The sequence below is a fragment of the Phalacrocorax aristotelis genome, chromosome 5 (genome assembly GCF_949628215.1).
Source record: "Phalacrocorax aristotelis chromosome 5, bGulAri2.1, whole genome shotgun sequence".
NCBI classification, from domain to species: domain Eukaryota; kingdom Metazoa; phylum Chordata; class Aves; order Suliformes; family Phalacrocoracidae; genus Phalacrocorax; species Phalacrocorax aristotelis.
This window is the reverse complement of record NC_134280.1, coordinates 49,373,738-49,495,633: the sequence shown is the minus strand read 5'-3', so window position 1 is coordinate 49,495,633 and position 121,896 is coordinate 49,373,738. Positions and strand designations below refer to the sequence as shown.

The window sequence follows — 121,896 nt, the reverse complement described above, 5'->3', positions numbered from 1 at the left end:
AGTCTCTCCCCTGGACAATGTGCCCAATGGGAGAATTTTACACTTGGATGTCAAAGGGTCCAGTCAAGAAAAGCCTCTGCTAAGTGAGAGGCCTGGACATTATTCTTCACCCTGAAGAGTTATGGAGGAGTTGTTTTGCCACAAAACTATTTGAACTGATGGAAACCAGAAGTTTTTCTGAGGTTTTCATAGGTCTTTGAAATAATCCACATGGAAAAAAATGTTTCAAAATGTATGTTTCAGGCTTTCATCTGTTCAGAATACAAGGTGGGAGAGAACTCCCCTGCACATTTCATTGCAATGATTCATGTACAACAATAGCAGCACTGGATGTATTAGGAAAAAAAAAATCTTGTTATTTATGTAGTAATTGAAATTTGTGCTAATTCTGCCTTTCAGCGAGCCTGAAGAGTCCCAAGTGAGTCACATGCAAACAGACAAGGGCAGTAGAGAGTCCCTAGAGCATGACACAGAGAAAGCAACACAGAATCTAAATAATGTCAGACATGGGTATGTAGGTTAAAAAAACAAACCGCGGTTTATTTAAATGTGTAAAGTACTTGGGAGGGAAAAAGATTACATTGTACTACGGCAATAGAGACAGCACATACTGTAACAAGCTCATCCATTGTAATGAATTCAGGCTACTCTTTCCAGTCTCCTAATCCGCTCAGTCACACAGATCTTTGGGAGACGCTCGCCGTCGATTTCTCTAGGGGACTCCACACTACAGATTTATTTCAGTGAGAATTTGCTGTCCTGTTTCTCTATGTCAGACTGAGGAGCAGAGCATCATCCTCCCACCAGGGGAGACAGGCGAAATATGGCAAAACTTCTCATGCACTAAGACCCTCTGTCATGCGTTATGTAAATCTAGCCTGATGGAACATCTGACCCTAGGACAAATCACCAGGCTGTCTGCCTTAACCTTATCCCAGATGTGGCTCATCACTGGGATGAGAAGCCTAAAGCAGCAGAGACTGAGAGAGTTATTATGATAGTTATAAAATCCCATTTCCAGGCACAGTTTTTTATTTCAGGTTCTTCTCAATCCAGTCTTTGAAGGGAAGAGCTTTGGTGTAGCCACTGTAGAGTTCTAGGCTGCAAGTCTTATCATAACCCCAGCTCACTAATCCCATCAGGTGCCACCTGAGCTCAGGAGATGCTTTTCCTGGCAGAGTTATGGCTGCAATCCCACCAGTCTCAGCAGGGCAGATGTTAGAAAAGGCTGTGTGGTCTTGTTTGGCACAGAACATGCTGTCAGTGATGCTGACTTGTATCCCATTATCCTCATACTGTTGCTCACACAACAGTGAATCCACCATCCGAACAGCTCCCATGCGGATTGTGTCATTCTTGTATCCCGGATCTTTAATGTCAGCCAATACCTTCCAGCCAGTAACCATTATTTTTAAATCCTCTGTGGATGAAGTCAAGTCATGAGAAGATGACAAGCAAATGGGTTGAACACGACTGCTGATTCTGGCTTTGTCCAACAGTTTTATGATAGCTATATCAGAGTCAAGTAATATAGGGTCATAATTGGGATGCACTATGATGGCAGAAATCTGGGGAGGAAAGAGATTAGGAAGAATTGTAGAGTTAACAGCGATGGCAAGTCAGCAGCACTCTTTCCATACCACTATAATATGTGTTCAGTTTGCGTACTTCTCCTCTACCCTCCACTCCCAAACTATTTTTTCACCATAGTGGTCACTCAAATGAGAAACACGCAAAGAGATCAAGCATCTTCTGACTTTTTTTTTTTTGCCTTGGGTTTCAGGACAGTTTTTATTGCATGAAACTCTTTCTAATGAAAAGCAGTCAGGACATTTTCAGCAAAATGAGGAGTTAATGTGCAGTTCAAGTTTTTTCCACTGTTTACTGAAAAAAATTTTACCTGACATGCCTATAGAATTTGAAGGGGACAGGGGGTGTGGGGGTGTGCTTTGAATTAGAACGTTATCTTCGTATTGAAATTCAACCATCTTCCCACCCAAAAAGAATACTAGAAATACATTACATAATGTTGGGGCTAAACCTTTACTGCTAGTGATGAAACACTACAAGAACAGATAGGATTTATATAAGGAAATACTGTAAAAAATATATTTCCTTACAGAAAAAGTCTGAAAAAGCTGGGATTAAAGAAAGAAACTCAAAAGGGGGGGGCAGGGGGGGAAGGTTAAATTAACTATGATTTCTTGGATAAAATCCATTAATTAACTCACATACCTCCCCACTCCAAAAAAGAGACACACACAGCCAAAACTGCTGTATTTCTCCCCATTTTTATTGCAGTCTTTCTAGTTTTACTTCAAAAAACCAAACCACTCTGGTGAGCCTGAGGTGCTATTTTTGGAGTTGGAGTCAGACATGAACTTCTTTTGAGTTTAGAGCTGTACAGCCTTGGGGCTGAGATGTGAAATGCACTCATGGCATCAAACCAGGATCCAGAGCACAAGTGTTTCATAAATTATGCTAATCACTTTCGACAGTAGCTGGCATCTCTTCTACTTTCTTTCTGGCAATATCACTCAAGACATTATGGCCCATGGAACCTGAGCTGTTTTCTTAGTAGTCTGTGTTAGGGGGTGAACATACAAGTTGGACAGTGTCAGGGGAATTTAATGAACTACAGCATGTGCCCTCCTTGTGCCATGACAGCTCTGTCAGTTGAGTCTCTATATATGCATTTCAGAGAACAGTGTGTAAACCAATATACTGCTCAAAGGATAACCTTTTTCTCTGCATACAAGAAGGAGTGATCAGCATCTGTCTGTGCTCATCTTTTTCCGCTCCCAGCAGACTTACCCGCAGGTTCTGGATGGCCTTTTCATCCCTGTCATCGTCTCTGTAGAATTTCCCCAGAACCACCTTGAGCTCTGCTGTCTTGAGTACGATGGTCTTGCCCAGGTCAGTGACGCAGTGAGCTGCCACCACCACAGTGCGCTCATTCACCAGGGCCCCGCTGCAGATAAGGATCCAGGCCCCTTTACGGAGGCTGTTCTCCTTCACCCCGTTGGCTATCCGATAGATTGCCGCTTGCCAGGGCCACCTGGTAGAGGTCACTGTCTTCTGAAGGGTGATGTTTTCTGCTTTTCCACAGACTGAGGAAACATGAGCCAAGAACGAGGTAACGCCTTTTCCCCACCAAAGAATCTGAATATCACTCTCGCTTCCCGCTTAGGATGTGCCAAAAGAAACCAAACTGCAATGGTTAGCATGAGGGACAGCTTTCTAACTAACTTCTGTCTCCAACTTGCAAAATTATAAGAGTATTTTATATAGCTTTTTAAAAAAATCTTTCAATTTTTCCATTATTATCTGAATTCCTGGCTGAAGCAGGAATATGGTTTTAGCACTTCAGCACGTGAATTTTCATGACACCCTTATCAAGCTGCACTATAATGAGATGGCTGCATAAAGAAATGGAAAGAACACCTCTAATTCTTGCTTATAATAAAACACCATAAAGCCAGCAATGCACTAAAACTAACCCTAGGCAGTCACAGTGTGGTTGTGAGGTCCTCTCCTAGAACAGACCTTGGCACAGATGAGTTCATGCCTATGAGAACAGACTTGTCTTGCAACAAGAACCTTGAAGCAAATGCATCTAAATCAACAGCCATCCTGGGGAAAAGAAAAAGTTCTGCCCTGTTCTAGGAATATATTACCCAGGCTCGGACCTGGGGTAAAATCTCCTGTATTAGGAAAGGTTTACTTCAGTTGAAAGAGTTACGTCACATGGTCACATTTTTTAGTCTCCCGTAGGACATTTTTTTCCCCTGGGATGTAGTGTGTGTATGCCCATAGTGAAAAAGTTTGAATGAAGTACTTTTCAATACAAGAGATTATCTCAAAGCAAAACCACAAACAAGAACTTTAAAACTTTGCTTGATGTTAGGATCTACAGTTTGTCTGATGTCAGTAGAGGGTTATAGCAAATCTTGTGATGTTCCTACCCAGACTTACTCTGTACACAAGCTCCAGATAAGATTTTATCTGGACTTATAGTTTGCAATATGAACCCTTCCTTAGCAGGGTATATTAAAGAAAGAGCCTCTTTAAAATGCAGGCTCTCCATTTTATTGCTTATACTTTGCTGGCTTCGTCTGCTGTGTGCCAAAGTTTAGAGATGAAAGAAAAATCACGTTTGCAGAAAATAATACAGGAAAACCTGAAGTGTAAGTAGGAAAACACTTTCAAATCAGGAGAGAAGTTCACTACACCTTTTGCTCAATCAAAGAGTAGAAAAATTGATGGCAAATTACAGTGCTGAAAGCTGATCCCTTTACCATCAACGGCACAAGTTCTACTGGTGGATAAGAAGAGCCATGTATCCTCCAAGCTTTATTGCTCCTGACTCCCAGCTGGAAGCATAGGCAGCCTACACCACTGGGACTCCCTAATTATCTAAGATGAATACAGATCCTGTTCCCCCATCCACCCAGAGATGTGTGCATTTTTTTCCCTTGGAGACTCACTTGGAATACACACAGGGGCTCTCCCACTCCATTTTCCTGTCTTCAGACAAGTCCTCCTGCTGCTACCCAGGCGGCGATAGAAAGGAGAAATGCACTCGTACTGCAGCTGCGTGTGCAGATGCTGGTACCCTGGGGGCAGTTCTCCAAATGGCAGTGCTGGCTTCTTAGTTGGATATATTTCAAGCTTTTGCTTGCTGAATGCAGATGAGTAAAGTTGATGCAAAGGTGTTTCCCTATTTCAAGGCACAAAGAAGACAAGGTAATAATAATAATATTATAAAAGTGATCATTAACATAGCTATATCACCAGCTGTGTTAAGTATCATTTCAAGGCATGAAGTTTGCTTGTGAAATAAGGCAAAAATATAATTCTAACGTAGTTTAGCAAAACTCCCATTTGCATCCCAGCTATTTTTTTTACATATATGTAGAATCATAGAATCATAGAATGGCTTGGGTTGGAAGGGACCTTTAGAGGTCATATAGTCCAGCCCCCCTGCACTGAGCAGGGACATCTTCAACTAGACCACGTTGGTCAGAGCCCATCCAACCTGACCTGGAATGTCTCTAGAGATGGGGCATCAACCACCTCTCTGGGCAACCTGTTCCAGGTCTTCACCACCCTCATTGTAAAAAATTTCTTCCATATATCCAGTCTAAATCTACCCTCTTTTAGTTTAAAACCATTGCCCCTTGCCCTGTTACAACAGGCCTTGCTAAAGAGATTGACCCCATCTTTCCTTATAAGCCCCCTTTAAGCATTGAAAGGCTGCAATAAGGGTCTCCCTGGAGCCCTCTCTTCTCCAGGCTGAACAACCCCAACTCTCTCAGCCTGTCCTCGTAGGAGAGGTGCTCCAGCCCTCAGGATCATCTTCATGGCACACATATATAAATACACATAAGTTTATAAATTTTCTATTTGTGTCTTTTTCTTTTTTTTTTTTTTCATTTTATGGTTTCTGGATTGCAACCAGTTGTCTCTGAATGTGGAAGTTTTTCCCATTCATAAAAGGACTGAGATACCATGTTTTTAAATAAAGAAATTACACTGGAAGTTGGCATTGCCATAATTAATTCTCACTAGAGAAGAGTTAGGCACATCTTTTCTCTAGTGAACATTTTAATAGGCAGTATTAGGAATCGATTCAGATTAAATCATGTTGATAAAGTTGCTTGATTTAGCAATTAACAGAGATAATTGCCTCACCACAGAGATTTCATAATTGCAATAACCACCAAGCTTCCATTTAGAAATTGTACTGATTAGCTGAAACATGGCACATAATTAAAAAAAAATATATGCACCAGCCTAGATACAGACCATAAGGTTGACTACAGTCATACTTAAATTTTCATCACTTAGAATGTGTCCCTTGCTTTAATGCTTAAATGCACACATCTACAGAAAAAACTATTTACATCTGAAGAATTCAGAAGGAAATTAATTTCCCTTGAGATTTCTGGTACTGCCTGCATCCAGAAAAGCTGTAAGAATGGTTTTTCACATGGTAATTCCATTTTTGATCACAGAGAGACACAGACTGCCTCCATCATGTAGGATCTGTCAGGCAATGCATAGCAGCACTGAAGGAAAGTAATCTCATTAAGAACAAAACCAATGGCAAGTTTCTTGTATTTTGGAAGAAGGATGAAAGCTGATGTGGTCATGCTTAGACTGCCAGGGTCCCATTCCCTACTCACATCTGACCTTGCAATATTGCATAATCCACACTTCGCCTCACTATTAATCTTTGAAATGGAGATCCTACTTCAAGGGATAAAAACAGTCCACAAACATGAGCTGCCATCATGATGCTATGGAGGTGGGGGCATGTATGCGCTCTCATATAGCTGGAGTTAATATCTGAAACATTTAGCATAAAAAGACCTGTGTTCAAAAGTGATCTGAGAAATTTAAGCAAGAAAAATCCCCTGATGGCTAGTAAAGCCTCTTGGTGGCTTCTCAGGGGCATCTCTACTACAATCATACATTGCAGAGCTGGAGAGCGGGAGAGTATTTGGGATGTACATGCTGGCCTTGTCCCTAAAGTCTTCTCTAGGCATCTGCTACTGCCCATTGCCAAAGACAGGATATGGCTTGAGCTGCACTTTTATTCTGACCTGGAATGGCTGTTCTTAAGACCAAAGATGAGAACAGTCCTTGCACTGCATCTGAAAATAAATGAATTATTTACTGCAAAAAAAAAAAAGAAAAACCTGAAATGAGAAAGTACTACTTGGACAAAAATGAACCCGAACATTGCAGCATAACTAATTCAGATTGGGCTTATTTTAAGAAATCAGCAGAAGGGTAAGCCCAGACAGGGTCCAGTCTTTTATTCCTTCCCCGCTTCCTACTCTACTTCCCCCTCTCCCCCATGCCTACCCCAAACTCAACTTTATATCAGTTGTGCTATATCGCTTTGGGTGGTGAAACTTAATGGAAGCAGGTTACCTTGCTACACCCCCTTCTCTCCTTGTGCTCTCCCCACTCATTTCTTCACTAAGACAGCACATATTCATATTTTAAGACACATCATTAGACCCAAGGAACTGTTCTCAGACTGTTGTCATAGCCTGTCATAAGCTTGCAAGTCTAATTCTGGCATCATCCAGTAGTTTGCACATCTCTATCTGCGCATTTCTTCCTGGCTGCCTCCAGCAGCTTGCAAACCTGTGCTTAATCAGACCTCCCCTCCCAGCAGCTCTCATTGCTTGCTTATCAGTGGAGTTGTAGGAATGGCTGCTCAGGCAGGCTAAACACACAGAGTGGAAAAGAAATCACATTTTTTTCTTTAAACTGTAGTTGAGATATTGCATTCTCACCTTGACTGAACCTGCATTGGAAGCACTTTCTGTCTCACCAGGTCAGAGATCTTTGGCTCTCTGCAGGCTAGAAAAAATATAATGTTGCATAGTACTTTTCCACATTCACAGCTCAAGTGTTATGGTTCATACACATTTCTACTCTTTCCTCTCGCTAGCTATAGTGGACTGGATTAAGAAAAGAGGCAGTAAGTTACATGCATTAAAATAAAGATAGGCCCTAAAACCTAAAGCCTTGGAAAAATACTTCCCCACACATCACCAGATCTAACCCATTTACTGGGGTGGAAGCAACTGAGCGTCTTCTGCACTGGCACTTTCAGCCATGGAGGAAGATTTGTCTGTCAGTGTGTCTGAATGCTAGCCTTAAGCCACGACAGCTGATGGTCTGGAATTTGAGTAAACTTTTGCAAAAATGGAATTTTATAAAAAAATACTTAAATTCCATCTGTGCAGCCACACACAGCTAATCCCAGTGACTTGGCATACGGAGAAAGGCCGCACGATGTTACTGACTTCTAAGAGTCTTTTTGCTTGTGCACCCTTTGGAAGGAGCTGGAGACTGATTAAAAGGAATACCTCAGAGCTACTTGAATATACACAAAATAACAGAAGGGAGACCCAGGATTTCTAATTTTGCATATTCGGTTTATTTACTTTAAGAGCAGGATAAAATATTCAGGTTTATCCATTCAAATAAGTCTGCTAGGATCTCCTTCCTTCTGCGCACAGTGGAAGAAAAGGAATTTTGCAGGATGGATTTTATCTGTATGCCTGAGCACTTGTGTTCTGTGGGATTTAACAATATCCAGCTCTTTGCAATTACTGTATGTATTAACCTTTATGTCGCTATCAAAGTTAACATCAATAAAGATGCTTTCCACAAATTATTATAATCAATAAAGATGCTTTCCACAGATGATTATATGCTTCAGGGAGAGAGTATTTCCATCTAGAATAGCAGAATAAAGCAAATTCCCTGGGGGACAGACATATTTCCTTATATTATCATTACTTCAGTTAAAAAAAAACCCATTACAATATGTGTCAAACAATTGCTTTGGGAAAATTAATTTGGCAGGTCCCCAGCCCAAATTCATTCATCTATTCAGGGTTTCAGACATGCTTAAAGTAGCTGCAGGTCAACAGCATAATTCCCTTTCTGGCAAAGTATTTAAAGATGTGTTTCAGTGTTTTGATGAATACAGATAGTTTAAGCATGTCCTCTAGTGGTTTTCTGAACCAAACCTTCAAGGCTCCAACCTCCAGGCTTGGCCTTTTACACTCATGACTGGTCCAATTGATTTAAAAGGGTTGTGAGAGGAAAGCTCGGCCCTATGACAGAAACTCTGACTAGACAATTATTTCCTCCTATTTCAGTTCCCTCCTGTTCTTCTTTGATTTTGCTCTTACGCAGGTTTGATCCTAGAATGAATGTAACAAGGGTCTTTGGGAACATTCCTTTCCATGTTTAAAGATGGAAACATCTTCTGGAATCGCTGGCATCTTCTCTGGCTGAGTTTAGCGGCTAGTAGTGCTGGCAAACTACCAATCTCAGTATCAGGTGTCAGCGAGGCGGTTTGTTCTTAGCAAAAACGATTGTTTGACCAGTGTAAATTATATAAAACAAAGTCCAGTAAAGCCATAGCAGCTTTTGTGAGTTGTGGTAAAAAAGATTGTAAACTACCTTTTATGCAGATTGGCTGCTTCCCTGACCATTGTCCATCATCTTGGCAGGTCCTCTGTTCATTCCCACTAAGAACATACGAGTTGTTACAAAAGAAAGCAATGACTGTGCCAATTTTTGCATAGCGTCCATTCAGGAGCCCAGTGTCTTCTACTACTCTTCTGTAGCCATTGAGAGGGCCACCAGGATCTGAGCAGTTTTTTTCATCTAGAACTAATGATAGGGGAAAAAAATAGTAACTATTTTATCAAGTTTACAGCGTCATTTTCACCCATTAGATTGCTTGGTATTTCATTCAGATGTTACTACACAATCTATACTTTATTAAAGATGCCTTTTCGAGACCCATCTGGGATCTCTGTCTTCAAAAAGGTCAAATATTAAAGAAGAAATGATAATATACAGATGTCTGTTTTTAATACACACTTTAGTCTTCACTGAAAGCGTAAGATTCCTAAATTGTTAGAGAGACCTTAAAATGTAGCTGACAATCCTGAAAAAGAACCTTGACTTTACATGATGTCAATGTCCCATTAACATTAACAGGGCTACTTCAAGAGCATAAAAGGATGCACTTAAACTATATGCAGGAAACAGGCCCTTGGCATTCTTCTCCCTTTTCTGTACTTTCAGTACTTCGCTAGACTTGGATAATAAAACTAGACTACTTAATTTTACTTTTCTGTTTGGCTCCTTTTTCGTTTCTTAGCACTGAGAAAGAGATTTCAATAACCCAGGGAAATACAGGAATTGAAAGAGAACCCATGGAAGTGGTTGACTCGGCCACGTTGGACACTTTTAAAAGTCATCTGGACAGGGTGCTGGGCCATCTTGTTTAGACTGTGCTCTTCCTAGAAAGGTTGGACTAGATGATCCCTGAGATCCCTTCCAACCTGAGATTCTGTGATTCTGTGTGATATATATATATATTTACTGATACTAAAAATTTAATATGGAAAGCGTACTTATGCTAGATTCTGCCTATAAAACCTCTTTTACTTCCTCCTTCCCAATATTTTCCCCTTCTTTTTATTTGTTGTTGTGGTTTTTTCTCTCAATAAAATTAAATTTTTGGCCTAAATCTGGATGACAGTATTCCCTGATGTGATGCTAATAAATGTTTTTCCCTATATTTTGCACTCCTCTGCTCTTTCTATTTAGCAGCCAAAAAAGTACTTTTTTTTTTTTCCTTTGGATTTCATCTCAGTTTCCTTGTCAGGCTGATAGTAACATGCAATTCTGTTTAATTCCTCTGTCTGATATCCCATTGGATGATAACCAGTGAACATCTAGTTTAGACAGCTAGTGTTGGTGCTGCTCTGCTTATGGAGGGCTGAGAAGACGGAGACATATCAATTGACCAGAAATCACCTTTTCACGTCATTGCTTCAGACATGGCTGCCTGCTGAGCCTCACTTCACAAAAGCACCAACGTATAACAAAGCAATTAAATATTTCTTTAAATCCCTGTGAAGTCAGCACAGTAACAGTGCATAGGTATGGCCCTGTCCTGTTCTTGTATCCTCATGTCACCAGACAGAGCACAGCTCAGCAAAGCACGTAAGCACATAGCTGAACGTAACACGTTCAATGAAGGGCATATGCTCTTAACATTGCGTATATAATTCAAGATAAGCATATATTTCAGTGCTTGCTTTAACAACATTGGATTTTAGCATATGCTGAAGTTTGTATATGTACTTAAATACTTTTCCACATGAGTCATATTCAGTAAACAAAGAGGATGTCTGAACTTCCTCTCACCCAGAAGGGAGAAGGAGAGCCTTGTCTCCTTTTAATTTGGCTCCATTTTTCTTCTCTGTACCTCACAGGCTCTCCTACTTGTGAACCACAAGTGACTGAGAACTTGATAACAGCTAAAGGCGACAGGGAATCACCCACAGTGTAATGCTTTATTTGCAAGTTGCTTTCTGCACTGATATCTAGCCTAGAGGCATCACCTGATGAGTGGAGTGCATGTTTCTAAATATACCTAAGCTCAACCAAATAAGTCAATGAAGGCCTTCTCTTATTTCATCCTATGCCTATCAGTAACTTGGACAGTAATTCTGTTCTTCCCTAAGCTCAGGGTTATGACTTTTTTTATGGATTAAAAACAAAGATAAAACATCTGGGAAGGAGAGACCTAAATTACACCACCTAGCACTTCAGTAACAGCCAAGTCTAGAGACGGATCTTTCAATAGATCTTTAGCCAAGGACATCATGCAGCAGGGACTTTAGCACAATCCTGATATTACATTTACTGCAACTGGAGACATTCTCTTCAGATAGAAGAATGCCTATTGTTTGCTCTTTCAGATGAACTTCTATACAGCCCTATCACAACACTCCTCCCGAAATTTATGTTGTTTGCCATGACACACTTGTAAAAGGACTTTTCTAATTGATACAGATTATTCTGGAATATGGAAACAGTATTGTGCAATACAAAGCAACTAAAGGAAAATTAAAAGTCTCTTTGGGTGAGAAGAGGGGCTTGGAATTTCTCAGCTGAATCAATGTGAATGGTAGGCATGCCAACTTGCATAGCCAAAATGAACAGAAGTTTCTCTTTTATCAGTTTTTCTCTAGGATGGGAATTCTGTTGAAATAAGAGTCTAGTCTTCATGCAGTAAGCCCCAGTCACCTCCACAGAGTGCACCAGACTTCTGCAGAGAAGGTATCAGAGGTACACAGTAATGGAAGTAGCTATTCATTGTTGCACAATGTCTGTCACTTGATTTTGGTCCTAGACGCTTTCAGTCTGTGTATAAGAAGGATGTATGCCTAAGTCTTTGAAAAAAATTATTTTTCCGTCATTTGATGTTTCAGTCAGACCATTATATAAGCAAGTCTTGCAGGCTTGAGCTCCAGCAGAGTAAAATAAGAATCTCTACTGCTTTTTAAAGACAGGAAGACAAAAGAACATCATGTTAAGCCATGGATCTTCCAAATGTCAAGTGAGATTTGGATATTCTAGTTTCATGTGAATACATTGGCCGAAACATTTGATAAGAATCAAAACTTAAAGTGACCTTACCACATTCAGGATGATGTGTTGACCAAATCCCATCAAGCTGACAGTAGGCAACACGACTGCCTTTTAAGCTGTAACCTGCGTTGCACTTGAAGTAAACCTGGGCCCCGTATTTAAAGTCATCTCCTTCCACAATACCATGAGCGGGAGCACCTGGAGTCCTACACATCACCACTGACAGTTCAGATATTTCAAAAAAATCCACTTTATTACAAAAACAGGACTGTGTTAGGATGATTTTTTATTTAGAACATTGAAAAACCAATTCAAATGGCCACAGGAGTCAAAATTACAAGACAGGTATATGCCAATCTTTAGAAAGTTGTTTAGACATCAGTTCTACACACACTTACATATATGCCACTTTTCAAAACATATTTAGATCCACTCAGTTCCATGGGATTACTCAGAAGTGTGAAGTGATCATGTGTCTGAGCGTTTGTATCATTAGGGTTAATTTGCTCAAAATATTAGTACTTGAAGCACTTCCTATCTTAACAGGGGTTTTCAACGGACTACCATGCTTGGTAAAGAAAAAGTTTAGATCCTTAAAAGCCTTATATTGAAATTCTTTCAAATTCTTCTTTCCATTTTTATATAGTGTTTCAGATAACCTCACTGAAATATTAAAGCACCACTATTTGTGTAGGTCAAACATTATCACAATGACATTAAAAAGGAACTTTGATATTTACTGAACTGTGATATTTACCCTTTCCACAGGGTTTGCTCTATTGGGACAATACTTACAGATAATAGTCTATGTAGCTACTGCAAGTAGTAAATATTAAATACTGTAAGCAAGATTTCTCTGAGAGCATCAAACCAGCCTCACTGAAAAAGAACAAAGGTCCATCCAGCACAGAAACCTGTCTTCAATGGTGGTAAACAGTAGATTTGATGGAGGGAATATAAAAACAGAGCAAACGTATAGAATACTTTCCTGGCATATTCTGGCAGCATTCAGCAATCTGGGGCTCAAGGACTACCTGAACTACAATGGTATTTTTGGTATAACATACCCTGGTGATTTTTTAACAATTTGTCCAAGTATTTTCTAAACTGAACGATATACTTGGTGTCCACGAGTTCTACAGACTAAGTGTCGTGTGAAAAATACACTGCTTGCTTTGGTTTTGTTTTTCCCCTGCCACCTGATAATTTCATTGGATGCTCTACTTTCTCCATAATGAGACACAGAGAACATCCATGCCCTATTCACCTTCTCCAAATCACTTTTTAAAAACAATTTTCTGTATGTAGAAACTATATGTAAGTAAGTATTTCTGTATGTAGAAATTACAACAATGTAGGAAACAGGTTTTTTTACTATCTACACAGTTATCCATCTCTCTGTGTGTCTCTGGCTTTGCCTGGCCACTCATTGTGGAAAACTGCATAGGAAAGGATTCAGTGCAAGATTTAGATATGCATATGGATTTTTTACCTGGGAGCTGTGGTACTCCGCTGAAGATAGATAGATGAATGTTAAAGAGCTCATCCTTACTTTATGCTTTTAGAATATGACTTTCTCTGTTTTGCCTCATAACAAGTTGCTTCCTAACCTACAGCCAAATTTTGATCCTTACACTTCCAGAGGAAGAACTTTTCTAAGGCCTCAGCCCTGTAGTCCTTACAGAGTACACATGAATGCATCTATTTATATGGATTGTAGACCATCCAATTATTCACGTAAGGCAGAGATTCTTGAGTAACAGTCCTAAAGCAGCAGCATTCACAGGAAAAAGGGTCCACAGAAATTCCCCTCATTTTATAGATTACTACAAACATCAAACAATGAGTTGGCAGAATCATTTGTGCACTAGTAAGCACAAGCCTTGGAAAGAACAACTGTCTAATATTTAAGCCTTAGAGATGGGCCCAGACTGACTGTTCCAAACCAAAACACAACCAGTTAGGAGAGCTCAACATTTTCTCTTGGCTGCAAGTGTTCTGAATCAGTGTCATCCTTAGAGAAAGAGTAATGATAAATACTCAACAAAATTCACTCCTAGCCCTTGATGTTTCTCATGTGAAATATAGTCACAGATACATATACATGCATATATAGGTGCATATGTGTACACACAAGCACATGCATAAATGAAAGGGAAATAATGGGAGCAGAGATTTTCTACTATTTTAAATTCTCAGAACACTTGTCTTCCTCGTCATGACCTTTGCTCTCCCAGTCACTCCCTCCATATCTTTCTCTGAACAGGAATTTATTTCACTGCATTTATATTTCTCTCTTTCAATGTAAAGTCACACTCAGCTTGTCAAATGAGAAAAGAAGATCACTGGAAACATCTATGCACCACTCAGAGTTCTTCTTTTTATCATAAATACAGGTTTTCTGTTTTGCTTGTGGTCCAGGTCAGCTCTGCAGAACAAATGTTTTGGTGCTTTTGTGTTCTAGGTCCATCCTGGAAAAAATGTCACCAAGCTACACTTACTTTTTTTTCCACAAACTGTAAGTATTTGTTCTTGTTCGGTGTCTTAAGTGATTAAGATAGTTTATAGTCCTTTTGATTTACTTTGTTTGCCAGACTTTCTTTAGATTCTCTGTGATGGTATGACCCAGCTGGAAAAACTCTGGTTTTATTTATGATGTAAATTCAGTGTTGCGTGTACAGATTCATTTAGTACTAGAACTATGGCCTAGAGTAGAGGATATGGAGGCAGAAGGTCATGAGATCTAATCATAGCTATAAAACTGTGGCCATGGGTAAGTTGCTTCATCTGCTGTATGTAACAAATGAGAGCACCCCTTTCCTCACAGGGATGTTAAAATCATTAGCTCATACCCACTTGTGTCACAGAGTCACCGTGGGGTTTCTCTGATGGCAAAACAGGGAAGTATTATTAATAGACATGTCCCTTTTGTTTCCCATGCCTTTACCTACTGGTTGTCTGTTCTATTGTAACCTTATGGCCTGTCCTGTTCTCTAAACTTTGCCACTGGAAGCACAGCCACTCATTTTATTTTTTCTTTGGCTCATTTTGTAAGTGCATTCTTTCTTTCTACAAATCAAATGTATTGTTTTGAATCTTGAGATCTTCCCTGCATCTCAGTACCACAGCTGAGCTCTCTGTTTTCAGCTATATTATCTAGCCTGAAAGACACATACAGTTACTCTAGTACCTGCCTCCACTGCTCTGGTTTAAGCTCTATAGCTTTTTTCCCTCTTCAGTTTGACTTCTTTTTATCCCTTTCACCTAATATGTTTCAGGCAGCTCTTCTGCACCTTTTCCCTTCAGGCAATGGAGCTTTGAACAGTCATTGTGAAGGGAATCCTAGCCCCGGTGTGCCTCCTCCAATTCTCTCTTATCTTTTTGTGGATACCTTCCCATCAAGAATGCAAATCTGATGGGTTCTCACATATTTCAGAATGTGCAGTATATTCCATTGAATTTTAGGACATCCTCCTTTGAGATATTTTATTGAAGTCTTTCAACGTATCTCCTGGTGTAAGACTAATCCAACTCTCCAACAGATGTTTCTCAGAAGTAAAAAGAAAGGAAAAGAACATTTTGTAAATGTCATTCATACCTAGCTCTGCCCTTACCCTCTGGATACACACTAGCCGTAAAATCCAACCACCTGAGCTGACCCAATTGTCTTCAGTTTCTAAGCTCTCTAAGATATTTGATATGATTTCAGATTCCCTTGCCTAGGCAGGATGGGCCTGATTCTGCCATCTACTGAGTATTTCTGAATATCAGTCCTCCTTCTCTGCGTGGTCCAGCTTTCACAGTCATGCAGGCTGGATCCCGCTCCACAACCCTCACCCACCCACAGCTATCCCCCTCCCACCTTGTATCCATCCCCAGCTACATCTGTGCTTGGCCTAGCCTGACTGCTACAGTGCTACAGCTGTGAGCCATTTGGATGGCACTTCCTTGGGAAGCAGGTGGTGGGCTGGCCTGGAACACTCCATGGTCTTAAACTGTCCCTAGGCCGCTAGTTAGACTGCTCTGCTCCACATGAAATAAATGAGTCCTACTACCCTGTGACTCTGGCTACTTAACTTCAAGGTGTCTTAGGCGTGCTATGGTGTCATCACACCTATAGAGATTCTGGTGAAATTCTATCTAGAAAACAATAGGAAAACTGGAGACATTTCAGGAAAAGGTGAAACTAATGTTAGGGAAATACAATCTTGAGAATGACTAAGAGCTAAGAATGACCACCCCGGTCATGCAAAAGCTAAAAACTACAATAATCTAAAATCTAAAACCAGAAAGGATACAGTAAAATGTTTAAAGGAAGACAAAGAGGTATATTCAGGCAGGATGAAGTTAAGAACAGGAGAATTCTTACTCAAGAAAAACTCTATGAAAGTCTCGTTGACAAACGTTTGAAAGGCATACTAGGATGTAAGTGGAAATTATGAGTTTCATCATTTGAAAATTGAAACTTCAGCTAAATAAAACTGGAACAACTTTGGAGAGAACAGGGCAGCACTAGCAAGCCCATTATGAGCTGAGAGATTTTTTTTATTTTAATTTTTCCATATTTTGCTACACAGTGTTCTTCCTGGGAAGCTCCACAATTAGTCTATACCAGCATATAGGTAATCCTTGTCACTTTAGGGTCTGAGGCGAGTTTTGGCCTGATACAGCTCTGTACAGTTCATAAGAGAGCAAAGTAGGAAGGTATAAGACAAGGTGGCTACAGGCACCTCTGGCAGAAATGCTCAGCTGTGACAGTCCAGTTGTTAAGAGAATAAAAACCAGTGCTGCCTCAACTGTCTCACAGGTGCCTAAAAAACTCACAGGTTCCCAGTAAAACTTATTACCCTTCTTTCCTCTTAATTTGGTGTCTTGGAAAAAAAAGAACAGTATTTCTGTCCCATATAAAACATTAAAATGGCTCCACATTTCACAGACAACTTCCCTCAATCTGAGAAAAACTAGGCTTAGAGGAACAGTAAGTCCCTGAATTTTTAAGTAAAATGTTCCATTATTAATAATACCAGTACAAATTACTCTCCTTTTTAAATTATATGTAAGAGCTATTCCTCAGATCTGAATTATCTGCCATTTAGAAATAGTTTTCATGCTCATTTTATCAGCAGTGAGATAAATTAGATGATCTCTGAGCTACACTTTTCTCTCTTCAATATCCTTCAAATCCTGCCTGATGGAATTATCATTTGCTTTTATCCCAGGGTCCCTTCATTAAATGAACACCATTTTTGTCTGTTGCATTCCTCTCACCCATTTCCTCATTAAATAATATATACCCCCTCACACATATCATACATTATCTCTAAATTCTGCACAACCTTTCAATAATATATTGCATGCCTGAAATAAATTTCATTTCTCATTGCTGACACTAAAAAGGTGCAAGAGCTTGTAATTGTATGGAGCTTTGTTCTTAATTTGCTTACAGGATTTTTAATACTGCTAAAGAAATTTATCTTGTTGTATATTCTCAAGTCAGAGTTTGGCTTTCAGGCTGACCCGTGCTAATGTATATAGCACATTTTGACTATCTAGTAGTGGCTCTGGGGATCATTTTTCTATGCACTTGTAATATGGCTTTCACATAAGGTGTGCTGGCATGCTCAGTGGAGGCCAAACACTGAAAATGGCCACAGAAACTGCACTTGGTAACAAGTAGGGGAGTAGAGCAACTTCTGCTGTTATGAATCCTAGGATACCTCTTCTGCAGTGAGAGAGCGAGCTGTGGACTTGCTTTGGCAGCCCAGGTGCCACCATCTGAGGCAAACCAGTCTAATGACTGTCAGAGAAAGCCTGACAGAGACTGAAACTGAAGAAATTTAAATATCTATCCTCAGAAAGAGGACATTTTTTCAGGACAAAGCCTAAATGACATTCCTTTCTTCAGTCAACACTATCATGACCCAGGATGCTGCTAAAAGCCACAGCAGCCCCTGAGCCAGAGAAACTCTGTGCAGGGAACCTCAGCACCAGGAGTTTGGATCCTGAGCTTTGGGGTTTCCTGGCTCCACGGCAGTGGCTGGCAAGTGCTCTGGAGGCAGAGAACCTGGAAGTCCCAGAAATCACAGCTCTAAGAGCTGTTGCTGGAGGAAGCATAACATGCAGAGTACGTGGAAGTGATTCTTTTTTTTTCTCTGATTAAGAAAATTATAATTTTAAAAAATCCAGCAGAAAATATAAATTCCTTTGAAAAGTTACTGCTGTGAATCCATTCTAACAGAAAACTCCCAACCAGCTCTACCTACATGCACTCCATGCAGCTCACTGATATTCACAGTCCCTGCCTATAGCCAAGCCTCCTAAAGTCAATAGTGGCAAATCCCATCAGGTTTGACTTTTGGCCTGCAAGTCTCTGATTTGATCAAATTCTTCTTTTTGGTTTAACTTTTGTTTTGAGGGCAAGTCTGATTAAATGACTACCTGAGTATCATTATATAACATTCCTTAAAGCTTATAATCTCTGTATTTCCAAAGTTGTTTATAAAATTAGTGTCAGTCTACATTTTGCTGCTGGGGAAGCTGTAGCATGGAGATATCAAGTGATTTACCTGAAGGCAAGCAGTGAGTGAGTGGCAGAGTTTGGAACAGCCCTGTCATCTTTCTTACTATGTTTACAGTTAAACTGACCCAGCTTTGTGCAGAAATCAGCATTAAATAATCATACCATTACATAATCCACACATTATTGTCAGCAGCGGTGTTTTGTACAGAGGTGATGGAACCGTATGGGAGCAGGCAGTTCAGTGTGCCTGAATGCAAAGCATGGGAGCTAGGGTGGGAACCAGCTGTGAACAGCTTAGCAGTTACTGCTGGGTATTGATGCCCTTTGCAAAGCCCCATGAGTAAAGAGCAATTCTGAATACAGACTTCCAGAATTTGTTGTCTTCACTCACGACAGAGCTCATTTCCTAATCTTGGCTCATGAGCTCTGTCTGTCCATGTAAATCTCTGATACCATTTATTCCTACACATCCCTTTTCTTGCCAATGTGCATCCACGAGGTGAAGACAGCCCAGGTTCTCATAGGTTTTGCTGGCAGAAAAGAACTGACGTGGGGGAGGACTCAGATGGCTCTCCTGAGACACCATCCCTCTGCAGCTTGGCATAGCAGCCCAGAGACAGTTGATGCCTAACACAGAAGCCCACAGAGTCTAACTTTAGCAAAAAACATAAGGATATTGGTTGTCAAATTGTTTTTGGAATCGCTGTGTCCTCAAGAAGGGAATGAGGTGAGGGATTTCTGGAGGCTGTGGCTCAGAGTGCTCAGGAGAACTGCATTTTTATTCCTTCTCATAAGCAGTGAGCAGGGCTTTCAAGCAAGGGCTTTCAAGCATATGAGTTTGGCAATGGGTTTCATGAAACAGCCCACCAGCATCAGGAGGCATCAGGCCATCCTGCCATCCTGAGGCAGTGTGGCTCTGCACTCTCCTCTGCCCAGGGCTTCCAGACTTTGATGTATCAGGTCACACACACTATGAGGCAGGAGCCCTGACTCCAGGCTTATGATTTAGGAGTCCCAGTGTTCTTGTCTGGCACCTTTCCACCTTCAAGGTTCTCTGCATGTTGGGATCATGGGCACATCATAAGTCTACTGATAGCACCATAGGATTCATGAGGTCCTGCAACACCTCATAAAGCAAGCTGTGTAAGTTGTGGAGGGAATGTCCTTCTCTCTGTGACACAGCTGACAGTCTCCTTGAGCCTGCAATCATTTCAGCGGTACTTATACTTAGAAAAGAGCCTGGCATCTTCTGAATCTGCTCTCAATATCAACTCTCAGCCCAAGCTCTCCTGAGTAAATGGTAGCAAACACTGCAGGCTCCACCATAAGGGTATTAACCTTCTTGCCACCACCTCCCTGAACCTCCCACCACTCCTGCACTGGAGAGCACTGCTGACTAGGAAGCCACACATGGACAAGCAGCCCAGCTTTTCTGCTCCAGACCCTGGCAAGAGCTGGATGTGAACGAGAGCAGGAGATGCTTGATGGCATTAGCTTTGCTATGTGATCATCATTCTTCCCCACAGCAGGAACAGACTGCTGGGAGCTGAGCCACTTTGGAGAACAGGTGGTCTTGGTCAGGACTGTCTGAAGGAAATGCGTCCTGGGGGTGGTGTGTGTTTACATGGGCCATGTCTGAGGGGGCTGGTGATGTCTAGCACACTTGCTGGTCATCTTTGTTGCCCCTCAGAATTTTTGCTTTTTGGAGCTGGCAGGCTCTGTATTTTAGGTGAAAGAAGAGCGTGGTTGCAACTTTTACAACCAGAAATTAGAAGAGGGTGAACAAGGAAAGCCAAGAGTGCTAAGGTTTGGATTGAAAATTATTTTTTTTAAAGCAAAACTCTCAAAGCAGAGAACATATGTACATGCAAACTCTGCAGCAGATCCTGTACAGGAAAGGGCAAGGAAACCACTGTGATAAAAAGGTGTTCAAAGTGATGGCAGTATTATCTGGGATAAGAAGACTCTTGGACCTTGACCAAGATGAACAAGGATGCCCTGAACAGCTGCAGCCACACACCCAAGCATGCCTGTCACCACAGAGTCAGCAATGAGTGGGTGAGGCTTTAGGCAGAGGTCTCAGAGGTACCTCCAACCTCTGTGTTATCACAGGCACTTTAGCTGGCAAGGCTAAGATACTAACAGCCAGCTCCACAAAGGTGCCTACATTTCACTTAGGAACTGCCTTCACTGTCAAATACAAGTCGTGGAGGGGTAACAAGGATTATTCCCCAAAAGTGTCCCCCTGCACTGCAGTAGCTTCCATTCGGGTTGCTAGCAAGGGTGGATTTTGGATAAACTATCTCTGCCCACACTCACTGGCGTTTCAAAAGACAGGAAACCCTCCACCCTCCTTCATGCCTCTTGTGATGCCCCAGGACACTTTCTCCCAGCTCCATGCCCAGCTCCAGCCACAGCTCATGCAGAAATGCTGGGACAGACAATTCACCACAAAGATTTTTGGCCTTAATTTATCCCACATGAAAGAGCCCTGGAAGTTCAAATCTCCTTTCATTGTTGCATTTTTCCAGTCCTCACATTAATCCTGGAGATGTCAAAGGAAATCATAACAAGAGCAGCTGATCAGCCAGCCCCAAGTACCAGAGATAGCAGATTTCCAGTCCTGCTCTCTGGGCCTCTTCACTTTTGCGGCAGTTCCACCAGCTAGGAATAATTACACAAAACTATGACATAATCCCTACTGAAATCCAAATCTTTTCATTCCCTTCCAGCCAATTGGAACTCACCCCTGATGTTTTCCAGCTCCCTGCTTCTGTGAATGAGACCGTATCCATGTGAAAATATGCTTGGATCACCCACTGTGATTTATTCATCCGGAGGCAATTTGGAGTTGTTGCTTACAATTAGCCACTTGATCTTTATCAGCATTGTTCTTAGCCCTTAGAAAGCTGTGTCTCTGGATACAACCTTTCCGGTACTTGGATGGCCTATTTAATTATACAACTGGACCTGTTTGTGCATGGGATACTGGAGTGAGTGAAATCCTAATGATCCTCAACATTTACTTTCACTATCACTGGCAAGAACTAATATTTAGAATAAGTTCCCCAGTGTGTCCCTTGGAAAGTATCACAATATCACACTGCAGAGGACAGCACTATCTGCTCAGGGGGAAGATTGTAGGGCAACAGGGAAGCTGATATGCTCATTATTATATCAAATTACAAAGGAGAGTAAATAATCTTGAGGTGTTTCATTTTGGAGATGTCAGCTTTCCAGCTAAACAGGGACAAGCCCAGGCAATGCTGAATGAGAAAGGCACTCTAAAGAAATGCTTTGAAACAATTTTTCAATTGTGTTTAAATTATACTTCAAATTGTATTTCAAAGTATTGCTTTGAAACAATGCTTATGAATATGCATTAACTGTAACAGGAAAACACCATTTAATGATATAGATTCACCCTAGCATAACTGACAGAATAGTTTATTCAGGCTTTTGCAGGGATCTGAGCTGGATTTCAGACAGAAAGGAAGATCTGGCATTACCTGTTTAAGAAAAAGAGATGGAAATTATGAAGTGTTGAGATGAGAGTGTAGAGAAAAAGAAAATGAAAGGAACTAAAAAGCAGCAGATTACTAAGGAAGTAGCAGGACAATTCGGTTGGCTGTGAAATGCAGTTCCTGAGCTCTTGAAGAAAACAAATAAGAGTATGGGAGCCATAAGAAAGAGCAAGTGGGATACTGCCTGGTTGTTTGTGGCATCATTCCTATCACCTGGGACCATTCTGCCTTGGCAATGTTTTGTGTCAGCTGCAAAGAGTGTGCAAGACAGTGAAATCATGCCCATGAGCGCAACAAAGGGAAGTGTGTAAGGTAGCTTGCGTCAGAGATGTTTGAGTATAAAATCCTCAGGGAGGAACAAAGCCTTCGAAAGAACTTTGCGGGGAAAAGAATGAAACTGTCAGCATCTAAGCACGCTGGTTATTCCAGCAAACTTTCAAAGTAGTCTTAAGGTTACCTCAAAGCACTTCAAGAATGTGCAGTCCGTATGTTTGCACCCCAGAGGCTACAGTGTATCAGCAGTCTTCAGAGAGGACATGGAGTTGTTAGAGGAAGACTCCAAATCTATCATCTACTCTGGGCCCTTCTGTCATTTCTTCTAGCTCAAAGAAACCCAAAAGAGATATTTTTTTCCCCTCTCAGCTAGGAGGCAGAAAACATCTCCATCAACAACTTAAAACTGTATACCAGCCCCCTGTTGTCTGTGACCTTTGCAAGAGGTGGGAGTGAAACTACAGTGTGCCAGTGATGCAGGCTGGTTTTTTAGCCTGCATGCAGTTATTCTGTGCTGAAGAGCTGATTTATGCTGTACATTAGAGCAGACCTGTCAGGAAAACTTATTCTTCTAAGTGATTCAGTGATGAAACAACAGAGAAAAGTATCCTTGTCCCATCCAGCTTGGCAAGAGTACCTGGAATGTAGCTTGGTCCAACCTGTGGTTCCCTAGGAATCCATTTAATGTGGTTTAGAAATACACCTCTTTTCATATGGCAGGCCTATCCTTGGATGGATTACATTAATAAAGAGACAATTTCTGATAGCAATGCCTGGGGCTGTGCTCTGGGCAGAATACCATGGGTTTTAACCAGACATGTTTCACTTTCTTAAGAACTAAAAAAACTGGCTAGTTAATAGACACTGAGAAAATAACAAAGGGACAAGAGGAGTTGTCAGTAAAGCAGATGTCCTGTCTCTTTCAGCCTTGCTGTCACCTGTGCTTACTGGAGTTTCAGAATAGTATAAAAATATTATGAGATCAAACACTGCTAAATGGTATGAGCAACTTCCTCCCAGAGACTGCATGACTTGCCCAATCCAATAGTTGTATTGACAGAGCTGAAGGAAAGAGCAGTCCTAGGGGGTAATTTTCTGCAGGCTGATTCACAAGCAGCAGTTGTTTAGTGATTGCTTCAGGTGTTTGTAGTAATTTCCATCCTCAGCCATCAACCTGATTTTTCTCTTAGGTGTTTTTGTCCTCCTATGGGGCATCTTGGATGTTTGTGTAACAGGAGCCAAACAGGTTTAGTTTATCGCTCGGTGAATTAAGACAATCCAAAACTGATGTTAGGTTACCTTATAGCACCGGACATAATGTTTGGTGGTTTGGCAGTTGCTGTGTAAACAGTTCCAGCATCCTTCTAACCAAGGGAGAAACCTCCAGGAAATACACTGAAGTGAAAACTGGGAGCAGAAATCTCTACCTCCATCTCAAGCCAAGCCCTTCAAATTGCCACACTAGGCACTAAACAATACAGATCTTGCCTCCTAAACACATGATTCTCCTGGAAAGGAGTATACTGTGGGCCAGTATGGGGCAGCAAGGATAACATCCCAGAAAACATCTAGCCAGCATAACAATGTTGTTCTGATCAGCTCAGGAAAACAAAAGAGGGCATTATCCCACCACAGCTGAACTCTGAAGGTGACTTAAAAACCTCTCTGAGGACTGCAGTACTATTATCTTACCTGGCTTTATGGAGATACATGGGTCAATGAAGCCTCCTGTATGACTGCACTGGCCATGGCTTCACGGCAGGATTATCTCACCCTGTCTGAACTGGACTGAACAGTCTTGCCCATAAAGAGCAGTTTAACCAAGTAATAGTGCTCAAGGCACAAGTAGCCATACTATGTTGCCTCTGGGAGGGAACCCCAGGAAGGTCCTGGAGAAGGAGCCACCTCTGAGAGCATCCTGCCTGTGTTCACATGACAGGGTTGCTGTATGACAGGCTAAAGGGTGATGCTGCTTTAAAGTTCCAGCCTGTAAACCCTGATGGGTCTGCAAGACCTGAGAACTGCCACATTCCAGTTACAGGTTTTTGCTAGTGTGTGGGTCTCAAGGCAGGTGAACCCTTGGATTGTGATAGTGAAAAAAAGGCCACTAGCCTTTACTCCTAGCAGCTCCAGGCACTTACGTGCTTTGGCAGCAGCAGGACTTGTATTCATATTTCCAACCCTATACATGCAAGCCTATAGGGAGGACAGTAGAAATGTAATGGAGAAAGAGTACTATTAATTTCATCTCTTTGACATAGCCATCAAAAATCCACCTTGACACAAGCGGGGAAGAATTCTGTCCCTTTAAAAAAGCTGTAATAAGCTATTTTCCACTGGAAAAAAATAAGCAAAGCCAACAACCAACCAAAAAACCCTATGGCAGGGCTAGGACTAGGGAAAGTAAGAGTCATAGTTCTTTTCGGAACATTTTCCCTAACTGAAATAGGACTGATTTCCAGGCCAGAGTGGCAAGAAAGGGCAATTTGGATATACCCAAAGTTCTCCACTGTAATCATGCAATGTAGGTATGGTCTAACACATGTGACCATTGGCCATTACATTGGCCATGGAAATGGCAGTGATTATAGACAGTCATTATGGCACTCCTTGAAACCTGTTACTGAGAATCTTTCTGACAAAATTTAAAAAAACTCCAAGCATTCACTTAGAAGACTCTACATTACATGTCCATGGTTAGGTAAGAAAACTAGGGTTAATGTCCAGAACCTTCTCCCAGTGCCTCATCCTAAACTGTCCTGGGATTAAAATTCTGTATAGCCTAAGCCAAGCACTGACAGCTGGGCCCCTGTAGCAGAACACGGCGGGGGGTGGGGGAGTGTTAATGCTTTCTTCCTATCTTAAATATCAGTCAGCCAGTCCACTAAGGGTGAGGGCATCCATAAGAACCAGCCCAAGTCACAGTTGTATGGAGTCAAGAAGGATGGAAGAGGATTATACCAGTAGTGAGAAAGGGCCTGAAAGCTATATTCAGAGGCTGGTTGGAACATAGTAAGGCCAACCCTAGGAACATCAAAGGCTACAGCAAGGAGATAGTTTATATAATTTAGTCAATTGGATTAGATCCTTCATTAGGATGCAGAACAAACCTCTTCTTGGCAGACAGGAGCGAGAAACAGAATAAAAATGGAAATCGGATCTGAGCCCTGAATTCCCCATTCAGCACGAGTTCCTCTTATTTGCATAGGAACTCTAGTTTGCCTGGCTTTGTTTGAAATAAAGGTAACAGGAAATTTCAGGGCAGGATGAGGTCAAGGTCTCTTGCTTTGGGGCCAGCAAGCCCTAGGAGGACTCTTGAGTCAGAACACCCTGTTCTCCTGGGAGGAGGACAAGAAGAGGGGGAGAGTGTTTGCCATGGGGTACCAGCAGTACCATCCCTCTACAGCTGCATCTTCAGCAGGCAAACTCAACACTGAGATGTTGGAAAAGACCTTTCTTAGTCTGAATTGAACAAGTAGTTGTCACGCTGTCCAGTCACTGACAGTTTAATACTTGAGTGGATGTTTTGTAGCATGCAGAGCACCAGGATGAGGCCACTAGTCAGCTTGTTACGTTTTCCCTAACATGCATCTTTTGCTGCTTTGTTTCAGGGTATTGCAGGCTAAGAGAACAAGATGATCTTGTTTGGAATTTTTTATAATGCCTCTGATTGCAGGATTATTTGCATTAAAATCAACAGAGGTCAGACAGAAAAGCCTGAGTTTGACCTCAATCATGTCAGCATGGCTAAGGGGTCACTGGGAGGGGTATGCAGGTATACTGCAAATTTAGTTTAAGATCAGAAAGAAGCCAAAGTATTTTAAACGGGAATTATTTTTCTCTACTTACTGTATCATCATAAAAAAGCATACTTATATGTAAGAAGGTATTTGCTGCTGGTCTCTAGGACTTGTCTTTATTGTGTTTTAGGGCAGAAGAAAGAAGGGAAGATCTCACTCTATTGGTTAGCATGTTTTTTTACAATTTCATATAGATTTTTTTAAAACAGTCTCTGTTGTGAAACCAGATATATTTAGACAAAATATTTCTCGCCCTGAAACAGGACTGATTGAAATATTAACAGCTGTTAGAGGGACAAATGCCTGCATTTCACTTCATGCTGTTGAAGCCTCTAAATCACTATATTAGCCCTTCAAACTGTAAACAAAAAAAAAAAACACAATTTCCTGGCTGCCGTAGTAAAAGGAAAAATAGAAGAGAAAAGAGACTGCTAGTTATAAGCAACATGTGCCTTTAATTATTTTATTAATATTGCAAATTGTAATTGATAGAACAATTAGGGTTGAATATTACCCCAGGAAAGCAGCTTAACCAATGTTGATCATCCTGTTAAATAGATGGAATTTAATTTAGCAGAGGAAAAAATCGGTTCCTTGTGGTTTATCTCATTAAGGTGATTTCTGTAATTCCAATAGTGATTCCCACATCTTTAAAACTAAACTTGGTAACAGACAAAAAGATACAGCTGCATTGGGATGGTGAGGGACTTGGAAGATTTCTGATTCTGTCATGAAATATCCATTGATGAATTTGTTTAATTTGGCCATAACTTATTCCTCAATGAGATAATCCCACAGTCTCCCTTCCTCTGAAGTACGTCCCTTGGATTTCTTTAAAACCCTCATATCTCTCTGGGTACCTTCTGTTGAACCACCTCAGATCTTCTACATACATGTAACACTAAGGGGCTCTATTTTTCTTCTCTTTTGTACTTATTTTTCGTCAATGTAAATCCACTGAATTTAATGAGATTGCACCTGACTTGCTCCAAGAAAACCAGACTGAAAGAATCAGCCTCATAGTGTCCAAAGTCATATTCAATATTCCAAAAGTGACCCTTTTGTGATGGTTTTCTGCAGAAATAAATTTATTTCCTTTGGCTCCACCTCACAAGTCAGCACTGTTGTTGCTGCTGTCTAACAAACAGAAAGATTCTGAGCATGACAAGATCTCCTTTTAACATTTAAACTGCAATGCTGTTCAAGAAACTACATGACTAATTTTTAAAGAATTACAGCCACAGATATTTTTTCCACTTCTTCCCTTTGCTCTTAAAAAACAAATCAAACTCTAATTTTCTGCCTTTCCCCCCCTCCCCCCATACACTGGAAAATACTTAGGATACATTTTGGCAAAACTGAAGGAAATATCTTAAGAAAAAACTTATTTGAAGCCACAGAGAACAGAGATTTGCCATGACGTTTTCCCACTGGGAGGTTTTCTATTCACATATAAGAAAAAAATGTCAACCTTTGCCTATGTAATAGAAGGCAGCAGTATAGGTGTTGGAAAAAATACTTCCTAGCATAAGCAAAAGGCAAGCATACAGCCACAAACATCATAAAGTAACAGTATTTTATCCACCTAAACTGTTCTTTCACAAACCAAACTACAGGGTTCCTGTCAAGTTAAAAATCTTACTGAATATATTTTTAAGTGTCTCCTCCCTTTTATTCAGTTACTAACTATACCATTCATTGTTTACAATAAGACAGAAGTCTCATCCTATTGCTTTTCAACTACCTCTATTGCTTGATCTGTGTGTTGCATGGGTGAAGTTTTTATGCTGGAAATACAAAAGAAAACTAATAAAAGTATGTGAGCTTCATTTCTTGCCTTGACTGTAGTGTAGAGCCTGCCAAAACTAGGGTTGAGGTTTGCTGGAAATTTAATTAATTTGAAATTTAGGTTGTTTCTGAACCAGACAGGAATCTTTTCGGTTTTTTAACTCTCTCCTAAAGACAGTAACAGAATTAATATCACTGAGCAGTTGCAAAGAGCTCGGGAGTTTCCAGTCCCTAAATGACCTGTTAAACAACTGCTCACAGGAAAGAGGTAGCAGAAGAGACAGCCACATTAGCCCTGAGGTCAGCAACCCTCAATTTTCAGCAACCCCTTCCCTACAGAAAGCATACAAGAATCTGTGCAATCTGGCAGAATGTGGCATGCTGTTCAGGAGCAAAACATTTTCAGGCTTACAGAAAATGTAAAATTGCCTCTCCACTGGTCTGCTGGGAGAAAAGTCAAGTCTTATGAGCCACTTCCGGATATGTAGAAATCAAAAGGTCTTTTATCTCAAAATGATCCATGCAAGTTGCTACCACATCACTATGATTTAACTCCCCTGATGAAGTAAAAGCAATTCCAGGAGAGAAATCCACTCCTGACAATGGCACGGGTGGGGAAAAGATTTAGAAGTAGTGAGGACTAGTGTATATTGGCTGCTCTGACATACGATTGAAAACTGTGGAAGCAGGCAAGGCACTCTCTGCTTTACAGCCAGATTAATGCCACAACAGGGCGCAGTAAGCCATGCTTTCTGTCTTGGGCCAAATATGATGCCAAGTGGATTTCACTAGTATCACTGAAATCCTCCAGGGTCAGCTGGAGCTCTAGCTCAGTGACTTTAAATATTGCATAATGCACCTTTCAGCTAGTAGAGATGATATTGCCTTTATCATAGCATATATTGCACAATTCTTACTCCTTCTTGCTCTTTCAAGCCCTGTTAGATGAAGACATTTGCTCAAGCATAAAGAATTAAATTACTAGAACAGACAATTGATTTGAACTCATTTGAACTCAGTTATTTTACAATTTGCTTGGCAGGACAAAAACAGGTGTATGACTATACGTACAGCGAGGGCCACTAACACAATATGGACAGAATCTACCCTTTTTCATTTGTCTTGATCCCAAGTCTCTATTATTCATGGTGCCAGAACTCTACCTTTCCAGTGACTGTGAGGAAAGACAAACTTCCTAAGACTGACTCTGGCTAGAGCATCAAGCACAGTGCTCAGCTGGGGTTTGTGCTTTTAGAAGAGAACAGCTGATCCACACAGTGGAAACCAGCAGGCAGCTATATCTCTGTCTGATGAGGCTAGTCCATTACAAGATTTCCTGTGTGCTGTTTCCCAGCTCCAATTCTGTTTTACCTTTTTACACATAGATATAAAGGTCCAGAACTATTCAGTGGAAGCCTTCATAAACTGCAAGCAATGTGTCTTTAAAAATGCCACAAGGTCAGTGCATTCTCTGGCACTATGACTGACCTAACCTACATATCAATGCCACTCCTAACAATTAATGGCCTGCATCAGTGACAACCCTGGGGGCTGGTGATACACACAGTGCCTGTACTCACAGTTTTCACAGCGATTCCCTGTATAGCCAGCCAGGCAGGCACATTTGTAGGTCCCACTTTTGTCTAGAATGCACGTTCCATCATGAAGACATGGAGATGAAGAACAAGCTATAAAAGAAAAGCAAGAACATTCAATGTCTCTCACAGGATGCGGGTCTTATCTACTCTTCCTCATGATAATTGTGTCTTGGGGTAAATTACATATTCTGGCTGAAAGTTAGGAAGACACAGTAAAGGGCTTCATGCATGTCAAAAAGCCTTCTGCTCTTCTTCCTTACTGGAAAGGGGATCTTATAGGGGTGGGCGTTTCTTTTCCCAGCACTCATCACTTACTCTTACCATCGTCCCTTATCTGTAGACAAGTGGTGAGAAAGTTAAATAATTTACAGCAAGCTCGAACAGTGTTTAGAGCGTAGCCTAAATTAAAGAAGCTTAATATCAACCTCTATTTCTCCTGCCGTTCATCCTACAGTTTAAGGATAAGTTCTGGGATCCATGGTTCTGGTGGGTTTTTTGGGTCTCAAATCTTGTCGTCCCAGACTTTGGGAGTTGCTTTGCCCCTGAGCAGCACTTCTTTGGTGTTGGGTTCAGGAATCTCTGAATGGTCTTGACGACCCTAAGTCTGCTGGGGAAGCTCTTGAACACCACAAATCCAGCAGTGATACACATCAAACTGTACATATTAGCATAAATTAATATTAGAATGTGTAACCCAAAATTTCATATCAGCAAATTCCACTGTGCAATAACGCACACGCTTTGTTTTGTGCCTGCTCTAAGGGCAGATGAGTGAGCAGAACATAATTTACTCTCAAAATACAAATAAATCATTTCCACTTAGGTTATTTTCCAGACTGAGTGTGGGTTTTAGCATACAGAAAGTAGAGCCAAAATCTCAAGATTTAGATCCAGTTTAAGATTCAAATAACTCCAGCACCCGAGGACTTCAGGATCTGATGCCCCACTTCAAGTCCATCTTAACAAAATAAGACTTTGCAGTGAAGTTCACATCTGGATCCATACCAGAAGTTGAGTTCAGTTGCAGCCCACATTGACTACAAAACATACTCCTTGCCATCTTAAAGAATTATCCAAGTATGCTTGATAACTTGGAGATTAAACATGGAAATCACAATTGCTAGAAAGGTCTGCATTCTAACTCATTTGCAGATCATCTTTGTCCTTCTGTGCTAAAGACATTGATTACTTTGGTTATAACAGAAATATGAATCTTTGTACCAGCCGTTGAGTGTTGCAACCGCGAGAAACCAGCCCTGGGGGACCTATGGTGAGTTTGTGTATTATTACATTTAAAGCATTCTCTCTGCTGCAGTCCAGAATGACAGATACCAGAATCACCAGTTTTCCTTGCAAAGACTTCACTTGAAGCATAATCCTTGAGTCTGTTATACCCATATGGCAAGAGACAAGAAATATATAGATGCCACATATGGATTTCTCTGGAGATTTCATGTGGTGATGTAACAGCAATTCATACATGGCTGGGCAATTAATACCTTCCAGGTCTCACTGGAGAGGCTGACTAACACAGTAATTAATTCATTAAAAGGAATATATATGTGGCAATTGTACTGTATCCAACTAATGCAAAATATCACTGAGAAAGAGAAGGAGAAGCAGAAGAGCTGGTACAGACTGATATTTTGTAGTCACTGGTTTGAAGCCAGTGAAGTTTCAGCTTTATCCTTGCCCCAGCTTTGTCTCATGAATCTGTAAAAGTAAGCATGTCAAGGGAACAAGGATAAGTGCCAGATATTGTCCTTGAAAATGCCTGATACTCGAAAGCGCTAAACATTTTTCTTTTTAAAGGAGTCTTGATTTCCTGGCTTCAGTCAAACAACATGGGACAGTACTACAAAAGATTAAAGCCCCTATGCTGTGTCAAAGATCACTAGCTTGGGGATACAGAAAGTAAAATGTTATTGAAATTCAATAACAGGCTTTCATCTAACTAGATCCAGCATATGTCTAATACCTAAGAGACCCTGATGCCCACCCATCTGGCCTCCCATCCTTCTCATCTGAAGTCTGTTGAGTGACTCCTAGTCACTCATGCCAATTAGTCGTTCCCATTTGACACTTGGCATGGGACGGGACCTGCTTCCAGTCCAGGCAGCACAGCAAGTTGTGTGGTTTTGTTGTTTAATAACCACCCATGCAGTGACCTTTCCTAAAGGGGATACAGGCTTTGCAGCTTATTTTGTATCAATCAAAACCCTTCTGGCAGTTGAACCAGTGACCTCTGTGCAGTTGGTGCCACTGTGTCAACAAGCTATTACTTATAAGCCAACACAGAGCTCATAGGAAGGGAAGACAGAAAGGGAAAGAATTCAGTTCTGACAGCTCAAGATGCTTCTTCAGTCCTCTCCATTACACCACTAAGGTGCTGGGGATATCAGATCACCTCCATGGCCTGGTCCTGTAAGCAGAAGTGCTGCTGCTGCTCTCACCTGCAGCACAGGCAATTGCTCTAGCAAGTTCTGTGCAATCTGTTCTGGGGACCTCAGCTTTTCCACAGTGCTGTGCACAGAAGGAAATTTTAGGGGAAATGCTTCTTTTTGCAATGTGCTGCCACCAGAGCTTTCAATCCTGTGCTGCCCCCACTTTCAATTCTATGCTGCCCCATGCATGCTGTATTCTTCCCCTACACTGTCCTGCTGGCCAGGTAATGCTTCACATAAAAAGACACTGGGAGTGTTTTAAAAGCCTTTCACTTCAGCTACACATTAGGCCAGAACAGCCTCATAATAAAGTGCACAATAAGACCTCCTCACAAACTCTAAGAAGCCCTTTGCAACGTGCCCTGTATGGATTACCACACTTGCAGCCACCCAGCCTCAGAATGATTGCCACTAAAAATGGGGCAGAAATAAAGTGCTCAACAGTACTCAAATAGCATGTGTTCCCTGCTGGGCAGCAAAACCAGAATCAATTCAGCTTGTACCATATGGAAAATGTTACTTCCCTGAGTGTAGGCAGCCCTTATGCAACACAGCCTACATCACATTCATTTGTTCTATATCACCTCTCCTGCTGTAAGCCCAGGCAAACTACCAATAGCTAACTGCTCCTGCTATGTCACTAACAGGTCCTAAAGGTAACATTTGAAGAACAGGGCAGGCTAAGAAATGGCATAGGCACTGCATCCAGTGGTATGCGCATTTCAGATTGCTGGTTACACCCCTGATCATTGCTAACAGCTGATCCACTGGAGGTTTGTGTATTTATATAAGGATTATAGAAACTAACTAAACTTCCTGAGCCAGATATACCCTGGATGACCTCATGAAATGTGGGTCACCAGGGTGTGCAGAAGGCAAGTTATGGTGAGTCATATATCCTGCAGGGTTCATCTATGGCAAAGCAGCACACTCTGATTAGCCTTCTGTGCCAGGAGTACTGTGCATAAATTTGACCAAAATTCTCCATGTAGCTAAACAAGGAAGATCCAAGAAGAGTGTAGAGGCTGCTTCAAATGCAATGGCAAAATGAAGACCCACCTACACTTTCAATGTTATTTTGCAGCCAGAAGAATGATGGAAAGCTGTATGGGGGACTCAAGCACTAAGTACTAATAAAAACACAGGAATTCTGGAGCCCTGCCTCTGTCATTCATAACACTGAGTTCATCACAGAATGGGAAATGGCTTTTTTTTCTTAAAGAAAATAATCTGTCCTTTGTATGCACTTTTTTTTTAAGCCCTAATGGTATGAAAATGAGCCAACACAAGAGTCATGTCAGGGCATTTTCACTGAGCTAATTATGAGACTTTGCATCAGGTTTTTGATAATTGAGACAGTGACTCTGCACCTGCACTGAGCAATTCTGCAATTGCAGACACACATGCCCCTTCCTCTATTTCCTTCCATGCTCTTAGTTCTCTGATTCAAACAGAACAGTCTCACAAAACAGCAGCTTTTCTGTGCTGGATGATATGCTTGCTTTTCACACAGGTAGAAGGAATGCAGCAGTTGTTAGAAGAGCCTTACATTCACATGCCATCTGACGGGTTTTGAATCTTCCCTGCACCGACTTTGTGTAAGTTGGTGTTGGCAACACAGCATGAAAGTTTTTAATGAAGCAAAACAGGGAGAGAGATTAGTGAAATTGAATTAATGAGTGGCATGTTCCACTTTTGGATTATTTTACCTGTAATTTCTTCAAAGACAGCATGAAATCCATCAAAGTTCTTGGATCCATCAGACTGGAAGAGGACATGGAGTGAAGACCCAGTGCTTTGGATAGGAGGCGGCCTCTCATTTCCACAGAATTTCTTAATTATTCGGCTGTCCAAATTGTCTCCATCACGGACCTCAACATAATCATACTGGCACATATAGTCAAACTCCAGGCTCAGCATGGAAAATCTTGGGGAACAAGGACACACAGTCAGACTGCATACTCTCACCTGTGCACCCAGCCTCTGATTTATTTGGATGTTTAGTTATGTTAGTGCGTCCCCCCCCCTTCAGTGAATCAACAAGACCGTAATCATAGAATCATAGAATCCTTAACGTTGGAAAAAACCTCTAGGATCATCAAGTCCAACCGTCAACTCAACACTACCATGTCTCCTAAACCATGCCCTGAAGTGCCACATCTACATGGTTTTTGAACACCTCCAGAATCACATAAAGTCTCCCTCACTTCATCTCAGTTTTTGCATCATGATCTTTGGATGCCAGCTCAACTTGACACAGTTGCTCCATGAGAATATTTAAGTGGTAGAACAGTGAAGTCTAAATTGAAGTCATACAGTCTGTTCACATGCATCATGTCCCTAACCACATTACAATGTTAGAACTTTCATATGGGGTCAGGCATTGTAGGGGGCATATTTCTATTTTTGGCTGTTTGCTACAAATTGTTCTATTTCCCCTAAATAAAGTTCTAAGTACTGAAAGTAACAGTATCAAAGACCAAGGCTCAAAAGCTATTTACATTGTGCTGTTCAGAAGTCAGCAATTAGGGGTACAGGGAAAGCTTGGGAGGTAACAGAGCAGAAATAGGAACAGAAAGGGAATCTGAAACACTACAGCACATTTTGCATTAGAAAGCAAAATGGGAGTAAAAGCCCAGTGTCTGGCACTTGCTTTTCTTCTGAGGACAGAAATCAGGGACAAGAGTTAGTGCAGAAGGGAAATATTTAAAGCCTTTTCCCCACTATGTCTATCTTTCCTAGCTTTGATCCAGCCACTGCGCGAGGCTCTTGATTGGTAGCAGCAATGTTATATGCTGCTGTTTGAATTCAGTGGGACACAGAGCCAAAGCATCCCACCAGAATACGAATGAGAAACAGAGTGAGAAATACCAAGTGCCTCTGGAGCATGAGAAATGGCCAGGGGTGCTGTGCCCAGCCTTGGTACAGCAGGTAATAATGAGGAGATCTGGGCCTGGGAGATGCCATGCTACTAACTGTTCAGCAGAATATTTTATAAATGAAACTTGTTGTGTACTCAATCTTCCTGAGAACTCCTAAGGCCGCAGATGTGTATTTAGGATTAGGCTAAATCTCCCACACTGCCTATCCCAGCGTGGGCCTAGTAATTTGCAAATACTGCATTTTCATACCAAAAAGGTGAGACAAAATTTGGCAAGAGAATGTTGGAGCCTATTTCCTGCTCTTCTCTTCTTGGGACTCAGGCCCCCGTGTTAAGGAATCCCCCATATTATGTGAAATGACCTTTGTTTGATGACTCCTGTGCTGACTTAAGAGGCCTCTTCACGCAGTTACCTTTGTTCAGGTCATATAGTTGGTTTTAAAGCATCAGGAGTGCACTACATACATACAAATGAATGAGCAGCTGTAGGAAGCTACACCAATGGAGCAAAGCCCCTCATTTTTTTAAATCATCTGGTGGAATGTAGAATAAGAAAAAAATGACATCTGCTTTTAATATGCATTATAGAGAGATTAATTCAACTTAGCTTTGCATAAAATGCATGAGCTGAATTCTATTTCCGTCAGGTTTGCCAGAGAGATCCTCACAGGCATCAGGTTATACACTACCTCTTTGAAACATTCTTTCACTGGTAGATCACACCCCAGGGATCTACCCTTACTGAAGTTATGCAGCAGTACAAATTAACCCATTCATCCTTGTCACACTTATCAGGCTACAGTTTATCCTGACTCAGTACTGAAAATATTTACCAGTTCTCTGAACTGGTACATTTCTGATTAAAATGAAGAAGAAAAGTTTCTGGGATGCCCACCAAGTAATGGGAGCAGTATTATTCATAGATGTAAAGGTAAACCCTGTCTAGCGGTGTGTTCCTGAACACAGAATATTAGGAGATACTCACCCAGAGTGAAGGCACAGAATGAAAGAGCCATACACAGAATACTGTTTTTAATTGTTTGCTTTCTCTGCTTTAAAAGATGACAAAACCAGAGTGGAAGATGGAAAAGCATAGGGGGTTCTGATTTGCATTTTATTTAACTTAGCATAGAAGCAGATACACTGTACTGATAACATGGGATCCCATGACTAAGGCTCAGAAATGGCAGGTCAGGAAACCTGCTAAAGCCTTTCAAAACCTCTTGGCTATGGCCCAGTTGACAGGACCCCTTACAGACCACAAGGTCTATTGCTGTTTACATCACAGGTACAGGCAATATAATGAACCTCAGTTCTCTCACCTGTGAAACTGTAACTATATCATAATTATCTTGGATATTATGAAACTAAGCATGCTAACTTAGTCCTGCAGGTCATCAGATACAAAATGCAATGGAAAGTATTGTCTTGATTTCATCAGTGTCTGCAGCATGAATACATTCATCAGTCCCTCTGAGGAAAGCTTCTAACCAAAGGAAAATACTTAAAACTGCATCTCTGCTGAGGCATTAAAGAAAATGATTGAAAGTTGTGAGCTACTTCTAGTGTGGTATGACACCCCTGACATGGCTTGGGCTGAGGGAGCCTATACATCACAACCCAAAGAGAAAAAAGGCTAGCAAAAAAGCAGAGAAAACAAGCTACCACCACAATCTGGGCACCATTTATCAAAACAGTTCTGCTTAGCCAACTGCCAAAGGGTTGCTGCTTGAAGCGATGGAAAATTTATTGGTGCTCCTGAGAGTTTTACTCTTCCTGCCCTATGTAAGCAGAAACAATCCAATTTGTTCCCCTTCTCTATGACACTGCCCCCATCCCTGCACTCACAAGCCATCAGAGTGGCAGCAAACAATATTTGTGGACAGAGAGAATAGAGAAAGGAGTTCTTTTGTTAGCAGTTGTGCTGATTCAGCACACTATTGGCTGTGCATTGCAGCTCTAAGCAGAGTGAGCACCTGCATGGGGGATCAGCGCATTTATACAAAAACGCAGTGAAGACAACGATACAGCATGGATGGCAGACCCAGGAGGAAGACTCTGGTGGCCTGCTTAGTTGTACCTGCCCTGCTGTGTAGGAATGGCCTAAAGGAGAAACTATGGCCTAAATGCAACAGTATCTAACTGCTGAAGTACCTCAATGGCCAGCTTTGAGGTGGTCCACCTTGAAAACCTCAGCTGATTTAGAACACACTCCAGGGTTACCATATGTGAGGTAGATAAAGGTCCTCATGTTCTGTGCTTGCCCTGGACGCTTCCTCCAATGCCTCCTGACTTGCAGGGTGGCAGGATTAAGTGTGGACATTCAGGACAGTTCCTGATCTTTCCCAAGAAGTGCCGTGTGATCTGCTGGGATCTTTAGGCACCCAGGCATCAAGCTCAGCTCAGGCTGGGCACAGGGCTTTAGGCTTCTCCAACACTACCCAGCTCAGATAAATGTAGTGGCTGACAATAGAAGGTTGGTAGCTCAGGCTTCCCTCCTGGAGACTTTCACAGTTGGAACATAATGTTATGCTACAACAATGAGATGCCTAGTATTGTATTTGTTTGACTGTAGCTTCAGGGAGAAAGAGAAAGGCACTCTGAAAAATGCCTCTCATGTTAGTTTTGCATCTTCCCGTAACAGCAAAGTTAAACCGAGTGAACTGTACAGATCTCACGTGACACTAACATCTCCCTAGCATGCATGTGGGTGGCCCTCCGGATCTAGAATGGAGGTCTGATGTCTCCAAGGCTAGAATGGAGGTCTGCTTCTCCAAAGAGTTAGTACATCTGTTAGCTTACTTTATAGTATTCCCCATTCCTCTGCCTTGCAAATGGATGACAGTTTCCTTAGCGTAGTCACAGCAAGTACTGCTGTTCGATCTAGTGCCCTTTGCTAAAATAGCCTTTCCTCCCTTTCTTGTACCTTGCGCCTGGTGCCACCTGGCTGCCAACTCTACCCGGAGATGGGTGCATTCACTAGTGATGTGCATGCACAGGATCCATTTCCACTCTCACACCCTCCCCCATAAAAGTGAAGACAGGGTGACACCTTTAGCTCTTGAAGCACTTTTTAAGCCTTACAATTTACAAAGCCTGGTGTAGAAGTGTAAAAACCACTAAGTTACCACCTCCCTGAGCTTTTGTTGTGCAAATCATACACCTAGCCCACAACATCTTTTAAAAACAAGATAGGTACAGCTCATACCTGCTGAGACTGATATGAAATTGTGTCATGAGAACACGCTGCTCCTCACAACATTGCTCCTGTGTCTCCTACACATTTCTCCAGAGTCAATAGGCTCCAACACTATCAAGGTAATAATTGCAGCTGCTCATAACCACACAATAGGCTTGCATTTACAAGTCTGAAAAAAGGGCATTAGTGTGGGAATGCCACAAGCTATTCTTTTCTATTCAATTAATTTCTCATCCTCTTATTAAATCTCTCTTTAAACATATAGGAAGAAATCTTTTTGTGTATCTAGTGTAGTCCTTTTGCCTGGGCTCCAAAGCTGGTGAAATATTGATGTGAAGGCTCTAGCTACTGTTTTGATTATATTGACTGGCAGGTTTTGAATGCAATCCCCTGCCAAGCTTCCTACTGCATGTGTGAGCTCCCTGCTACACATGTGAAAACCAATCAAGAACTGTGAGCTTGAGTCAGCAGGGATGGGTTAACATGTCTAAGCTTACACAGGTCAGAGGAGCAATGACTTGCAGGAGAAGAAATCACATCCTCCAGACAGAGGAAAGATGAGAGGAATAACTGAGGCTGGTAGAGGACAGGGATGGTAAAATGAGTGAAAGAAAAATAAGAGAGGGAAAATGTAGGCTAAATGCACGGTAGGTCCCATGGGCAACTCTTTCCTGGCATGAGACATCATATCAAAATGTTCCTACAGCTTTTCTTCAAAGAATGCCTTAGTTCAGCCTGGTACATTCTTCAGAGAATATTGGGTGCTTTCATATCAAGGTCTTGAAGAGACCTCTAGAGAGATGCATTGTGCCCAGTATCTAAGAAACTCTCCTTAGCATCCAGCTGTCCTAAATGGGAATTGAAGACACAGCATTGATGGATGATTTGTGCAGTGGCTGCCCATCATAGGCTAGAGCAGGGGAAAGAGCTGAGGTACCACATGCAAAGTGGTGGCAGTATCTTCACTGCCCCAGGGCTCCCAGCTGTTGACTCTCATTGACTCTTGGTTATCCACATGCCCCAATGTCCACCTGAAACCAGTGCTGGCTAAAAGTTAGTACGACCTACCTTAATTCAATGTTAAATCCAGCTTGAACGTGAATAGTCCATTCACATCGTGCGTTCAGTGGGTAACCCTCCAGCAAAATCTGACCTCTAGAAGCCCGCAGAACCTGCCCGCACCCTGGGGAGCAAAAGAAGAAAAAAATTCTATGTGAGGGACCTTCAAGAGGCATTTGAAGAAAATACATGTAGAAACAACACTGGAATGAGAAGACAGGGTGGCTTAAGGAAGATATACACTTTCTTACAAAGCAGTATATAAAATAATGAGACAATGGCATAATGGCTATAAAGAGTTACGACTCTATTAGAGTATTGTCTAGGCTAAGAGCACCCCTAGAAAAGTTTTAGTTGATTGCTTCTCCCTGGTTTGCAACACAGCCCCATGAAACCGTTTCTTACAACTTTTGCCCCACTCTTGGTTAGCCCACCCACCCGCCTAGCTGACTCTCCAGCTCAGAACAGTTCTCATGGATCTCGTGTTGACCTGTGTAACCACTGAAGCTGAGGAAGCTGGTGGGAAAGTGCCAAAGGTAAAATGAACACTTGAATTAGCTCAAGTGAGTGAAACAATGAGAGGAAGAACTGTTGCACCCAACTTCATAGTTTCAAGTCCTTCACGAGGAGACTCTTGGAGGAAAAATAGCTGATGTATTCCTAGAGGAGACCATCACAACTCCTCCACAAATGACTCAGTGTAACACATATATAATATGCAGCCCTCACCCCTTCTCTTAGGTTCATTCCTATCCTTCCTCTCCTCCTGTCCCACTCTGCCTGTGTCACTCTCAGCTTTTCACCATACTATGAAATGTACTTCAGTGCCCAGCATCAACAGAATAAGATTAAGTACTCAGGTCATTTGTGCCCAGTCTGAGAAAACCATCAGAGTACAATGACCTGAACAAACAGCAGACAAGGTCACCCACCGAGGAAGCAATATCTTTTCGTGGCTATCCTGCAGCTGTCACTAGGCATCTGTCCAGGGATCGTTGTCCTAATTCCCCATCTTGGATGCTGAACATTTTTAGCCCAGAGAGTTCTCTCACCTTCGGTAACCTCTCCCTTTCCCCCAGCTATAAAATATGACTAATGGTATTTTCCTCTGTGGGAGAAGTAAAGCTGTTTAGTGATTTTTGTAGAGCCTTTTGCGATCTGTAAATGAAAGTACTAGCAAAATGCACAGTTAAATCATTATGCATCAAACAGAGCTAATTTCTCGGTTTCTACCTTCCTGACTACATCTTTCCAAATGGAGTTGTGCACATGGCTACATTCCTTGGTAAGACTTCTGTTGCTTTGCTGAGCGATGAGGCTGTATCCGTAAGCAAGAAATGGCAATTGGGTATTACAGCATCACTGAAACAGGGGACTCTGTCAGGCTGCACACCACAGATAATGAGGATAAGTAAAAAGACCAATGACCCAAAAGACCACCAGACCAACTCTCTCCCTTCTTTTTACCTCTTTAGTCCAACAGAAAGCCCTTCTGCTTCCATCTGTTTCCAGAGAGGAACCCTAAACTTTTAACCAGTAACACAGGATGAATGTTTCCTGCTGAAATGGTGGGTTTTAACACTTGCCTCAGGGCCCTTCCTTCCTTTGGGAAAAGAGGATGACAGTGACCTGATTTGGTGAAGTACCAAGCATCTGCAGTTCCCATTGATCTTAGTGTCTGGAAATCCGTCCCACTCATCTGGTCTATGGGAAAACGTGAAAACTGCAGGTCAACTACTTCTCCTTCTTCTTAAGAAAGTGTTGCTCAAATGAAATACCCTTTGTTCATTTACCCTCGGTTACCCTTAATTAAGGAGGACCCAAGGAAACAGAAACCCTACTCAGAAGAGTTCCTCAAAAGTGTTTCATCCTCCTCTGTGGCTCTGTGCCCTCTGTAAAAGGCAAGAATTAATGACTGTGCCCAGCAACCACATTAGGATTCAGTGAGTACAGCAGGATCTGCTGTGGTGCACATGATAATGCTCCTTCCCACAGCAAGAAACAGGACTTTGTGCTGCCGCTGGCTCCTGCCTCAAAAACAACCTGAGACAAAGCAGCTAGAAATCTTCAGATGGTTTGACAGGGGGCTTGGACCACCTCAAAGAAAGTTTCCCTTTCGTCGCAAAGGGCTTTTGAGTTTCTGATGCCTTTAACAAAGGAAAGCCAAAGAACTGGTGCAAAGAGATACTTGTGTGCACCGCATACTAAACACACTTTTCTGTTTGCAGTGGTACAGTCTGAACTCTCTGAACACTGGTGCCAAGGAAGTAGGTTTGGCCAGCAAAGCAGGTGGTCCAGAGGCTAAAGAGGAGCCATTCAATGACTGCCTCCAAAAGAACGTTCTCAGATTTGCTACCGCCCTTCTCTGCACGAAGCACCTTTGCAATCACATCAGATCTGTGCTTTTGTATCTCCAGTCCTTCTAGCAGAAGTTAGGCTGACTCCCCAGACCAACAGTTCAATCATCTGTTGATCAAAAGGAGTCTTTTCTCTTCCCATTCTGAATCTGTGGGAGACCTGGAAAGCTCTCAAAAATAATTTATAGCCTAAACACAAATGCTGGCAAATTCTCCCTCATTTACAAAAAAATAATCCACTTTGGCAGAGTGTCAACATCCTTGTTCCGTTCCTGTTCCTGAAAAAAAGGCAGCTTTCAAGGCCACAGTAAGCTTTCCTCTAAGGCTTGTTACTAACAGAAAACAAAACAATTCAGGAGACCTCTGAGTTCTAGCCCACAGAGACCCATGGGCTGATGGAAGGAGAGGTCCTGAGGAGACCTCTGGTAAGAACTCATTATCTACTGTTTGAGTGCTACAGCATTGATGTGGGGCTCCTTCAAAGGTCAAGAGGATTGAACAGAGGAGAATGAGAATAGAAATGTTACTGGTACTCAGAAACAAACAGCTATGGGAAGGCAGCTGTCACTCATCACACCCTGCTGCTACCTGTCTCTTGTTGGTCACCAGTATTATGTGAAACACTAACGTTCGCAAAGTCTCTAAAACTACAAGTACTGTTGTTCGTCACAGGGACCACACTCAGCAAGACTGAGGACAGCTGCTAGATAATACCACTTTATCCCCCGCTTTGATGGAGTATGTATTCACAAGCAATGTGACAACTGAAGGTTGACAAAGGCTGTTGCAGTACAGGGTACAGAGGAAAGGGTCCTGCAGGATCATTTTCCTTCTGGTTTATATTCTGACATGCCTTTTAGGGCATGATAGTCCAACGCAATGAACAGTCCCATTCGGAAATGTCCCAGCACCCAATTAACTCTATTCAGTGTGGTTTTTTTCCTAAGAACATTCCTTTGGACAGCCCTACACCATTTCTCTTTTTACCAGATGAACTGGTGTCCTTTGGCTGTTTTTCAGCCACATCCACCTATGCCAGTAGACCACATGAACTGGATGGCCACATGGGCCAGGCCACGCTACTTCTTCCTTGCCACAGACCTCCAGGCATATCACCACTTTTGCTGGCAGTTCCCAGAAATTGCTCCCAAGGGCTCACCCTGCCCTTGTGATTGCAGACAGCCCCTTGACTGCTGCCCTGTGGCTTGGGGCAGTGCTACGAGCCCACGGAGCCAGATGGGGCACCCCAGGGCTGCCCCATGGGCAGGCCTTGCTGCTCTGGGGTAACCAGAGCCTGCCCTACAGGTGACACAGCAGTGCAGTGTGGTGCAGGCACTAATCCTACCTATAGGCTAAATTGCAGCACCCTGCTTCTCTGCATCTGGGACCAGTGCTGTTTAATATTTTCATCAATGACTTAGTGGGATTGTGTCTATGCTCAGCAAGTTTGCAGATGACACCAAGCAGTTCACATGCCAGAGGACGGGATGTCATCCAAAGAGACCTAGACAAGCTGGAGAGGTGGGCCCATGTGAACCTCATGAGGTTCAAGAAGTGCAAGGTCCTGCATCTCAGTTGGGGCAACCCCCAATATCAATACAGGCTGGGGCATGAAGGGATTGAGAGCAGTCTGCAGTACTTGGGGCTACTGGTGGATGAAAAGCCAGACATGAGCCGACAATGTGCACTTGCAGCCCGGAAAACCAACCATATCCTGGACTGCATCAAAAGCAGTGTGGCCAGCAGGTTAAGGGAGGTGATTCTGCCCCTCTATTCTGCTCTGGTGAGATCCCACCTGGAGTGCTGCGTCCAGCTCTGGGGCCCTCAGCACAGGACAGACATGGAACTGTTGGAGAGGGTCCAGAGGAGGACCACAAAAATGATCCGAGGGCTAGAACAGCTCTCCTACAAGGACAGGCTGAGAGAGTTGGGGTTGTTTGGCCTGGAGAAGAGAGGGCTCCAGGGAGACCTTATTGCAGCCTTTCAGTACTTGACCGGGGCTTATAAAGAAAGATGGGGTCAATCTCTTTAGCAAGGCCTGTTGTAACAGGGCAAGGGGTAATGGTTTTAAACTAAAGGAGGGTAGATTTAGACTGGATATATGGAAGAAATTTTTTTACAATGAGGGTGATGAAGGTCTGGAAGAGGTTGCCCAGAGAGGTGGTTGATGCCCCATCCCTGAAAAACATTCCAGGTCAGGTTGGACGGGCTCTGACCAACGTGATCTAGTCGAAGATGTCCCTGCTCAGTGCAGGGGGGGGTGGGCTAGATGACCTCTAAAGGTCCCTTCCAACCCAAACCATTCTGTGATCTCTGGCACTCATCCCCTTCTGCCTAGAATGCGCGACCATTTCCCCGACTGGCTGCGGGTACTGGGCGCGAGGCGTGGGGCCTCCTCCGGGGCTCCCGGGCCCCACCTAGCGCCCACACGGCGGCGGTGCCGCCGGACGCCCGCGGGCGGGCCGGCCGCCTGAGGGAGATGGCGCGGCGGGAGGGCGGAGGCTGTGCGGCTGGGGGAGGGTCCCCGCAGCGCTGGGCCGGGTCGTGCTGTGCCCTGCCCGGGGCGGTTTCTTGGGGCGGTCCGGTAAATGAAGGGAAGCAGGCGGAGCGGTGCCCGCCGGCCACCGGAACGCTCGCCCGGTTGTGGCGGAGCCCTCCCGAGCGGGAACCCGGTGCTGCGCGGCAACGCCTCCGGGGCCTCGCGAGAGGGAGACAAAGCCCGGGCGCTCCCAGGGCGGCGGCGGCGGCGGCGGCGGCGGCGGGTCCGCCGGGCACCCTGCCGCTCCGCGCTCGCTCTCGCCCGCACTCGTCCGTGCTCCGGGCAGCCGCCCCAAAGCGTTCATGCGTGGGCGGGGATGTGAAGTCTTGCGGGTAGGTCGCCCTCGGCGCAGGGGCAAGGTGGGCGCGGGCCTTGCTGGGTAGGAGGAGGTAAAATCTGAGGAAGAAGTTTTAGCTGGGGACCAGCTCTGTCAGGGGGAGCCTTGCTTTCCGGCCAGTGCAGCAACGCTGCTCCCTGCAGCCGCCGACCTGATGTGCGGTGAAGCTTTGTGGGTGGTTTGTGGGCACAAGCAGCTTGGTCAGGGCGGGTCCCGTGGACTGTCCGTGTTTGCTTGCAGAGGGCACCAGCGTTTGCAATATAGGATGAAGCAGACATATTACATCCTGCAGTTACTGTAGTTGCGCTCCCTTGTGTTCCTGGGATTTATAGGCATTCTGCCGCAGGCGAGGGACCCAGTCAGGCTGCGAAGTTCCACATGTGATCTTGCATGCAGATACCAAAGAGACATGTCTCCTCTTTCACTCTCCAAAATGTGTTAACACATCCACTGCTCCAGCAGCCAGTGTATGCTGTTGTTGAAAGGCTGCTCACTGGCTGCCCTCCAAACCCAAAGCCACATAGCTGTGAGCCTGCAGGCCAGCACCCAGCATGGTTATCGGCTGCTCTCTGGACATGCAGTCTCTGTGTGCCTGAGCCTACTGTCAAGGCCAAAAGTGGGGTAGCCATGAAAGTCAGAGCAGGGATGCTCAGGAGTGTGCTAGGTTCACAACTGTCCCTTGTCCTCCTCTTTAAGAGTGAAAGAGGCAATAGTGCTATCTGCCCATCCCACCCTGCCTCTGAAGTACCAGGACCACACAAAAGAGACTACATCCTCAGTGTCAAGCTGCTTCCCTCAAAAGAGCAAGAAGCAGGAAGAACACTATTAAGATAAGGCTCTATAAAATTTTAGTATTGCAAAACATCCAAATAGGCTGCAGCATGAGGGTATATTTGCTTTAAAACACAAGTAGGCAGAGCAGGCTGAAATATACTGTAGGCAACAAGTCTACTCGGAGGGAGGAAGGATTAGATGAACTAATGATTCTTTCCTGGTTCTAATCTTATAAAAAGTGCTAGGGTAGCTCTAGCATCAACCCCAAGCAAACGGGACTTTAAAGTGCTATCAGAAATCACACTATAAACTGTAAAAGACTCAGTTTATCAACTTCTGAAGCACCAAGACTGAGTTAGCTGTTTTGCTGAAACGTGATGATTCCCCGTATTCTGCTGTTTGAAGCAATGGTTTTATTTTGTTCGCTTTCATCTCCTGAATGGTCATGGGCTGTGTTGGGACAGCGGGTTCAAATGTTGCTTTAAAATCAATGACTAAGAGAAGACAAGACTAAGGTGTGTAGAACAATGGACAGAACAGGGTAGGAAAAGCAGACTCTGCTTTCGTCCCTTTCAATGAAATGTGAACAAAGAGACAGTCAATAAAAATTGAAAGAGCATTGGTGAAAGGCTATACCTTCACCAGTGGGAAATTGGTAAAGGAAATACTAGTCTTAAACTGTATCCAATTAGCTTACAGAATTCATTAAAGATAGCACTGGGACCAACAGCTTAGCAAATTCCAAGAAGTAGGAGCTTTTGTACGCTGTTGGGAACAAAACCTTTAGATATCACAACCAGAGCCTGGAACACTTCTGGTCCGTCCTGGCACTGTTAGCAGTTGCAAGACACTGTTTTCCAGAGCTGCCATGGAGTGCACGGAGAGAGGGAGCACTGGGACTTCCTTGGGGCTGGTTCTGCAGCCCAGGGGTTGAAGGAGGACAGAGGAGAAGCTCTTTGATATATCTGTTGCCCTTGTAAATGTTTATGCTTTGTTGAAGGCCTCTGGGGAATCAGTTATGCTGAAGTATGTCTGAGAAATGCAGAGAACAGATTTACAGAGTCACAGTAGTTAAAGTTTTAAAATAAACCAAAACAGACCAGAAGTTTAGTAAGGGTTGCAACCTCCCGTGACTTGGGGCCCAGGCCAATCCCTAGCAGAAGAGCACTGGGAGGGAAGTTTTCTCCACTGTAGATCTGCTTACTGCCTGGTTGTGTTTGTCCTGTCCTGCCTGTGCCCTTTGCAAGAGTCACCATACAGAAATAGCTGGAAAGGCACAGCATGGCTCTGGCTCCGTCCCACCACTAACTGTCCCTGACATGCCTCCCTGTCCATGTAGGACACTTACTCATGCAGTCCCCTCCGTACCAGCCAGCTCTGCACTCTGCACAGTAGGTCCCCTTGATGTAGAAGTCGTCAAGTGTCCCTCCCCAGGAGCCGTTGCGGCAGGACTTGCAGTTCTGGAAAATGGTGCAGCCTGAAAGGAGAGCCACTGCATTAGAGGAAAGCCAGGGTGGATTGTCCTGTGGGGAAAGGAGCAGCCTTTCTTTTCCACAAAAAATGCCAATGATGTTAGTGACTGCTGTGGTGCTGACAACTTCCCCGCTGTGAACCGTACCCAACCTCCACCCCCAAACCCTAGGCAGCTCAGACTCTGAGATTTGGAGCCAAACTCCCAGTCTGACTTGCCCAAACCTCTAAATGTCATTGCTCAGACCATAAATGCCTCTCTCAGAAGTCTGACTGTGGATGCTGGTGCCGCTCGGGCCCAGCCCAAGTGATTCTGATGACTTCTAACCTGGTCCTGTCTCCTCCTGCTCTCACCTTTCACTTCGCCCTTTCCTCCTTGCTAGCCAGACTTCCAAGTCATCTCTCCCTTCTTGCTTTGGGGATACAAATCATCCCAGAGCACCTACAAAACACTCCTGGTGTGAAGCCAGCTGCAACATCACCCTTTGGCAGCTCCCAAGCCTGCCCAAGATGCACTGAGGACAACACTGCTTGTAGAAAGTGGGGTTTTTTTTCTGGCAGTGATGCTACCTGCTGCAGGGGCACCTTGCCAAGTGTCTTGCTGCTGTCAGCAGAGTGAGTTCCTGAGGAGATGCAGGGCAATCCCATGCCCCAGTGAGATGTGCCTGCCGTCGCCACTCCCCTGCCCAGCAGCTACCATTACATGCTGATGCCTTGGCCAAAGATCCGGCGTGAACACAGTGTGGCCCTAAACATACCTGGGTGGATTAAGCAGGAGTCGCATTCGTTCTCCTCATTCCTGCAGCAGGGAATGGTGTAGCCCACTCTTTCTTTCCGTCCTGGGCAGATGCACTCAATTTGGTCGTATTCGCAGCACTCCCGACACATGATATTCCACTCAGCACCTGGGCAGTTTTCATTGATCACTGTGTACTCTGCAAGCGGGAGACAGAGAGGGGAACACATGGAAATAATCCATTATCTGTTGAGGATCAACAGGATCTATTGCTCAGCGGTTTGTCAGATCATGTACAGCATGAGGCTGGCCAAGGCTTTTGGCCCAGGAAATCCCAAACTACATGGTAACGTGCGCAGAAACACCAGCTAGGTTTGCGTGTCTAAAGAACATGTGGGCAATTTTGCAGTGCCAGCCAGAGGAGGCAGGCAGGACAGAGAGAAGGAATATATTCATTTCAGTCTTTTCTCTGCAAGGATCTCCCACTTCTATGGTGAGAAGAATAATTTAAAAAAAAAAGAGGATGACATCACATGATAAATTCTTCTTCAGATCGCAGGACTGATTTATATCCTCATATATGCTTTTATTTAAACTGTATTAGCATATATTGGTTATATTTCAGTTTGTATTTCTGTTTGTGAATTTGCTACTTTTGAAGACTAGGGTGTCCACCAGGAAGGGCCAATTTTGAGGCTGGGTTTTAGCTGATTTCACTCCCTATTTTCACTCAGAAGCACACAGTGTTATGCTCAGCTTCACTGCCAAGATTTTTCTTTATTTTTAAAGATTAATTTTGTCTGGCATTTCTAATATGGTAACATTATTGATATCTTTTTATTATTTAGCATAACATCATATGATGATATTTAAGCTATGCTGAAAGTGCCTTTTAGGAAACAACCTCAGACTGTGACTCTGGGCTGCCACAGTACATGCAGAGCCCAACTTTCTCTGCCAGCATGCTGTCTAAGTTCTACAAAGTGAACTCTAATGAGTGCATGGTGCTGTCAGCATGTCTCCTAATCAGCTGACAGAGCTGATGACTGTTTTCATGGAGTTTGAGGGTAAAAAGAGAGAGAGCAGTCTAGAGAGATGAGACATGAATGAAACATAATGAGACTATCTCTTTCTTCTTCCCTTTCGCCTCCCTTTTTTTTTTTCACTGTGGTTAGGTAACATCCTTTTGTTTTAAACTCTGAGTAACAGAGCTGCTTTGTCATTGCAACAAGCCGTACATCTCTAAGGTGCAGCACTCCTGTCCGTGCCTGTACCTGGCTCCCTTCTCACACTGCTGTTTTTTTTTTCATTGTGCATCATAACCTAATCATTGTCTGCTGGAGCTCCCTACCACTGAACCTTGCTCCTCTGCCTCACTTGATTTTCCACGGCTGCATGAAGCTCCTCGAACCTTATCTTTTCCCCTAATGGTATTTACTGGGTTCATAAAACAGGGACCACCAGACTGTTTGTTCTTTTTTTTTTTTACCCTTTGGCTGGGAAATAAAATTCAGCCTTTCATGTTCCTCAGAACTGTGAACACCCTTGTGCCTGGTGTACCGACTGGGGAGAATCCATCACCACTCTGAGTTTGGAAACCAGGCTGCTGTTTGTGCTGAAACTTTTCTATTCCCCCTCCTTGCCCCCATAATAATTCTAAAAAGAAAAAGAAAGATGCTTCTGTCATTTAATAAGGTTCTGCAATTTTTTATTCCAGTAATAAAGTCCTGCATCAAAATAACCTCAGTGTTTAGCAGTTACATAGCCTTTTGCCTGTAGATCTCAACATGCTATACAAAGTCCTTTTTCCAGATGGGAAACTGAAGCACAAGGGAGGTAAAGTGACTTTGCTGAAGGTTTCAGAGAAAAAACAACATCAGAGCCAGGAATTAAACTCATGCCTTGTAACTCCCAGAACAGCAGTCAATCAGCTTGGCCAGTTTGGGACTTCTTAACCTATGGTTCCTATTCTATTTTAATGAAGCCATTTATCTATGGACTCTTATCTGATTTAAATTCCAGAGCAAATTGATTAAACATGTCTAATTATCTTATTAGAACTGACACTCGATTTGATACCTCTCACCATACATGACTGAAAATAGCTGTTTCTGTGGTGTATGGGGGTGGGGATCTCACTCCTTATTGAAGGAGCACTCCCCAAAGTGTGAGTAATAAATAACTACCCAACACTCAGGAGCTTTTGCAAAACTTCCTTCAAACTCTCATGTTTCCCAACTCAAGCTAGAAATCTAATTTCTCTCAAAATTTCTGAAACTTATTAATAAAATGGCTACATCCATTTGGTTTGTGGCTGTAAATTGCCCGAGAGACATTGCTATCTGTAAAATTATCCAGATGTTCACAGGCAAATTTACACTGGAGTGACTAAGGCATGTCTTCATCCTTGCAGGAATTCAAAACCTGACAAGATAAGGCTGCCAGGAACACAACATAACTTCAAAGTTAGCACTTCTCTGAGAGAGGGACCAGACCAGATGACCTCCAGAGGTCCCTTTCAACCTAAATTACTCTGTGCTTCCATAAAATATTACACATGTATCTGTATGTGCGTAGACATTGTGTGTATGTGCATATGCATATTTATTTTCATATGTAGAGCTTGTGCACACAACAGGGCCAAAAAGCAGATGCCACACTTATTCTTGGTGAATTGAATGGGTGTATTTGTAGTGTAAGCTGAGTTTAAGGTAACATTTAGTGTTAAGATGGGAGCAGCAGATCTTGGCCCTTAAGGAAAAATACATTTGCTGCCACCTAGAAATGCTGTTTGCTGACTTCTTGCTGTTGTCTCAACTGAGACAATGAAAATAAACTGTCTTTTGATTTACTGACAATTCCCTTTCATCTTCTCAGGTGCTTCAGTTTGGGCAACATATATAGCCTTGACAAGGAAATATGTGGACTAGAGATTTTTTAGAAGTGATCTTCTCTAGGATTTTCTTCACAGAAATAAATCTATTATTCTGAAGTTTTGTAGAAGCTATTCTTTAAAGAAATTCATGTGAAGACTTTATGCACCTCTTTAATAATGGTAGGATCCCTTTTGTTTTGCATAAGTATCTCCAGGCTACTGAACAAAAGGCAAAAAAGCTTTCCCTCAGAAATTTAAGAGGGACATGCACAGAGCCGCTAGCGTGTTTAATAAACGTTTGTTTGTGTTGCTGAGCTCAGCCTGGACTCCAGGGAGGAAGAGGCATAACCCCACTCCCCTTTGTGTGTTTGGGGAATGATAACAACCAACTGGTGGCTCCCCACACCCACAATTGGCCATTATTTCCCCAAACCAGAAGAGAATGAGGCACAGAAGAGCAGGGGAAGATTTACTGACTGAGTAAAACACTGGAAGCCAGGCCTTGGCCAGCTGTGGCAGAGACAATTGTGGGGTGCTTTGTGGGCCTGACTTTGATAATCCTCCAAAGCAGGCAGTCTGACTTGCAGGCAGTGGCTGTGTTTCCCAGCGTCAAACACAGTTTAGAAAGTTGCTTGACCTGATTTTGGGAGAAGCAGGAAGAAGCTGCTTGACAACCCATGCAAAATATTTAGCTGAAAAGAACAAACAAGTCTCTGGACAGGCAAATAAACAGTGGATTAATTTATGGGATTTTAGTGATGGAAGAAAAGCCCATTAAATCCAGGCATAAACAGCACAGATGGAAACAGCTCAAGACCATGGAAACCAAGCAAGAAATGGCTATGTTGGGAAGGCACACAAACCTCTGGGGAAGGTGCTGGCGGGAAGACCTGCTTGGCTCAGGAGCCTGGCGGAGCACAATGCAATGTTTCACCCAAAGCTTAGAGTCCAGCCTGAGGGCCAAGTGAGGTGGGAGATGAGCACTGAGACATACGCAAGGTGGCTGGTAATTCTCATGCATTTCCAGGTTCAGGTGGCAATACATTCATGCTTTTCACTGATACCTGCACCTAGCAAGACCACCTAGTCCCTATAGCACATTTCAGATCCCAAAGGCTGTCAGCGATGGATTTTGTAAGACAGCAGTACGAGGGGATGTTCCCAGTCAATGTCCTTTCTGTTAGCAACATCAGTCTGAGGTGCTGAGTTACAGCTCATCACAGTGATTCTGCAACCTCCCCTGCTCCGCAGTGCTGAGCCGGGCCTTGGGAGGAGCCAAAGGCAGCTCGCTTTGGGGAGCCTTCCCCGCTAACAGGTGGGCCCTGAGCTTCCCCTGTGAAAACCTACATGCAGGTGATAAGGCGCACCAAGGAGAAGATGCAGCAGGACTGTGTGGAGGGGTGGGCTGGCTGATCCTGCTCTAGGCTCCGCTGGGCCAGTGCTGGGAGCTGAGCTGCTGAAAAGCACATGAAGAGCATCAACAGAGGAGCTGGTGCTGAATGAAATGCACAGCCGATTTGCTAAGCCGTTTGATGCTTACTGACATCCCCTGTTGGTAACAGGACTTCAGTTTCTCCATAGATCTTCAAGACTGCAAAGGCAAAACTTTCAGCCTTTGCTCTTGATTTTGACTTGGCTCAGTGTTTGCCTTTTTAGAAGAGGTGCTTGCCTGCCTGCCTCTGTACCATGAACCCACAGGAACCAGTGAAGGGAAGGAGTGGACGTATGTTACCCCCGGTGCTGTAATAGCTTGAAGGGTAAATAGTTTTGATCTGCTGGACTATCAAGCTCCTACTGTCACTCACTTCCTTTACAAAGTTGCAGCAAATCCAGCTGATTTGACTTGCCAGGCTTACCCACATCCCTCACTTTCTCTGGCCCACAATTCAATTTTTTGCTTCTTATTTTAGCTTTACCTTTTCAAAATGTGCCAACTTCCTTGGCCAAGATGTGCTTGGGCAGCCTGGTGTGTAGCAGAGGAGCTTGAACAGTTAGTGATGTAGCCATCATCTCCCTGACACAAGTGTGTCTTTTTTTCCTATCGCCCTCATGGTCTGGGCACACATATGACTCAGCCATGTCTGTCCTCGCTAAACCTCAGATAGTATCCTGTTCCAAACTGCAGGATTTCTGAAAATGAGGTGATAAAAACCACACTAGAAATTCTTTTATTAGTACTTGGGAAGGGTCATGATGGAGGTTTGACAGAAATATTGTTTGAAATTGAGTGGAAGCGCAACCTTCCAAAAGGGTAGTTCTTACCACACCATTCTGAAAAGCCGAATATCCTTGGAAGATAAGTGAAGGCTCCATAGAACTCACCCTGAAGACTGGAGTTGTGTTACTTATGCCAGTGAGTTCAAAGAGGATACCCAAGTAATAAAAAATAGCTGCAAGGATAAGACCGTCTTAAAGCACTAGTTGTATTCAATGCAAAGTCGGTTGGAAAGGATAGTGATAAATCCTGGGGGATATACAATGAGCCCAGTCAAATCTCTCATTCAAGGGAAAAGCAGGGACCTATCAGGGATGGAAAAAAGTCTGATCATCAAAGCAAGCGATGTCTTAGACCTCAGGGACAAAGCAAGAACTGCCAAAAGCCAAGTTGAATTTGACCTTGCAAAGGAAATTCAAAAAAATAGCAAAAGGTTCTTCAGCCATATAAAGAAAAAATAAATATGCGAAGAGGAAGAGAGACTCCCGTAGGATGGGGGTGCGGAAGAAATGTAAGACCACAGTAGAGAATGTGGTGAGTTATTAGCTTTCATCTCCAGGGAGGTTGTTTATGGTGAACCTGTGAGCAAGAGTTTGAGGGTGTGGAAACAAAGTGTGATCCACATATTAATGAGCTTCTAACCAACTGCAGTTTGCACCTTGGGATATTCAAGTAGACCAACTTCAGTGTTGGTTTGTCTTGCTAAGTCAGGCTTACAGCTTTGGTGATTTGGGAACAGATTCACAAGCACATTGCTGCCTCAGGGGTGGGTCAGGCAGCTCATTATGGTAAAACTTCAGCTTCAGCACACTTGTCTTTTGCCATGGTGAATTTGTGAGTTATAGATACCTTGCTAGATAGAAAGGGGATTTCTGTTCCAAAGGTCTGAGAGCTGGGAAAATTATATGGCTAAGAACTAAGGTAAATTGAAGGAAGCCTGACTACACCAATTAACTCTTGTGTCTTCCAGTTCTTTGGAAGAATGACTTTTTTAGGCTGAAGTCACTTTAAACTTATATAAGCCCATGCTGCTCCCGAGATGGGACACTTTCCTCCCTTCTCACCCTGACTTCCCATTCCCAGTCCCTGTCTTTGTGCTGGCATTAGCTGCTATGTGGAGGGATCAGAGGACTGATCCAGCAGAAAACCATCAGTTTGCCATCTCCATCCCTCCTTGGGGGAAAAAAAAAGAAAAAGTTTACAACCTATCTGTGCTCTACAGTCCTCCAAAAGAGAGAGTGCCTTAGGACCCTGCTGTATGTATGTGTTTATCAGAACTCCTGAAAGATGGAAGAAAGTGCTTTATAAGGACATCTGTATCTTGGTCTGAACTGAGGGAACTTCCCATGCTACAAGTCCATTCTGTTATCCTGCAAAGGTGAGTTCTCCTTCCATTCCTCAATTTATCCACTACTTATGCTCAAAGAAATATTACTTCAATTGCTTTGAAAAGTGCCATACAAATTAGCTGTGCATTTTAAGTAAGAGCAGATATGAATAGCTACATCTCTAAAATTAGAGTCCATAGAGGATAACTTTTTCAAAGTATTTATTCAACCAGTTCATGTTCCACAGATGAGAACACACCCCTTTTTATTTGATTGTGTTCTAATTTTTCAGCATCATGCTCAAAAACAATTACTGCCTTCTGCAGAAAAAATAAGCATTTCAGTTTGAAGAAGGGTCTTACAAGGAAAAGTTTGGCCATGTAATAATTATGAAATGAAGCTTTCTTATTTAAAGAAAAAATAGCTCTAACAGAGATGAAACCTAGTAACAGCTAATATTTTCTTTAGGTCTGTCTCATTTTATTACTATTTTATCCTGCTCCTTTCTTACTCAGCAATACTGTCGTTGCATGGATGTGTGTGGATGTTAACATTACCAACCAGAAGAGTTCTAGAATTTGTCAGCTGGAAATGAGAAACACGTTGGGTGAAACTGTGGCTCCACTGTGATGAATAGTAAAACTCTCCATTTGATTTCAGTAAGGCCAGAAGGAACAGACCTCGGAAGGGAAGAGAGATGTTCCCTTTAAGAGGCTTTTACTGGGACTCTTAGAAACCAGTGTGCCCCAAATCATTAATAATGAAGGGAAGTGCAGGCCTTTATTCTTAACCTCTTTTTGCCTCAGATAACCTATTGTGCAAATGATGCCTGTTTTCCTAATAGATGTGTTAAGAGGATGAAAGGGATAATGCTGTCTATAAACCCACTTGCTTCTCTTTAGAAATTATGTACATATTCTTTTTGGCAGCTGAGCTAATTAAAGTGGAGCGAAAATATATCTGTGCTTTAGTTTTACTCAGTGTGCTTACTTTATGGGTTGCAGACCTTTGCTGGATAATTAGACTGCTTCTCCTACAGAGTCAGTTAGCATCCTTTCCTGGCCATTAGTGTGTGCTTTCACACAGCAGTAAGGGGGGGGGGGGGGGGGGGGAAGAAAGGATTTCTATTAAAAAAATCAAAGCCAGTGGGTGAACGTGGGGAAATCTACTATACTAAGCTGAATCTGTCCACTTAAATGTGCAATAACTTGACTGTCTTTTTTAAGTCCCAAATGCAGGACTGTGTTGAAAGCAGACTAAACTACTACAGAAAGTATATTCTGTTTAAGAAATGCATTGAAAACAGTCTAGTGTAAGTACAACTGTGTTATGCTGGATGAGACCACCATTGTCTTAAGCTCTACCTTTTTAACAATTCAGATCATGTTTCACATAGAAAAAAAGGCTAATGCACATTCTGCTTTGATTCAGGAATTGGGGTCTGCCTAATGTTTTTAAATAGGAGGGCCTCTATTCTAGGTTTCCTGTTGTCATGTAGTGTTTAGTAGCTATAAATTCAGAAATAAATAGTCCTGATGCTGTTGCCGATAGGCCATAGGTTTGCTTCATCATGCTCTAACAGCAGTGCCTTTTTACATTTGTAAGCTTCTATTCTTAACTAGGCTATGACAAACAAATCATAGACTCCCAACACTTCTGCTCCAAGGAGAGAAGAATTGTTAGTTCAATTAAAAAATATATTTTTGAGGTCTCCGTCAGGTCCTTAACAGGATTTCCCATGTGACTTCCAAAGCTTGTATCTCTCTCCGTATGGCCTTGTTTTCTTTGTCCGTGATAAAAATCAAGTATCTTGGTGTAACTAAAAGAAAACCCAAAGAAAAACTGTGCTTCATATTTGTGAGGTCTGGACTTTGCCTGTCTGAGGCCTATAACGGTGGGTTAATGCAAAACCAGCATAACACAAATAGCTCTAGGGTTTTCTGTTTCCAGTCTTAAGTGAAAATGGGACTGTCGATTCAGTCTTCCTACATGTTAAAGCCTCAGTAATCCCACTATCCCTCAGCCAAGGGTTGCCTCAGTCATGATGCTCACCCGTTGTGCTCCATCATTTTCCTCTTTCAATAAACCTGCACACTCTGCAGCCCCTCCTTTTGCCTGCTCTACCCACTGCTACAGAAGGGACTGACAGGTAGCTCTAGGGTTGTTCCTTGCTTGTTCCTATTGGAAACTTCCTGTTCTGTTTCTTCCTACATTTCAGCAGCCCTTGTTCCCTGGTGGTATGCTGTAACATGTAAAACACAGCCATACTCCACACCTCCCAAGAGGATACTCTGTTCCTTTCCCCATTTTCTTGCACCAAAGCCTTATATCCCCTCCTTTCCCTTTAAGGACAGGCTGGTTGGGCCATAGGTCCAGAGAGCTGTGTCAAGTGTTCAAGTCAAGCCTCCACCACGTTTCAGATCCAGTTCCAGTTTAAACCTCATTCTCCTCTGCATGCATCTTTCCCTTGCCCTTGAAATACCACACAGCTTCCTTTTACTGTACCTTTTTGTCATAGTTGGATTCAAATTACAGGCCATCTATGCCACTAGCCAGGATGTTTTTAGCATCTAAAGCAACCTGAAGAAGTCTGCCCTAAACCTCCCTCTTCTTTGGTTTCTTCTCTGTAATTATGAGTTGGCATTTGTGATCTTACTATCGGCACTGTGGCCTTGTGTCTTCGTCCAAGAAGGGCTGTGACGGGATAAAATAGCCAGGGTAAGGCTAAAACTCAGAGGTTGCCACATTGCCCTTCAGGTCTGGATTTCTTTCTGGGCTAGAGGGGCTTATTCTGGCCAGAAAAAAGACACTAGTGTGATCAGGATGAGATTTTGTTTTCTATGTGCTGTAAGACAAGGAACAGGAACAGGTAATGAATGTAGCACTTTTGAGTTAGTGACAGCATCGATGACGTTAGAGAGCCCAGCCTTTGCTAATGGGGTCTGGGGGGCAAAACCGGACTTCTGCAATAGGGGACAATATTTGGGAATCTGTGGGGAAGCAGCAGCTGCAGTATTGAAATTCATGACCACATAACATAAAAATGTGCTTAGAAGCATGGAGGAGTGGTGCTGGACCTTGCTTGCCATAACAGTGTGAGACCTGGAACACATTGGCAGTTTACTTACAGTTAACATTGCCCAGATAGAAATAGACCACTCAGACGGCAGCAGAACCCCTGAGTCTCCATCTCAAATTTTACTCCTGACAGCTCCCCCAGGGGTGTGTAGTCCAGCCCTAACCACAGACTGCAGATGCCCTCAGGCTGCCAGCCCTCTGTCCCTGCTGAAAGCTTGCCTCCCTGCACTATGGCTTCCCTCCCTGTTTGCTCCTGCACCGTGCCCCTGGTCCTGCAGGAGGCAGAGGGTCATCCACGTCCCCAAGGGAATGCATGCTACCGGCAGCACCCACACATCTCTGCAGTGGTGAGGGCTCCCTCTGGGCCAATGGATGGCCAAATCCTGTGCACCAGCAGACTTACAGGGGCTCCTGGGTGCTCCCTGAGGTGGCCTCAGGGTCGAGAGTGAGTAACCCCAGCTTTTCTCCAAAATAAAAAGCAAGTCTCTTTCCCTTTGTCCATGCTAGGAACCTAAACACGTGAACTGAAGTAACCCATTTGCTAAGATTGAAGGCATCTGGATGTGTCTGAGTGCATCTGGCCTCCACTTCTCTAGACAGAGGCTGGAGGGGGAGGGGAAGAGAGGTTGGGAAGGGTTTAGATAGGCAGAAACACACAAAAACACATATATTTTTAAGGAAATATGAGTCACTTGCACTTTAAGTTTATTCCAAAAATCAATTCCCAGACCTCCCCGACTCCTGCCCCCAACTCTTGAGGCAGGCCCTGTGCAACTGGGTGTGATAAATATGAATAAAAATTGGATACATCTGTGGGGAGGAGGCAAAATGCTATTTTCCAACCTGCCCTGACATGCTAAGGCCACCATGCTTTTAAATCAATCCCCTGCCTCTGAGTGCCCCTCCTGCCACTGCCGGCAGGGAGCTCCTGGCCCCCTCCTCATGCTGATAGCTGTGTGCTGGGCAAGTGTCCGTGCTGGCCGCTCCACTGACAGCAAGGCAGGGGAGGCACGGCAAGGAAGGAGAGGGGGCAGGGGGATGGCTGTCCTCCATGCGTCCACCAGGCCTTTCTCACACTGCTTCTGGCATGTGAGGAGCTGGTGGCAGAGGGAACCAGCATCCTCCCTCCCAAGCTCGCAGCCCCACAGCCCTTATGTCCCATTGCCCATCGTTTTCCTTCCTCCTGCCTCCTCTCATCACTGCTGCCGAGGGGGCCCCCAGCAGTCCAGTGTCTGCCCACTCTGCAGACCAGCTTCTCACCATAAGAGAGATGTGCCGCCCCTGCATCAGGAGAGATTGGTTGCCTGCCTAGCCACTTGTCAGCTGCAGCCCATGCCTAGGGCTGCTCTGCCACTGGCAGGGCTATTTCTGTGCCACTCCAGCACGTGCCATGGAGCCATGTCGCCTGGCCAGTGTGCCAGGTGGCACATGGCTGAGGGACAGGCCACCGCAGGGCCAAGTCCGTGTACGTGGGATGGAGGTGTGGAAAAGCTCTCTGTGCTTGTGACCCAGGGGGAAACTTTGGCAGGAGATCAGTCTCCCTGGACGGCTGCAGGTGGCCAGCCTCAGGGACAGACGTCCCTGGTCACTACCTGTCACCTGGCCCCGAGGGACTGGCAGGGAAGGACACTGCAGAGGCAGGTTCTGAAGACAGACCCTGACACAGATTATTTATAGCTATCGCAATAGGAGCACCTGCATACCTGACAGCTCCCCTGGTAAGAGACACATACCTCACCAGGTGTGATGCAATCTGTGGCAGCTTGGAGGGTGGGTGATTTGAGGGCATCTCACCTCCCTGTCCTTAGGGCTGCAAATCCTGAGAAGCAGCCTGCGATGCTGACAGCTAGCTGCTGCAAGCAGTTCCAGCCACCTCCAGGTGTAAACAGCCCACGTTCGTGGCCATAACAACAGCAAATTTGCACTCAACAGTAAATGCTTTTTGCTTAACCTTATCAAGAAGAAATCATACACGCTGGTTCAGCAAAAACTGGAGTGAGGCTTGAGTATAAAAAAGATCATTCTGCTTTAACAAGGCTTCCCCTTTGAAGGAATAATATTGGCAGAACTAAAGCCCAGATCGGAAACAATGTGTGGCTTTTGTTTTCTTTTTTTCCTTCACTTTTTTCCTCTCTTGCCTTCATTCTTGGTGTTGGGGCTGGAGAGAAAAGTCTCTGTCTTGCCAAACTAAACAAATTACACTTTACAATTCAGAGATTTAAATGCCTCTTTTTATCATCATTTCCTTAGCACTGAGTGTTGAGAAAATAAAGCAGTAGTAAACGAAGTGATTTCATACCCTTTTCTTGATGGCCAATGGCAAACAAATCCAGCCAGTTGTTTCTCTTTAAGGCTATTAAGTTTGCCTGGAAATCATCTCTGGACAAACCTCCCCCCACACACACTCCTTGCTGGCAAGAAAAAAATAAATAAAGCAGAGCCCCTTCTTTCTATTATTACCATCCCTGCAGATCCCTCTATTTCCCATGACAGCACAGGAGATCAAACCCCTCTGACCACACTGAAGTGAAGGGACTCATTCAGCCATGCCAGGAACGCACACGCTCACTTACGGTACCTCTTGGCAAGCAGGAGATGAGCAGGAGCTGGAGGAGAGTGAGTCCTACATGTGTCCAGGGGGCTCGCTCCATACTGCCCAGGCCGTGCAGCGGTGTGACTGCTCAGGAAGGGAAAGCAGGCAAACAGCTTTTACTGGGACCTCACCAGCTCCAGGCTGCGACGGATCTCAGATTTCAGACCTCAGCTCGCTCCCATCCTCACCAGAGGGGAACTACCTTCAAGAGACTTCTCAGGCGTCCAGAAGCACGACGTCACCCCAAACCTCTCCAACTGCTGCCTTAACCCTTTCTGGACTCTGGCAGCCGATCCCTCTTGTGATGGGTTTATTGGCTCAGTGCTCAGCTCTGAGATATCGATTTTCATATTGGAAGAAAAGATATTGTAAAGGAGGAAGAAACAGAAGTGCAAATATATATTTATATGAGTCATCCCAGTTGCCGTGGATGAGCTGAAGTTACAGATGTCTCCAGAAGGAGGCACTTTGTACATGCTCCCTTTTGGCTTGCAGGGGTTGATGCATCCCCGGGGTGCTGCCCAGACAGTGGGGCTGGGTGTGGAGTGGGTGCAGAGAGGGATTCCTAACCCACGCTCCTGTGACCAGGCAGTCTGGCCAAGTGACATGTTCCATTTTCAACGTGCTTAAAATAGCCATGCATTTTTATGGTGGGGCAGATGAATGAATGAAGCTCACTGAAAGTTCACTCCACAGTGGATGAAAACCACAAAACACAAAAAGAATCACTTGGCATGCATGCGCTTGAGCTAGTCAAAACCTTTTTACGGAGTCCATTTTTGCCAGGAAATGCAATTTTGGCAAAATTGAAATGTTTTGTCAGAACATGTTGATATTGAGGAAATATTCAATCCAAACAAAGGAGACCATTTATTCTGGATTTTATCTTTGTGCCATATTTTGTTTTGCCTTTTCTATTAGCACATGCTACTGATTTTATCTGGTCTTCAGCCCATATTTCATAGCAGCATACTTTAATTTTTCTAATATTCTTCTTGCACAATTTTCCAGTGCTATCCAAAGGAAATAGTTCATAGTTCTAAATCAGAATTTCTCAATTTCATTCTGTAGCAAGTTTTCAAAATTTACATATGTTGTAAGGCGGGAAAATTGAAATACTGGCATTTTCTCTGAAGTAGAAACTCAAGCATCTCAAAAAGCTTTAACAAATACCTACAGCTGTTTGTAAAGCTCCTAGGCATGTTGAGCAACCTCAAAAATTTGCGAGTAGTAGCCAATGGAAACCTTGAGTAGTTTACTGCAGTGGAAAATCCATTACACCTTCAGGTGGTCTTTCATGGGGTAAATTCCTTTATCCAGACATCTCTCTAGGTTATGCTTGACTGCCTACCAACCTATTAACTTTTAGCTGTGAACGATCTTTGTAGTGTTTGTGCACCTTCCATATAAAACAATACCAAAGTATTAATTATAGTCTTTCTTCTCTAAATCTCCTAACACTGATGAAACCCACCGTTGAGAATACTAATTTAAGAATACCTGAGATAGACGCCAAGATTTTAACCATTATGGCACATAGTGGCACTCAGAACATGTCAACATAACGTGGTACTTTAAGGACATTTTGCACATAGCTGCCATTTGACTTTCTGCATGGCTCCCAACAGTGGAACTGATGCTAACTGCAAATACAGTAACAATCAGTCAATTTCAGTATGATCTATAGATACTGATTGTGGTGGGTTAACCTCAGCTAAGGTCCAAACTCCCACCCAGCCACTCACTCACCCTCCCTTCTCAGCAGGACAGAGGGTGAAAATAAAGACAGGGAAGTTCGTTACCAGTTATTGTCACAGGCAACATACTTGACTCGATTTATTGACAATTAAAGTAGATTTGGGTAGTGAGAAACAAAAATGAAAAATAAAACAATACATCATCCTCCCCTCTTTCCCAGGCTAAGCTTCATGTCTTCACTCTTGACTCCTGCGACAGTGCAGGGGGTCAGGGCGCTGGGGCTACGGTCAGTCCATTGCAGCTTCTCTCTGCCGCTCCTTCCTCCTCACTCTTTTACCCCGCTCCAGCATGGGCTGTCCACAGGCTGCAGTCCTTCAGGAAACTTCCACCTGCTCTGGTGTGGGGTCCTCCAAGGGCTGTGGTGTGGATATCTGCTGCAGTGTGGGCTCTCTGTGTGCTGCAGGGGAATCCCTGCTCTGCCTGGAGCACCTCCTCCCCCTCCTCCTTCTCTGACCTTGGTGTTTGCAGGGCTGTTTCTCACTTCTTTTCTCTCTCCCTCTGCCTGTCTGGTGTTTTTTGCCCTTTCTTAAACATGCTTTCCCTGAGGTGCCACCAACCTGAGGGGCTCAGCTGTGCCCTGTGGCGGGGCCATTGGAACTGGCTGGAACTGGCCGTGTTGGGCATGAGGCAGCCCCAGCCTCTCCTCACAGAGGCCCCTGCGGCCCCTGCTGCCAGCACCTCACCAGGGACACCCATGCAGTAATTTAGTTTCCACACACCCCTATATTTCACAGTAGCTCCTGTTCTCCACCTGTCATCACAGGCAAAATGTTAGTAGCTTTTATAAAAGGTGAAGAAACCAAGGCTGTCAAGTGGAAGTCTCTTTCTGGGCACAGGAGTCATTGCAGTGATGGTCCGTAGCAGTCTCAAACTGGAAGTCCTAACAGCAGACTAAAGCTTTTCTGCCAATCCTAGCATGTGAGCCATCCTCGCTGAGCCAGCCCGGCTGGTGCCCTGGGTGCTTGGCAGCTCAGGAGGAGGCTGCCAAAGTTCTCCAAGTCCCACTGGCCCCTATTTGGTTCAGCTACCACGTTCCCCCAGAGCCCTTGATGGGCATCTTGTGCCCCAGAGCCCTGAACCCTGCCTTGGTGGCCCCCTGCTCCTTTCTGATTGCTCACGCATATGCTCAAAACTCTTTCCTCATTCCAGCTTTGGGTTCCTCTGAGAAGCCATTGTTGGTCAGTGGCAGGTGGAAAAAAACAGGGAAAAAAACCTGAGGCCCCCCAAAGCAGATGAAAACAGTGAGAACAGGGAGCCTTTACCCCTTCACAAAGAAATATGAAACTATTTCAATGTCTGTGGAATATGATTAGTTTATTTCCTAGCCCTTATTTCTAGTAAACAATGAAATTATTTAACCTAGTAAGTACTTTTAGGATTGAAAGTTGGCTAACATATCTGAGGCTTAGACATCTCTGAGTCTTCTGAGGACGTAAGCCAAAATCTGGTTTTGTGTGTGAAGGAAGATCCCAGAGTACTGAATGAGGCTGGACACAGGGAAACAGAGTGTTAAGGCCAGATGTAGAGCGCCTAATACTTAGGTTTCTCATAAAGGCCAGAACCACTGGGGAAAGCAAACCCACAAGGGCCACAACTGTTTGTTTATTTGAGCCAGTTCCTGTGGCGAGATGTTCAATATGGTAGAAAAGGAGTAGCTGAAGTTGTGCCTTTGTCCTGTGCAAGGAGCAGCTCTGCAGGGACACCCTCTGTTCAAAAAAATGTGTAGACATGGCATTTCAGGACATGGTTTAGGAGGCATGGTGGTGTTGGGTTGATGGTTGGACTTGATGGTCTTAGAGGTCTTTCCCAACCTTAATGATTCTGTGATTCTATGATTCTGTTTTAGGGTGGAAAAGTGGTCTCTATGTTTTATGGAGGAGTGGGCTACAGGGGAAAACTGGTAGACCTATGACACTTTTTTGTTTTTCTTATCTCTGAGGGAAGATAATTATACCACCAGGAAATATAATTGCACTCAGCATTACTCTACAGTGATTAACTTAGATGGCACCTTGCAAAATCGGTTTAGTTGGTGGGTCCACTGCCTCCTTCGAGAATGGCTCAGCAGCCATGATCCCACAGATTTGCACATGGCCTATTTACACGGGTTGTCTGGTGGGATGTAGCTTAGCCCCATGAATGACTCTGGGCAATTTGCACAGTGCTCCTGAATGCACTTCCTGCATTCCTTTTAAGAGGCAGGGACCAAACCAGGCAGATTGCACCAGCCAAATATTTCAGGCTGTATATAATCCTCCATGAAAGAAAGCTACAAGCTTTTAACCATGTGTCTGTACTGTTGAGGAATTGGCTGCAATGTTTGTATCTGCCCTATTGCTAAACATATTTAAGTATGGGTTTGAAAATTACATTCCACTGAAACGGAATTGTACAAAGTGCTATAAAAATTGATTGAGTTATCATATTTTAATAGTCATTTTAAAGTACCTAGCAATCCATTTCAACCTAGAGTAAACCAAGCCCCTTGATAATTAATAATTTACCACTGAGTGAATAATTAATGTATAATTAATACCATTAGCTTGTACTTCTAATAATCCACGATCAAATCAAAGACATGAAAACACTGTGTGGTCCAGTCTGCAAGAAAAGAAAGAACACCACTGTTTTATAGTGGGGAAAAAATGAGATGCAGGGAGATGAGCTGAGGTTCATATCCTGAAGCAGTGGCGGGTCAAGAAGGGAACGCAGTAACTTCACCTCTGTTTGGTACTTGAAGCTCTGGATTGTCCTGCTTGAGGGGACTCAGTGACGAATAATTAGGGATGAATGTATAGCTCTGAATAAAATCAGTTTAGGCTTGAAAAAAAATCACTGTCTTGGAGCGAGAATGACTTTTTTTCAGTCTCTGAAATTTTAGTCAATATTTTGTTTTCCCTCATTTTCACGAACTACTGAAATCTCTTGTTTCTGTTACTGGAACATTACAAGAAAACTCTTCTTTTGTGCCTTCTGCTCAGATGATTCCATCCCTAATGGCCCTGATGATCTTCCAAAGCTCCAGAGGTTCTGCTGGAAGGAAATCTGTGATTTTCAATGTTACTCATTTATGCTACTACAGACTGGATGCCTTCACAGGACAATTCTTACAAGAACATTTGGAGCCCATTTCTCTCTCTTCTCACAGGCAAGATTCCCACTTAAACTAGTGGTGTCTTCTGCCAAAGAAAGAGTTTGAATCCTCTGAGCTCAAATGTGCTCCCAGCAGGGTTGGTGGAGTTAGGTCTTGACCTTGAGTGACTGCCCAATAATGCCCATCCCACTCAAACAAAAACTGAAGAAACTGTTTGAAAGATATTGTAAAAGAAAATGGACCTATTGAGAGGCTGGAAAGGGCTTGTATCTCAGAGGTAAAATAAAGTTCAAACGTAACTCAGACATGGAGCTTTAAGAGCAGCAGCAAGAGTAGTTAATGAAAGATTAGCCCTAATGTTTTATTCCTCCCCTCAAAGCATTATTGTTGAATAAGGGGGTCCTTTTAGATGTGAGATTACAAAGTGTTTGCTTTAAAACACAGCCTTTAAAAGAAATTCCATAGCTTATTGTAACATCTGAGGAACATTTTATAAGTGTCTAGGAGTATTAAGAGTATACTTTGCCCTTTGGGCTTCAAGTTCTGCCAAATGTGTGCAATGCAATATCCAGCATTTATGGACCACAGTAGAATTGCGGCAGTCTACCTACACAGGCACCTACAGGCAAGGGCACTTTGTGCAGCTTTCTCTGGCCTGAGTTCCACAAACTATTCCCATATCTGTGTGGGATGTCCATCCTCAGTGACCAAGGCATCACAGTCCAGGAAAGCTAAATGGGTGAGAATGGGAAAAGCCAAAAGAGCTAGGAGCTGTAGTGCCAGCACACATTACAGCCCCATACCTAATGGGACTTGTAACAACAATAGTAATGCTTGTACTTGTTAAAAAGATTTTGTCAGGAAAATCGAGGTAGTTTAAAGTTTATGATTCCAAATACACTTCTGGGCAGGTGATCAGCAAAATGTGGCCAGAAAACTATGACTGCTTAATGGCACCCAACAAGCAATATGTTTTTTTCAGTTGTTATTTTGTGTTTTAATCTGTGTGGATGTTTTTTTCAGTGATCCTTCCATGTTTCACTTTTGGATACAGTCTATGATGATCTTCACCGTAGCAACATGTAAGAAAAGACACAGGTGGAAGATGTGGTTTGAAATAAAAACTAGCCCGTAGTCAAGCCTACTTAACAATCAGTCAGACACTGATATTACAGTATAAAGGGGTAACAAAAAAGGGCTGCAATTACATGTTTTCCTACGTGGACATGAACAACTTGTAGATTCAGTCATTCTCATTATATACATTTTTGCTTCATAGGTTAATAAGTAAGGCTTTCTAGGTTAATGAATAAAACTTTTAGTCTGTAGAACAGAATCAAACTGATCACCAAGACAACAGAGGCACAGAAAATTAGCAACTGTTTTGGTCTTATTTAAGTTGGGCTTATGTTTTATGGTCTTGGGTACATGTGAGTAAGCATGGAAGCCAAGAACCATGCTCCACCTAGAAGGCCAGCCTAGCACTGCAGCATGGAGTCCAGCCATGCAAATGTGTGCATGAAAAAAAGGTCAGAAAAATGTATGTTGAAAGTAATTGGTAGAAGGTCAGCTTTTCAGAGGTGCTGAATGCCTGATTTTCCAAACTGGAAATGTGAAAGTATAGCACTTCTGGAAATATGATCCACATGAGCTGTAACTGCATTGCAGTTACATAATGGAGTGAATTTAAGACTTGAGCAGTGCTGTCCAACAAATTAAAAGCTTAGTTTGAAGTGCAGGGGTTTTTTGTGATCTATTTTTCTCCTTTCATTGATCCCCATAAAAACTGAAATTAAGGCTCTATCCATGTAGTTCAAATTTGCCAAAATGTCCTTATGAATGTTCTGTGAAAAGCCCTAGTTAGGAACAACTGTGAAATTCTCATTACAAAGAGTAATGAAATCATTCACCTCTTATACAGTTGCCTTACATGTCATACAAGTAAACAATCAGGAAATGTACAGTAACAGATCTTCCCAATGATCTTTTGGGAGTTCTGCCATCCATCATTTAACATCCTCTTATGCTAACCATTTCCCAGTTTTTCTGTCCTTCTCCCTTGATTGACTTGACTGACCTTGACAAAAATGGGGGGACCAGAACAAGATGACAAAGACAAAATACAATGAATCAGAAAGAGAGAGCAAGATTGCTCAAACTAATAGACGAAGTGGCCGAGATCTTTCAGAGCAGTAGTCCATTCTGAGAACAATTGGACAAGGTTACCAGGGCATTGCAAAGTTTGATCTCGTGATATAAAAAGGCCAATATGCAATCATGTCTTCAATTTTATTTAAAAAAAAAGTCATCAGCATCTTCACTAGTGCAAAACCACGTGCTGAAAAACAAGTTGCTGAAAAGTAGCATCTTGTCCACTTCTTCTGTCCCTATCAGACATTGATGTGGCAGTTGACAGTCCTGATGATCCTGCTTCCACATACTTGTTCTCGATGTCGTACTTGTTGTCTTTGAACTCTCGCATAGAACAGAATAGATTCATAGAATGGTTTGGGTTAGAAGGGACCCTAAAGATCACCTCATTCCAAATCCTCTGCCATGGGCAGGGAAGCCTTCTACTAGACCAGGTTGCTCAAAGCCCCATCCAGCCTGGCCTTGAACACTTCCAGGGATGAGGCATCCGCAGCTTCTCTGGGCACCCTGTTCCAGTGTCTCACCACCTTCATAGTGAAGAATTTCTCCCTTATACCTAATCTAAATCTACTCTCTTTCACTTTAAAGCCATTACCACTTGTTCTATCACTACATGCCAGACTGCTATTGATATTTCACTTAAAAACTTGGAAAAAAATAATGGAAAATATTTCCTAATAGTTTTTCTTTATTATTTTTTAGGCAGTGATACTGGGATATGAATCAGAAAGATCCTATGTCGTAACATACTGTCCCACAGTATTTAAAATGCGTGTAATTCTAAAGCATAGATCCCACCCACTGCCCTTACATTAATTCCTATGGGAATTAATTATTTTGCTATCTGTCAAGTCACTATTTGTTGCACTTTTCAGGAATGCATGCTCAGTGAGTAGTAAGATACGTTTGTATCAGGAAATCCCCTTCTGTGTATCTAATGCCACAAAAAAAATTCATATTCTCTTACTTGTAGTTACATAAGATGGGGAGATTTAGAAGATTTATAAGCTGTTAATCAAGGAAAAAGACTCTATACCCAAAAAAAACATGAGCTAAAAAGTTAATTCAAGTTAATGGAAGACTTTTATAGCTCATAGGACCTCTGTTTAAAATATCCATGAAGATACTACACAGTACTGATCACAATGGTATTTTAAGCTCTGACTTAGCAAAGACTTAAGCACGTGCTTAACTTTGGTTAAATCAGTAATCCCACTGAATTCAGTGGGGCTGAAAGACACGCTTTTAAGTTTTTTAAGCCTAAAAGTCTTAGTGGATAATGTGAAACTGGGAGAAGTGACAACATCAGGGGTCACAGGGAAAACTTTCTGCCCAAGTCCTGGTCTGGATGGACTTCCCACACCTCCAGAGGTGTGAAGCATTGCTAGCATTACTGCTGTTGCTGCCCTCAGCAGCAAACAGGAATAAGGCTCTCATTTTGCAGTGTGCTGCCTGCTTTGTACAAGTAGAATGAAATAGATTCCATCAGACCAGATTTCCCACTGGCATTACCAACAGACCAGCACCAGACCACTACTTCAGAGATATTGAAAAATTGACGGGAGTTTCTAAATAAGACAGCCTTCAACATTCCTTGTTAATAGGTGTATCAGAGTTTTTAGTAAATATTTATGTAGCAGCCTCCAGGATTAGAAATCAACACTGCTGCTTCCCTTTAAAGGTTGAAAACTCAGCTGAAGCAAAGTGAAAGATTTTACCACACTGCTGCTGCTCCCCGTGACTGTTAGCATTCAGTGGTGTGCAAGCTGACAGACGGTATTGATTTTTATTACTTTGAACATTTCTTCATAGAAAAGGAGCAACAAAAAGGAGTAGAAGAGAAATAATAGCAATTCTTGTTTTCTCCAGCAGGACTTCGATCTTACAAATTCAAGCAGCAAAAGAAAGGAGTAGTCTATTCCATTGCACTCTGTTAGAAAATCCACATTTATCATCCTTGTTATTATATCTCTAACTTCAAACCACAATGAGAGCATGTGCCTCATGACAGCATAGCTTTAAACTTCTGGTATCTAGTGTTGGCTCCTTGAGACCTTAGGCTTCTCTTCATGTATTTTTAATCCAAAACAGCTTCATCCAAAGCCATTTTCATTCCAAAGTGAATGGAAAGGCTATCACTGAGTTCAGGGGCCTTCAGAGCAGGCCCATAAGGATCCTGATGATTAGCTGATAACAAATTTGTCTGAAATTGAAGGCCATTATCTATGCTATGTTGAAACAAACCTCTGGAGTGTTTATGAGCCTGGTTTGTTTCCTTTCCTGCCTGTCTTGACTTAACTCTTGGCTGGCCTGGGCATACACGATCCTATAGATGACGGAAATGGTGTTCCAGTTGTACCTCAGGCCATGCCTGAAAGCTCACCCTATGGCAGATAGGCAATTCATCTCCTGGGGCAGCCATGGCACCATCCTCTGCAGGCAATATAGGCGTAGTTAATATGAGTGTGCCACTTCAAATAATTTTATGATCTAGATCCATATGACTACAGGCAAAATTGTAAATTAAATGTAATATTGCTCATGAACAAGGATTTTCCCAAACACTATCCAAACAAACATTAAGAAGAAATTTCCTGTATGGACTGTTTATGTTGTAACTATCCAAAGTTGGCTTTTCTATGCCTTCAGAAGTAGCCACTCTCAAAGACAAGCACAACTGAGTACATCCAGCTATTTGATCTCTGAGGGAAATTCTTCTGTTGTTGATGTCCTCAGGTGTGTTTCCCAAATGTTTTGGTGTGTTAAAATTTATTATCTATGCATCTTTCCTGAGTCACCTAGTAAGCATTGGCTTTTAGACATTGAGCTTGTAAGAGCAGTATCTCAAGGCTGAAGCCAATACCAGCACCTTGAAGTGTTTAATTAGTTTTCATGTGCAGCTTTTATCTCTCTGCTCTAAACATACAACTGTCACACATGTCATTATGAGTAAGAGATCTTAGGCAGAAGCCTACAATAGCAATTCAATGACCCACTTGATGGGATTGTTGCCTAAGGTGAAATATTACAATGCATAACTAAGGTGGACAGCAATCACTTTCCTTTTCATAATACATGGCATCTCTGCTCTTTGAATGGGGGTCAATCAGTGAAAAATGGTTCTCCTGCCTCATCATCTGCTCCTGATCTAAGATAATTCAACCGACATGTCTCAGTCCTGGCCTCTAGCATTTTGTACTCTTTAATGGGCCTTCCATTTCAGACATGAGGATAGCATCCATCTCACCAAATGTTAGATGATTGTACGTAGATATCTGAGTTAGGGCTTTAGGTGCCCTTCATTATAAATGGAGAGAACTAGAAACTTCTGGTATGTGATTTATTAGCACTCTTTTAAAAATCAGCATTAAGATGAGTTTTCTGTTCTTCTCCATGCACTAGAAAGGGTTTTTAGATTAATATCTTTGATGTAAACACTGACATTGAGGGTGACTGATGTTAGATAAGGTGAACCCAATCCTAATCTGGTGAATTTATGAGAGGACTGCATGCCATATAAAAAAGTAAAATGCAATATTGACTTAATCTGCAAACCTGTGCCTCATGGGACAGATTGCACTGGTTCAGGTTGCTATTTGTCATAAAGCAAAATATTGTCTGCCTCTGCACAGTACAGATGCCAGAAGGGTGGCAGATGAGTACCATGTGAGGATCTGGCCTTCAGTGCCAGCACTCCTCTGCTGTTTTAGCAGAGTAAAGCCTTACTGGCCAGCACAGTTGAGCTGCTTTAAATGTTTTACGATTTTCTCAACTGAAAGAAGCCACATGGGCCACAATGTAAACAAATAAATGAGAACAATAAGATGCAGACAACAGAGATCTGCAGTCCCCTTCCTCCACATGATCACAACGCAGGTGGAACGACTGCTTTCTTTTACAGCCTTTCCCTTTGAAGTATTACGTATCAGCTGCAAAAAGAGGAGGAAAACATTAATCAGGAACCCTTAGTAAATAGTACTCCAAACTAAGTTGGTGAGACCTTTTAATTTTCCTCTGTACACAGGCACAGAGTAAACAGGTTAATCAGTTTAAGATTCTTTTATGAGGTCACTGTGCTCAGTATGATTAACTGGAGATGAAATTTGGCAGGCAACACATTCATAATATGATCTAATCATGTTTGGTAGTGTGGGGAGGGAAATAAAGAAATTGGCTGAGAGAGGATTGCTTAAAAATTGGCAACCTTGCAAACACTGTAACTTCTCTATGGAAATCTCATCAGAACGATGAGCCAGCCAGCATTTCCGAGCCTGTCCAAATTTTTCCTTTCAAAATATTTGTGCCTGAGGGAAAATGGATGACTTCTATTATTGGATGGCTCTTGCAGTGCACTTCAGTACTGACCTGAAGTATCCCTTGCTATTTCATTATTGGACTATGAACTGCTCTGCCAAAAAGCCTCACTCCTCAATCCCTCCTTTTCTTTCAGGCCTAGGGTTCATAGGTATGCTGGAATAGTCACATAAAAACAGTCAGGCCAGACAAGATTAAGTAGCCTCTTTGTATAGTGTTCAGCCTCCAGAAATGACCAAGACCATATATTTCAACAGATATAGGCAGGAAACTTACTGGGATAACCTGTTCCAGCTTACAGTTCTATCCTGTTCTCCACTAATGAAGACTAACTCAACTCCTGAAGTGTTTATGGTTTAGCAATTATACTCCTTACCTCTTGCTATCTACATACATGTCTAATATCCCTTTTAAACTTGCTAAGATTTTGGTCCCAGAGGCATGCAGTGGAAGTGATCAATTGTGTAACTACATGTTTCACCAAGAATCATTTGTTTCATTAAATTACCCTTTGATTCTGTGTTGGTTTTGGCCGGGATGGAGTTAATCCCCTTCACTGTAGCTGGTACAGTGCCAGGGGCACAGAGATGCTTCCGTTGCTGTTAAGGAGCGGCTCAGTGTCGCTAAGGAGCGCCTGTAGCAGCCAGGGGCCTTCCCAGCTTCCCGCTCTGCCACGAGGGCAGGAGGCCGGGGGGCGGGGCCACAGCCGAGACAGCTGCCCCCGGCCGGCCAATGGGATGTTCGTTCCCTACCGTGGGGCGCCGGGAGCGGGACATTAGCGGGGGCCGGAGGCGCGCGGGGGGGCGGTCGCGGCTCGGGGACTGGCGGCGGCGGGTCGGCGAGCGGCTGCGTCACGTGCGGTTGGTTTTGGTGGTTCCTTCCTCTGCCCCGGGTTTCGTCTCTCTCGTTATTCTCCTTTCCATTCCAGTGCTGTTATTATTGTTTTATTTTAATTATTAAGCTGTTCTTAACCCACGAGCTTTACCCTTCTGATTCTCTCCCCCATCCTGCCGGTGGGGAGTGAGCGAGCGGCTGTGTGGGGCTGAGCTGCCGGCTAAACCACAACAGCCTCCTAAAAACCAAGGCAAACGCCTAAACCGTACCTCTCTAACATTTTCTTGATTCAGCAGGTTACTATTTTTTTATAAGGTAATTCTCTTTTTTTTTTTTTTAATTGCTACCAAGAGACCAGTTTAATGTTTTTTCTCTGCCTCTCCCTTTTTCCTCTCCATTCTCTAGTCCCACAGCATCCATTTGAAATGCAGTGAGTGGGATGACGTGAGTATCCCCCAGGGGCCATCCTGCTGATTAGATCAAAGCATCTCATCTTTCTCTTGATCATGCTCTCTTCTGTCCATGTTTGCTGGGCTACAGCTGCCGCTGCAGCCACCACCTCTTTGGCCTGCCCAGAGCAGGACCCACCCAGCTCACTTGTCTGAGCTGATATAACTAACCTATAACTGAGAAGTGCAGAGGTAACTTACTCTTCTGATGCTTGTATTGAACTCTGCTTGTCATGTTGTATGTTTCCCTAGACCCTTGCTTAGACTATGCTTGGACCCTTTGCAAGTTCCTGATAGACATTCCTTGGTCTGGACTGATCAACTCAACCTCATGCTATCTGCCACAGTTGCTAGGTCTCAGCTCACCCCTCTTTAATATGTGTTTTAAATGACATATGAATTTACATCCATGTTAGACACCTCGCTACACTTAAGTTGTCACGTATGAGGAAAAAAAAAAAAATTTGTTCCTACTCTTTCTTCCTGTCTCTCAGAGTTTTGACCCATATACTTTGTTTCTCAGCCATGATAGTTTAAATTTATTTCTGACCTTCTATAAGGCACCTCAGAAGGGGCTGCAGGGAAATCTAACTGAGCTATGGCAACCAGCTACCCTCTACCTGCCGCTTTACCATCATGTAAATTCACTGGATTTCTGTCTTGCAATGCCCATTGCTATTCTGAGCCAAGAGCTCTTCACAGTGCTAGCACAGCTACCATTGTCTTCATCTGCTGCAGCCTTCGATGGTTCCTGCTGAACTCCTGTCTTCACCTGCACAATTCCCTATTATTTACGATGTGGATCTCACTGTCAAGTGTACATACAGCCCCATTGGTATGAGCGATCAGTGTGAGCATTGCCTAATTCTACCACAGGAATTATGATTTTTTTTTTTACTGCTTCATGCACTTTTTTCCCATATCCTCAAATATTCAGGCATTAGGTCCCATCACAACATCACTTCATGTATCTGAAATTTTTGCAACAAAAAAATTTGCTTACATTACAAATGCGAAATAATAGCACTTCTGTCACTAAAGAATGATTCATTATTCTGTAGAGCTTTGGCAACATGACAAAGGGCAAATCTTCAGGAAAAGAGAATATTTTCCCAGAGTTAGTAAAATGTTCAACAAAATAAATATGAACTCCCTGGAGATCACAGACAGTGAACATCTAATTTCAGCCTTCACAGAAATGCATCATTGTTCCTTTCACTCTTTGTAGTTCCCTAGAATAAGGAATATATTTATGGAAGAGTAATCTCTAGATAGTGGGATTCCCATGAAAGACATTTACCTTTTTACCCTCTTTCGACTCTTTAGAAACTAACACACGGGTGTTCTGAGTATTAATTGCCAGACAGTTATTTGGTCTGGGGTGCAGCCTCGGAAACACACTACTGGAGAGATTCTTTCAGCATTGCAAATTGCCTATGATTTACCCATCTTACCTGTTGTGTAAATAACTTTTAATTTATGAAACACAGTATTAAATAGGTGCTGTGCCATTGTGACGACAAACTCCATAGCACATTTTGCAAGTACCTTTATTCAAGGCACAAATTCTGCTTTGGAGCAGATGCCCTGGTTCCAAGCATAAAGCCTGGCTTCCAGAACTGCTCTGCCATGGCAAGTGGGCCTGTTGCGTCTCAGCAAGTGCCTGCCAGAAAGGGAAGGTGTCAGTCATTAAACCTTACTGACAGCCTACTTAAGGGAAACACTTGGAGAGGATGGGCTGGCTACAAGTGTTCCTTAGCTCTGCCAACTTATCTGCAAGAGAGAAAGGGGAAGTGGAAAGTGGAAGATGCCTAACATCAAAGCAAAAGGGGCAGATGTTTGTGATGGGCTGTAGAAAACTGAAGAATTCACAAAGGAGAGGAAATGTTAGCAGGTGATAGGATCAAAGAAATGTTTTCACAGCAGAAGGTCTTCTCCTAATGTGTGGGAATAGGCAGTCAAAGCAAGCTGTTCTATAGCAAGGAAGACAAGAGTGAGAGAGAGAAACACTGTGACTGAAGAATGAAGTAATTTTCACTCATTGGTCAAGTCAAATGCCCGTCAGAGAAAACTAAGATACAGGCATTTTTCACTACATTGTCCATCACTTTTTTTTGTTCTTTTGCTTTTGTTTAAGTAAATTATTGTATTCTGCAAGATTTCACATCCAGAGTGATTACTTTCCCTGCCATGGGAGTTACAATATTATCCCAAACACCATCCAGGCAGAAATTCCAGGAAGAGATGCTTCTATTCCTGTGTGCCACAGGATGGCAGGAGCAAAGCTACCACAGTGACACTTCCATAAGGGCAGTTTGGGCACTGCAGCAGCCTGCTGAAGAGGGCAATCCAGCATCTCTACAGATGGTGCCCTCAGACAAGCAGGAAGAGACAGCACCTTATGGGGAGGCCCAGTCATGACCTGGTGGCTGGCTGGTATGGGGAACTGCACCAGAAACAGGCAACCCTATCCTATGGTGGAGCATACACAGGCAAAAAAGCTCTCAAACAGATGCTTTTCTTCATAAGGATAACATTCACAGTTAGATGGGTCCTTAAATGCTTTCTTGAATGGGGATAGATGAAACATGTTCACCAGCCACAGTTGTTGCACTATTATGAGGGGAAGAACTGTCATATCAAGATCATAATCTGGTTTAAATGGACCTATCAAATGTGAGGCCTACAAAGTTTTCAGATGTCTCCAGAAGTGTAATTACCTTATATTCCTGGCATAACGGATTAGCTGCTGTTTCTTCTTATCCTTTGATTTTTCTGTCCTAACTCAGTCTCTTGAAACATACTATCCTTGTGTAATATAGAGAAAAGATATGATTAAAATCACATGGCTAATAACATGGCACAGTTCACAGGAGGAGGAAAGTTATTGATTAAGCCAAGTGATACAGCTGGAAAAAAAGACATGCTTTCAAGCACACAAGCATGAGTGAGCCCAGAAGCTTGTCAGTTTTTCCCAGCCACATCATTTGGTATAACAAGAGCTATTTCCTCTCTCTGTGAACTGGCTTGTATGGATCCTCTGGGGCACAGTGTGGAGAATGCATTAGAAGCAAGGGAACCCACTGAAGTGTCCCTAGCATCCCACTATAAGTTGGCATAGCCTTGGGTGAAAAGTGCCTTGTTATGATCTATTTGCCTTGAAATTGCTCTTAGTTCAAGCCAGGATAAGATCAGCTACAAATAAAAGTACTTATTAATGAGATCCAAAATAGATAAAGTTGTTATAAAATGTATAAAAGGTGAAGCAATGGAAGGAAAAATACATTTGAGATTCAGTAGGGAGGGACTCCCTTTTACACTCTTTCTCCCTTTCTCTCTGCCTTTCTTCCAGCAGTTCTTTGCAGCCTTTACCCATGCTCACCTGGCAGGGGTGGTCTCTGTACATATGCCTTTCACCTTAGCCTTAACCTGCAGGAGGACTCAGCTGGTCAGATCGTGACAGCTCCCAAGCCTGGTTTCCCCTTGAAGCCTTCCAGGGGATGTGGGCAGGTGTGATCCCTCTCCCCGAAACAAATTTCTTTTCTATCCAGGCAGGAGCCTGATCATTCTTCATTAAAATATGGGTTGCTTGACTTTCTTGGGGACTTAAACATCTCTACAATGGACCAGGTGTTATCTTCCATTCTCTTCTGACCACTTGCCCATGCATTATGCTTCCTTCCACATCCTCCTGCTGGCATACATGTGTCAGTCTGCATTCGTGACCTTACACTGAATGCCGTAGTCATAGTAATCTGTACCTTAATGAATGTGCTTGATATCAGCATCTCTGTGGGATAACTGTATACATCTCCTGACTGGATTTTGACTGAAAGCAGACATGAAGGTAATTAACCTCTTTATGGCAATAGTGGATTTATGGTTGTTGACTGCAAATATCTATCTTCTAAGCATACTCAAATAAGTATCCTACCGTTGTGTCCCATAACAATTAATGAATGCTTTCTCACAGCTCTGACTATATCTCTTTTTTTATTTGAGGGGCTGAGACAGATGGACTGACAGATTAAGCTCAGGAGTGTATTTGTTTCCAAGGACTAAAATGAGATGCTTAAACAGGTTTTTGTTTCTATTCTTTTAAATTATGTTGTTTCCTCTAACAGTACCAGAGCGGACTCCCATTGGCTTCTGTTACTGCTGCCAGTGCCCACCCTTCTGCTGGTTAAATCTTTGAGTGGCAAGTAAAAAAAAAAAAAAAAAAAAACACAAACAAAAAACAACATAGAAAAATCAAATGCAAATAGCTGAAAAGCTTGGCTTCAGGAACCCGGATGAAGCGTTCGGCTCTTCTGTGCCATTCTGTAACAGAACTGTGGATAAAATCTGCAGGATTCTGCTTCCCTGAGCAGAAGGCACTCTCCATTTCTTGTATTCCCTGAATTAATTTTCCACAGTATTGCTGATTTCTGGAGGATGTAAGGCAGAGGTCTGACTAGTTCCCACCCTGATAAAACACCATAAGGCAACATCTTGCAAAGCTTTTCCATTGTGTCATTTTGTACGATATATGCAAAGCAATTGGTAGAAATTGTTATCTGGATAATGCACCTTTGTTCAGGACTTTTGGTGCTCCCAGAAAACCCTGCTGTCTGAGCAACCCCTGTTCTGATTTTATTTCATTACTTTAAACATTCTGGGATGTTTCAAGCCCAGAATCAGTTGCAAGGTTGTCTTCTCAAGGCTGAGGGGAAGACACGCAGCTGGGCTGCTTGCCACTTGGTGACTCTCCAGTCAGAAACTTTTGCCTTGACTGCAGCTCTTTTCTGACATTTCCTGAGGTATAAGGAGAAGCAGAAAGGTAAAAAGGCAAAAGGAGGTGCAAGTTGAGTCTGTGCTTGTCTTGTTCCTTTTTGACACAGATAAAAAAGGCCTGAAAAGTGGGACTTTTTCTCCTTCTCAAAGTCTTCATTCTCTTCTCTTTTTTTCACCTTTGAAGCATCAGAAAGGTCAAAGCTCATCTTTACTGCTTTTACTTGTGAAACTGCATGGACATCTGTGATATTGGATGTATAGAGCAGACTGAGCTGAATCTTTAGCAAATGGATATTTTTTTGCTCCAGGTTGCATTAAACATGTACTAACAAAACCCAGCATTTTAAACAGTCTAGATAAAATTTAGTTTCTGTCTCAGCTATTCATGCTATGCCTTTGTCATAGACATCATAATCCTGTTAGTTCTCAAGCTGTCCAGAGAGTCTGTCAGGAACTACAGTAGAGACAAGATCTGAATTTTTCATGTACAAAGTACCTGCTGAAAAGGTATCTCAAAATATCTATAAAATAAAAACTTTCAGGCTTTCTTTGTAGCTAGAAAAGGAAAGACATGGACCCATTTCTCCCTTTCTTGAGATAATCTCCAAGAGCTGGGAAAAGAGCTGAATTTAACTTAAATAAGCTCAGCTCAACTCTTACCAGGATGCCATGGCCCAGGCTGACCTGACAGTCCATGGCCACCAGTTTTGAGCTCTGACACAGATAACAGCCCATTCACTGCAGCACAAGAGCCAGCAAAGCTCAGTGCTGGGTCCTGCACTTTGGTCACAACAACCCCATGCAATGCTACAGACTTGGGGAAGAGTGGCTGGAAAGCTGCCCGGTGGAAAAGGACCTGGGGGTGTTGGTCAACAGCTGGCTGAACATGAGCCAGCAGTGTGCCCAGGTGGCCAAGAAGGCCAACAGCATCCTGGCTTGTATCAGGAATAGTGTGGCCAGCAGGAGCAGGGAAGTGATCATGCCCCTATACTCGGTTTTGGGCCCCTTAGTACAAGAAAGACATTGAGGTGCTGGAGCGTGTCCAAAGAAGAGCAACGAAGGTGGTGAAGGGTCTAGAGCACAAGTTTTATGAGGAGTGGCTGAGGGAACTGGGGTTGTTTAGTCTGAAGAAAAGGAGGCTGAGGGGAGACCTTATCTCTCTCTACAACTACCCGAAAGGAGGTTGTAGTGAGGTGGGTGTTGGTCTCTTCTCCCAGGTCACTAGTCAGAGAAAAAGCGGAAACTGCTTCAAGCTGCATCAGGGGAGATTTAGATTGGATATTAGGAAAAATTTCTTCACCAAAACGGCTGTCAAGCATTGGAACAGGCTGCCTGGAGGTATTAAAAAATATGTAGACGTGGTGCTTAGGGACACGGTTTAGTGGTGGACTTGGCAATGTTAGGTTTATGGTTGGACTCGATGATCTTTAGCGTCTTTTCCAACCTAAATGATTCTATGATTCTAAGAATTTGCTGATTTCTCCTGCTCTGGGTCTGTAGGCTGCCTTCCAGATACAAGAGGCACATAGCTGACGTAGTGAAAAACAAAAACCTTTCAGTCATCAGAAGATGTTCATATGAACAATAAAACCTCTGATCCCACTGACTATTATTTTTAAAATATTGAGTTCTACCTCCATGCAGTATATATCAGGGTTGCATTAGGAAATAATGTCACAGAGATTTCCATTGTGCCTTGAGCAGTACTCTACCAACACTTAATACAGACAGAAGCTGTTCATGTGTGTACAGAATAGGCAGGCAAGTGAAGCTGAAAGCACTGGCACTATGTTATCCTCTAGGAGCTGGCACAAGATGAGAACCCTAGTCCTGAACAGAGCTGTGTGAAATGTGCTCAGCTGAAACACAAAATTGCATGGAATGAATGTTACACACTTGAAACCCAGCAGTTTGGTAAAAAGGATCCCTTCATCTGGAATGTACCTGGCCCCAGTTCTGAGGAAACTTGGATGAAATTGTGAAAACCATAAACAGCTTTTTTTTTTTTTTTTACTTGGAAATTGCTGAAAGTCGGGGAACACAAATCCACTGAGACAGAAGCCAAAGAAAAAGTTCGTCATTATTCTCATTTACCTTTGTACCCACCTCTTCACGATGCCTTGCCAGGACACACATTGAGAAGTTTAATAAGTCCTTGGATGAAGGAACACAACTCTTCTTTCTGTACAGAGAAAGCAGATACATTTTGGTGTGACACCAGAGAGTTATTCAACAATGATGTTATTTGTACAAATGAGAGACTTTGTCCAAGAGGAGGATGTCTGTGATGCTGATAAAGCAAGTTATCTGTAACTTCTATATGATGTTTTTCCTCCTTGGATATCAAAGGACTTCACAAAGGAAGGAGGATATTCTTATCCTGTCATTATAGAAAAAGAGAACTTATACAACAAGAAGTGAAGGAACTTGTCCAAGATCAAATGGTAGATCAGGGGATGGAAATAACCACTGTCCTGTTCCTGTCCCCCATGATTACCCTGCGCTGCAAAACATGTTGAAGGTGGAAGTTGCTTCCTCAGCCTCTCTCCCACAGCAAGGGCCTTGGGGTAAGGGCGATATTGCCTTACAGGTGGAGAAAATTGGCTGGTCCAGGGAAGACATGCTTAGAGCAGCTGAATAAGAAAAAGAGATGGGGTCACTTGCCTGAGATTGAGATGTCATTGCCATTGGGTGCTGAGAAGCAGAGTCTTGTGATGTCATTTTTTTTTAATTAAAAAACCAGTTAAACACAATGGAGAATTGCTCCATTTTTTACAAGGAAATACGTCTGTTTCACAAAGATGACTTCCAAATTATTACACATACATCATTAGGAGGTAGCAGCTCCAGGAGCCTGGAAATCCAGGCACTGAGCTTTGCAATGTGATGTGCTGCAAGGGACCAGCCTGTCAATACCTTACACAACAAGTACACCCAGTGGTTATATGGAAATAGCTTTGCCAGGTCTCAGCTCAGGTTGAAGCCTCATTATGGCGGATGCTGTACAATCTACACAGGAGAGATTCCTTGCCCAGATGGGTTATGGTCTCTCTAACAGAGACAGTTCAGAGCTTGAAGGCATATTGAAAGGGGATGCCTTGTCAAGGATCTCAAAGGAAGTTTATGGCAGAAGTGCAAACATATTAAATTGAGATCTGCTGAGCTGGAGCCTGTATCCTGACTTCAAAAGCCCCTGCCTTCCACTGAGCACTTTCAGACTACTTTTTACCTGTCTCTCCTCTCCAGATGTTTACTTAAAACTACTGTGCCATAATGGTTAGTGATTCAGATCCACAAAGGAAATAAAAGAAACAAGAGAAACCTCCTTTGGGCTACTCTGGATAGAAGTCAGAAGGTTTACGTATGGAAATTATCTCTTTGCCAGAGATTTAGGGGTTGAAGGGAGACCTGTGAAGTGTCGTTGCTAGGGCCAGGATAAACTGGGACAAACCCCAGCATATCCTGAACACATACGTCATTTTCAACAGGGAGCTGTCAATTAGCACAGAGCAAGTCAGTTGTCTCTGCTCTTTGGGGAAGGGAGGTATCTCTCTGTGACTCAAGAGCGGATGGTTTGGTGGCGGCAGCTCAGCCAACTTCCATCACTGGATTAACAAATTACACAGATATGTTCCCTCCTTTGTATTTACAGCACATGACTGGAAAGAAGGCTCAGGAAAAAAAGATAATGTGAGAAGAGCTGAGTTTCCACATGTAATGTCAGCTGAGTGGCCAGAAGGGATACTGATGAAAGCCAGCAGCCTGCAGCAGGATGCTGCCTGTCTGTCTACCTCTAGTGCATATACCTTGCTGTTCAAGGGCATAGGATCTCATCTCCTAATCCCAGATAAAACACAGCATTATAAACTACTGATATTTCCCTTTTTCTAATTTCCAGTGCTTAAATTAATGCTGAGCCTGTGTCTTTAAGCCCTGTTTGTTGCTCCTCTTGTTGCCATAGCATTTAGTGTTTCCATGTTGGAGATTTACTTTTTTTTTTTTCCAGACATTACCCCATCAGCACAATTCCAGACCTGGGATTCCAGCCACTTTTGGCTAAAGGGAAACTCATTTTGTTGCTATAAAAGTATCAAGCCATGTAAATGCCTGTGGCTCAAATTTAGGTCCCTGTGTCTAGGAATAGCAGCACAGCTGATGAGTGAATGAGAGGAGAGGAAGAAGCAAACAGACCACTGTGCATCTTGTCTCATTCCTCTGAGTCAACTTGTCCTCTCAAGGACAGCAAGAGGAACAGGCCTTTGCCATCCCCTGGCACAGCAGCAACCCTTATGTCTTGCCTCAGGGTTGCACCTGCAAGAGAGATGGCCAAGGCCAATGTGCCCCACCTGAAGTGCTGACCCACTGGGTCTGGTCTGAGCCACAGCTGGGAGAAGGAGTCACCCACTCAAGAATACAATGACTCAGAGGCAAAAGAAATTGCTCAGCTTGCCCTGATCCAAAGTCCAAGACAGCAGAAACTCAGCCAGCCCTTTAAGATGTGCTGGTCCATAGTTAGATCCAGCTTGTTACTAAGGTCTTTGCTGGCATGCAGTGGATGTGGGAGGAAGCATGACACCAGAGGCCCCTCCTTTGCTACATCCCACCTTTGCAGCCTGCATAACACTGGAGTAAAGTCTGCTCTCTGCACTCAGGGATGAGCAAGAGTAAGGGCCCCTCAAGAGACCAGAAGTGGCCGGTGTTAAGAGGAGAGATAAGCTGCGCCTTCTGAATTGAACTATCTTCTCCTGAATACCAGAGAGTTCAGAGGGAAATTTTGGCTGTGTAGAGTATAAATGCTGTGTTGCTTCTTGTGCTGGACTCCTGCAGCATCTGCAAAACCCTAGAAAACAATGGTGTGGAAAAGATACAGCTGTACCTGCAAAATGCAGATCCCAGATATTAACCCTGCCCTGAAATCACTGCACTGCTCTGAGCTTCTGGTTGCCTATCTGGAAAACAGAAGTAATGAATGTATATTTAATTGTCTTAGTAAAGTGTCTGCTGATAGAGGGATGGAAAATATGAGCTAAGCACAAAGTACCACTAATATTAAGCTATTTCTTACAGCATTGTTAACACTGCTTTCTGCAAATCATTGCTGTTGACTCACCCTGTCACTCAAATAATTTATGCTGCACAAAGTGTCGATCTGTTACATTGCAGCACAGATTGAAAGAAGAAGATGAAATAATCTAGGGAATATGGCATGAAGTTTTAAATAGCTCTAAGGAACAGCTACTGCTAGTTATTAACATTATACATTTTGCTAAATTACATAAAAATAATATTAAAATAATAAAGCATTTCAGCTACAGTATTACGTCATACTGTAATATATCAGAAGCAGCAGTGCATGCTAATGTATGAGGAAATGACATTTTAAAATGCAAATAATTTTAAAAGTGGGGAAAATTAAATTAAATTTGAAGTAAAATTGTGATGCAAACCCAATCATTTTCTACAGTGCTTTTTAAATTTTGAACACTTTTTTCATTCAAATTCTATTACTGAGCCTTGTGGATTTTGTGGAGAAGCAAATCCAAGATCATTCCTGGAACTTTTCTTGAGACTAAAATGGGAAGTGTGGTGCCAAACACAAACAATTTTCCTGTTTTCTACCTCCTTGTCTTTTCTTGTGGTTTTGGATGAATACTTACTGTCTAATATTCATGGGTTATGTTGCTGTACAGGGGCAACCCCTGAAAGAAAGTTTTTTCAATAAAGAGCTTGTTGGCCATACTACCATGATTTATTTTTATTACCACTAGATCCAGTATCTTCTCTTTTTGGGTTTTTTTTTTTTTTTACTTTGCACATGAAAGGAAGAAATGTTTCTGTCAAAGGGATAACTAGTCAAATCCTCAGGGTGAAAGTGTCTCATTTAGACTTTCTTGAAAGCCCAGGAGAAAAGACAGCTAATGACAGCAGCAAGACTGAGGGAGCTGGATAAATCATGGTTAGGGAAGTAGAAAATTATGATCAGCCATGCCGTTCCTCAGCAAGCAGGAATCCCCGAGCCTTACTACCAGAGCAGTGTGTAACCGCGCAGAAACTTGCTGCTGCAGCAGTGAAGAGCCACGGCTCTGAAAAAGCACAGGCAAGTGTTCTGGCTTCCCTGTGGAGACTCTTCAGTAGAGGCTGATAAGCTCTGGCATAGCACAAAGCGGGTCTGCAGCAGAGCAAGGATTACAGGTACGTTTGTTGGGCAGCCCAGACAAACGACTGGTGGACAAGGCCTGACCTTCCCGACAGATCCCCACCAGGGATTTCTGTTACCTGAACAGTTCACATCATTGTATCTCTATAGCTTCGCCAGGATCTGTAATGAAGTCTATTCAACTGGCCAACAAAGAGCACAACAAGTAACTAGCAAAGACTGAGAACTGCGTAAGGCTATCTGGATCTTCTCCTTTTTCAGGCTCCCTGGCTATTAGTGAACCTGCCAACTTCTAGGCAAGTCAAATCAGAGCCTGCTTTAAATACTAAGTGGGATATAAAAACATTTGTAAAATCGAGATGCATATTCAAGCAATGCTGTCTGACGCTGCACAGCAGAACTGCAGTTGTGAAAATGAAATCATGGCTTGAGAGGGGAAAACATAAGCTGCATCTAAAATCCTAAAGAGGATTTTAAAGGACCCTACAGAGGATCCTAAAGAGGATTGTAAATAAAGATACATGACAGATGGAGTTTCACGAAGATTGGAGACATACAACCATGTACTGAAACTGCACATAGCAAATCCTCAGCTCAAGTTTCTTATTAGTGTGGGTAAGTCAGGGTCGGGGAAGCCCTGGATACACCTTCTCTTCCCTAAGCTCCGTTCTGTATGTGCCAGGCTACAGATTATTTCTGTTCCTACCTCCTCACCAGCCAATCCAACTGCCCAGCTAATTGCCCTCTCACCAGCCAAGTTAATAGCCAAGCTAAATTCTATGTTCAGATTTTCACCAATAGAAATATCTTGGGAATTTTAATAGCACAACCCTTCTCCTACCAAAGTTGCCTGAAGGCAACTTCTACAGGCAATCAAATTTCCTGGAGCAAAGATTGATTCTGTCTTCTGGTGCTTTATTTTAAAGATCCAGACCCCAGATGATGTCATCTTTTTGCCAATTACACCCCTGTCAGCACAGTCAATTGTGTCCAAGACTACAGGGTGTCAAAGGCTCTGAGCTCCAAGAAATGTCTCAGCTGGCTCTTGGCTCCCCTTGGCTTCTGGACACAGCGCTCATGTGCACAGAAGGCAGTCACTATCTCATGTCAAAACTGACATCCCAATCTGTAGAGCTCTCATCACGAGGACTGATTTTGATTGTGTGGTTTTGACTTTCCCACACACAGTGATAGCCCCATGTGCTGCAAACACAAATCCTGTGCAAGCTGCACGGGGCAGAGGTATGATCCAAGTTAATGTCCTGCTTGTTCACAAAAGAACCTGACCTCTCTTGTTTCTGTGACTCCTTTTAGCTCAACACCTCATTGATTAAACACTTTGTTTTCATGTGCCTTTTGCATTGTTGAACTAATTTCATCCAGGGTGGGAAAGAAGTCTCATATAGACAAGTCCTGAGAGAGCTAAGCTGTTTATTTCTATGTTGGTATTCTGACCATTGAGCCCTACTAAAAACAATAAATCATCGAATAACTTACATTTAAGTAGAGACTCTTAGTGATACACTGACAGCATTTTAACTGCTTTGGGCATTTCAGAGTATTTGACCATGAGCAGACTCAACCTTGACATTTTAAGCTAATAAAGCAATTAAGATGGGTGTTGCACATTAGATATTGTTTTGTTTCTGAGCAGAATTCATAATATAAGCCTATCTGAGCATGTTGCAGCTGTAGTCTTAAGCATAGCCTGAGCATCATCCTCACACTGCATATTTAACCCAGTGAATATTGTGCTTTCTTTGGTTTTGGCAGCAGGAGATGGGAAACTCTCAAAGTCCTCGTGTGGGCTCCTGAGTGCTGCAACTCCTGGTGAGAGGATATACAGAAGGAAAGTCCAAGGTCTTCTCATAGGCTTTGTCCTTGTTGTCCTTCACCCTAGCAGGCAGAGGAGAGAGCACTGAAAATAATTTTAGGTAATTGCTTCAGGTTACCTGTCCATACAGTGGCATAACACTGCAGTACAGAGTGCTGAGAGGGTTCATGGCGATGCAAGCCCTACAAAGCTGAGTTGCTCCATGTTGGTGCTTAATTTGAGGAACTATGTAAAAGGGCAATTAGAGAAGTGCAGTATATTTCTTACACTTAGTTCTGCCCAGGATACTAAGCTCTATAGCTTGTGAAGGGACCTGTAATGCCTGTATCTGCCTCGGCAATTCCAAAATCCTAATGCAGACCTTAAAGACAATCTTTAACGTAAGGAAAAGGAGCCAGAGCAGGGTGCAGGTGGGTCCTGGTGATTTGAACTGGGGGGCTGATGCAGCACACATGCCCATGCGGCTGCTTTTCCAGCACAGAGACACCCAGGACAAGTTCAGCTCCTCCACATCACTACTTGCCTTTTCTTGTGGAGCAGATTACATTAAGCTGCATCTCTAGTGCCACTCCGTATCTGAGGAAGTTCAGATGTCTGTTCAAATCCATTTCAAAGCTTAAAAAAATAAATGTATATTTTCGCCATGATGCCTTTGTTTGTGCTGTCTCCTGTTATCTCCCTGGTCTGTTTTTTTTTTTGTGACTCAGTGGAAAGTCAGCTCCTGTGATGGCTAAAAAAGAACAGGAGGAAGAGAGAGCTCACTTCAGTAATCCATGACTATGTTTATTTTTCTCTTCTTTGGGGGATTTATTTTATGACTCTCACTAAACTGTTTACAGAAAGTTCAACATCTAGTCAGAAAGTCATTTGCAAGGAAACTGAGCTAAATTAAAACAAAAATGTTGGTCGGTTTCCCAGAGGAAAAAGTGCTCTTTTCTGTAATGGCTGTGCTTCTCTTCCTCTCCACCCACATATTGGGGAAGTTCAAATGCAATAACAGGGAGCTGAGCAGGGGTGAAGACTGACCTATAGCTGGTCTGCAAGATGGGGAAGCTCATTTATCCCCCAAAACTTTTTGCTTTTTTCCAATCTTTAGCTTGAGATCAATGAGAAGGACACAGTCCTACACAAGTCAGGAGTTATGTGAAATGACAGTGTATAGCAACAACAGAAATAATAATATTCTATTGCGTTGACTTTCTTGAGTGTGCACCAGCTCTTTCCAGCTCTCAAGAAGAACTCAAAGACCTCTTTAGACATCATCAAATAACTTTTCTTCACAGCATCACAGTCTGCAAGTGGAGAAACTGAGGCACAGGCAAGCTAAGTGGTTTACCCAACATCGCAGAGGGGAAATGCAGTAGGGCCAGTTGTAGAAACTAACACCCACATTACCTGTCTTGCCAAACTATTGGATGCAAGAAAGGCTGAGAGATACTTACCCTTATGCTCTTGTATTTCATCATTCCTGATAAAAGACACACGTTGTGCAGCACCTGGTAAGGACAACGTGGAGCCTCTTACACTGCTTTTAAATTGGCTGCCAGGAGTCCTAAACCTGTCCCAGGTTTCTGGAGGAAGATGAGCAGCACCTCTTTGCCCAGCGAGGTGGAGGAGGCAATTCCTACCAGGGCACATGGCAGAATGTACAGCCCAGCTGTTGTAGAACTGTAAAGCAAATCTTTATTTTGTAGTTTTACAGACTAAAGCTCCAGCCACTAACCAGCATTACTCCTTACCTCTGCACAGTTTAGTGGCCAGCTGTGGGCTTTGCAGGCTGACGAGCTAAGTATTGCTTTGGGCCAGTTAAGCGATGCAGTAACTGAAATGTTTTCCTCTTTGTAGGTAAAGTGTTTGGATTTCATTTAGAGTTCAAATACATTTTGATTTAACAAAATAATTATGGTATTTTTGATAAAGCCTATTAAATATAAAAATGTTTATGGCACTTAGATATTGGGCAGATTCAGTTCCTGACTGCGGTCCTTAACCTCTGAAGGGTACTTTCCCAGTTCCTTTTAAATCACATGCAGTATTGCTTGCTTCTGACTCTTTATTCATTCCATAAGAGAATGATAGTTAAATACCAGATAAGTAAATACGTAATCAATGAGACATTTATTGAATGTTAATGCTGTGTTTAATAAAGCTTAGAAATTTAAATGGGTCACATTAAGATGTAGAGTGCACAGCAGGGAAACTTCTCAATGTCACCAACCCCAATCACAGAAAAATAATGAGCTGAGACCTTCAAAATTGGGACACCTTTGTGACTCGGGGGCAGGGAGGAGGGAGGTTATTTTGTTCCCTGCTTCTAACCCCACCAGCAGGAGGACTGCTGACAGGGGACAGCAGACCTGACTGTGGTATAGAGACCCAAACTGATAAGACCACTGGAGTCTTAATTTAGGCTAGCCATGCAAGTGTGGCAGCATTCCTGTGCTAATAACCTGAACCCAGGCTTCTGAGCTCAGACAGGGGCCCTGGCTAATGCAGCTAGATCACGTCCAGGCTCAGCTGGCTTACCTTCAGACAGTTTGGCTGTCCTTACACACATCAAGGCAGACTATTTATTTTCTTCAGTGAAGACTGAGAGTGTCAGTCTATAACTTCATCCCAACAGCTGGAAAGTGTACAAAAACTATTACAATAGAGATTACAGCCACAGTCAATGCTCCCAGCGGAGACATCTGCTGGGTAGAGCTAAGAGGGGTGGAAATCTCATCATTTGAGTTGCTTAAAATTGGACAAAACAAAACCCTAGAGACTGTGGAGAAGGAAGAATCCCCACAAGTGAGGAGGGAGCCTTAGTGTGGCCTGATGCAAAAGACTGTATTGTCACCTGAGATGGGACCATACCTGTCCTCAGTAGTAGACTTGCTCCCCATATGTGGCTGGAAGTCACATCCTAGAGACCATGGGATGCTTCGTACGCTGATGTGTCTGCTGCTGGTTCGGCATGCTATCGTACAGCCCTAAGTGACTGAGTGTCAGACCAAGAATGCCCCTATAGGCAAGCTACAGGCTCCCAGGAGTGCCTGCTGTGGGTAAGAGATGGGCAGGGCTGAGAAACCCCGCACCATGCAGGCACAGTGCAGAGACAACCTCTAACAGGACCCGTGGGCCAAAGGCGAGGGACTAGGACACTGCTCCCCATTTCTCACCACTTCACCTCAACTCACAGCTTTGTGCAGGGACAGAGGACACCTTCAAGGAGGAGAGATGCTGGGGGAAGAAAAGCAAATGTCCAGGGAATTCAAATGTTTCTTTCTTCTGTGTCTTCCCCCTCCAGCACTCTTGGCAGCCAGAGGGGCTCCTCTGTCCTTGGAAAGAATCCAGCTGCCTCTCCAGGCAACACTACAGAGAGAAGATATTAGGGACTTGGAAACTGCCTGACTTTGCTATTTAAGCTGGTCCTTTTCTCTGCTTCGCTTAGAGAGAACTGAACAGCTGGTTTTCCATTGGTGCAGCCGGGGTTTTTACCTTAAGACTAATTAGAACAATTTCACTGGCAGTGCAAAAGCTGCACTTTTTTAGGACTTGCTGAAAAGTTTAAGATGTGTCCTGGGTGTATTTTTGTAGTAGAAGCTAAATTTTATGATCATTTTTTTTTCCTTCCTGTAACAATAGTAACTCTGCCTTTAGCCTGGCCTCATTTTTCTAGTCAAGTCTGGTCCATCTCAGTGTTTAACTGGGCCCATCACAAGGCTGCGTAAGTGCCTGGAGAACACATTAAAGTGAGGATATTTTTAATAGTGAGGGTATTTAACCTCTGGCCCAGCTTACCAGAAGGTGATGGAGTGTCTCTACCTAAAGGCAGTATCTTTCAAAATCATACATGCTTCTTCAAGTACAATTTCATGGGCTTGCAGGATGAGTCAGGAGGAAAGAAAGTCTATGGGTTATTTTCAAGGTGCTTTGACCTTCTCTATTCTGGAAGGACACCAAGTTTGGGTTTCCTCTCTCTCTCTTTTATGCTACACCAAGGCAGGTGCCTGGAATTACTGCGAACTATATTGAACAATGTTCTTCACTCACATGTTTTCACAGCCAGAAGGAGGTAAGAAGAGTTATCAATATATATGGCATGAATATTGCAGGCCATGGGATCTGACCCTTCAGGAAAGCCTACCTGAAAGCAAAGCCTAGTACCCAATGCATTATTTATCCTCTCATGTGGTAATTACCTTTTGTCTCCCTAAATCACCTCAGCAGTTTCACTGGAAGAGGTTTCTCAAAGCTCTTATTTCCTCGCCTAAGAGAACTGTATTTTTTGTAATGGGCACAAATGGCTACTGTGTTTCCCTCCAGAAGGGGATGTATTTCAGGGTGAGCAGGGAGCAGTGACCTCCCAGAACTGTTCTAATGTGGGTGCTGCAAGTGCAGCTTTGCAATTCAGATCAGCCAAGGAGCTCACCCCAAGCCATGAAAAACAAGGCCATCTTGCCTGACGTTGCTTATATGGAAAATCCTTCCAGCTGAATCATGAGCTGACAGGAAAGGCTGCGTTGTGTTTGTATAATGGATGCTGCTGACCTACCATTTCAATATATTTCTTTCGTGACTGTTCTGCAGAGCCTGCTTGTCGGAGACTCTGAGAGCATCAGTCTGAGCATAACAGAAATTTCTTTCTATCTTTGCAGTTCACCTTTAATAGGGACGAGAACAAATCCCCTAACTGCCTGAGCATCATCAGGCACCTGACAAGTCTTATGAACACTTTCAAGAGCCAGGAATAAGAGCTCAAGCACTTACTCATTTATTGCTTTGATATTAAAAACAGAGAGTCAACAGAGTATAGGGGAGATAGGATCTTTTCTGTGTATGAAAATTGCCTAGCTTCACGTTCTACATGGTACTTCAGATGACAAAAAAAAAAAATCCTTGTAGGATCCCATCTGTCTGGGAGCTTTTCTGCAAAACCAAGTCTGGAGGCAAAGTGACAGAAAAGCTTCTAGATTTCTCTATTCCAGGCTGAGACAAGTTTGTAAATACTTCCAGAAATTGCAAACACACCTGCAGGGCAAGGTCTCAAGTTCAGCTCCCTGCTATGAAATGCAGAGCACTGTAACTTCTTCAGCCCTCCCCCAGTCACCAGCTGTAAATCCTGCCTTTCGGTTGCTGGAATATCTCATCGTGAGGGATACTTTATTTAGGTTGAGAAATACAAATTCACCTTGACAGAGCCATAGTCAAGCTACATTGCTGATATATTTGTACAAAGCACTCCTAGTGTGGAAATAACTTATAGTGACACAAAACACATAACATTTTTGCACAGTAAGTTTTTGCCAGTATACTTTATTCCAAAATTACCACCCTTCCCAAAGAGAAACATGCTGTATTAGCAGTAGCATTGTTTTGATGGTAACCCTGCATCTGTACTAGATGGCTTTGCAGGCACAACTCTTCTCCCCTAGCCAGCTAGTCTAGGTAACTTCCTTGCAAAGGGAAGAATTGAAACACACAGGCCACATGGACAAGGGGTCTGTGCAGGATCTGCCCTTCCTCCAGGAGGCCGCAGGTTCAGACGGTGCAGAAGGGCAGCATGAGGTGCTCTCACCACCAAGTAAGCTGGCACTGAAGAGCCTGTGTCAGGAGGAACCTGTCATCAGCAGAAAAGGAGTGCTGTAAATCACCCAGTATAGGTTACTGGGATGTGGAGAGCTGATATTGCCCTGATGGAAGGCTCCCAAGACTCATATTTTCACTGATCTAGTGGCTCAAAACACAAAGGCGGGAAGAATGAAGGGACAGGACATGCAGCACTGAGGAGGCAGAGGTATTATTTCACTACAGCCCATCTGCAGCAGCTTTCACGTCCCCAGGGGAGACCCTGGTTCTGCAGGTGCAGGTGCAGGCACATTGTGCCATGTGCTCAAATCTCCTCTCCTGATAGCAATCTCAGCTATCACTACTTGGGGAACTCATTGGTACCAGCTCACTGCCAGGAGCCAAAGCTTCTAAAGAGGGGTGCGAACAAGCTGCTTAGGGACAGCTGAGGAAATGCTGGCTAGAAATAGGGGTGTTTGGTAACACGGTGGACAAAGAAGAAAGTGCAGCTAGAGCTGGAGAAGTACTCAAGGTGGGAGCAAGCTGTATAAAAAAGTCTTAGCTTAGGAGGGTGAGATCTAGAAAAATTATGCTGGACTGGAGTAAAAAGCCCCTATTCCCATCCCACCTAGGATCCTGAACCACAGCTCAGAGCAAATGAAGGACTTCATGTGTTGTGCTACTGAGAGAGGTCACCATGAAGCAATAACTCAGGCTCACCTACTGCAGTCTCCAGGGAAGGAACTCACAGCCCTACTGAGGTTAATGTGGCAGCTGCAAGACTCAGTAACTTGGTGTTGAGGTGAGTTAGATCTGGCATTGGTTATATACCAAAGCCAAAGACGAACAAAAAGTGTCTGTCAGTACTCAGCAAAGGAGGGGAGAGACATTTCTATGAGCCTGGAAAGGGTTTGCTGGGAGGGGTGGGAGGACTAGTCTCGGTAGCCCAAAAAGATCTGTGCTTCCCAGCACTTCCATGGCAATGCCTCTGAAAAGTAGGGTATGAGGGCTTGTACTGAAGCCTTTAGCTGTAGGAGAGTATCAGATGAAGATAGGCAATGCTACCACAGGCCAGAACTTGCCTGAGCCAGAGGGAGCCTGTGTGTGGCTGGGGCTGTGCTCCCTGCAGGGGGCTGGAGCTGCACCCCCTCTGCCAGCTGCAGCTCCAGCTGTGGGAGGAGGCTCCCTCCTGCCCCAGGAAGCATTGGTGGATCTCTGGGTGCTTTGGAGCTGTTGGTAGTTTTGGGCTCTGGTGCAACAGGGGCTCTCTCTGTGCCTGCTTTGCCAGCCTTCTGTGCCCAGCAGAGATTGTTAGCAGTGGCAGGGCCCCTCAAGTCTAGCATAGGCAAGCTGTGTCCAGAAAAATAAAGCCTCCATCTGCTTCACCATGATCCTAATCCTATTAAAGCCTGTTAGAGTTTGGCCTTTGACTTGAGTACAAAACAACTTTCACTGCAATGGACACATCTTGAAGTCTCTGTTTAGTCCCTGTTTCTTCTACCTTTGATGGGAGGAATCACTGCTGTGTGTGATGACAGCTACCCCACATCACCGTGAAGCTGGGTCTTGGGGGTCAGGAGGGGAACGAGGAGAACAAAATCTTCACGAGTCTAAAATAAGTGAAGAACACTAGCAGATAGGTATTCTATAAGCCTAGCTTTGTTAGGCAGCTAAACTCAAGTTAGTATAAGAAACAATACAGGGAAGCCAGAAATTACTTTTTTATCTTTTTACTTGCTAGGATTCTGGGTCTGGACAGTGGCCAGCTCTCCCTTCCCCAGTATGGGGCTGAGAAGCCTGGAGACTGTTGACCTTTATCTCCAAGCTGCTCATTGCAATGTCTGCAAAGCAGTAACAAGACATCCGACTGACCCAAATATATCAGTGATCACGGTTTCAGGAATGCTTAGCATGCTGTAAATTGAACAACAATCAGCTTGGCTGATGTTTAACCCGCTACTAGTTGTCCGGTTTGAAAAGTATTCCAGCTTGTGAGCAGGACTATTAGCTAGTGGCATGGCTCAGCAAAACTCTGGCTCATTCTCGTTCTAAATACTGTAGTTAAGAAGCTGAGTATTTGGGAGAGATGCTGTTTTCCCAGCTATTGATTTAAGGATGTAGTCACAGCATAGCCTGTTGATTAGCTACTTAGCTTACAAGAGGCAAGCTGTAACTGAAATGAATGTTGTGCATAACATGGAGCTTATATTCACCTTAATAATAGGAAATGTAGTGTCCCTATTCATGGCAATAGTACTTCTCCAGGGGAGCTTCCCAGTGCAGCCACTAGCAGCTGGATGCTCACTATAAGCATAGTTCACCCTGAAAGAAATGCAAATAATTCACTTAAAATACATGTCCAACCTATGTATGGAATAAAATTAATTTTCTGCTTTCAGCCCTTTTCCAACAAACTAGGAGTTTTCTTAAAACTATTTCAAGCTGAAAGTGGCAGAGAACAGAGGCAATTCTGTGCCATTTTCTTGGTAAAAATATTCAACCTACCATTGGATAAAAGCCTCCTGCTTAGTGTAATGGTACCGTTCTTATAGGCCACTGTGAATTGTAGCAATCGCCAGCTCCAAATCACACGCCCGGTGTTCACCGTGCAGCTCGTGTGACTTCAAAGGGTGAAAGTGTAAAGCATCATCTGGCAATAAAGCTTCAGGGGTGTTAAATAGCGTGAGACCTGAATTCATAGGTAACAAGAGGAATGATTACTGCTTCCATTGCATTTGAGGGAAGCCAGGATGGTGACTGTTTCTCATTATTTCAATAAGTCCCTATGCACATGAGGGACCCAACAGCACCAGCGCTCCCAGTTACAACAGTCACAGTTAGATGCAAGGCTTTGTTTCAGAGGGATCTGGACAGGCTGGATCGATGGGCTGAGGCCAATTGTATGAGGTGTAACAAGACCAAGGCTGGGTCCTGCACTTTGGTTGCAACAACCCCATGCAACACTACAGGCTTGGGGAAGAGTGGCTGGAAAGCTGCCTGGAGAAGGTTCTGGGGGTGTTGGTGGACAGCCAGCTGAACATGAGCCAGCAGTGTGCTCAGGTGGCCAAGAAGGCCAACGGCATCCTGGCTTGTATCAGGAATAGTGTGGCCAGCAGGAGCAGGGAAGTGATCGTGCCCCTGTACTTGGCACTGGTGAGGCCACACCTTGAATGTTGTGTTCAGTTTTAGGCCCCTCAGTACAAGAAGGACATTGAGGTGCTGGAGCATGTCCAGAGAAGGGCAACAAAGCTGGTGAAGAGTCTAGAGAACAAGTCTTATGAGGAGCAGCTGAGGGAGCTGGGGTTGTTTAGTCTGGAGAAGAGGAGGCTGAGGGGAGATTTTATTGCTCTCTACAGCTACCTGAAGGGAGGTTGTCGTGAGGTGGGTGTTGGTCTCTTCTCCCAGGTTACTAGCGATAGAATGAGAGGAAATGGCTTCAAGCTGCATCAGGGGAGATTTAGATTGGATATTTGGAAAAATGTCTTTACTGAAAGAGTGGTCAGGCATTGGAACAGGCTGCCCAGAGAGGTGGTGGAGTCACCATCCCTGGGGGTAGTTAAAAGATGTTCAGATGTGGTGCTTAGGGACATGATTTAGTAGTGGACTTGCAGTGTCAGGTTTACGGTTGGACTCTATGATCTTAAGGGTCTTTTCCAACCTAAATGATTCTATGATGCTGTGAAAAAGGTTACAGACACACTTTTTAGTATGCACTGCCTGTCCCTTCCCTGCCTGGCACTCCAGTTTCTTGCCAGGAGACCCCTTCACCTCCTTAGGGCTTCCCACAAGCCGGTCCCCTCGGCCTGGGCGCCGCTGTGCTGGGGCGGGGGGATGGATGCGGCGGGGCCCGGCTGCCTGCCCGGTGCCGGTGGCTGTGGCTGCAGCGCGGCGCCGCGGCCGGCGGGAGGAGCTGGTGCGACACGGCCGCTCCATCCCGGCTGGGGCGGGGAAGGGGCGCCGGCTCCGCTCCCCTCCAGCCCTGCCGGGGCCTGGGGGACGCCCACGCGTGGGGCCGCCCCCGCCCGCCAGCGCTGCGATCCCGCGGGCGGGCTGGAGCCAAGGGGCGATAAGGCATCGGCGCCTCCTGGCTTTCCTGGAAAGGCTGGGGAGTCCCGGTTTAAACGGGAATGAGGCAGAAGACAGGAAATTCGGTTTCTGCCTTCCCCCCCCCCCCCCCCCCCGGGTGGGGAGTGTTGAGGGGGATTAGGAGAGTATGAATGTTTTTAACAAAATCCTCGAAAAGAGGGAATTCCTTTTTTCCTATATTAAAAGAAAATAAATTGCATTCCATCCAACCTGGCAGACTGTGGTGGGGCTGGAAGTTGTGACATCCCAAGTGAGCAGGAAGAACTGAGGTGAGAAAGAGGAAGGGATTTTTTTCTCTTGCGGTGTTCACGATTCTGTACGTGGTGGTTTTGCTTCGGTGATCCAACTCCAATAGTACTTTGGGGGCCTGACTGGAGAAGGGAGAGGTGTTTAATCTAATTCAGCTCACAAACGCGTGCTTCCCGAGAGAGGTCTCCGGTACAATACAGACAGAGCAGAGCTAAGCTTCTTTGCCTTGGGAAGGCAGGACACTGGAATGGGGGGGAGCGGCGGCAGAGCAATAGTTGCTTTTTCATCTTCCAGTATACGCCCTAAAGACCTTTAAGGAACAAAGCTTGAAGAGCGGGACTGGCTGGCGTTCCCTCGGGCAGGAAATCCCGCGGGGCAGGACAATGCTCTGCCGCCGGCTCCGCAGGCTTGAGACTCCCTCTCGGGCGGGGGGTGTAAAATTCCAGGAGAAGCCGGTCCGCACCCCACACGCCGCGTATCTCCCCTCCCTCCCCGCGACGGTTGAGAACGCCGCAGGCACCCATCCGTGGGTGAGGAGACAAGGGGCTCTCCCCTCCCTGCAGACGGGCCCCGCAGCAGCTGTCTGAGCGGGAGGAGGTGATGCTTTGCGGAGGGGGCGCCCATCCACCGCTGACCGTGCCGGCGTGGGCGGGAGGCTCCGCGGGAACGCGTGCACTGGCATGGGCGCCGCTTTCTCCCTCCCTCCGTGTGCAGGCTCCTTTGTGCTGCCTGCAGCGGGGAGGAGAAAGCGCAGCCCCCACCCTTCCTCCTCCTCCTCCTCCTCCTCCACGGGGCGTCCTGCCGCGAGTGGGCCGGCGGGGCATCGCCGCTTTAAGCGGTAGGGCCACGCCGGGGGAGGAGGGCGGGCTGGGCGCGCCCCCCCGGCTCCCCCGCGTGGTGCGGGTGCCCGCGCCCGTTCCTCCCGGCTGCCGGCGGAGTGGGTCGCACAGCCTGCAGGACTGCCGCCGGGGCTGCCCGGGCTCGCCTGCTGCCGCTCCCCGGGGTGGTCCGGCCCCGGTCCGGCCATGCACCAGCGCCGCCCCGAGCGGCCGAGTGGCGGGGCTGCACCGCCGCCGCCACCCGCAGCAGCGGCGTGAAGCGGCGGGAGGATGAAGAGGGTGAGGCGGAGCGCGCGGGGCCCCCTGCCCGCCCTGGGGCTGCTGCTTCTGGGCGCTTTGCCGGGGCTCTGGACGGTGCTGCTGCGGCGGGAGGCGGCGCTGGAGGAACCGGGAGCGGAGCCGCCCGGGGAGGCGCCCCCGGGGCGGTGGGGCTGGGGGCGCTCCCCGGCGGAGCGGGTCGAGCCCGGCGGAGGGCAGAAAACTTTCCGGGCGCTGCTGGCCGTGCCGTCGGCGGGCCGGGAGGAGCGGGGCGGCGAAGGGCGGATCGGTGCGACCGCCTCGCCGCCGCCCTCCTCCTTCTCCTCCTCCTCCCCGGTGGAGCGGGGCATCTTCTGGAGCCGTGACCTGGAGGAGCAGGTGCCGCCGGGGTTCGGCGCGGAGGAGGCGGCGGCGTGGCTCTCGGCCGCCCGCGCCGCCCGTGTGGCCTCGCTGGAGCGGGGCGGTTGCGGGCGCAGCTCCAACCGGCTGGCGCGGCTGTCGGACGGGAGCCGCGCCTGCGTCCGCTACGGCATCAACCCGGAGCAGATCCAAGGCGAGGCGCTCTCCTACCACCTGGCCGGGGTGCTGGGCATGCAGGAGCGGCTGCCGCCCATGGCCCTCGCCCTGGTGGAGGCCCGCGGGCGGCAATGGGAGCCGGTGCGGGAGGAGCTGCAGGGGTCGCACTGGGCCGAGGGCGCCGTGGTCAGCCTGACCCGGTGGGTGGACAACCTCACGGCCGTGGTGGCCCCTGCGCCCTGGGGCGGCGAGGCGGGCGGCGGGCGGCGGCTCCAGCCGCTGTCGGCCCGGGAGCTGGGCGCCCTGCCGCCGTCGCAGCTGGTGGAGCTGGTGCAGTGGAGCGACCTGATCCTCTTCGACTACCTGACGGCCAACTTCGACCGCCTGGTCAGCAACCTCTTCAGCCTGCAGTGGGACCCGCGGGTGATGCGCCGCGCCACCAGCAACCTGCTCCGCGCCCCCGACGGCGGGCTCGTCTTCATGGACAACGAGGCGGGGCTGGTGCACGGCTACCGCCTCCTCGCCATGTGGGACCCCTACAACGAGCCGCTGCTCCGCTCCGTTTGCGTTTTCCGCGAAGGCACGGCCCGGCGGGTGGCCGAGCTCCACCGCCGCCGCAGCGCCGCCGCCGAGCTCCGCCGCCGCTACCGGGCGCGGGAGCCGCTCTGGGCTCGCCTCGGCTTCCTCTCGGAGCGGCAGGCCGAGCTGCTGCAGGCCCGCGTCGACTTCGTGCACCGGCACATCGCGCACTGCCGCGCCCAGGCCGCCGTGCGCTGACCGCCCCGCGGCGGGCGGGGGTCCCGGCCGCCCGCGCCGCCCCGGCTCTCGGCTCCCCTCCGAGCGGAGGGGCCACCCGCCTGCCGGGGCTGCCGGGAGGAGCGCCTACTTCGCCTTTGTCGAGGTCTCGGAAGCTGCAGAGCGCCGTGGGTGTCATCCGAGCCGCGTTCCGCTCCGGGCTCTGCTCCCAGGGCTTGGGAAAATGAGAGGATTCAGCACCGCGAGCGCTTTCCTTAACTCTCGCCCTCGGAAAGAGACCCTGCAGGAAAGCTGTCGTCTTTGTCTGGATTGGGGTCGACTACCTTCTCCTTCCAAAGGAGGCAGGCAGAAACATTTTTTTATATATTCTTCCTTTTGCAACAGCCTATTTAAGTATGAACGTTTATATTCATAGACCAAGAACTGATTGCACAGCAGGGGAGCCCCCAACTAGCAAACCCGCCCTATTTATGAAGCTTGTTTCTTACCGACCGTCTTTAATAAGAGTGAATCTTTCCACTGGTTGTTAAACTTTGTCGATGAGAAGTGTATAGGAAGCCCATGTTCCCTTAGCTCTTAGTTTTTGTCCTGGCTGCATCTGGTTCAACTGTTTTGATTCTTAAGGGTCTGTTTGTAATCATCACCATCGCCGTTTCAGCTGCTCAGTAAAGTGACTGACTAATGGGTGACACGAGAGGATCTCCCAGGTTTTAAACACATCGCTGTGTGCTAAGACTTTGATGCAATAGTTAAAGTGGAGGAAAAACTGTTTCATGCACTTTACTTTGACTTTTTAATTTTTTTATAAAAGAAGACCTTTTTATTTTACAAAGTCTGCCTTTTATGTACATTCTATATGTTCATAAGCTTTTCTGTAACATACTAAAGAAACTGATATTTCAGTAAAGTGTGGTAATGTTTTGCCTTCTTTGTCCTGAATGCTTGCCTGAGCTTTGACAGGGAAGCGCACACCTCCTCCGTCTTCCCTGGTGGGCAGCAGAGACCACCTCTTTCCAGCTTCTCACTCCACCGAACTGAAAGAACTTTTACTCTTCCCTCTGAGGCAAGGAGGGGTAGAGTTAGGCTTTCAAACACTACCCTTCTCTTGCTCTCTCTCTTTCCTTACTGTTGTGTCACTGAAAGGGCAAAAGCTCTTTGAGGGGCTAAAATAATGTGACTATTGCATGCTTCAGCTGAATAGACTTTTGTCTGTTTTTTAAAGCCTGACATGAACTGCCTTGACTAACACTGAGACAACTGCGAAGCAGTTAGTTTCGGCAAACTGGGATAGCTGGTGTGGGCTTGGCTGCCCTCAGCCTGTTTGGGGGCTGGGACTGGGTGGTACCAACCTCTTAATACAGGTCACGTCAAGTGATACTGTACCAGGAACATCCCCGGAGGTGGCGGTTGTTTTCTGTGGGTGTTCATACTCGTCCTCGGTCCTCTCTTCCCATTTTGGTTATCTTTGTGATGGGGGGTTGAGACAGAATTGAAGAACAGGAAAGCTTTTTCAATCATGCTAAAGTAGTTGGCGTTTTTGTTGCTACAAAAGTTTTGTTCTAGGTAGGGCAAAGCGCTAGCAGCAGGAGTGCAAAATAAACCATCTGCAGTTCTCGTTTGCTTTTTTACATGTACCGGTATTAATAGAAGCAGCCATTGTATGCTCAAAATACAGCCAGAATAAGGACAAAGGACAAACTAATCTTTTTTAAACCCCAAATGCAGGTATATATTCTGCTGTAATCAAACAGCAGCATAATCTCTTCTGCACCTGGACAGGCACCTTTCTTGAAGGCAGCAGCATGCTTAGTGGCTGCTGCACGAGTAGGTGCTGCCTTTAGTGTGCTAACCTTCCCCTGAACTCAGAGAGGGCTGTGCATTCATACCTGCAGGAGGTCTTGGGCCTGTTAATGTATTTAAATTAAACTTCACATAAAGACAATTTTCTTTGGCCATTACAGTGTCTTCCTTTTTTTTTTAATATGATGACAACAGTTTTACAAACAACTTACAGTTAATGGTCAATTAGTTCACTATATTAGATACTGCAGTTGTGTGTATTTATTTTAAAATGTACCAGCAGCCTCCAAGACTAGCTTTCATTCAACTGCTTAACTGACAAGGCTGTCTATTGAACTTGTATTTATAGTTCACTGCATTTATCTCTCCAAACAATGCACAGAATCCCATGTGACGTTCCCTTGCCATTTACATGATAATACACAATTTAACTGTGTAATTCTTAATTCTTCTCTAGCATTGCTTTGTAACTCAAATGCAGCAGCTTTGTCGTAGTCACCTAATGAAAAAACATTTAAATAATAAACTGCTGGCATAAATTTTAAACCACTGTGAAGAGCAACCTGCTGTGCCACAAACATCTCGGGTTTCACTTCTGTTTAAGTGGTGCTGTAAGTATGGCACAACTGTGGTTTTGATGGCTAATCTCCTTTGCAACGTCTTCAGAGCCAGAGCCTAGAACACCTTTTTTCAAAGAAACATGGTTTTCTATTTGGTGACTGGTAACTACCTCAAGTTATATTTAGGGTACGTGTTCAAAAATGGCATAGTTGTAGGCTGGTGTGAAACTAGAGGTGCTGTGCTAGAGACGCTGTGCCCTACTGGGGAATGTGTTTATTCAAAGAGGATGGGGAAAACTGCTTCGATGGATGGCGATAATTCACTTTGTTGCTGCATTTTATTCTTCTGGTACAGATCATCTTCTGTGCCAGAGAAAGCTTTGAATTACCGTCACGTTAAGGAAAACTTACTTTCTTCCATTTAAGGCAAACAGTGCTTTGTAGATCAGTGGTCTGGTACACTTTCTGCATGCCGCTTGGGCTGTATATGCTGTCCGATGTTTAACTGTCATCCTGCAGAACCAAGGGGGTGAAACTTTCAAACCTTTTGTAGTATAATTTCAATGGCACTCATCTAACTCTGCTTTCTCCCAGTGGAGTTTCCTTTGAGTTACAGTAATTGGACAGGCAAGGAAGACCGGTGCTTGTTTGAGAACAAGAAGACTTTAGGACCTGGAAGTCGTGAGTAGAAGGTTTTTCACAATAACAGGATCAGCCGGTTCTCACTGTGCGTTGCTGGCAGCTCAGCAGCACTTTACCTGAGGCTCAAGGAATCAGCTGTGCAACTTGTATCAGAATGGGTCTGTAGGGCTTTAGGCCTCGCCTAGCAGAACACTTAAGGATGCACTTAACTTCCCACCACTTCTCACAGGCTTTCAGTGAAGTATGTGCTTACAGGTTGGCTGCACTGGTGCCTCGGTCAGGTGTGGGCTGTTGCACAGATCTGCGAAGAGTCTTGAAAAGGTTGGGTGGATCTGGCAGCGTGCTGTCTGTCCCAGATGCGAGACAGGAGGTCTGGTTTTCAGCTCTGTGGAGACTCATCTGCTTAACTGATAACACTTGCTTCAGAAAAAAACAGAAAAAAAATACCTAGAGGATGTTGTTCATTCAGTTCCATATATCTTTGTTTCCCTGACTAAATTCACAACGCCTCTCCCAGATTTTTTCTTTCATTGGAATCTAAGGAGGTGTGTAGGGTAGGGGGTTGTGACTCCTCCCAGCTTGAGTTCAGAGTCACTGGGAAGTTACCTCCAAACCGTAGTAGTGTGAAGGGAGGACCGAGTTCACAGTTTTTGAGAACTGCCCTAGGGGGTATCAAAATTTTTCTTGCAGTGGCTATGGCACACCCAGAGAGCACCAAACAGCAGAGCCTGTGTGACTTCAGTGGGCTTCCCACTTAGTGAAAAAAGAAAGACTGGCATTCGCAGCACAAATCTCCTTTGCTTTTGTTTGCTTGCATCTGAAGTAATTTCCAGTCTGGATTTATTTTCATTGTGGGTTTCATTTTGAGAATTTCCCTCACTGCTTGGGAAGCGCTTTCCAGGTGCAGAGTCCTCTTGCCTCTGACACAAAAGCAGTTGCCCTGGGGATGGACCTGAGCTGACCGCTGGTGCCACACTTCGCTGCCAAACTGAGGCCATGTCAGCCCGTTCAAAAATTCAGGAAATAACCTGGGGCCAGTGGAAGACAGTGAAAATATAGTTAGTTGCACTTTGACTTACTGGGCGTACAGCACGCTCTTAACGTCACCAGCATAGGTTTTGTGGTTTGCTTTCCCTTTGAAGTTTGGTGCATTTTTTTAAATGGTAATAATACTTAGAATTTTCTCACTGATTTTACTAGGTGGTTCAGGACTAGTTTGGATGTGAGATCACATTAAGACTTAATCCCATTTTGTGTGTTATTCCTACTTTGCAACCACAGCATAAAATTTAATCGCTCCTTCAGAGCTGCGCTCCCTGGGTTGAACGCAGCGAAGCTTCCACGAGAACGGGCTGGGCTGCGCAGTGAGCAGTGCCTGCCAGGCACCTGCTCAGCTCCTGCGACTCTCGATGACCTAGAAAACCTTTCACCTTGCCATCTTGGGTGCTGATGGAGCTCTCCCCACCTTCTGAGCAGAAGTTGTTTCCCAACATGGTGACTCGTGTCCACAAAGAGTATTTTGTTGTGAATCAACTATTTTTTTAACGCACGTTGTCAGTCCCACCCTCAGGGACTGTTTAATCTAACTCGGCGTGCTTTGCGTATGGGGCAGGAACAAGGTATTACACCTGTAACATCGTAACCCCTTCTCATGCTGTGGCTTTCCATTGCCCACTCCGGGAGGAGGTGCAGGATGAGCTTACAGGAAAGAAGCACGCACAGAGGACCGCTGCTCTGTGCAGGTGTGAAAGGGGCTGCTGCAGGCAAAGGAAGGCGAGTAATCCCATTGGAAAGCAAGCCAGTGCTGCACTCAAGGAAAAGAACTCCAGCTGGATTATTGGAGGAAAAATGACAGTAATAGAACAACAAAGAGGGTCTGATGCTGCAATCAGACTGGCTGTTTTTGAATGATCCTGCTATTCAACCACTTCTTGTGGGTTTTGGGTTGTGGGTTTTTGTGCATGTCGTACTCAGACCGTTTCTGCAAGGAAACAAACCCAAGGGAAGACTGGCTGCAAAACACAGCTATTGCCAATGCAGGGAAAATTGAGCAGCCATCGTGAAGACCCAGACCCTTCCAGTTCTTATCCCAGGGAGGGGAACACAGGCAGAGGGATCTCAGGTGGGATACAAGCAGAATGCAAGCTGGGGAAGAGCAATGTGCAGTATACTGTAGTACAATGAATACAGGCAGATTTAAATTGCCCTGTTACATGCACTGCTAGCATATCATCACGCTTGCCTACTCTCTGTCACCTGGGCCTCCTTAAGTGTCACGCTGTGTCGAGCCAGTTCTTGGTGTCAAGCCAGCAGAAAGCATTTCAAAGAAGTAGTCAAAGGCATAAAAGTTGCAAAAAACAAATAGATTTTGAGGCACTTAAAAGTAGGCAAATTCCACCCCAGCTATGTCTGCAGCAATGGGACATGTTCAATGAATTCAGGTGTGCCACCTTGCAAGGTATAGAAAGGCACAGGAACGGAGGGGAAAGCACTCCAGAAGGACAGAGAAACAGCTGAATCCTTGCAGATGCTGGGGATGGCAAGTGGCAAACATCCTTTGAGGAAATTGCACGGGTGCAGAGGCAGCGTGTCCCCCACAGCCCCCTTCTCCACCTTCTGTGACAAACGCTGAAATGGGTCTTTTCTAGGCAGCCTGTGTCACAGAACAAGGAGAAAAACATGTGTACCAGGAGGCCTTTGGGCCTTCCCCTGTATAAACCACTGACAATTTGTGCCCTTGAAAGCACAGGCTCATTTTCAAAACCTGTCATTAAATGTTTGTTATCTGATGGATTTCAGCCTGCGTAACATTTTGTATGTTCAATAATTTTTACCACCCTCAATATTTAATTCAACCCATTTAATATCGTTTACCAAAACTCATGAAATGTTGAAAATGTTTTTACTTTCACCATTCTGAGTTGTAAGCGGTTCATTAAAAAGCTCCCTTTTGATGCCAAAAAATCCACGTACATAATTTAATATCCAAGTACCTAACAGCCCAGGGTTTCCCAAACTGTTTGGACTAGGGGATTCTGTCAGCCTGGAGGCATCCTCAGAGCTTACATCTGCAGCTGTACAATGGTGAGGATCCACAGAGGTTTGGGTTCAGTGTGGTTTTGGGTGAGGAGGGAGGCTGGGAGGGCCCCCTCGCTGCTGCCACTCACTGCTCCTCATGTTCCCCAAAACGACGTGAGGGAATTAAAATTACTGTTTGTATGGACTGAGTTGAAGCCGATTTTCCTCTTTTAACTGAAATGTAGTTGAAGGGCTTTCTTCCCAGAAGTATCTCACAGAAAGCAAAAAGCACCTGTTAAAGTCTCTGTGTCCGTTCCCCGCCCCCAACTACCCTTCTCTTAAACTCCCTCTTCTGCCAAAAGCCTTCTCCCCTCATGGCTGGGATCTTAAAAAATACTTTGACAGACAGGCTTTTACCTCAAGCGATATTAACACACTAGTGCAACCCAGTAGTGAAGTAAGGAACAAACATGTTTTATATCAGTATCTCCAACCCCGGCACAAAAGAAGAGAGGTATATTTCTGCATATCATATGTTTCAGTCAGAGGAATCATCATTTTTTAATGTGCCTTGTGCCTGTCTTGCCAGTTTCCTTTTTGTGTCCTGCTGTGGAGGAAAGGGCATTAATAAACTGTGGTTTAAAGCTGCCGTTGTGAATTTTTTTTTATCCCTGCATGATTTCTTATAGATGAGCTAGGAATCTGCTCGCAGTATTTATTTAAGTTATTGCAGTTAGCCAATTTGCTTTAGTTTAGCTGGGTCATCTTCATCATCCCCAAATTTTCAATGCCCCTTAGTAGGCTCAAGCTAAAGAAAAGTAATTGCCCCCTTTGTTTTGTTAAAAACATACAGGATTTACTCAGCTGACAGAGAGTTATTTTTTATTTTTTAACAGTGCAGTGCAAAATCAGGTGGCATACATTATGGATGAACTGGATGCAAGGATCTGGAAGATATCAATGGTATTATTTCCCTTCACTCCAGCTACCTAGCAAGGCAACTGCTCACTGAAGATATTCCTTGTTTGATAGCTGCCAGAGATCAAAACCAGGCCCTCTGTTTGCGATTTGTTCAATGCAGGTAACAGGCTAAAGTATTTTCTGATTTACAGCCCTGCAGGGGTAAGAGCATGAATTTGCCTGCAATATGGATGCAAAAGCTGGTGATGGGTACATCCAAGATGAGTATTATTTAAGATACGCTTTGTCCTGCTTTTAGAAATTACAAGGGGGAATGACAGTGGTGCTTCCTGCTCTTTTCTTTGCTGACCGAGCCAGCAGACTGCTGGGAGCCCAGCTAACCAGAACCTGCTGCGAGAGTCAGGATGACAGGAGGTTTTATGAGCTCCTCTATCAAGGAATATTCAGGTTGTGCCAAAAATGAAGCAGTCACCTTTTGGCTCATAAAAGCAATTACCTGTGTAGAAATGTATCAAAAGTAGCAGCAAAGAAGAAAAAAAAATGTTCAAAATTGGTACAGCTATATTACTTTCAAGGCTCATTAAAGCAATTAGCACATAGCATTGAGTCACTCCCTTCCCAAAAACGTGGCACAGTGTAGGGGGGGTGGAAACAGCCTGGGGACCAGCACAATGTGTTAGGTGGGATGCTGTCCAGTGACAGAGTCTGAGGCACCTGAAATCTCAAATGACAGAGCCCAGTGCAGTCATTTATCCCTCCATTCAGGACAGCACAGAGGAGCTGCTAACCAGGCTCTTCAGGTGCCTGTCCGCTCCAGAACAAAGGACCACAACTGATGACTGACAGTTTTGTTACCAGTTTGTCATTTATTATGTAGCTAATGAAATATCTGACTTTCTGAAGATGAGTGGCTGGAGCTGATACAGATCGGTTAAACAGGTGGTCCTGTGTTAAGTCTCCTGTTTTTCTTTAAGAAGAAAACCAAACCATTTCCCTTCCCTATGTTTCAGTTAGTGCTTCAGATGATTAAATCTAAATTAGAAATGTAATTTACTTGTCAGTGAATAGTTTAGATAGTTATTGTACTTGTATTTTGTTCTTCCTAGTCAAGGCACATAAATGAGGCCCTTTTTGTCAATACTGAATCTCCAGGCAGTTTCATTTTTTGGACCTCTCCTACACAGTCAGGATACTGCAGTAACTGTACTGTAGACTCTACAATTGGTATTGCCTGAAATTAAGCTGGTCCCATAAAAATCATTAAAATTGTTTCTTCATATATTTTGTAAAGAAGAATATTTATGATTTTTTCCTTGTGAATCTTAACAAACCAGGCTACATTTTTTTCCTCTTTCAAACTGTCAGGTTTAGCTCCTTCATGCCTATGGGAGAGCAGACAACTGCTTCATGTGGCATCATCTATTTCCTATAAAACAGCATGACAATCCCATCTGTCTTAACAGTGCTTTTGGTGACGTCAGGAAAGCTGTCTCTGATCAAAGAGAGGTAGGTTATGTGCTGAAGTATGGATCTAAGGCTTGGTTGCTTCATGGGTGATGTACTGATGCTGTGTGAAGGTATGGGCTGTTTGCGTTAGTACATAGATCATGGATACATACGTAGTGTCAGCAGTTGATATGAATCAGGACACTGGTGAGTGCAAGTGTTAAGAGAGGCTTTGTTTGGCCCTGGGAGAAAAAAGCCCCCAGAATCAGGCCCAGTGCAACATCTCCCTTCCTCCTCCTCTGCCTCCCACCCCCTTTGGTTGAAAATAGATTTTTAAGCCATGGAACAACCCAAAATTCATTCAGACAGGATCAAAACAGGTGGCCTGGGAAGCTGTGAGATCTGTGCTAACCCCACTGATTACAATCTGGCGTCGGCAGAGTGGCAGCTGGTGCAGGGGACAGAGCTGGGCTCCTCCAGGAGCAGTCACCCTGTCTGCCATGAGCACCGTGCCACGGCTTGGCACTCTGGCTGGCCCCAGGCACAGCCAGCCCCACAGTTGTGGGGCCACATGTGCCATGTTGCTGTCTGTGCTTGGGACCAGGAGCCAGGACTGGCACAGCTCTTGTCCGACGTAAGTGGGAAACTCAACACGTGATTTCTAGTAGGTACTGAGTGGCAAAAAAATGGTTGTTTCTGTATATTGGCTAATGAAAGGTATTGCGTTGCTCCAGTCTTGGAGCTTCTCCCTGCCAGATTCAGCCTCAGCACTTCAGCAGCTAAGGCATCTCTTGAGACACAGGGTTCGACCTCGGAGCTGGGGGGCAAAGGCAGAAGGAACCATCAGGAAGCAGGAGGAGGTGTCCTGCAAGCCAAGGCTGCGGCTGGGTGTCGCTCAGCCGAGGTTCATGATCCCTGCCAGTGGAAAGGCTGCGACAGGGGCACCACTGAAATGTGGGGGTGGGACGGCTGCTTCCTACAAGAGAATCAGCAGAGTCCGGCCAGCAGGAAGGAACATGCTCCAGCGAACTCGTCTGTTCTGATGGCACTTAAAATGCTTAAATTCTTATTTACTGGTGCGTTTGATTGCCGTGCCACAGGCTATGTGGTAACAAGCAGCTGCCATATCTGGAAAGGGAACCTGAGCATGTTGACCTCTCACCCTGTTCAAACCACTCAACTCCTTTTCTTTACTATCTAGATCATTTTTGCTCCTGTCCACACCTTGCTGCAAGTTCCCAGACACCACTGATATTTGCACATGCTGGTACACGTTATACTGTACACAGACAAGTCTGCCTGCCCCATGGGGCATGCTGCCTCCTCTTTGCTACTCTGGGCTAGGAGGACCTGCCCATACTTACATGTAGTGCCCCAGAAACACCAGCTAGGGTGGTAAGGAACTCATGGCATGCTATTTTATGATTAAATGCAAATAAGTGTTTTCTCACTTTCTCACAAGTTTTTTCTGTCTGCTGTCAATGTAAGGGTATCCATCCGTTTCTTTCAATTCCAGCAACTATCGGTATGTTCACAGTCATCAAGAGAATTTCTTCTCAGAAAGAAAAGTGTACTCACTGAACAACTTTAAAAATTATCCTGCCTGATATGAATTACTCACAAAGCTCATTAACATTTCAGTTCTCAGTTTGCATAATAGCTGAAAAATATAGGTGGCTGGGTGGAGACTTTTATGCATGAGAAATGACAGAATTTTGACTTCTAAAATTTCAGATGTGCCTACATCTTCCTGAAATTGTTGGGAAAGGGCAAATACAAGAAAAGCATTTACAGCATCTCTGTACAACTGCCAAGGAGCTGAGATATAGCATGGGTAGTTAATAAATAATAATATTCATTCTTAATGATAATGACATGGACCATTCAGAGATAGAAGTACAATAAATAGTGTGGTAATATTGATGATATTACACTAGTGCTTTGGTATTCTGCAGAGCATTTCATAATGGGTTCAAAGCACTTTAGAAAGATGAGTTAGGCATCACAGTGCTCTTGTAGCAAGTCTTTTATTGCCCTCCTGTTACAGAGAGGAAAACAGGAATGGAGAAGCCAAGGGCACGTTGCATGGCACTGTCAGAGCCAGAGCACCTAACTTGGCAGGAAAGCAAGGCCAGCAATGGGTGAACTTTAGCAAATATTGCATTGAAGGTGGAGGGAAGCTAAGGTGAACCTTGCATGAAAGCTGCCAGTACTTGGGCACAGGTTTTCTTCTGCTAGCCATGCTGCACGGGTAGCAGCACGCTCTCGCTTCAGAGGTGCTCTTGATGCTGCAGGCTGGCAGGAGCCTTCACCATCTGCTGTGGGCAGGAGGGGCCCTTGTTCATGGCCCCTGAGGGGACCCGCTTCCCCCAAGCTGGCAGCTGGCTGCTTAGGCCTCCCACGCTGCTGCTGGGAGCCGGCAGAAAGCTCACTCCTGCTGCTTGGCTTCCCCCGTGCCTCTGCCCGGTGCAGCATTGCTGCCCTTGCAGGACCAGCACAGCCACGTTGCGGATCTCACCTTGTTTCCCAACAACGCCAGGCAGGTTTCACAGTAAAGAAAAGGTAATGCAGTCCTGGGATTATAGTTACAAGCCTCAGGGTCATAACTGCAGGTAGAAGAAAGCTGTGTCATGGTTACAGCCTGTATTTACTGTGACGTTTTTGTCAGTCTCATATTTCTCCCAGAGTCCTTGTGTGACACTTGCCTCAAAGGCCAGCAATATGGATTTAATGGAATAATCCAACAGCAGGCACTCCTCAGTATCCAGATGAATTATTTCTCTTTTTCCCCATATTTACACTATATCTTTCTGTTCTTAATGAGCACAAACGCGGCATCAATAGTGCACATGCCTACATCTATTGTCTTCTAGGATCCCCACCCCGGGGAGATAGCTTAATACACAACCTTAAAGTATGCTGAAAATCTGTAAGGTTTTTCCCAACATTGCTGTATCAACTGTACAAATTTTCTGTTGAGACTGTGGTCTTTATGCCTTCCTGCCTTTGTTAGCAATCAGCTAGGGCATCTTTGGATGCATCATTACCAAGAGACGAGGAAGAAGCTCTGTGCTGGTGAAGCCTTTTGGGCCAAGCTCCTACTCCTTAGGTGCCATTGACTGAGGAGTGTCAGGCTGGCAATGTGCAGGTACGAGTTTGCATGGTGGTTACTCTGATACATCAGAGACCCCTCTGGGGTTGTCTCCAGACTTGTTTGTAGCAAATGGTGCTCACTACCACCTGCTGGCTGGCCTGGTCCCGTGCTGGGGTTCTCCTTGCCTTAGCAGAAGCACACGGAGCCTTACAGCACACCTGGTTCAAAGCCGTTCCTGGAAGAGCAGAGCTTTAAAATTGAAATTTGAAACTGCTTGATTGGAGGAGTCAGTGCAGCACTATATATTAGCATAGGTATGTGGACTTACAGGGGCACAGTAATGACTTAGAAAGATTTGGGATTTCAGTGCTGGTTTTTCATGTGGACAGACACACAACTAGGAAATTATTTTTCCACTGCCTTGTTGGTGGTATAGGCATTTGCACTTTTAAAAGTGGAGATCATAATGATTATAATATTAAACCATACAAGAAATGTATAGTTTTATGCATTTTACTCACTCTGTGGTTGTGTAAATAAAACCCTAGGGATGTAGCAGAAAATCAGTCCTTTTATACTGTTGACTACCTAATTTAATTACTGTTCAACCCAACTTCAGAATAACTGGGTTTGAAAAAAAAAAAAAGAAAATAAAGAGAGGAAAGTAATGAACTTAAATCATTACGCATAGGTGAGGCTTCTGTAGATCATCACATATCAAACCCAATATAATCACAAATGCCACCTAGTATTAGCAACACTTGCAGGGTTCAGGAATGCAGGAAGGACTTTCTTTTGATTTAAACCACTGCAGCTTGCAGACTGATTTTCTAGCTTTCTGCCAGTAGAAGTCAGATCAGAATCAGGGTTAGAATGTGATTAGTCCAAATTGTAAACGTTTGATCTTTCTTGGTGGGTTATTTTTCGGGGGAGGTGGGTGTCTTTTTTCTATTATTACTTTTTGATAATGACTTGTTTGCATGTTTGTCTGTGGAGGGTCGGTAATGGGTCTGTTAGTTTGCCTTAGACTGCTAGTAATGTCAGCTGAAATAACTCTGGCATTCATACGCTCCTCACACAGCCTCAAGTTTTGCTCCATCAACACTTTTCTTAAGTGCATTGCATTAAGGATTCTGTATGACAGGTTTGCACCTAGAGGCAAAGCCGGTTCCTTTCCCCACTCCCCCTTCTTTGAAACCCCAAGTCTTTTCACATCAAGTATTTAATTTTCCTTTGTTCAGGATAAAATGATATGTAAAGTATGTGTTGCCATGGATGCCAAACTGACACCCTATTGATCCTCCCCTTATCCAGGTAGATTTCAAGCAGGATATTTAACATCAGAGGGCACTACAGCATGGATAGCAAAACAGAGACATATTGGGGCAGGAAGAAACAAGTTTAAAATTGAAGTTTGCATATCTTGAAAGTGTCTTGTTGAAATAAAGCAAATCTTGTGCTCCCCAGAGTGTTGCTGGACTTGCTCTCCATGTGCCCGGCAGCATCCTTCTGCCAGCACTCAGTTTTCTCCCTCCCTTCCTCCATGTGCCTCTCACCATGCAAATAGCATGGCTCATTCTCATTTCCCACCCAAACCCGCTCAGATTTGAGCTGTAACCCAGAAAAGTTGTTTTTTTTTTTGTCTATGCCGCAGGTTAAGGAGCAATGGCATACCACGGGAGAGTGGTGTGAAGATGAATGTCTGAGAGTGCTCCATGAGGATCCCTGACTGCTGAAGGACCCAGCGGGATCAAGCTGCTCATCCGTCTAGGACAAGCAGGTAGGGAGAGGGGAACACAGAGTCACTCATGGCTCAGAGACTTCTGGAGACAACACCTCTGACTCTGTGTTTTCCTCTTGCAGCAGATGAGGCTGTGCACCCAGTTTTCATGAACAGCACATAGGGTAGTGTCAAGCGACAAGTAAGAGGCAGTCATCTCACAAGAGCACTATAGTGCCAGAGAGGGACACAGAGGGGGTGTGGTATAAATAAATACATTTCAGAAGTGGTTTACAATGTTCCCCTAATTTAATGTCAACCTTATTTTTTATACCCATTGTATTTGCCATGGCTTCACATCCTTTCCTTTCAGCAGCAGCATCCTTACATCAGAACATCAATTTGCCATTGTAATTATATTGGACTGTGGCCTCCACAGAACTCCACTAAAATTGTTTCATCTAATTTTGTCTGAAGACTGTAGCATTGTCTCCATAGACTTTCACCAAAATTGGCTCATTTTGCTTCAGATTATATTTTCCCTGAAGGGTTACATTATTATGGCCTGCACTTGCTCCTCGGTGCCGGAAACACGCACTTTAATGCAGCTCAGGTCATGAGTTAAATGCCTTTTTATATTTTTTTGTGGGGCGAGCTCTGCGTACTTGTGGGCAGGGCACCACCAGAGACCTTAGCGCTGCCTGCCGTGATGTGGAGAGGGCCAGAGGAGCCTGCAGTCGGGTGAGTATGAAGCTGAAATTAGCTTCTCGTTCAGGCAGCTCGATGCCTCTGTTACTGGGGTGGGGGAAAGGTGAGGGCATCTGCAGAAGCAGCGGGGACCATGGCTTCCCTTGTTTCCAACAATCAACCTGTTGTAGGGCTCTCACTCCTTTGTCATTCATAAGAGCTACTGCAGCGGAAAGGCACTTTCTTTTTTTCTAACTGAAATGGCCTTTAATAAAGCTATTGTATTTGATCACTGGCTAAGGAAACAATAATTTAGCATGATAGGAAAAGATCATTAATGTTCAATGAACCTAACACTCTGCTCCAGTTTTTGCTGCCCTAGAGAGATAGAGTAAACTCTTCTTCCTTAATTGAAGACTAAACAGAGTACATTTCATTTTTCATTTCCAGCACTTTTTCCAATAGGCTTGTGATGTTTGCTAATGCGTGCTGAAAGGGGTGGACTGCCTGGCAGCAGGGGAAAAATTGGGTGGGAGGGTTTAGAGCACATAAAAACTCACTTGCTCTTCATCAGATGGCTTTCTAGGGCCTTCAACTTCTTTCTTGTCAAGCCTCATTTCAAAAGCCCCTAAGGACCGTGCCAAGGAGATGCGGTGGCCTGTTGTGTTATAAAATAGAGAGAAGCAGAGAACAACTCTCATGTCTCTCTCCCACAGCCATCCCTCCACAGGGCACCTATGGTGGGGAGCTGCACTGCTGATTTCTCTACCAAGGGATTTCCTTGGTAGGGGCATAGAGGGGTTTTCTGAGCTGCCAGGTTAGTGGCTTTGCTCCTGTGAGGGTCAGGTGGAGGAGTAAGGGCTAAAATCCGTGTCCGGATGGCATTTTGACTGCAGCTGCAATTTGGTATGAAAGCAAGCTAATAAATGCTCACGGGTTTGCTCAGGGTTTGCACCACTGCAGCTCTGGATCCAAATGCCACAGCCTGCTCCCCTGAAAGCACAGCCAGTGTACTTTGCACCGGAGGAAGCTCAGGGCCGCATGCACCTCCACTGATGGCTTCAAACACTTCAGCACCATCATTTGGGGTCACCTGCGCTCACCTCCCCTACCAGAGCCACAGCACGGTTCCATCCTGAGTGCTCCCCTCATGTGTGTGGGAAGGTGCCTCTGTGTCCTTGTCAGTATTTTTGGGTGTGAGGTTGGCGCTTCTGCCATGGCTGGTGTGGGAGGGAGCGCTGGCCACATTCACCTGTGGAAGACAAGGAGGTGAAACACACAGCAGCCCTGGGCCATGGGCATTGCTGTTTCAGCTCTGCCCAGGGAACCACTGGCTTGCTCGCTGCCTGCAGGTAAAAGGTGAGCCGCTGCAAGCGTAAGCACTGGGCTGGCTGGATCTGATCGAATAAAATGCCTGAGCACTTCTGTAATGAAACAAAGCATCTCCACAGAAAAGCTGGGATACAGCTAACAGCACCACGTTAGCCTCTGGTTAGTGCAATAAAAAAGGGCACTGCTAACGACAAGTGTTCCCTGAGAGTTTTCCTTGATGGATTTTGCCATTGGAGAATGCACCTTCCTGTCCTCAACCCCTGCCATGCAAGAACAAAACTAGAGGACACTACAATGAGGGGTAAGCAACTAGAAGCAAACGGGTAGCAGTGCTGCGGTGGGAACTTACCCCAAGTAAATAATAAAAGATTTACAGTGCATATGGCTACACTGCCTAATGTTCGTGTCAGACATCACTGATAACAACCATGCCAATTGTAGTGATAATTAACAACAAGATTAAGGATAATAGCTTGTTCTGCAGCAACAGCGAGTCCCTGATGATGCAGAGTAGATTCACTGTCACTGAGGAAACTCTGTGCTGGTGTGTGGGTGTGTGGGTGTGTGGGTGTGCATTGCAGAGCACTGCATGTTTAGGCCACCAAATGGTTCAGGAGGGTTTGTTAGGAAAATATCAATCCTCTAGCCTCCAAGTTGCTTCCAACCGTGATGGAAGGCTGTTGCCATGTGATGGCCATAGGAGCTATTGGTAGTGCAGACAGCATAAGTGTTGTCTCAGTTGGCAGCGTTAGCAAAAAGTCTACAAGTGAGAGTTTTTTTCCAACTGTTAGATTAAAGCACAGTGAGAAAAAACTTGCACACTGTTATGATTTAGCACGCTTTGTATGTAAAGCTGGGATTTCAGTCTCCAGGGTTTATAAAAACAGCTCCTGTTTTGTGCCCGGGGTTCACTGTGACTTCAGTGGAAATTAGGCATATTAAATGTTCCGAGAAATGAGGGCTATTATCTAGGGGAATGGAAGAAATGTGACTTGAAGTCTTCTTCTAGGGAGTAGCCTGTGGTATTTCTTTAATGCTTCAGGCTTCTTCTGAAGATCATAGCTTTCCTTTTTTCTGAAGGAATTGACATACCACAGACTCACTACAAATAATGTTGCTAGATAGCTGTGGGTGTTCTTGTTTGTCCATGTCTGTCTTTAGACATTAAGCAAACCAAGAAATCCAGAAAATCAGGAAGAAACATGGCTGGCTGAGTTTAGTTTGGTCTTGAGCATCCCTGCTTTTGGAGGAGGCAGGAATCCCTTCTTATATTTTGTGCTTTGGTTTAAGCTGCTACTAACAGAAAGTACAGATGCTTGAGTGCTTGAGACAACTTCATCTTCTTAAGGTCTTCCCCAGAGTCTGTTTTGGATCAAGGTGGTCTCTGGCTGGCTTGGTGTTGCAGTGAGATTACTAACAGTCCTTTCCATCACTGTGTGACCCCCCTGCTCCTCGCAAGTTGTGCAGAATCTGCCCTTTGTGCATCCTGACTCTTCTTTATATCACAATGTACACAGGTTAAATTAATTGAATGTTACTGATTTATGTTTACGCAAGTCTAATCATGATGCTCCCATCTCCATTACGGAGAAGATAAATACTTGCTAGCTAAAGCTTTAATTTCCTTGGAGTACTATTTTTCATGAAATGAGCTAGCAAGTTTGTGTTCATCACGTGTCCTGCTGACAGCCTCCCAGGCACTAGGTACCTGGCTGCACCATGTGAGGTGGGCCTTGGCTGAGGGCGCTCACACAGGTAAAATTGTTACGAATTAGAAGTGCTTTGTAGGAAAGCATTCCCATCTATGCATTGGTAGACTTCCTGCTGCATGAAGGGAGCTTGGGTCAGGTGGAGGCAGAATAAGATGGATTAGTATTTGTGTATACTTCAAATTGTTGGCTTTGTCCGGACTGGAAAGGTTTTATTGGCTAACATTTTTTAGTGCTGGGATACATTCACATTGCCTGTAATGTGTGCGTAAAGCCTAAAGAACTCACCTCCCACCCCTGAAAAGAAGCCCCTCTGCATGTTGCCATTGTGTCCATTTATTAGTTTATTCCTGCTTCCTTAAGAGAGAACAGTAATGCAAACAAGTTGGGACAGTACCCTCCTCCTACAGAAAAGCCATACAGCAAGGGAAAACAGAAGTGCAGAGACTGCCCCACGCTGATCAATGGTCAGAGCAGTGAAACTGCCAAACTGGAGCCAGGTCACGGCTGAAGCTGGAGTCAGGTGGAACTCGTACATAAATCTCCTTGATTTCATGTTCAGTGCCTGCAGTGCCTCTTGAGAGAGGAAAAAAACGTTCTTGCTCTTTGCTTCTATCAGTCAGTTCAGGGGGATGTTAATGGACTATTGGGATACTTCTTGGCTCATTTAAGTCATTCTGCCTTCTGTCTTGAGTATTACTAGTCCCTCAGGACACTTGACACTGATACTTTTTTCCAAGCAGCATCTATTTGGAAACAATCCTGCCAGCACACCATATGTTACTAGTTTAGGGTTACCTTGTTTGGTGACTTGGGGCACGTGTGTGAAAACATTGATGGTTTTGATTTTTATCTCTTGCTGCTGTTTATACTTGTTATGTAACATGCTGATTGCTCAAGAGATAATTGTGCTGTCCAAGTGGAGGATGCTGTACCTAGGAAGTCTAGTGATTGGCACTCCATAAGCATCACAAGACTCAGAGCAAGAAAGGAGGGTGGGGAGCAGGGGAAGTTCGTTCATTTCCATGCACCATAACCAAATACATGTGACATAGGATTTGGTTTTGTTTTGTGACAATCTGGTAAATGGAGTTTAGAGGGACTCTTCAGCAGTAGGATGAGTACCATGAAGTGAAAAAGTCTTGAGGTAGCGGTAGTTGGCAGTATGGGAAGTGAGCATTCACCTGCATCAGAAGGGATGATGTTAGGGTCAGTCAAGGGGCATCCAAAAAACCACATTGTTGGTACTGTTGTTGGAAGCCATCAGTGCCTTTAGGCCTCCCCATGTCTCCAGAGGTAGAGTTAGTTTAGCCTTTGCAAGACTTCTGTACTAGCATTGACCACCCTTGTCAGTGCCATGACACATCCCTGGACTGGAAAGTTGGGACCATGGTTAGATAGGATATCTACACCAGTTCTTTGTTTCCAATTGGGAGTGGAGGGCAGAGCCGAAGTGCCTGATAGCAGATGGTGCCAGACTGGTGTAGCTCTCTGTTGTCCCCGGTGGACTGTGGTGGAGGGTGGTATCAGGAAGAAGCAAAAATAGTGTCAACTTGATGTCAAAATCCAGTAGTCTCACTAGTATATGGGATGGGTGGCTGGGCAGAAACACAAAGAGGACCTTTTGCATACTTCCCACTCTTCAGTATGTGAATAAGAGGGAGTTTGTCCAGAGTGGTGTCTGTGAGGGGCTAGATTTGGGAAAGAGCTTTAGTCTAAGCATCCCATCTCCCAGCTTTGGAGTCATCAGGCAACTACTGTAATACCAAATAGTCTTCTGGCTTAGGCTTCCCCTGTTATGTGTGAGAACTGTTACTGCCTGAGAAGGTGATTTAGGAAAGCCAGAATGTGGATCCATGAGGTTTACAGACAGAAATGCTTAAGAGAAATATATAGTTTAAACTTTATCCTTTGTCTTCCATGCCAAGGAGAACACCTGTTTCAGCTTGGGATATACAGCAATGAATCTTCTCCTTTTTCTGTATTCTGACTGATAACTCATTATTTATGCAGAGAGAAGGAGATACTGAGATACAGAGACCTGCCCCAGAAGGGCTAGCAGACCAAGAGAACACTTCTCTTGAGAGGACCTGGCTTCAGGCCTATCAAGCAGACAGCATCATGGAGCCTGATCTTTGTTAGAAGGGTGCTGGCTATGCAAGACAAGGGGATCATGACAGCATTGCTTCATTTTGTTTTACGTGTGGCCTGCCTGTGTCAAAGGCAGAAGAATGGTTCAGTGGATGAATTAGATGGGAAACAATGTGCAAGGCGGCTGCCAGGCTGTTTGGTCTTTGAGACTTAGGTGGTCCCCACCGCACTCCACAATAGAGGGGTGGAAAAGGATATCTAAAGAATTTTGTTGGCAGATGCTCAAGTGTCTTTAGGATTAGGTGGGAGGTTGAGGATTGACATTTTCGGATGTTGGCATTTGAATCAGGGGTTAGTTATCTAAGCCTCTCTCTAGCAAGGTGTCAGCACTTTTTTCAGATTCTCTTCTGTTAAATGCCATAGCTAAAATCAGAAAATGCTTTTGGAAAAAAACTCCATTAGACTCTGCCTCAACTCTTTCATTTGTCAATAAGCTGCTGCCTCTCAAATAAGAGCAACAATTTTTTGCAGGGAGTAGTTGGAACAAAGCAAAGTTGAAAGTTGAAAGAAGGAAGCAAATATTTCAGGTATTCGTTAAGTGCCTCACACTTCACTTTTTCTTTTCTGAAGCATGCATCCTTGATTACTTCCTTAATTAGTACTTTTAAAATCTCTCTCTATTCTCACTTATAAATAAATCAAAATAGAAATTCAGAGTATTAATTTATCAGGTACTCAATGTGCATTCTAGACAGTGAATTTAACACCTGTACATGCAAGAACTGAGTGCCCCCCCCCGGCTCCTGAGCCACTGACATTGGGTGGAACATCTTTCATAGCCCAACTTCATTAACAAGGATGCAAAAAAAGACATGAGAAAAATGAATTGCCTGTGCAATTGCATTTAATTTTCATTCTAGCAGGTTTCTCAGTTCACTTGGCAGCTATTCTTTCTTCCTTTTTTTTTTTATTTTCCCAATTCATGCTTTCTTTTTTTTTTTTCCATTCTTCCTTTGTCCTTTTGACTGAACAAAAGCAGTCCCACAAGGGCAGGCTAATGTATTCATAGTTTTGCTGCAACTTGGCTGATAGAATAAGCTGAAAAATTGCTGCCTCCCATTGTTTACTGAGAATTTTTGTTGTGCTTTGTAGAGTTGAAATAAGTGCTGTCTAGTGCCCTCTGCTCTCCATCGTTACAGAACAGAGCCTGTTGCACTGAACCTGTTCAGGCTGGAGATGGTGGAAAGGCTAAAGTTCAAGTTCACAGACCCAAAAGTAAGTTACAGAAGTGGCTGCTTGTTTGAATGTTCGCTTGCTTGCTCTTGCCTTTCATTCTCCTTGATCTAAGTGCAGTGTTTTGTTAATGCCTATCTGAACATTGCATTAAGCTCTAATTAAGGCTGTCAATCAAAAAAATCCAGAAAGCAGGCTTCTAATGTGCCTGGTAGTAAGTCATATTTTCCCCCTCAATTTTCTGACTATGAACATGTAACTGGTAAGTGTGGGTTTGCTGTTGTTTTTTTTCCTCTGAACTGCAGACAAGTACTTAATGAGCCTTTACCACAGCGTTTACCTTAAGGGCTAGCTTTCGTTATAAAATGGCTTTGGACAAGCATCACATGAAAGGTCCAGACTTTGCCAGGCTGTAGCTAAGGTCTTACTGGAACATCACAGAGAAGTCAAAGTTGTTCTCAGCTTTTCGTGCAATGTCAGTAAACATATTAGAAGTAACGTGATCAGGAGGAGTGAATATGATGAAGTTGTCTGGAAGGTCTTTCTGGAAATAAGAGAGAAGGTGCAACATCTGGAGTACTGGATCCTCTATCTGACATTGGAGCAAGAGCCACTGATAGTTACAGCTAGTGTAGATCCTAATTTGCCAACCAAAATCCAGAAAATGTAAGTATCAAATGATGTGGCTTTGGCCCTTCCACTGAGGCATCGGGAGTGAGGAAGCTAGAGGGCAAAGCCACAGTCTAGTATTACCATATTATAAACAATTATAAAAGAAGAAAGGTGGGCTCTGATCCACAGCATATTTGTAAAATAAAGCATATTGGTAGGATTGAGATTATGGTGTTTTGTACAGGAAGATTTTAATGACTGTAAGGAAAAACAAACTGGGATCACACATTATAAAAAAGTCCTAAACCTCAAAGTCAGTAATAATCTTCCTTTCAGGAAGACACTAGAAATTTAGTTGCCTTATTTAGATATAAATTGAGCAGAATAAAAGAATAGCATAACCCAGAGACTAGAGCGACTAGCCAAGGCACCCCAATAGGTCTTTCCCATCTCTAACCCTCAGCATCTATTTTCCTGTGGAGCACAATGATGGTTTCTGCCCTTCTGAGCTGCTGAGTCACTTACTTTAGCACTTGGAGGTTTGCATCAAGTATGGAAGTTGCATAGCTGTGGCAAGCCAATGCTAGACATCTGAAAGGCCGTGGAGAAAAGTTGTGAATGAAGACATGCAGCTCCTAGATTGGTTTTCCTGGCTTGTGGACCTTAATAAGAAATCTCAGACTAATTAAGCTTTAATACTGTGGGTAGGGAAGGCTGACAGATCTGCTCTAGCCTGACCCGTTTCTCAATGTGCTTTTGTGTCAGCCTGATTTTTTTCCCCTTCCTTCCCCTGCTGTAATCCTTATGGAACATCTGCCCCAACCAGGAACAAACGGCAGCTTGTTCTCTGGATGCCAGGTCCTTTTTGGTACGCTCAGGTCCTGAGATCCTTCCGCCCTTTGTTTCTTTGCTGCTTTTTTCCCCCCACTAACACTGCAAGACTTGATTAATCCAAATGCTGAAGTCCTTCAGGCACTGGGGTTATTTTTAGCATTAATGTTAGAGCTCTGCAAAGGGTGGATGAAGATTTATGATTTTGTCTCCTACAAATCTCGCAGCCTTTCCTTTCTCTGCTACAACTTGGATGGATCCCAACAGCCCCCCAGTGCCCAAAATTGCCTTTTATTTCTCTAATTAAAGAGCTGTGAGGACCAGCAGTCATGCTGGTCATGCTCATGACCTTGGAGCAGTGTCCCTTCTGGAGTTCAGCACATCTGTTTGTGGTCATTAAAACTTTGTAAATCTTCATTCCAGAAAGAGCCTTTTCTGTGCTTTCTGTTGTGAGCTGGGAGACGAAAGTTTGCTGAAGCATGTGAGCACCCAAATAGAACTTTCATGGTGGAAACTTGCTTTATTTTCTACTTTAATGTTTTCATCCACTCTTCCATTTCCTCCTGCAGCTAACGTATCCACGCTTGACTTCAGTGGGCACTGAGTTTGCCCTTGTGAGGGCTTGGGGAAAGGTTTTTTTTTCAGTAAGAAATGTCAAGAATGAATTTGGGCCTCTCTCTGCTTGTGTGTCATGCATTACTGTCCTTCTCAGGCTCTGCACGTCCAGGCATGACTGTGGTGTTACGGTCTGACTGGGATACAGTTGTTCCCACAGATTATTTTCCCTAAGTCAGGCATACTGTATACCATTGCTGTTTCCTGGTGCACCTAAGTCTAGTTTCCAGTTTACACCCCAAAACCCCATTCAAAATGAATTTAATGCATCAGGGAGGCAGCTGTAATTACCATGTATTTTCCAGCATGTGCTCAGGCATGCAAGTGTGCTCACTTGTGCCAGTTGGGAGCTACTGTTTTCTCCCTGTGTTCCCTTCCTGCTTGCAGTGTAGCTCCACATACACTGGGAGGGCTGCGCTCTAGGTCTGTGGGGGCACTGAATGCTTCTTGTCAACCGAATCAGGTGCTTAGGAAAAATTATTACTATCTAAATTATTCTGCTTTTCTGAAAGCAAAAATTGTCTTTGGTGCAATAGTTTCTAAAGTCTGATTATGAGCAATTCCTAGTAGTGTGCCTTTGCAGCAATTCTGTAGACTTTGGGAAGCTGCGGGGAGGGTTGTGGCTCTGGACACACGTTAGAGGATCCCACCTTTTCCTGCACCAAGCAGGGTTTCCAGCACGGCGGTGAGCAGTGTGGCTGCGCTGCAGTGCCAGCCGCTGGAGAGCTAACCAGCTAGGGATGTCTCAAGCTATATGTTTCCCCATACAAACATGAAATCAATATGCTGAAGCAGTTAACTAGACTTCATAAACTTCAGCTGGCAAGCTTTCTGGAGCCTATTCAAAAGGCAGCAACAGCTCCTGGGTTGCCTGAGAGGGAAATAAGCTCAGGGCATTTCTTTTGTTTAACTGATGAGGAAGCTGAAAGGGAAGAAGATTTAATGACCTTGTTTCAACCTCAACTTAAGAATGGTGGTCCATCTGCCCAAAGACCTGAATGAGGCAAATGCTGTTTTGACAAATGGAGCAAAGCTGTCAGGCTCCTTTTCCCTGGGGACAGCTATACTTCATGCTCCTGGTGCCAGATAATATTTGACATTTAATTTAAGACCCTCAGTGCCTGCCTATAAAACTTTACTATGATAATAGTGACAAAGTGGCTGAGTGTTGTATTTGACAGTCCTTTCTTCTTCTCTCCTTTTTTATCCCCATTCTTAGTTTGGGCTGAAGGATCTGACTTGATTTAAGGTAAGGAGGAGACTTAACCCTGAATTTTTATTAATTGAGGAGACTGGCTTGCAGGTAAAAATCTAATAATGAATCTTATTCTGGCTGTGAGATCTTTCACTGGCTCACTCCTAGGACACCAGGCAGAATTTATGCAGAGGAGACGGAATGGGTGAGGGATAGTGTCAGCAGAAGAGAAGGACCTTCTGTTCGTAATTCATCCAATTACTCTTCTTCTCACAAAGTAGCACATACTGTATTGATCAGTAATGCATTCCCCACAGAAAAGAAAATAACACTAATAGTATTGACAAGGCTGTGTTTGCACTGAGGAGGAGTTAAGTGGATTTTTCTGAAATCATGCTGAGCTACATCAGTGCTGATGGTGCTCTAGTCTATCCTGCAAGAGAAAGTAGGTCAGGCTGGTGGCTCCCATGAGGAGAGGTCAGGGATGCCGTGGCAGCTTGTCCTCTTTGGGAAGTGCGGGCTGCTATCTCCTGCAGGGCGTGATGGAGGAGCAAATGACAGGGACAATATGCCTGTCTTTCATAAGCAGTCAAATTTGGTAAGAGCTGAGGTGGTAACACTGGGGCCCTGGCTGTATCAAGTCAGTGGTGCTTTGTCCATGCAGTTCCCCTCCCCAGTGCACTTTCACGGGCTGGCTCATCCCACTGTGCCTCTCTGCGGCAGCAAGAGTTGGACCTCATAGTGTCAGTGCCTCAGGATCTTAAATGCATGTGTTTCTTTTCATGCCTAACATACACATGGTAGCTGTCCTGCCCTCTGACTGCACCCCAAGTCCCGGAGAAGGCACACTTATTCACCCAGCAGTCTTTTGATCCTAGACAAGGTGCCACAGAGACAGTCGCTGTCTCAGCAGGTATAGGGACACAGTGGAAACCGAGGTCATTCTTTTTTTTTTCTTTTTGCTTTCCCTATTTAAAAAATTCCCTGTTACTGGGATCAACACCAATGCTTTGTCACTTGTATTAGCTGAGTGGGGAGAAAAAGTTGTGGTGAGTCATGCTTTTAATGTGGAGATTAAAATACTAGTCGTGAGTATGTGTTGGAGAGAGTACTTGTGCTACTGCTGGTAGAAAGCAACTGGGAGGGAAATCCTTATGGGAAGAAAAAAATATTTTACAGAGTCTCTAGGATCTAACGTGCTTCCCATGAAGAAGTTATGTACCTGGTCCTACAGCAGAGACTAGAAGGAGTACATGAATGGTGTTTGAAGTGTTTCAGTTTAAAGTGAGTGGGCATGGCACAGTGTGGGGGAATGGATTTTCTTGAAGCAGAACAAACATTGCACATCAGGGTTTAAAAATAGTGCCTGCCTGCAGGAAGGCCCCCA

At 44.3% G+C, this 121,896-nt stretch overlaps 2 protein-coding genes and 1 long non-coding RNA gene across 5 annotated transcripts; 2 read left to right on the top strand and 1 right to left on the bottom strand.

Annotated features, from left to right (window-relative positions):
- Window positions 1-513: 513 nt before the first annotated feature.
- Window positions 514-59,573, bottom strand: PAMR1 (peptidase domain containing associated with muscle regeneration 1). Of its 3 annotated transcripts, none has more exons than XM_075094345.1 (12): window positions 59,368-59,573; window positions 47,316-47,492; window positions 46,436-46,564; window positions 39,090-39,204; window positions 33,651-33,868; window positions 29,480-29,587; window positions 12,043-12,213; window positions 9,001-9,213; window positions 7,314-7,380; window positions 4,488-4,720; window positions 2,815-3,110; window positions 514-1,568 (listed from the first exon to the last, which is right to left on the bottom strand). In XM_075094345.1, the coding sequence occupies exons 1-12, from the start codon at window positions 59,438-59,440 to the stop codon at window positions 1,032-1,034; spliced, it is 2,337 nt and encodes a 778-aa protein (XP_074950446.1). In that variant the 5' UTR covers window positions 59,441-59,573; the 3' UTR covers window positions 514-1,031. The 3 variants fall into 3 exon arrangements, with proteins under 3 accessions (XP_074950446.1, XP_074950447.1, XP_074950448.1); XM_075094346.1 differs by having other exon boundaries at window positions 12,043-12,192; XM_075094347.1 differs by lacking the exon at window positions 12,043-12,213.
- Window positions 59,574-94,345: 34,772 nt separating this feature from the next.
- On the top strand, window positions 94,346-111,177 carry LOC142057745 (uncharacterized). Its single transcript, XR_012660732.1, has 4 exons — window positions 94,346-94,654; window positions 103,920-104,104; window positions 105,310-105,450; window positions 110,139-111,177. It is a non-coding gene; the product is annotated as an uncharacterized LOC142057745 (long non-coding RNA).
- On the top strand, window positions 95,021-97,927 carry FJX1 (four-jointed box kinase 1). The gene has a single exon (XM_075094344.1). It carries the CDS (start codon window positions 95,744-95,746, stop codon window positions 97,022-97,024), a length of 1,281 nt encoding a protein of 426 aa, XP_074950445.1. The 5' UTR covers window positions 95,021-95,743; the 3' UTR covers window positions 97,025-97,927.
- Window positions 111,178-121,896: the final 10,719 nt, after the last annotated feature.

Bases quoted from the DNA above. Each gene is read 5' to 3' on its own strand.
- FJX1 (XM_075094344.1), top strand. From the start codon at position 95,744: ATGAAGAGGGTGAGGCGGAGCGCGCGGGGCCCCCTGCCCGCCCTGGGG.
- PAMR1 (XM_075094345.1), bottom strand. From the start codon at position 59,440: ATGGAGCGAGCCCCCTGGACACATGTAGGACTCACTCTCCTCCAGCTC. The intron at 46,565-47,315 runs GTATGTTTAGGG...CTCTCCTTTCAG, and splicing joins CTCCTGCTTAATCCACCCAG to GCTGCACCATTTTCCAGAAC. The intron at 3,111-4,487 runs GTGAGTCTCCAA...ATGTTTCCTCAG, and splicing joins AGCCCCTGTGTGTATTCCAA to TCTGTGGAAAAGCAGAAAAC.